Source organism: Gouania willdenowi, chromosome 4 (genome assembly GCF_900634775.1).
Source record: "Gouania willdenowi chromosome 4, fGouWil2.1, whole genome shotgun sequence".
In the NCBI taxonomy this organism is placed as follows: Eukaryota; Metazoa; Chordata; class Actinopteri; order Blenniiformes; family Gobiesocidae; genus Gouania; species Gouania willdenowi.
The window spans coordinates 30,992,273-31,123,824 of NC_041047.1; the positions used below are offsets into that span (position 1 = coordinate 30,992,273).

Genomic DNA, 131,552 nt, shown 5'->3' on the forward strand with positions numbered 1-131,552 from the left:
GAGTATATGAAATGACTCAAGAAATCTTAACATGACAACAAAAATGCACCAAATGACCTGCAATACAAACAACATGACTGACAGAGATATATACAAAACAAGGCCAAAAGATGAGGAATAATGTACAAAATGAAATTAAAATAAAGATGGGAGCGGGAGGGGGGTTAACTAGTACTATTTAATTGATCTACTTTTTACTTGTACTTGAGTATTTTATGTATGACTTACTTGTACTTGAGGAGAATTTAAATCACTCTACTTCAGTAGGATACTGTATATCAGTACTCTTTACACCTCTGGATACTAGTGCAAAACATATACCAACATAGGATATTTTCTTTCTCTCTCTCTCTCTCTCTCTCTCTTTTATTTCCCCTTTTTTCTCCTTTTGTTCCTTTTTCCCCCATAGGATAATAGTGCAAAAGAATTACCAACATAGGATAATAGTGCAAAAGAATTACCAACATAGGATAATAGTGCAAAGAAATATGTATAACATTTCTAAAATGTAGCAATCATGTCATATTTTACAAAAATCCACCGTGCGTTTTAAGAATATATCTCATATATATTGTATTATATAACATACCACAGCCCATACACCAAATCTACAATGTCACTTAAAAACATTTGTCACAATGTTTCAGTGAAAATAAACATTTAAAGATGGTTAATTTAATACTAAAACTTCATCAGCAGTATTTAAATGTACTAAATACCATCCACATCTATCATCTGTATTTATCTTTGTGAGTTTGAACCCTGGAAAGTAAATCAGATTTTAGATAGAGCTCATTGGTGACTAGAGCTCTTTAGGGCCCCTCACATGGTCCATGAGGGCTACCTGGGGCCCACGGGCACCGTGTTGGTGACCCCTGGTTTACATTCATATAAGTATGTCTCACAACTTATCCTTACATCAAACAGCTGTGACCCTCCAGCCCTCACAAACAGCTGGACTTTCTTTGACACAACACAAGATCAATAACCAATCGCTACCATTGGTTGTATTCTACTCTGGCACACACACACACACACACACACACACGAACCTGTTTGACTCTTTATGAATGACGCAATAACAGGTTACTCTGTGCAAGCCTTGGATCACAGTTTGTACTCCTTTGATTCAGAACAGATGGAGAAGAAAACCCTCGTGATGGGAAACTGTTTTATTCATTTAGGAATTTACTTACTCTAATTTAAGGGGGAATATGCAGCAAACGGGTGACAAAAGTTCACCTGGCCTTTTTCCATTGGCATGTAAGCTTCCATCTTACCTGATCATTTGAATCATGTTCCAAACATTCTCTATACTGATCAGCCACGCTTAGTGCCAAAGGTTTTTTATTTCTCTCTCTTTTAATAACTGAGTGTTTCCAACAATCTGGACTTTTCCACAACCCATACAGAACCCATTGGAGGTATTTTACGTTGATCAATTCATCCAATGGCTTGTATGGTCTACTGCATCTATTTAGTACTTTTTAAATGTCGCAGGAGGAAATTCATTTGTTTATTGATATTGTGTTATTTGTCAAATTTGGTAATTGTGAAATTATTCAAAGCTAAAAAATCTTGCGATTGGCAATTACATTTGTTTATGAATATAAATTATCCTGTTTTACGGAAGAAATACCTTTGATTTATCAATCTATGCGGCCTACACTAGGTCTTTATCTGTATTAAAAGAGGTGATAGGATCACAACTGTAATCTGGCCTCAAACATTCTGCCCGACATGGCCTGAGCCGTCAAAATACAGCCTGAACCCAAATGAAGATGATTTTTTCAAGACCGAACCCGTTCAACCCGACACTATTGAAATCGGTGCATGCACACAGCACAAGAACAAGTCGTTTGTACATTTTTTAACATAATTTATCCATTTTCCAGAGGCCAGCCTTCCACTCACCTCCTCAGCATATATTTGTGCATCTTTCTCTCTGTAATTGAAACGCATCAGCTCATTTACTACGGTGGATGGGAAGTGTCAGGTGAATGCATTTACAGAAACGAACACAAATGCAAACAGGTCACAACACGAATGCAAACCGGCCACAACGGAAGTGTTTCCGACGGACCGGTATTACAGACGGACGGGTATTATGATATGATAGCCTGATATGAAAAACATAAGAGTATCCTAATCAACTTTCACTTACTTTCATACGCGTTTCGATGTCTTCTTCTTGTTCTTAACTGTTCTGGTGGGTTAAAAACATCTGCCAGAAACGTGTCCGTCTGTAATACCCTTCTGTCGGAAACACTTCCGTTGCGGAAACCCGGTGGCCGGGAAGTGTCAGGTGAATGCATTTAAAGAAATGAACACAAATGCAAAAAGGTCACAACACGAATGCAAAATGGCTACAACGGAAGTGTTTCCGACGGACCGGTATTACAGACAGACACGTTTCTGGCGGATGTTTTGAATCCACCAGAACAGAGAAGAACAGAGAAGAAGACATCGAAACGCGTATGAAAGTAAGTGAAAGTTGATTAGGATACTCTTATATTTTTCATATCAGGCTATCATATCATAATACCCGTCCGACTGTAATACCGGTCCGTCGGAAACACTTCCGTTGTGGCCGGTTTGCATTCGTGTTGTGACCTGTTTGCATTTGTGTTCGTTTCTGTAAATGCATTCACCTGACACTTCCCAGCCACCGTAATTTACCGCGTATAGCGGCCGAGCACAGCCTGAGCCTGTTTAAAATATAGAAGACCATCGGGTCCTGTTTAACCTGGCAAGAGCCAGATTGATGTGTAGCCCCTCCCTCTAACTCAAGTTCTCCACATCAATCTGTGTCTGGTGAATCCCTTTGGAAAAAGGGAGGGACATGAACAGAAAGCTTGAAGCTGATTGGGCGAAGCGCTTGTCCACCATTATTTGTTTTAGCCAATCACACTGTAACAAATGATGATGTCGTCATTGGGATGCGCCACAGAGACGTTGCTACATCAACAACAAGGATCCGCTGGTGAAAACTTTCTTATAGGATAATAATGCTGCATTCATTATGTCGTTGAGTGACTTTTGCCGTTTTTGCAACACGAGTATGTGAGTTAAGGGCACGTTAACCATCCTCCTGCATCAACATCTTTCTATTTTGATTCAGACCTATGCTAATAGTGGTAGCCTAGCTAGTTCCTCTCCCTGCAACTGCGCATGCGCCAGTTTTGCTTCGGTGCTTCTGCATTCGTCACACCCGGATATCCCGCCCTAAACCACTATACTGCCTCATGATTGGTTTGAATCGGTTCGGTTTGGTTTTGAAAGGCAAAGGTGGGAACAGCACAAGATGGATTCTGGTGTTTGTGAGCACCAGGAGAATCCATCTTGCAGGCGAGGTTAGGTCCTGTTGGGTTTGAGCAAAAATCTCTGCTCCAATAGGAATTGTTGCTGGCAGCTTTAATGAAAATATGAATTAGTCAAATTTTGTATTTGTGAAAAGTTTTACGCATAAGACTGACATTACACTGTCAATATGATGACATGACACTTGTCTTTAGCATGGAAAAGGTGTCATTAAGTAACCCTAATCCTTTGTTACCCTAACCCAAACCCCTAACTTTTACCATAACCCTACCTAACCCCACTAGATCCCTCCACCTAACCTAAAAAATGCCAACATAGCTCCAAAGGTGTCATAATTTAAAGCTTAAAGCTGATACCCGGACTTTCTGAGAAATCTGTTTATTTATGATTTTTTTGAAATTCGAAAAAAATACCTAACTAGTCTTTTACTATGGTCTACAGCCAGTGGTCATTAATATACATTAATGTATATGACAATAGACCCCTATACAAATGGAAACGAGCGCCGTGATTGCCCAGCCAAAAGGCTTCAACTTCCTGTAGTGAACTCTGTCAATCAACGTGAATGAGGAACTGTACACAGAAACATGTAAATATGCTTTTGGCTCTTACCTGACTAATAGACCTATATCAGTGCGACCCAATTATTATGTTCTGCAATGCCTGTACAGAAAAGTAGAGGATTGGCTTTGGTAGATTGGCAAAAGCAGGGGGAGGAATTGGAGCAGTTTAGGGCAGGACATTGAGATGTTCTCCCAGAAACTCCAGATATCAGCTTTAATGACAGCCTTCATGACACCTTATTAATGCTAACGACAGCATAATGTCAGCTTTATGTCAAGAACTTCAAGTGTTACCAAAATATTTAACCATCAAACTGCAGTATGTCTTATGTTTTTGGCATCATTTGGTGAAAGATCCATAAGAACCTTTCAGCATATTGTATTTCCAAGTGTTATTAGAGGACACTCGGCTTGGCTTTGTATTCAAGCTGTAGTGAATAAACATGGTATTCTTCAGCCAATCAGAGCTCTTTTTACAAACCAAGTTCTCTGAGTTCTTTTAGGCAACACTATTGGCTGCTAGACTGAAGTCGATACGTGTTCACCTTCTATCGGCAGGCGTTCAGGAAAAGTCCTTATCGTGGCGTTAGGCACAACAGCATTGAGATGTTCCAATGTGAAAACAGACTGACAATCACATGCAGTGAGAGATAATATCACCCACTGCTCCATTACTTTAAGAGCTTCATAGGTTCCTTTTCCCCCGTGCACATTGCAGCACAAGCCCTGTCTTTAGAATGGGGAGTTTTCTGCTGACAAGCGCCAGGAAATGTATTGTCATATCACTTTCTTCTAGGTTGGTTGCTGAACCAAATGAGTCATTTAAAAAAAATGAAACTTGGCAAATCCAAAACAAAGCAACAGTGATGTTCCCCACACAGGAAATATGTGCACAGAGATGTGCTTGTGTTGAATCATTTTATGGGAACATAAAACATCAAATGAAATGAAAGAACCACAGTGAGTGAGTTCAGTTTGTAAACTAAATGTCAACAAGTGACTGCAGGTCTTCTTCTATGACACGTGAGTGCTGTGCATTCACTCAATCAGATGGAACCATTTATAATGAACTATAAATACTCCTCGAAAGACTTTGCTTTGCATTCTGAGATGACAGCTGCATGAAATGAGGAAACTATATGTGAGACATGGGCTCTCTAAGTATATGCTTGGTTAATATAATTGCTGTCCTGCAATCTGCAGTCAGCAGATGACCAATGATTATCTATACAGTGTTTGCTCGCAATGATTCCAGATTGGAGAGTCTAGACCACACATAGGCAACTGGCGGCCCGGGGGCCAAATGCTGCCCTCGGTCTAATTTTATGTGGCTCCCAATGTAAACGTACAAAATTATAGAAAAATACACAAAACAAAAGCAAGAATACATTAAAAATAATACATAGAATTACAACATTGCAGGAAAATACAGTAAAAGGCAAGGGAAACACAGACAATACTCCAAAGGACGTCAAGCCATTCATACCCTTTAATCAACCAACAGCCCAGATTGGTTCCTTATCCACCTCAGCTCCTCCAGGTCAGTATGTATGAATAAAGTTTGTGTTGTTTCATTTTCATTAACGTATACTCTGCTCTGTTCCAGGGGGGTTCTGCTAAGGGCTCTCCTTGCTTTAGCCTTTAGCTAGGGCTCATCTGTAGTGGTAGCATACTCAGAGCATGGTGGAGGCCGCAACACGTTTAATATTAATATTAACCTAACCACTAGGAACAAGTGTATCATGTTTTTTCCTGCAGTCTGTGCCTTCTCCTCGTCCTCCGAGGACTCTCTTTTCTGTTTCAGGTGTCTTGATGTTGGAGCTGGCGGTTCCTAATTTACAGCTCAACTAGTCTGGAACACGTGTATGGACTATCCTTCTATCCTATCCTGTCTGCCCTAGTGTTCACTAACCCCAACCAGTAGAAGCAGATGGCTGCCACCTCTGAACCTGTTTCAGGCGCTTGCAGGCGCTATATAAAAAAACTAATGTATTATCATTGTTAATAAATCATTTATTTTTGACTGAACTACTAAAATAAACAAAACGAAAACAGTAATACACAAAATTACTCAGAAAAATATACAAAATTACAGAAAATGACAACAAAAATACACAAAAAGACAAGAACAACATGAAAAATGACTCCGCAAACCCACAGTACTGACAAGCAAAATAACAACAGAAATACACAAATTACTCCAAAGAATGCAAAATGACATCACAAATATACAATATGGCTCCAAAAAAAACATATTTTACAGGAATATAAGGACAACAGAAATGCACAAAATGCATCATAATGAGCAAGGCAACAACAAACACACACAGAATTACTATAAAAAGTTTTTTTTCTTTCCTGTGTTAACTCTCAGATTGGCCATTATTTGGCCCTCCGATCAAACAATGATGGCTTCCATCATGATGCTTTTGAGTGGTATGGTTTTCCTGTTATAAAAGTTGCTTACTGCTGGTCTAGACGGTCACATTTAGTGTGCTGCACAGATTTGATGAGGAATTTTGCTTTATTTTGCACTGTATGATGTAAACTGAAATTCAAAATTAAGTCCAAGTCTAATTCTCTTTGTTGGCTGCAGGCAGCGTTAGGGTCAATTACATTTTTCAGTTATAATTACATTTTCAATCATTTATGTTCAATTAAAATTCAATTACGATTACAGTGGCCACCATTTTTTCTAATTACAATGAAATTACAATTATTATTTTTTTGATTTATTTTTTTTATTCTCTCTTTATTTAGAAAGGAAAATTTTCATCATAAACATTATTCACAACAGCATTCACTCCAAAATATAGAAGAGGATGGTTATAGTTAAGTTCTGGCGATTCTGTCAATACTGCCCTTCCGTTTTTTTGTTGTTTTTTTTAATACATATTATACAATATTACAGTTGAACATAACAACAAAAAATTATAACTGGGGAGTGCACCCACTTCTACCAACATATTATCTCACACAAAAACAGGGATGGTTTACAAAAATCACAAGTTAATTCAAATAAAATCAGATCTTGACTGGTTATTATTATTTTTTAACTTCAGAAAGTGAATTACATATTACATATTTGTTTTTATGTTCTCAATTACAAAACATTACTAAAGTTAAATTACAACTAATCACAATAACTGAGCCTGAAATAAATAACATAATAAAAGTTAGCCTTCCTCTTGTGTTAGCTTTCTGTTAGCATCTTTTATGATAACGGGTCCATAATCAGCTGTAAAATACACTAAAACAAACATCTATCATTACATTTTTTTATATTGATTGGTTGCCTTGTTAGGCTTCCTAATCAATGCAAATACAAGTTTTAATATTTTCGGTATGGGCGTCTGAGCCTTTTTTTGTGTCAGTATACCTCAGCATTTCATTTCTTCTTCGTTTTTTTTTTAATTTAATGTGGTAAAGCTTTATATGAAACATATTTTAATAATTGTTAACCACATATGTGTAGAACTGTACATGGTTCCTCTTTTTTGAGTTATATTATGATTTACAATTTTCATAGAATTTTTATGGCCATTATAATTACCTAAACTCAATTGTAATTCATTATCAATCACACAATTCCAATTATAATTGACCCCAGCCCTGACTGCAGCTATTGACACTGACATCACTTTGTTGAGTTCAGTGCAAACAAACTCCAGATCAACCTTGGTGGCTTCATAGTGAAGCCGACTCCTCTAACAACCATGATTACCATCTTTTGTCTGATCAAGTTCGCCCTTTTGTTGCAGCTCCATTACTCAAAGATGACGGCATACGTCGCTTCCACACGACCCGCCTTTGTCTCCAGCCATGAGCTTTGCAAAGGTTGCAGTTCTGCTGTGGACGTTGGTTAGGCCACAGGAAGGGCTTTCAGCCTGTAACCTCTGCCCATTCTGGCCCTGTCAGCTGCTGGGATTTAACTAAACACTCATTCAGCAAATGTGAATGAAGCGCAGCTCCGGCTGTCACGTCAACAAACAGAAGGGAATGCAAAGATGGAGTTAGACATTGGTAGGAAAACGCCCACCAAAGAATTCTTGCACGGTTTCAACTATGAAGTGCATCGCTCACCTTCACAATAATATGACAAAATTCTTATAATAATCTCACTCTGCTTTTTATGAGAGGAATCTCAGCTATGTGTTTTTCCTGAATACAGTAGCGTTACAAGAATTATTGCACTGGGGTGGCCCAACACAGACACTGAATCATAAAGGAGTGAACACCAGGATGATATGGAAACACTTTACTTAATGTTTTATACATAAGGCTGACATTACGCTGTCATTATTATGACGTGACACCAAACATTAGCAGGAATAAGGCTGTCATTAACTCTCCTTCATTACCCTAACCCTAACACCACTAGATCCCGCCACCTAACCCAAAAAAGGCCAACATAGCTCCAAAGGTGTCACCACCTTATTCACGCTAATGACAGATAATGACAATGGAATGTCAGCTTTAATGGATTTCGTTCACACTCTACCAGAAGCTGAGAGAAGTCGGCACAAGGAGAACCTGGGTCTGATTGGTGGGAATAACTCCTACAATCTTCCTGTTGACAAATGGTATGAAGATGTCTCTTATTTACAGGGAGTGATTTATCCTGACTCCCTCGTCTTTACATCTAGCTCATACACAATGGACCACATGAAAAGTTTCAAGGGACTGGAAGTTCACAACCAGTTTGTTTGTGGTTGGATTTTTGAAGTAGCTGTTTTTATTCATAATTGACTCTATGTGGTTAAATCCAGGGTAAGTTGGCTAATTTTTCATAATTCATCTGTAATATAAGTGTGCAATGCTGTTTTTTCAGAATCTGAGCTATTTTATTGATGACCTACATTTGTGCGAAAAATAGATCTGCACACTTTTCCCAAGCTTTCGGTCAAAGGACCTTCATCAGGATAACAAGCAACATGGCTACAATAAACAGGCTTATGTAATCCAGCTGTGTTAGAACACCCAATGCAATCTATGGTTTCAAAACGTTTCCTGTGGTGGCTTGTTCTTCCATCATGGTGCAGGGCAAGTGACGTGCTGTGAGCGCTAGGGTAGGGTAGGCAGGGCGTTGCAAATCAAGACCACCAATGTCAACACCAATGACAATGCCATATGTTTCTGCTGACAAGTGTTAATTCAATTCAATTCAACTTTATTTGTATTGCGCAATTTACAACAAAGTCATCTCAATGCGCTTATCAAAATAAAAACTTATAATAAGAAAGAAAAAACCCAACAAGATCCACATGAACAAGCATTTAGCCATCTAACAAAATCATCATCATAAACACCGTAAAAGAAACAAAAACAATTATTTAATATAGCCTCCATACTCTCCCAACAAGATATATCTCATGACACGACAGCACATTTGTTGTTTGTGTTGGAAACACGGAGAAAATAACAACAACAACAACTCGAAACAGTCTCAGTGAGGAGCATCCACAAAGCCAATCCTACCATTCACTGTGGAAAGTATGAAACATTACCTTTGCTGAAGGTCTGGTAGCTCAGGTGTTGGTCTCCCATCTTTTAAAAGCTGTCGTTTTTCCTCAAAAGAAAGTTTTTTTATCGTCTCAACTGTCATCCTTTCTGTAGTGTTATCCCGCCCAAAGCTAGAGATCGTAGCAGCAGCGGCCAAGCTGTAGCAATTCACTAATGCACTGTGAAGCTACGGATAGCATTTAGCTTAGCATGGTTACGTCCAAAGGCAGCATAGAGAGCTGCCTTTTTACGGAAATGGTTGTCATCTTGGGGAACCGGGCAAACATAAAAACACGCTATGGATACAGAGGAAGAGCAGCAATGTGCTTTTGGGAGGGGGTGTGGCCTCCTCCTGCCTTACAGCAGAGTGGGACTGTGCAGCGTCTCTGCTGTACCAGGAAATAGCTATGTTTAGTCATTTGGGCTATGAAAAGCACAAAATGCTGACACTTTCAAACTTATAGGTACTGTACTGTAGGAAATCGGAAATGGAAAAATAAATAATTTATAATTATATTATAATTAAAACAAATCATCAAAATATCAATTCAATCTTGGGTAGGCACTGCCTACCTTGCCTACCCTGACTGCACGTCACTGCGCAAGGCCATACATCACGTGACCTGTGAGGTCATGTGACATGGGTCAATTGCTTCTTGTTCTTTTTACTTCAATTCCTGTTTTTTTTTTTTTTTGCTGGGTTGAATCATACTTAAAATTTTGCGCATTTCAGTTGTGTTTGTTTTTCTTGCATCTACATATTGTGTATAACGTTTGCATTCGGTTAAGATAGTTATGTTATTTATTGTTGATTTTATATGTTAATTCTTTAATAAAGTATTTTTTTACTGATCCATCGTCCTTGACTTCATTCATCATCATTCTGGGAGGCCCCTTGCCTAGGGCCCCCAGGGGGTCTAGAAACGCCCCTGCTTGTCGCATGTGCTCATGATTCATGAAAAAGACCTGATCCACGAAGCTCGAAGACTCCGTTCCGTGTTTTCGCTATTACATTTTTTTAAATCCACCTCCAGTGAGGAGCGCTGAACAACAGAGAGCATCAGGCCGGCAGATGAGCGGCCAGCAGCGGCTCTGAGAGCACCACAGTCCTCCGGCAGAGGAAAAGGATGGGAGTTGAGGAGCTGAGAGGGGAGCACAGCTTCAAACCTTGACTGGATTTGTCTCCACCAGTTTACAGCAACATGCCGTTTGCTAAAAGAGTGGTGGAGCCCCAGTTACTGTGCAGGTACAACGAGGAGGGGGTGCTCTTCGAGGACCTGGTTTCCATCAGTAATGTGGCTCTGTCCCGGACCCTGCGCCAGCTGTCGGACCTGGCCAAGCACGCCTGCTCCATATTCCAGGAGTTGGAGAACAACCTGACCTCCACCAGCCAGCGGCTCAGGGCTCTGCAGGGCCGGATAGGACACCTCCAGGACGGCTGCACGGAGCTGGACGCCAAGCAGGAGGCAGTGCGTGAGTACTGGGACTATTACTGGGACTATTACTGGGACTATTACTGGGACTAGTACTGGGACTAGTACTGGGACTAAAGGGTGCTGTCCAATGATGCCTCGCGCTGCCTTCCCGCTGCGTGCGCGAGGGTCAGAGAAAGCAGCGCGAGGCATCATTTAATCTGTTAATGAAAACAAATACAAACACGTGGTGAAATGTTGTAAAGTAGCCTCAGTTTGGGGAAATTAGACGAAAAATGTACGCAAAACCTTTTAATCCACGCCTTGAAGTGAATACGGATTTAAATATTACTCTGTGGTGGTAAAAGTTACACTGGGAGCCATTCCCCGCTGAGCTCGCGTCTTCTCACGCTGAGGGGCGTGTGTCCCACGGTACCTCATGTTTACCACACACACACACACACTTTTTATTACACTTTAATAAGTACATATAAAACTACTGTCAAATCACAACATAAACGATTATATTTTTATGTTTTTGTTTGATATCTACATTTAACTTGCTGTAAAGCAGACATGGGCAACTGGCGGCCCGGGGGACACTTGTGGCCCTCACTCTAATTTTGTGCGGCCCCTAAAACAAATCCCCAAAAATTGTATTTCAAGAAGAAGGCCAAAATAAGACACACAATAACTCCCAAAAACACACCAAAAAATTCCTAAAATACACAAAATGACTCGTAAAACACTAAATGACAACAAAGACAGACACAGCAACCACTCAAACAAACAAAATGACTTGCAAACACGTTACAGAATAACTCAAACTGTCAACAAAATTACACAAGATGACAGGAAAATATAGAAAGCGACACCGAACATGCACAAACGTACAACATACATGCAGAAAATGACAGAACAATACACGAAATTACAACAAGAACACAAAAAATAAAATTATTCTAAAATGCTGACATAAATGTTGATTATGTGGCCCTCAGTTCAGATGTAATCACATGTTTGTGGCCCCTGCTGAGAGTGGCTCATCCCTGCCGTAAAGGATTTGTTATTGGCTCTTTAAAAAATAAGTAAATAATATATTTAATCATGTTGTGACTATTAAGCCAATCACTGATATTAGCTACAGTTATAAACACAATTGTCATTAAATAATACAAAATAAAAGGCTTTAAAATGCTTAAAATAAAGTTCAACTGTGCTTCTTTACACATTTTGGACTTATATTATGCAGGTGCTCAGTTTGGTTTCTGGGATAAATATGAGAGCCTTTTTGTGCAGTTTTGTTATTATTTTCTGAGCACCATGTTTTCCCTCTTTATCATTGACTTTGGTATTTGAATTTTGAATTTGAAATACTCTATTAATCCCTGAAGGGAAATTTGGGTTTTACACTGTTATTTTAGGGACATGCTTCTCACACACATCCATTCACACACATGCACAAACAGGACCTGTGGACATGCATTAATGGAGAGAGTGTCAGAGTGGGGCTGCTTTTACTATGAAGGGAGCGCACCACAGCAGTGTTGGGGTTCTGTGCCTTGGTCAAGGGCACCTCGGCAGTGCTCGAGAAGGGCCATGGCACCTCTCCAGCTACCAGAACAACTTCTGTACCGGTGACTAGGGTTGAACGATTTTGGAAAATAATCTAATTGCGATTTTTTTTTCCTCAATTTTGCGATTGCGATTTAATATGCGATTAATTAATAGTTAGCATCTTTAATTAATTAATAAAGAGCCTCTTGTCATGTATTTTTCAATGAATGCAAGCAATAAATCAATTTGTTTCATAATAAACAATTTCAGATTTATTTACACTTATTAAATATACATTTTAAAGCACAGATTACTACAATAAAGCAAACAAATCTGTGGCTTTACCTCTTCAACATATAGAAAGTTTGCACTTCTTGTAGTGTAGACCTTTGACAGCATGTGCAGACAAAGAAAGAAACAAAACAAAAAAAAATCGCAGCCTTTGCGATTAGAAAATTGCGTTTTATGATATCGCGATAATATCGCAAATGCAATTAATCGTTCAGGCTTCCCAGCAACCCTCTGGTTCCCAACCCATTATTTCTTAATATGTGTCATCCTGTATCTGGTTTAAAGTGGTCGATTGTTTTATACACGAACATTTATTCATGTATAAGGGAATGGGTGGTTGTCCTGTCTCATTTGTTTAACATTGCTTAGTTATCATAAATAATTCATTACCCTGATAACACAGCATGAGGCCATCGGCTCCTTTAATCTGTGTGGACCCCACCTCCCCACTCTCTCTGTGTGTGTGTGTGTGTGTTAAAACATGTGCAAACGCGCTCTCCTAAGCACCCGTGCACCAGCCCACCACACCACAATCTCCTCACACAATTATCCACCTTATCCCCCGGAAACAGTGTCTGCTGCAGCTTGGACATACCCCAGTGGATTTCACCCCCTTTTTTTTTAGTTTAGGTTCAACAAGTCCTTGCATGTTCTCCAGACCCTGCTTCCTGGGGTCTGTGAAAGGGTGGCTCAAAGGTGTTTATTTACGCACGTGGATGGAAATCTGCCGTTAGCCATAGAAATATGACCAAGCCCTTTCTTATCCAATGTAAATGTGAAGAAAGGTTCTGCAGAAAGGTTTTCATATGCAGGCACACATTTTTTATTTGCTTGTTGAGTCACCATTGAAAAGAAAGTAGTTGTAGCTGTTCAACTTGAGTCAAATGGATGCTCAGTGATGTGGTCATTAACCTCATTTAATCAGTGCCTATTTGAACAATGCCTCAGCGATTAAACTGTTGGCATTGATTGTAGCTTTCTTTCACTGTCTCGCTTCAGTCTCTCCGTCTCTTTCCTGTGTAACAGTTCAATAAAATTCCAATAAAAGGAAATGACCTCATAAGGTGTGACAGGTGGCTCAGTCCTCTATTTTGCTCAAATCAACAGTTGCACCTTAAGAAATTAGTGTTGGTCGATCTTGCTTTATGTATTAACCATTACCACATGCTTGAATAAATAGAAGCTGCTCATAAGTTAGGAGGGTTGGGACATTTCAGGAAGATTATCATGGGAATTAACGTGAATTAACGATAATAAACAGTAATAAATGGGGAATATACAAAAATTGAAGGTTGGTCCTTTACAGATATGTTAAATTTCATGTGAGTATACATGAGATTATCTCTGATATTCCTCAATCACAAGTACATGGCACACTACTTACTTTAGGGGCGTAGAGGCCACGCCCCCCGCTTAACCCTTTTCTCTAATCTATTTTCAAATTATATTTTACTCAACATTGATGTTTTAGTTGTGAATTCATTGTTCAATCAAATAATTGATGGTAAATCAAACGTTGCATTGGTTGTGCTGAAAGGGCAGTTATTGTAGGGCCCTATGAATTCTATTTTATTTTTTTCCCAAATTCCGTGTTTTCCACTTTAATTTTTTAAATTCCGTTTTTTTAGAAATGTTTATAATTTTTTACAGAACATATTTGTTTTTAACTTAATCAAATTAAAATATGTATTTAAAAAGTAAAGTAATATACATTTTAAAAGGTAGATATAAGTTAGTGGATTATTCTGACTGCTCCTTTTTAATTATTTATATGTCATATAAAGATGTATGAGATCAGCATTAATGTCACCCAATTTCCTCTCAGGGATCAATGGTTTACTGAATCTGAGCAGGTTTATTGATTAAGTTTTAAGTTAATTTCAACTTAGTTGAAATTAACCTAATTTAAATTATCCTATCTTTTGTAGCTCTGATGTTAGAATGTAACATTCTAATAACGTTGCTCCAACCGACTTTTATTTTGTAAACCGGAAGTTCCCACTGAAACGGTTGTACTTGAGGTAGCTTGCTGACTGTGAATGTCTACCTACGAGACACGAATAAAAGGCTGGAATAAAACGAACTGAATTACAACAGGGACTGAGTTATTCTTAGTTAGCCAGACACAACAATGTGAACACTGAGCAGAGGAAGATGATTAAAGCTGATCACATTCTCACAGAGCTTTACAGGCACAGCAAAGTTAAGAGGGCACTGATGGCTCTGTATTTAGGAGTCAGTGATGATTTGCGTTGTTTTTAGACGTTCATGGTGGTTTAGGTTGAGGTTAATGCAGCCAGGAAAGGAGGGGGGAGGGAGGTTCACCTAATAAGCGGTCCCCGGAAACATTTTCCATTAAAAAAACCCAACGGATGACGACGTTTCATGCCGATTCTGTCCATTTCCGCATTTAACAGTTTTCATTGGTCGATTCCGTGATTCCGTCTGCGATTTCGTTATTGCAGATTTTATAGGGCCCACTGCAGTTGATTTTGCTTTTTGATTATAACATTGAATTGAACTGAAATCCCATTTTTGATGTTTAAGATTGTATTACATTCTGTAAGTCTTAAAAAACCAAAATGCTGACAAAACTAGAATAATTGTAAAGTTCTGGGAAATGAATCTGTTGAAATTTTTTTTTTTTTTTTTTTTTTTTAATGTATTATTTTGCATGGATGCTAATATTTATGTTTGGGTATGATAAAGTTATTTAAATTTACTCCCAATTTTCATTCAGTCCTCATAAATAATTGTTATGCAAAGTTTTACATTTTTGGAATATTCCCACATTTCCTGAGCTTAAATTCCCACAGAAATTTACTATAAATTTTCCGCCCCTTTGCAACCCTATAAGTTAGGATTGGTTTTATTGTTTTTATTATCTAAACTACACAAATCTAAACAAATTTACAGCCTGCAGCCCAATTACAATCTGTGTTGTATAATCATATTGAGTTATGCTGTGTTTGATGCAATAGGAGCATATGAAACCTCTCACGCCACATGTTGCTTCACAGGAGTAGCTTTGCTTTTGAAACTGCTCTTGCTCTCCGTTTTTGCCTAAAAAAAGACTAATTACTCCAAATTGTGTTTTTCATATTTATGAGTCGGGGGAGCTTTAAACGGGACCAGCCTCCCTCATCTGAATGACAATGTGTATAAATGGAGCAGTTTGTGGCACGGCGAACCATGTGGGCGGGGGTGGGTCTCTCTTTAGGATGTGGCTGTGATTCGTCAACACAGCTGCAGATGTGAACAGTGTTAGATTTGGCAGAATCGGCTGTGGATGTGTTCACTTACCAGCACCATGCTGGTTATATGAGTGTGTGTGGTGGTGAATCAGAGGGAGGATTTAGAGGAGAGCTTTATTTTGGTTGTTCACAATGTTGTATTATATGCACACAGGCTTGTTTCTAAATGAGATACTTGGTCTGAATATATGATAAAATGACAGTGACTCCTCCCAGTATTAGTTCATCAGTAAATAATGCTGCCCTGTTTCAATGATAGTGTTGTGCTTTCTACTAAACAAGTCAAGAAATCCTTGCTTTCACTTTTTGTAATCAAAAGATGCAAATCTTTTCTCATTCCCACATTTATCCTCACTCATACACGTACAATCGTGACAATGGCGCCTGATAAATAACCCTCAGCCTTGTGTTTAGATAGCTCTCCTGTGACACCACATCAGTAGCCACGGTTACATAATGTTTTTTTAATTTGCAATTAGTTATTCCGAATTAAATTATTTGGAATGACAGTTCTGCTTAGTGTTAACATGGAAATAGTAATTCCAAATTGAGGTTTACATGGAAAACTGGTTTATTCCACTTTATTCTATTCCGCTTTAGGTCTGGGGGTTGGGAAGGGTTTTGATTGGACAAGGGGAGAACGTGACGTATCACGTCTATCGGGAAAAACACACAACAAACCTTTTATTGTTGGCTGTAATACAGCCGACAATAAGAGTGAGAACCTGAGAACTGTTTTCACTTTTATTTTAATTGTAGTTTTGAAGCAGCAGGTGGACAATAGCACACGTTGGTCGCCTGAGCTGAAGGAGATAGGAACTAACACAGTTTGCTGCACGCACCGACTCCGCGGACAGAGTTCCCCCTGAACACGTTTGTGCCTTTATTTTGTTGCTTCTCCACGTCGGTCTTCCTTTTTCCTCTTGTTTTGCCGTGTAACCCCTGTGCCAAAAGCCACATCAGCTGGAATATAAAGCCACGGGACTGTCTCTACTCTCAGCTCGGGAACGCACATTGACTTGACGAGCAGCCAATAGTAACGCTTAAAACAGTTCATGGGATCGCTCTGTTGGTAGAAAGATCTCCGATTGGCTGAAGTCCAGCGTCATTCTCCTGTATTTATAAAGCTCATTTACAGAGCCAGGAGAAGGAGCAGAGATTCACTATCCACTCAGAACACTTTGGATTATAATATACAATACAATAGAATAAGTTGATTATGGATTTTTGATCAAATAAAACAAACAAAAAAACTTACAAACTGCAGCTTTAAGTGTTTACAAGATAGAGGAATTATCTAATTTGAAATTAAAATGGGAATAACCCAGTCACCTAATTCGAATTTAGGTTTAATTCAGAAGTAAATTATCATTAGGAATTAAGTGTTTACAATAGGGATGTAACGATTCACTCAACTCCCGATACGATACGATTCGATTCACGATACTGGGTTCACGATAAGATTCTCTCACGATTAATTTCACAAAATGGGACTGTACTTAAATGACTGAAAAATATTCCTTTATTTTTTTTGGGGGAAAAAAAACTAGAAAATACTGTACTATTTTCCTTTTATTTTTCATTGTCAAAAGAATCCCTTGATGAACTATTCAAACAATGCAATTTAACTAAAAATAAATCTTGAATGAAATAAATAAAGGAATAATACAAATGAAGAAGCCTATTCATTTAAATTCTGGTTCCATAGTAAACAATACAAAACTGCATAATAGTTCTTTTTCTTTTTAAAAGTGCAACTGAAAATGTATTTTGTGACTTAACAATTGGACCTTAAAAAAAAAAAAACAGTCTGCACTGTATTTGCGTCAGATATTTGTTTGAACCAGCAGAGGGCGATGCTAACCCAGTGGTCGGTTGGCATGCAGCTAAGTGCAGTGAAGAAGAGATGCTATGCTAGCAGACAGAGCTAATAGAAAAACGTGACTTTTACAGATATTCACTTAATATTACAGATATTCTTTTGGTGCTAAAGGGGTAAGGAATCATTTATGAATATGTTTAAGAGTAGAAGGCGGCCAGAAAGAAAGTATTAGCAGATTTCGCCCGCCGCCATGACTTCTGGATACCGCCCTCTGCTGGTTAAAAAAAGTACTGTGATTCAATTTTCCCAGCATCGATGTGAACCTTGATACCTATGAATCGATTTTTAACTGCCTTACGATTAATCGTTACATCCCTAGTTTACAATGTCAGTTTAAAGAGGAATTAAAGCTCCCATGTAAACGTGGCCAATGTATGCCTTGGACTGCCATCAGAGCTCAGTCAGGCGTGGCCTGGAGTCAGTGGAGTGCCATCCCATGTCGTAGCACTCCGCTTGGTTTTATGTTACACTGGCTTTGTGGAGAAACCGGAGTGTGGTTAGGGTGGTGGGCGGCGGTGGGGGGCGGTGCATAATAGTTGTGGTGGTGAGTGGCCCTCTGGCTTTTTCTGGTCTCACAGCACATGGCTGGCTGCTCGCCACATTCCTCTCACAAACCGTATTAGAGACACATACATACAGAGGAGATCAGCAGTCTGAGCCACGCCATGTCAGCATATTTGGTCATTCATCATTAATGCAGTAAAAGAAGCCATGCAATGTCCTATCACCCATTACACTTTGAACAAACGCTAAAACTTTAAAAAGTTTTACATTTTAACCTAAGTATATGAGCTGTTATGTAGTGTAACTCAGTGGTTCTCAACCTTTTCAGCCCGTGACCCCCAAAATAAAGGTGCCAGGATCTGGGAACCCCCACTTTAGCTGAAGGTGGCTGAACATTGAAGAACAGTCACGTGGAGACATAAAGTCAGCAAAATTATGGTCCATTGTTCTATGGATCTGTGATAACCACATTTATTTATTTATCTGAATAATATCCACTGTTATCCAGGAAGTTTATCATTTGCACCATAATATATAGTCATCTTAAAGATGTAAGTCCTTTTTTTAATCCGAAATAAAATGGGATAAAAGTGACCAAAAATGGTGGAAAAGGTGGTGAAATGGGATTTTAAAAACCACAGAAATTGGTTAAACGTTGCAAATTATAGCGGCCAAAGTTGTAAAAAGGGTTAAAAGTGTCAATATTGTCTTAAAAGTGTCATCAATGTGGGAAGTGGGGTAATGTAATTTGAAAATTAGTTTTAACAGGCATATAATGGGTATGACAAATCGTGAATGTGTTTAAATTGGCAAAGGATGGAAAGGGTGAAAGTGTTTAAAAGTGCTGAAAATGTCTTGAAAATGGAAAAAAAAAATGTGCAGAAAAGGAAAAGCAATTTGTTGGAGAAGTGGTAGAAATGGGAGTAACGTAGTAAAAATTTATTAAAAGGAACAAAAATATGGCAAGAAGAAGTGATGAAAACAAGTTAAAACATGGCTAGTTTGGTGTAGTTGCAGAAAAGTAAAAATAAACAAAAATAAGCTCAAATTGTTAAAAAAATATTATTACGTTTCTTAAAGGCATCTGGCGACCCCCTCCCAGTGTCTCCCGGGTCCCGACCCAAAGGTTAGAAACCAGTGGTTTAAAGAATAGTTCATTCATTTAATAAAAGCTGACATGATTATCTTGTGTTGTATACAGAGACAGGACCTTTGTTGGTGAAATAAAATAGTTACACAATGATCATTTCCCACCACAGAGGTTGAAATGAGTTTTTTTTAAATATCATAAATCTGGGTTTTGTGCACAAGACCAAGCCAACGTTGTCAGCGTTTGTTAAAATAAAGCTCTTCTTCGGGTAAATCTTGGGAGTTTGCAGACATAAAATATCTATCCAATCAGAGTCCGTCGGAAAAATGTGCATAGCTGAAATTCCAGCATTATTCTACGCCTGACAACCAAACACTTTCCCAGCATCTTAGACTTAGTGGTTATGGGGGTAAAAGTTCAATCAATGCAGAACCTCAAGCAATTTTAACTGTCACAAGATCATTAAAAGAACTGCCAACAACATTCATTCTCTACTCTATTACTGGTACCTTTATGTGTCAGACAGGAAGTCGAGCCCATGATCATACACACACCGTGGCATGTTATGAAACAATAATAAAAGTCTTAATTTATTATAACAGTACTGGCTCTGTGGCTCAGTTTGATGCATTATTTCTGTTTAAATAAAAACTGAGCTAAATCTTCATTCCTCCACTACTACATTTGTCCACCCCCGCGACCCGTTGTACATTTTATTGACCCAGTCTGGTCTGGTCTCTGACTCTGACTCTGACGTACTAAGTGGGTTCACATTGATGAGTTAATGCACGCTTCATTCAGGGTCAATAACTGTGCAGCTTACATGTCATGTAAGGTTTTTTTCATCTGATTTCTCTGTGGATTCTGTTTTTAGTTAGAAAAGACAACAAAAGCTTTCAATTTATACATCAAGGGCTCTCTTACGTCTCTTTCCTCCTTCATTATCAGGAACGAGAGCATAGTTGTGCAGGTCCAGACAGCCTGCCATTGATATAGTAGCCCTGCTAATTATAGAGCACATTTCAAAGAGTTTGCTGGCTCATTCCTGCCACCAACCCCCTTCCCTCCTCTGCCCAGACGCACAGTGAGACAGCCCAGACTGCCTGGATGCTGGGGCTTGTTTTCATTCAGCTGTCACACACACTGTAAACTACAGTGAGTTACCAGAAGTCACAAAGCTCAGGGCTCCTCGTTGCCCTGAAATAGTTAGGTGGATGAACGTAAATGTCAAATGATGCCAGTGCCTAAATATCTTAAAAACAGGCTGCATGCTGTCGCCCTTTAATGAGACCACATTGGAAACTGGAACATTTCAAACCTGGGAGGTTATTGTGAGATACTGTATCTCTCATATGGTTTCACTGGCCACATTTAAGTGAGAGCTTTAATTCGTCTTTAATTCAGAAAAAAAGGTAAATTAAACTTAAATCCGAATTAGGTGGCTGGTTTACTCCAGATTTGAATTCAGATTTAAGTAATCTCTCTTTCTTCTAAACACCTAATTTCATTTTAAGTTAATTCCGGTCGTTCTGCGCATACTCGTCTTGCCGCGATGACGCGCTGGTGACGACATAGTCGAGGATGGCCACCCGGACTCCAGCCGAGACTATTTATTTAATAAGAGGCTTACAATACATGGATATAATGAAAAGAGTGGATGGATGAATGGAAGCATAAACATGCAGACATTCACATGGACACAGACTTATTACACACATACGGACTAGGGCTGGGCGATATGGCCTTTTATAAATACCGCGATATTTTTAGGCCATGTCACGATACACGATATATATCTCGATATTTTGCATTACCCTTGATTTAACACTTTGATGCACAAAATCACACCAGTATGATGATTCTATATGTCTACATTAAAACATTCTTGATCATACTGCATTAATATATGCCAATTTTAAACTTTCATGCAAAAAAGGGGATATCACAACTAAGTCAAAGTTGACATAACTGTATTTATTAAACAGTGAGTGGCTCAAACATAAAATTGTCAACAGAAAGTGCACGTTCTGTGCAAAATTGTCACAGAGACATTTCAAAACAAGACATTAGTGCAGGATGCAACTCACATGGCATTTCAAAATCACAAAATTAAAGTGCACTTTTTGTACATAATGCCACTACAATATTTTAAAACAAATAGTGCCCTTTTGTGCATGTTGTCATTAAGATGGCATTTCAAAAAAAGTCCGCGAGTTTAACGGTATGGTCATTTTCAACACCGCACAGACTACAAGCTGCGATATATCGAGTATATTCGATATATCGCCCAGCCCTAATACGGACCTCTGCAAACAGAACGGCTTCATCAGGGCATGAAGTACCAGAGCTTCACTAATGACACACGGATTATTATAAAGTTCATTTTTCACTCAACATTCTGTATAGTGGAGGTAGAACAGCTGTTGCATCAACGGCTGGCTCTGATTAACCAAAGTACAAACTTCGATAACCTTCTCCTGCTCAGCAGATGAAAGTGAAACCATGTGTTATGGTCGAGCTGCTGCTTCAAAACTACAATCAAAATAAAAGTGAAAACTTTTCTTATTATGTGGCGTTTTATGCTGTAGCCAAAAAGAAAAGGTTTGTTGTGTGTGTTTTTTCTGATAGACGTGAATACGTCACATTCTCCCCTTGTCAAATCAGAACACTTTAGGTTCCCACCCCTAGACCTAAAGCAGAATTTAATAAAGCCGAATAAACCGGTTTTCCATGTCAACCTCAATTTGTAATTACTATTTCCATATAAACACGAAGCAGCAACACTTTCATTCCGAATAATTTAATTTGGAATGAATAATTCAGAATTAAAAAACATCATGTCATACTTGTAGATCATCCTTTTTACGTAATCGTTTTTTAGCCCAAAAAATTCAGAATTGTCAAAAGGTGAACATTGAATTGATCTTTGCAGATGTATAAAGTTTTCTCTCATACCAACTAACGGAGGTTTACCACCATACACCACCAGGCCTCCCACTGAGACTCAGGTCTCCTCATCGACCACTGAAGTGGTTTCTCCTGAAGCGTTCTGTCCACTCAAACATTCTCAGAAACCACAGGGCACACACACACACACACACACACACTGGAGGTGTCATTTAGGGCAGATGGGAGGGAGAACCTGGAGGCTGTGTTTGTTTATGAAAAGAGACGTTTTGTTAGAATTAGGGTTAGGGGTTTTCCCTGCTTTTGTTTGAGGGAAATGTGTGAGTTATTACACTTTAAATTCCTGTGGTAGCACCCTCCACGAGAACAAGTGGTCCTGAGTCTGGCTGTGCTCGCACCTCAAAGCCCTCAGCTGGTTTCCTGCATATTTTCAGGTGTTGCCTTTAGGGCCTCTGAATTCTCTAATGGAAGCATTCTGCTGATGGAGTTGAGTTTTATTTGTTATTTTTTGTATTCTTCATTATAAATCAGGAGCCAGGATAAGATACCACTCCACACTAAAGTGTCAACACACACATGCGCACATACATACATACACACACACGTAGAGCAGCATTCCCCCACAGGCATTACTCTTTATGGAGTTCTCTGAGGCATCGGGGGGTACAATTCATGCCTGAAGAGGAGGTGAGATGGGGGTGAGGGTGGGCAACAGCTCCCCCTCTTGACCTCAAAAGCCTGCTGACCTCCCAACCCCCCCATTCCCCCTCCCACACTCCTCCATCAAAACACAAAAGAGCAAACACAGACGCCTCCATCTTGCTTATCATGCTCCCTCTAAAGACTTGACTGGCCAATTAGAGTAGATTTAACATTCTACATGATCCTGGATAGCCACAGGTCAGCAGAGCGTTAAAACACCAGGCCAGGGCCAGGTCTGATTAAACTGTCAGGGTTGCCTCAACAACTACTTCATCTGAGCAGTGAATGGAGCTGACGGAAGCAGTTAACACAGACATTACTGATAATTGTGTCTACGGTTTTAAAATCTTTACTTTTGATCATAAAACAGTCCTAACTTCTTTGTGCGTATCTATACGGGTAATATATAGATAGTTTTGTTTGCCAATATTGCAACAGATTTATGCCGTTCTCCAACATCTGTCCATGTTTTTCCAGAGCACCACATGTTGCTGCTCTGCTGAAGCTAACCGTCCCACGTTTTTTTTAAAGAGTAAAAAAGAAAAAAAAACTTCTGACCTCAGTTTAGCTTTACTGCTGCATCCATTTTATAGCACCTCATTCTTTCCCGTGGCAACCTAAAAAAATATTGACAGCTCAGACGGCAGTAAACCATTGCCGGCTGCTGTTAGCCAGAAGTATTTCATGCCACCTGCAATGGTTGCTCTCTTCTTGCCCGCGGTCTCTTTGTTAATAATTCTGGATATCCTCTCTCATTCCTTCCAGACGTCCACCCCTCACAAAGACAGACTAAAGTATTACATAATTGCACTTTCATGTGTTGGATTACTGCTGAAAGTGAAGATAAAAAGTTCAGTAAAGTCTCAATAAGCTCCTGTATTCTTACTGCACATGAACAGTTTGCTCACTCATCCGGTGATAGAGAATCGTTGGAAGTAAGTCATGAAGCAGACATGGGCAACTGGCGGCCCCGGGGCCACATGTGGCCCTCGGTCTAATTTTGTGCGGTCCCCAAAATAAATCTCCAAAAATTGTATTTCAAGATTTTGGAAGGAATAAAAAGTTCCAAAACACACAAATCGACTGCAAAACGCACAAAGTAGACAACAGAGACACAACAACCACCCGAACAACAAAAAACACAAAAGACAACACATTACTTAATAGCTCCAAAGACATACAAATGGTCAACAAAATTGCACAAAATGATACAGAAAGTGACCCCGAAAATCCACAACAAAAATGCAGAAAATTACAGAAAAATATACATGATTACACAAAATAACAAAAACACACATAATGATTCCAAAAACACCCAAAATAGATAAAAACTGACAAAACAACACCACAAAGATAACCCCCCCCGTATTAATGCTCAGATCAGTCATTATTCTAAATGCTGACGTTAATGTTAAAAAGGTCAGATACAATCACATTTTTGTGGCCCCTGCTGTGATAGAGTTGCCCATCCCTGTCATAAAGGATAATGTGACAGTGAAATTTAAAACTTCATATTGATCCCTGTTGATGATTCCAAGACTTTTTTTTTTTTTTTAGAAATGCCAGCGTAGTTTTAAAAAGGTGCATATTGTGTTACCTGAAGTATGAAGATACGGTAGAACAAACAATCCGCTCAAGGTTACACCAGACTTGGAGTGTCTGCAGGAAGGAACCATGTGTGATTTTGTAGTCTTTACCATGCAGGTGTTTAGACTGGGATTTGAGAGGAATGTGAACTCACCTCACCTCAGCAGCTCAAGCTTCAGCCACGTTGAGACTTTAAAGTTGAAAGAGCCTTTTCATCGCTCATCGTCTCACAGCGGATGCTTAAATAGAAAGCACCTGTACATTATGAGGGTGTTTGCCAATGCGAGTCATCTCAGTTAGGCCTAAGAACGCTGTGTTTCTTCAAAATGTAGAGCTCCATATGATGAACATATGAAGCTATAACTAACAATGGCAAAGAACCCATAACCTGCTGCTGCACAACGGATCCTGAAATGTCAGTGTGCTCTAAAAACTGAAGGAAAGATTACAGAAAAGTGTCTCAGCTACCTTAGTGCTCACCATGTGTTTGACCTGCTACATAAAACTGTCTTCATCTCCTTACTAGCAGCGTTTGTTCCTCACCCACTTTGAAGCCTCCCACAGCTGTTTCTGTTTCAGTAAATGACTGTTTTAGTTACACGTGAAATTGTTGATCATTAACACCTGGGTGGAATAATTGGTTGACACCTGAATATTATCCTAAAAATCCATTTTCTTTGTCTATTATTGTCAAACATCCAGAATGGAATTGTCTAAATTCATAAAAGCAAGAAAGACACTTACAACTCACCGTACATCCAATCAATAAACACTGCATCATTTGTCAGGAGTCAAAATAGCAGCCTCAATCAAATCTAATTTACTATCAGAAACAAGGTTGGAAAGAAAATGGATCAAAGGTAAATAGTGGGTTGCCAAACAAAAAAAATACCAATTGCTCACTCCTGGGATGTTCATCCACAAAAATATATTTGTGACGAAAGTAATGACGAAAATATTTAGTCATCAAAATGAACACTGGTCCAGAGACAACAGGACCAATCACCTCAACATGCTATTTTTACTCATTTATTGATGGTTATTGTCACTCTTCTTGCCCTATGCATTAAGAATTATTAATTAAGGATTAATACTTGCTTCATTAACCCACTTCATCGACTCAGAAAGAGTATTATTCTCTGATTTGAACTTGTTCAGTTTTATCTGTCACTGATGACAGTGTGATGTTAAGCCTTCTCTTGCTCAGCTAGCTCAGGCTTACCTTTCATGCTCTGATGTGCTTCTTGCCGTGTGCGTATGTTCCTGTGAGCCTTCTCTAGTGACTGTGATGTAGCACTTATAGTGTTGCGTGATACAGGAGTGCTCTGTAAGAGGGTGATCCAGTGTTTGCAAACGAGTCTCATTGAACTGGATTCAGAGCCTTCAGCTCTTTATTCCCTCACTGTAATTTTCTAGACATACAGAATAATACGCTTTTTTCCCCACTTTAACGTCACCTCCAAAACCATCTTAACCATATGCCTTTAACCTGAAGTGTTAACTGCAAAACTATTTAAAACCTTGATCTTAAACCTTCAACCTGAGCATTTACTCTGTACCTGAAACTGTATCAAGCAATCCACATCTCAAAAACACATAATATGTAAATATTTTAGTGTACAACACCCACAGTGACATATGCCTTCTCTTTGCCTTTCATTCTTGTTACGTTGAGCTCTATTTATCGTGTTTCCCAGTTTTTGTCCCTTACTCCTTGTGTGGCTTTTCATTTCAAGCCAGATGTATTTTTTATTTCCCTGATATTTTCAGTCCCTGCTCAGTCCCTCTGGCCTATTTCCTCATCTCTGTTCTTTTCTTCTCTATTCACTGAGCCGCTATCACAAGCTCTCATCTCAGTATCCCAGTTTCTTTTTTGGGACTTAGCCATATCTGCTTTCAGCAAATCTGCTGGGGAGAGAGCATCCTGCTATAGCAGTGAAAAAGTGCTGCTCTACCATAAAAGTAATCTGCTCTCCATTATGTTTTGCTTCTTTGGCCACAGTGCACTGAATTAAACATTTACCAATGACCACTGCAGCCTGAAAACTGAGGTTGTCCTTGCTGAATGAATGTGTCCAGTTAAATATTCAGTGCAGTTTCTCAGTGGTAATGCTCAAATCTCCTGAGAGCTACAGTCATAACCACCCATATTTAGAGGAAATGATAACAAGTAAGTCATCAAATGGCTCAACCTGAAAAAGCTCCAGGTTTGGCTTGATCTTCTGGTAAATACTTTTGATCTTTCTTAATCTGCAGTACACCACAAAGTTAGTTACTCTATTACCAGAAAACAGGATATTCTAGTTCCACACCAGTTTGACTCATTTGCTTCCAAGATTTGGATTCTTAGCACAAGGGAAGATCCAGTTACCAGTACAAAGATTTCACTTTCACTTGGGAGTTGTAGGGAACTTCCACTGACATCTGAGTACTGAAAGCACATAATGAACTAGAGACAGTTGTGGAGTTACTCCTGAATAAATTTGCAGGAATAGCTGACTTGTGATCCTATGGATCAGGGCCTTCCTAATGTCTCATTGGAGAGAAGTTTCAGACTCGTGTACTCCAGATGAGGCCTCCAGGTAGGCATGGGACAAGTTCCAGGATTTTTCTCACTTGGCATTTGAAGATGTTGGGATTCCTCTGGTAGAGCTGGTGAAAATAATAATATAGCGCTTGTCTTGTCATGACACTCAAAGCGCTTCACAGAAACCATTATTCATTTACACCAATCATACCGGTAGTGGTAAGCTACAATTTGCCCCTCTGACCACGTCCAACATTCATGCACAACTCAAGCTCATTCATACGAGGCAATTAGGGTAAAGTGCCTTGTCCAAGGACACAACAACAATGACGAGGATTGAGCGGGATACAAACCGCCAACCCTTGGGTTATTGGACGATCCACTCTACCACTGAGCCATGGCCACAAAATATTTGGAGACACCCGATCTAGAACAAAGAGTTTAAAGCATTTATTAAAATAAAAGCTCATTCATCTGCTTGTCAAGTCAGACTAAAGATTAAGTTTATGTAGAAACTAGAGGCAGGTTTCTAAAACCTAACATCTCCTTTGATATTTCTTATTAGTCGCTAAAGATTTTTCTTCTCAGTTTTGTTGTTTCAGTTAGATTACTTTGGTCTAGTGTTGTAGTAGTCGAGACCGGTCTTGGTCTCGAGACCAAATTTTAAAGGTCTCGGACTCTGAAGCATTTTGACTTGGTCTTGTCTCGGACTCGAGCTGCCCGGACTCGGAGTTTTCCGTCAAGACCAGCACTAATTCCTGCTATTTTTAAACTTTTATATAATGTGATAATAACACGGAGAAGAACGGGATAAAACAATCCTTTATTCATTCTTTAATCCACCCTGTATAATGACCGCAACCTTCCTTAATGTGACTGAGTGACGTGTGTGTGTGTGGGTGTGTGTGTGTGTGTGTGTGTGTGTGTGTGTGTGTGTGTGTGTGTGTCTGGCTACGGTGTCAGTTTGGACCGCGGAGCACAAGGGAGATAGAAACTAATCACCGGTAAAAATCTCAGTAAAACTCCAGAAAACAATCACCATGAATAAATATTATCTCCCTGGTAAAGACAGTAGCTCTAACAACAGGTACAATGATGAACTGGTGATATTACAGCCTGTGAATGCAGTACAGGGGACGCACTTACTCTGCTTCTGGGTCCTAGTGCCAGCCGTCCGGTGAAGCCTCTTCCGTTTACCGTGTTTACCGAAGTGTGTCCGTGTGAAAGTCTGCATGTTTATGCCTCTGTCCATCCACTCTTTTCATTATATCCATGTCTTTTAAGGCTTTTATTACATAGTGTCGGCTGTCGTATGGGCCGCCGCCATCTTGGATTATGTCGTCACCAGCGCGTCATCGCTGTAAATTGCACTAGCGCAGAATGACTCAAATAACTGTAAAGAGGTCCTATATTAGTCTATAATCTTTTTAAAGTGGTGTTTTTTTTGTGGCTTTAGACTCCAATTGCATTTATGTATATATGTTCCCTACAACAGAGGTTCTCAACTGGTCTCACGCTGGGACCCACATTTTGCCATGGTCATTAAATCGTGACCCACTTTTTTTTCTTTTTTTTTTTGAGAATTCAACCAACCAAATTTAGTTTTTCAAAAATAGCTGTTGAAAACATACATGTAATCTTTTTAAAAGCATAAATCTAAGTAATTTAATGTGCAACATGCATTTCACAGCATGCCTGTCGAAAGAAAAGTTTCTTTTAAAATAAAAGACAAGTCCAACATGAGACATTCAGTAAGCTATTTATTTATTTATTTTTGACCAGCTGTCCGCGACCCACCTAGTACAGGTCCGCGACCCACTTTTGAGTCCCGACCCACCAGTTGAGAATCACTGCCCTACAATATAAACAGGTTCACAATATAATTATTTTTTATAGTTTCTGTTTCCACTGTATCCAGAATAATAATAATCTTTCTCAACAACAACTATTGATTGATTTGTCACATGACTGTTCCAGGGTTTGAGTTTGTTTTATTTAGTTTCACATCTACCTGTAGCTCTATGTTTTTTAGACTGCTGACAACTTGTTTGTAGTTTTATTTCAGAAAGTTTCACTTTTACAGTTACAGCTGGAAACATTTGTTATTTGCATATCCTAGTTACATTACAGCAACCAAATTAAACTATATCATCTAAGTGAATTAATAAAAATGGCCTATTTAAAGGCTTTTTTCAAATTATTTTTTGAAATCTGTGACCTGTTGACCCGCACAACTGAAAGAATCAGAATCGTGAATCATTATTTCTTGGCAGAAATGCTTTTAAACACTTGCTGTACATTCAGCTGACATAAAAATCTTGTTTTCAAATATGTAGAATAATTGTGAATTTATCAGTTAATTTTTTGCAGGCACCTTTTTTCTCCGTCAAATGTATTTAAAATAAATTAAAATTAAAGAGAGAATGTTATTTAACTGTCGAACCTTGTCAGAATTTTATTTATTTATATATTTTTTTAAATTGAAAAAAAAAATGTTTTTGGTCTTGGTCGTGGTCTCGGCTTGTCTCGGTCTTGGTCTTGACTCGGTCTCGGCTCCCGAAAGTCTTGATCTTGTCTTGGTCTCAGTGCATTTTGGTCTCGGGCAAGTCTTGGTCTCGGATAGTGTGGTCTTGAACACAACACTACTTTGGTCAGCATTTTTAAAGATATAACCAATAAACAAATGTGAAAAGTGTGGAAAAAAAGGCAGATCAAAAGTAGACTTGAGTCAACTTCACACTTCTAATGCTACCATACAAAGTATACAACAGTGATGTTAAAGATCAGCTGATCAAGTTTAAGCCGGTTCTCTTTCAATGTTCACTTAACTGGAGTTCAAATAAGATAAGATTGTTGTTTTGGGGACTGATGACTACTGCTTCCTCAAAGGACGTGCCGGGTGAGCTCGCTGTAAATGCTTGGTATCCTTTCTATTGAAGCGGGCGCTGAATACACTGGACACAAAGAAAGTACCTGAAGGTGCTGCTGTGTTGATACACACTGCAAACGCCCATCTGTTGACTGTAAACCTGGAGCGCATCGCTGCCCAGAGTAGATGTCTCTCATTAAAGGCTTGGACCTACAGTACATATAGATTCCATTCATTTTCAAGGTGTGTGTGAGTGTCACTGATAGTTGTATTCCTTTTTTCACAAGGAAATTTAATTAAACTGTCAGTTGGTAAAAATACACCACTTTCCTTCATGTTATCTGACAGTCCATCTGTCTGATAACCCGTTACAACCCAACACTATTCAAATCTGTGCTTGCGAATTTACCACAGACCAGCCTTTGATTCATCACCTTATCATCCATTTGTGCATCTTTCTCGCGCTAATCACAATGCATCACCAAACCGCTCATTTACCGTGTAATGAATGATCCCATGTAAAATATAGAAATAAACACTGAATCCAACCCGACCTGGCCAGTCTGGTTTGGACAAACATTGTCAGCTTTAGTCACTCTGCAATGTCCAAACTGAGGAACCATGTTAGGTCATTAAAGCCAAGAACACTTGTCCAGATGTAATTTCCCCAGTAAATACAGTTAAACAAAAATTTCATTATCTTTACCTGTTCATCATCAGGGTCCAATATGCCACTATTTCCTTTGGCCAATATACAGTAATAGACCTTGATTAACTGTTATACTAGTCGCCCTAATCTGTCTCTACCAAGTCCTGGATTCTCCCCAGGATTTGGCTGTGGCTTTGAAAACAGTTCCTATCAAACTGTAACCATCTGGAGATAATACACAATGGCACACTTTTACCATGATGACAGATAGGAATGTTTACTATTTTTGCTAAATTGAACATATTAGATAAAATGTGGTTTTGGGACTGATGTTCTCAGAAGCGATAGGCCAAAGATAGCTTGTCCTTGTAGTGACACTGTTTTTGTCAGTGCAAATATTGTGGTTTGGCATTGTTTGGGCAATGGTCCTTGTACAATCCCTAAATTACGTTTGTGAAACTTTGACTTAAATCAGAGTCCCTGGAAAAGAAGAATCCAATTAGTCAATGATAAAAGGTCAGAGAAGCTCCAACATTTTTGAAAGTTATGCGAATAAAAACATGCTGAATGTACTAAAACATTTTAACCTTTTTGTAGCTGAAGATAAAGTATGTAAAAAAAAGTGGTGGAACTTCTTACATGCTGTAACGGTAAGCCACCCTTATAGGCAAAAGGCTAAAGTTAAGATTTTAAACTCCAAGGGTCAGCTTTTTACAATAGAAAATGTGTTTGCTGTTTATTTTGTATTAGATAGTTGATAATTTGCTATGTTAGTGCAAATATTGTTATATAATTTTCAGTTGTTGACTTGTGATACAATTGCTTAAGGAGCTTGACCTGAACACTCTTCTGGGAATGTCTGTCCAAGCCAAATAAAGGCGTGCTGAATGATCAAAAGAAAACAGAACATTTCTGGTGGAGATGCAACATATAAAAGTTGTTGACATGATATAGAAAGCTGGACCTGAACAACAGCCATGTTCACAAAGAGAGAAGTGAAGGCCTAACTGTCTTTGTTTTTAATGTTCTTTTAGATTTTAAGCTGTTGAATGTTTTCTGTTGCACTTTTTGATCATGTAAAGCACATTGAGGTGCTTGTGTATGAAATGCTCAATACATATACATTTGCCTTGCCTTGTCTTTGTGAGGCAGAGCTGCGTGCCAGCTGGACGGCTGCTGGGACATTTTGTGCGACTCATTACCTCTCTATTGTGGGACACACAGCCGGAACACACTCTCTTATCAAAGTTCTCCTTCCCTCCATTTCTTACCTTCACAGAAGGTCAAGGTCTGGAGCCCCATGCTGGGACGATGCCTGACAGCTCTATCCACCATCAGCCAGTAAAAAATCCACAGCTTGGTCATGTGATCAATATAACTCAGGCTGTCTGTGGATAGTCTCTCTTTTTCACGTATTGTCTGGGCTGTTACCTTGGCAGCACTTTGTCAAGGAGAAGATATGCATAAATCCAACCCATTAGCGAGGACACAGTGATGACCTCTGATTTGATTTCTTTCACTACATGTGTTAATAAAATGTGCCCCCATCTGTTTTATTGCCCTGCTGTTTGTTCACTCTCAGACTAAATGCTCTAGTGGCACCAGCTTCTGACAGAAAACCTCATTCATCTCCTTGATAATGTTCATTCATCCCTGTCATAAAGCTGTTGTTTCTCAGTTTGACCAATGAGCCATGCAGCCGGTTAGAACAGGATGAACTCAGTGTGTGTTTTTTGATGTGCAGCAAAGGTGGATCAAAGACCACTTTCTTCTTAAAGAAAAACACATTATAATCAAAAGCATATGTTTCACTTTCTTGCAGATTCAGGTTTTACATTGAAGCAAAGGATAAAGGTCCAGCTACATTGTAAAAAGCAACATGTTATTTTGGACTTAGAAACATAAACTCTTATCCTGGCAGAATGTGACGACTCAACTAAAGCAACACCCCTTTCTCTCTGTTTCTCTCCTTGTGCTCTCTATGTGAGGTGTTAGTGTTTCATTAAGCCCGCTCATATCAGGTTATCTCTGAATCTGAATGGGGGAACCTGTAAGACACTGCCAGAGCCATCTGTGACTCTGCAGATGGCCCTGCTTGTTTAAGTGGGCCACGGTATAGGACCCTATCAACTAACCCGGATGGGACAATGGAGATTACGAGTGTCTGATCTCTTGGTTTAAACATAGTCTGAGGACTGCAGGACACGGGGAGGGGCTTGGTGTCCTGACCTTTGAATCCCACAACTATTTGGTTTATTTACCTCTAAATACTTCAAGCCTCAAAGTCACAAAGATTGACTGAGATGTATTTATAAGAGCCTCACACTTGAGTCAGAGGTATTAGTGTGAGACGTCTCCTAATGGCACTTGTGCTGCCTTTTGTGGCATTGGGCCTTTCCATTGGATGCTAAGCTTGAAGAATACCACATTCAAATTAAAGTTAATCATTAATGGAGGTCATAAGTGTTGAAAGAAGAGGTCAAAATAATCTTTGGTTCTTGACATCCTAAATACGAATTCAGCCCTGTTGATACCCATCAATGAAAAACCTTGTATTCCGTGTCCGATGTTACTTTTTTCTTGTGGATCGCTGCACTGCCTATGACTAGCTAAAGTCTGATCAGCCTGTAGAACAATAAGTGGGACTTTTAGATCTCAGGTATATTATGGACAAAAATATACATACTGATGGATCCATGCTCTGTCCATCTGTGATTGAGATAAAACATCTGTTTGATCACCACTATAGTAAAAAATTGTTTGCTTTAGGTGTAAACAAATGCTCAGATATATTAGAATGATCACAGTATTGCTTTTACATGGTTTAAACTAAATAATTAAAAAACAAAGAAACCCAGCCCCAATACTGCTGCAATGGTTTTACATGCGGTCTGTTATAGTCATTTCCCTCAGGATTTAATGTGATTGTCTTGGCTACCAAACATGCAATAGGGATTATATGAGACTGAGTGAAAACATATGACTGAATTTAAAAGTTAGAATTTTAAATATTCGAACATCCAGAAAATGAATGATGAATTGATCTCTATTTTCTTTAGTCTTTGAATTGATGTTATCTTTGGACTTTTTGCCTGTTGCCAGTTTTTTTTGTAAAATATTACCATAATCAAACATTAGTTTGAGATGTTTGTGAAAAGCTTCAAAAGTCTAATGTTCGATCTCATCCACTAAATGGAGAAATACATAAAGGTGTTGATCTTGACCGTAGTGGGAGGGTTCTGGTCAGGTAGTGAAAGGTTATCATATCACACTCTCTTTGCAGAAGAGCGGACATAGTGAATGTCATATTTGGTTATCAGTCAGGTTGGGAATGAAAACAAACCTGTGTGAACAATATCTTCAATAATGATGGAGTACAGATACAGGTTTTTGCCTGTGCTTTCTTTGGCACTAGCTTGAAATGGGAGTTATTGCACAACAATCACTTGACTGGAACCTCTTCCCACAGCTTTTGTTTTCATGACCTCTGCGCTTGAAAATACTTAGGAAACATGAGCCGTTGGGAATGATCCAAGACTGAGACATCCACCCGTGATTTACTTCTCTTTTCAAACCCATTCTCATCCGTGAAACACCTTGTAATTTATGACTTCATCTAAGGGAGGGAAGCGGTCACTCAAGATGTGTTGAGTGGCCATCATGCCCAAGAAATAGAGATTCTTTCACAGACCTCTTGATTTTAAATCTCTACAATTTTTCTATTGAATACAAAGACCATGGGGTTTTTTTCACTAGAAAGATCTCTAGTGAATTATAAAAGATTTGTTTGTGTTAATTGAAGGATGTACCACTGACGGGTAGAGTCCAACTTCATGCAGAAAAGTGGGGACAATGAAAACACCAACATTTTCAGTGTTAATTCCCTCTCCACTGCCTCTCAGCACTTCCACAGCACTTCCATTATTTTCTATACTTATCTACAAACAACAGTGCATAATGGCAACACACAGGAGTACATGCCTTTCCTCTGATATCACGCTGAGCCAGTCATGCCAATCAATGTGAACTATGTTGCATTTCTTTCTTAAAAGAAGCTCAGGCAGCTGCCCCCATGTCCTCCCATCTGTGAAATCAATGTGTTCAACGCTGGCTTTTGTTGCTCAGCGGCAATGGCACTGACCCCAGGGTCGTGGGTATGAATCCCACTGTGGCTACCCATTGTGAAAATATACACATTTGTGGTTTTTAATGCAATTTAATTTGGACCAGGTGTTATCGCCTTTCGGCAGCTTTAAGGAAAGAGTGTCAGTGTCAACAAAGATTCAACCGGATATTGAGCCAAAGGTATGAGTGGAAATATGCAGAAGGATGTGGCATCAACAAATCCATCTGTCTGGTTTGTGGGCAGACCGAGTGTTAGGAATGCAATCTGTGTTTTCAAAATGTAGTTAATTTTCTCTCACACAAGGGACTTGAAGGACTGGTTGGACAAATTGTGCACATCAGCCCATCAGTTGTCAGGTTGTTAAGCAGATTGTGATCGCTTGGGTTTACCTCAGAATTGTTGTTGGACCAAAGCTATTTCTTTAAGTCTCACTGGATTATAGCTGTTGACATTTCTGAGTTGTGAGTATACATTGAGCTGTAGAGATGCCTTACCTAGAAACTCTTAAGACAGTTGGAGTTTGCACATTGACTAGTGTTCACAGAATGTTTTTTTTTTTTTTTTTAAGTATTTTTCATGTTTTTCACGAATATTAGTTATTAGGTTGACTACTCTTTTGCAGACAGATTGCAGCATTAAAATTGTGATTTTTTTTTTTGGGTGCCAATTTAAATAATCAATTCTGCTTCCCAGTATCGATTTTTTTTAATTGTGTTGTATTTACATTTTTGTGGGTGACCACTGGGTGGCGGTAATGCACCAACAAGTGAGTGCAAACACGAGGAAGACTTGCAGCACGAAGAAGAGTTGCAGCAGCGGGGACTTCCCATTAGCAAACAAACCAACAACCGTGAATAAACCTGCACCTGTACGATTTTAATCAAAAGTTTGGATATACTTTTGATCGATTCCATGGTGACTGAATTTAGACATGACGAAAGCTGAGTTTAAGACATTAAACTCTGCTCTGGACAAGTAGCGTATTGTGGTAACACAACGAATACTGCTCATCTTGTCCGTCACAATCTGGACATAAAGCTAATGCAAGCAAGACACCCGGCAGCAGACCAATGGACCCTGGATGGATGTTGAATAAACTTATCCAGGTAATGAAGCCAGTCAAGGCAGCTCCGTGCATTCTGTCAGATGAGACAGATCCAATCCTGTCCATCATTGCCCCGATGCATGCACAGCTCCTCCAAGCAAGCCAAAAGAATGACCATCAGCATTTGTAATAAGTTTAAAATGTAGCCTTGCTGTCCACTGCAAACACACGCGCGGGCGAGCGGAGGACTCATGCTCGTGCACAAACACTCGGAGGATGCACGCAATTGTGCCGAAAAAAGAAGACCCGGCCCGAGAGAACACGGCCCAAACCTGTCCGAACAGAATGAAGCGATGTCTCTTTAAGCCCGAACATGTTTCATTCAGACGGTATTCACATCTATGCGCAAGCATGTAATATGATCTGTTGAGTTATAAACATGAGAAGCAGCTTCATGTGTGCTCCACGCTATGTCTGGTTAATTACTGTAACCAAGCAGAGGAAGTACACAACAATTAATATGAAGGTAAAAAATAACAGAAAATCCCCCTACGTTGCTGAAAACGGAGTGTAGGGGGCGCCATTGCTCTGGGGGAAAAATTACACTGTCGGGGACCCCTACGCTCAACAGCGCTGGCGAGAACCCTGAGTTTATGCAGACAACAAGAATGAATTAGCCCACACACAATACATACCACCAGACTTGTAAAATGGCATTATCCTTGCCTGAAATGTGCCTGATTAATGTCATTCCAATATACTTTATATAAGACATCAAGATTATTTGGTTTTACGCTCTGTTTTTATAGTTTATTAATAGTAGCTTTTAAATTCCATAAGTGTCTATATTCTATTTGCTTTTTGACAATCATCAGTCACAGACAGACTGTACAAATTCTGATAAGTAATCAATGTGATCAATGCATCCTCACTGTATGTGGTTAATGTTTTTCATCCAACCAGCTCAAATCAAATGTCACTGATGATGTGGGGAGTGGTGGCCTAGTGGTTAAGGACGCTGGGCTTGTAATCTTCAGCATTGGTTCCATCATTGGATCAATCTGACTTTTTTTTTATCCACATTGGTTTCTTGTGCCAGCATTTAGTGCAAGGATACCCAGATACCATGCTTCAGCAATTGGTTCCAGCACACTCTGGGGTAGCTCATGTTGCTGCCAATCCTGTGATCAAAGGGTGTCCTGGCTCACAATAGAAAAAAACGCTTTCAACTGCCAAAGCAGGTTACAGTTTTGCATCAACAATGAAGCTTGAGATGTTTGTGTGCGTGATTGTGTCGACAAGAAAGTTTTTTTACTCATTGTTCTTTCTGATAAATCCGGTCAAGGTCTCTGTTATTTTGACAGTTCAAGTCCTTTCCCACCTTGTCATGACTTACACTGTACGGCCATGTAAGTAGAGCAAAGCATGCATGATCTCCTACATGGTTATTATTGTTGAATACAGTGTCGGTTCATAAATTGGTTTTAATTTGCGAGTGGTGACAGTGTGACTTGTTGTCTCCTGGTGTTGTAATCATGCTGCTTATGTTGACCTGTAGGGATGGCTGTACAAGTGGTGCAGATCTCTGAGACAAAGAGGCTTTTCAGCAGCCCAGCAAACTAGAAAGAAGGTTTATGGTGAGATGTCAAAAAGGAGGTCAGTTGGTGGAATTTCACAAAGAAGTTAGAAAATATGATGATGGTCCAATGTGTGGACGGCATGAAAAGAATATTTGTATGTCATGTGTGGGAAAGTACCTGAATATTTAGTCAGGCCTCACTGTGAATCTGGATCCCCAAGCCACTGCATGGTATTATTTGATGACTTCATTGCTAACAGATTCAAAATATCTTATTTGATGACCAGTACTCATTATTGGTCTTTTCCTATTTTGCTTACTTACTTATCTGAGTTGCCTGGCCTGTTTCTCTCTTTGCCATTTTTACTGGATAATGTTGCTGGGCGGCATACCGGTTCATACCGAATACCGGTTGTAATATGAATTTTAAATATACCGCCGTACCGGTGTATTTGATTACACAACTTTCGGAACGCTATGCTGCGCCGCGTTTCAGACCGGACCCTTTTTCAATGTTGAACTTCTAAATAGGAAGGTAAACAGTAGCGCTCTGGTGTTAGTTGCGGTGTAAATTATATGTGTAAATGGATAAGAAAGACACAACTGAAAGCTCTGAAGCTGCATGTGAGCATGTACCTGCGTGCGCATGCCTCTGCTACAGGAGAACAACACTCATAGACACGGAGGCATGATTAGCTTAGCATGTCGGCAGTTCTGCAGTAATACACAAAAAAAGAGAGCAAAGGATCACAATTTATAATTCCTATAATATGGAAATAAGTCCTGGTAGAGCTGCAAACAAAACACTACCTTATTCACCATAAGAAACCACCACACCACTGAGTATGCAGCATTTAAAGCTAGAAATCAAGCTAATGCTAAAGCTAAGCTAAAGAGCCATTGGGCTGCTGTTGCAAACTTGTATTACTAGTGTGGAATTATTCTACATTATTCACTCATCATGACAGTAAAATAGAGCATCCTATGTCAATCTACTGCATTAATTCCTCTCTCAACAAGTAGAAAATGCTGTGAACACCTGATTATGCATGAAAAAACAAATGTCGTCTAATACCCTGAAACCGTATTTTGAAATATACCGTGATAGACATTTTTGGTCATACTGCCCAGTTCTACTTGATAATAACAAGGGCTTGGCATCAAAGCTTTGCATGGATTGGTTGAGACTGAGGGAGTTTTTCTTTTGTAATGGCACAGACTCAACTCCGATGTGCAGTCTGTCATTTTACTACACCCTCGTCATCTTGTGGCTATGAGGACATCTATTATAAGGTGACGTCTGTGAAGTTACAGCAGTCTGATTTCAGATGTATATATATATACAGCTACTATATGCACCCATATATGCTTCACATTTTACACAGAGCTGAGCACCAACCAAATATTCAGGTATTTACTATTGTTTGCCTCCAGCTTTTAGCACTAGTGTTTTTGTTATCTTTGCTCGGTTGAGCTGGAAAACCACATGGCCTGAGTTGGTCACGCTCATCAGTACAAGTTAAAAAGCAAGAGAAGAAAAAAAAAGGGGGGGAGGTAACCTCTATAGTTCTGACATTTCCAAAGCCCTGGAGGGAGAGAGAACTGGGTGACAGAGGACACATTCCACTGTGTACAGATGGGAGAACTCCATCTGGACTTTTACTTTCTTCAAGGACACAGTCAGATGAGGCGTGAGCAGATGAAGCTGGAAGAGGGATGCAGTCATTCCGCTCTGCTTTTGTGACAAATATCGTACCTTTAATCCACTGTTTTCGCACCAGAGAAAGTGACATGCCTAACCGTCATCAAAAGAGACCTCATTTCCTTCTACAAATAAACTTAAAGGGGATCTCTGCAGGGTCCCCCTTAAACTTACTTAAGCATTATACATCATACAGACATGACGTTAAGAATGAAAATATACATTTGGACATCAGATCCTGACTAGGTGATCGCCTTGATCAGAGGGTTAATACCATAAAACCCCTGTGTAACTTTACACCTTTAAATGTGAGGAGTCCTCATGAGCTCACAGGTAAGAAGAAAATGAAAGTCTGGCTAATGTTTCTCATTACGTATAGGAATTGCTGTCTTTTAGTGATCTTATTAAATGCACCTTCTTGTGAAGTTTGCAGCAGATAATGAGCAAAAACAGCAGGCGTGCATATGAGCTTGTTAGTCTTATATGGGGTCAGATACAGTTCCAGGTTGATTTGTAGGATTCGTGATGAACAAAGTACATTTTTGTCTTATCTTCCTTGAACTTGCTGTGACAATTTCTTCTTGTGCAATATATCATTATAGGATTAAAGTTTCTTGCAATGATGCAAGTGTGCTTTTTTCACACAATTTCAAACATGATTTTCTGGCACCTTTGCATGTTTTTGGTCGTGAGTGCAGTGATGCACTCCTGATTTTTGCAATATAAATATTAAAACAAATAGTTTTTTTCAGTAGATCTTTTCAATTCTTCAGCAAATGTTTATTTAGAAAAAAGGTAGTAAAGAGTCAGTTGTCAGCTGATTTCAACACAATGTGTGCTGCATTTATTGTGATCTCAGAAACACATGGGCTATGTACCTGACCTCAGACAGATCTGTTTAATCTGGGACACCCTCTCGCCCCTAATCTGCTGTTTGAAAGGGGCTCTTGTGTTAGCTGGCACACGTCTGTCTCTGTCAAGTTTGCTGCCACTGCTGGTGACCCTGTCAGAGACAAAGCATGTGGGAAAAGCCTGATTTCTTCTCATTATTATTCCGTCTCAGTTGTATGCTCCACCCACACCGGCACTGGTGACATCTGGCTTTTTGATGTTACTATTTCTAACAGCTCCTCTCACACTAATTCCATATACTGTATTTATCAGTCACTTCCATGCTTGTCTTGCTCAGGGTCAAAATTTTATTCTATTCTGTTAAGTGACGAGTAAGAGCCTCTATGTCTATCGTGATCAGTTCCATCTGATTTATCTCACCATACTACAGAGGGCATATGTTTACCACAAAAGTAATTTCTAATAGGCCTGAAATGATTGGTCGATTGCAAAGAAAATTAGTCGATGCAAATAATCAATGTCGATGCATCGTTTAGTCAGTGATACCAGAGTTGTTTGGTCTGACTTTCGCTCATCAGCGTGCTGTGTTTTGATGGAAAGAAAAAGACAGCAAATGTCTAAAGTGTGGGACCATAACACACTAAACAAACAATAGACAGCACTGTGCGGTGTGTTCACTGCTACGCAATAGCAGCACCTCAACAAAAAGCATTCATTAAAAGTAATGGAGTCAACCAGCAGTACCGACAGGTCAGGTTTTTTTTTGCAAAGCACGTTCACTCTAAATCAATATAGGTAAGTCTTTATTGTCTTTATATATTATTATTAGCGCAAATCTATAAGTGTAATAATGTGTTGAAAACAACAAAACACCTACTGTATGTTTGTTGATTTTAGCTTGAGCCTCCTCAGTGACGAGTGCATTTAACCAGGAATGGTTCAGTTGTATAACATCACATGCACCCTCTGTCATTTTAAGTTTCAAAACATTTGAATACATATGACAAAATATATGTGTATATATATATATATATATATGTGTAAGAAAAAACATACAAATGGAAACTTAATGGCTACGCAATGATTACTTAAATATACTGTACTTTTATTTTGCTTATTTTTAAAGGAATGTTGTGGTTGTACAAGCTCCTAAAATATATTGGGGCCAGACACTTGCACTTTGTGAACAATGTAAAATGTAAGTAAAATTCTATTTTTTGTTTATAACTTTGGGTGTGTTTATTTAGGCAATGCTGCTTATTAGACCTTTATTTAAGTAATACCTACATTAAAGGTCACATCATTATTTAGTTGGATTTGTGTATGTGTATTTGCTTTGTGCAATAAAAACAGCTCTGAAAGACTTTCTTGTGTCACATAGATCTGTTAGTAGGCACCGGCAGACCCTCGCGACCCTGAAATAGGACAAAATGAATGGATGGATAGATCTGCTAGTTGTATAATTATAACCTGTTATTCCTCTTACATGATTCATTGTTTAAAATTGGATAGATTAATCAATTACAAACAGAATCGTTTACTGCAGCTTATTTCTAACATACCTAATACTATTCATATTTGCTGTGAAAGTACTTCCCAATGTCTGTTTTAGGATCCAAGGGGTTGTGATCAATCGATCTGGTTTCTGACACCCTCAATGTATTACTCAATATCTCACATTCCTCTTGTTCATGATTAGAGGATCTGCAGAGCTGCATTGGATCTTTGGGGTCTTACGGTTTCCTTCAGTGATTGTATTTCCACTGAGGCCTGCCAGGGTGGGATAATCTCTCAGCTCGTAGTGATGTCACCGATTTCTCGACCACAAACTTGATGTGATTACCACATTAGAAATCACTGTCAGACCACGCTGCCCATTCTTCTCTTTTGGTTTGTGTCTTTCCACGTCTTCCTCTGTGAGCTTGGTTCACCCTGTTGTGATATAATGCCTAGTGGAGCCAAGCTAATCACAGCCACTTCCAGGATCAGTCTCACTCTGTAGAAGCCATTTATTCAGAGGGGACATTGTTGCTGCCGCTCGGACAGAGAAGTGGAAGAAGAGGAAAGATTAGTTCACTCTGTCTTTGAGAAGTTACGATGTTTTTTCATACCTTTGCCTTACTTGATTCATGCAACACGCTCCAAATAAAATCTGCGAGTGTTTCTTCTGCACACACAGAGCCGGAGCAGCCACACAAGTGGATTGTGTTAAAAATTTGAGCAACTCTCAGAGCACTGTTGGCCTCCCATCCCTGTGCATTCTTGCTGCTCCTTTAGCAGCCTCTTGACCACACAAGAAGGCTTATGCAGCAGAGCCCAAGGACGCTGCCAGTTATCAAATATTTACTGTTTGCTCTGTTATTCTTGTGCATAAGAGTTGGCGGAGCATCTGGTTTAGTGGTAAAGCTTACTAGAAAAGCAAAGCAGTGTGCCTTGTGAAGGGGTAAAAGATTACCGATGGTCATACAGTGTATTGCATATTGGCATCTCCTAAAGCCGGGTACACACGTATAAAGATAATCGTTTTGGACCCGATTTTCCTTTCCCGACCAAATATGGAAAAAAAACAGATTATCTTATGTCTATATTTTGGTCGTAAATATTCAACTTGTTTAATATTTACGACCAAAACTCCTCGTGTGTTTAGGGAAAACCAGAGACTTAAGACTCATGACCCTGTGATTTCTAACATGGAATGAAATGTAGCCAATAAAAAAGTAAATGGAATGGACTTGATTTATATAGCGCTTTATCACCACACTGAAGCAGTCTCAAAGCGCTTTACATATCAGCTCATTCACCCAATCACTCTCACATTCACACACCAGTGGGACAGGACTGACACGCAAGGCGCTAGTCGACCACTGGGAGCAACTTAGGGTTCAGTGTCTTGCCCAAGGACACTTCGACACATAGTCAGGTACTGGGATCGAACCCCCAACCTCTCGATCAGAAGACGACCCACTACCACCAGGTGGTAGTGGGTAGTGAGCTGAGTGAGAAACTGGTAATACAGTCTAGGGCTGTACGCTATTAGAAAAAACCGACATTGTGATTTTTCTCAACACTTTTCATCCTACGACTCAAGTTGCACTTTATGTTACACTGCACTGTTGCCATGTTGTGAAATGATTAACCTCCACTGATTTCTGCATCCGTCCTTGAGTGCATCACTTTTCCCACAACTTCCAAAGCTTGTTTATGAACGTTTGTTTGTTGGAGATGTCCAGTAACTGTCCACAAGGGATAATGGTTGGTACATGACGATGCTCAAACAATGTATTTTGCAGCATTGCAGCATTGATGCAACGTTCCAGGCAACTTTGACCTTGATTGATTCACTTTCCATTTCCCAATCCTTCTTGCAGTCATGGACAAGTCACACCTCATTCATTAGTAAATCTCTGGCTCTCAATAATTTGTTGCTGAGTTTTCCTTTGCGATGATGGCTTTCCCTTCGAAGGCATCTGGAGGTCTCCCTGTCCAACCCAGAGTGTGAAAGCTGCCCAAATGCAGACCTTGCATCAGAGCCCTAAACAATCTGTTCTGTTGTCCAGTGTCAGCAGGTATATTCTAGTATTGAGAAGGATTACACATGAAAAGTCTTCTATTACAGAAGGAACTTACGCTTTTATGTATCTGACTTTTATCATCTGAGGATGATCCAGTGGTGCTGATACTGTCTGCTGTCACAGTATCACAGATTTACAGCCCTGTGCTGATGGGCTGAGAGCTTTTCTCCTCTAGCTGATGACATATTTGATCATTTTGGAAACACATATATAAAGAGACAAACTGAAGGGTGTGGAGGCTGCAACAACAGTAAATCTAGGACATAATGGAAATGTGATGCTGCCAGATGACTTAAAGCAGTAAATCTTTCAAAGGGCAAGCACCCAGTAGGACTCAAACAGACGCTAGCAATCATATCAAGCTGGAAGGGCAGACAAAATTATATTTGTCCTTTTAAAAAAAAACAAAAAAAAACTCTCATTTTGAAATGAAAGTGGGCGTAATTGCGCCCAGATTGTCTTCTTGCTACTTAGGAGGACCTGCCTTTAGTTTAGCCTCAGAGATTCTCTCTCAGTAAAGTTTCAGGCAACTTCATGCGTTGATGGAAGGAAAATCTGGGATGGATTCTTATGAAGATTGGACTGGAGCTGCCAGATATCTCTCCCTCGCTGGAGCTGGGATGCCATGCAGGGAGTGCTGAAGCTCCCTCCTTGTATTTATACTGCAAAGTTTGTGCCGAGGGAGACAAACAATTATTATGAAGCTCAAGACAAACAGAAACCTCAGTTGAGTTGTTTTTACTGCACAGAGACAAAGATAGTTTGCTGCATATTTATACTGTCCTTCAATGTGGTGTTTATATGCAGACAGTTGTGACACGAGAGTGTTTCTAGTAAAAAGTGCTCATGTGATGTGTCACGCCAGGGGCCTGTTTACCTTGCAAATTATGTCCATAAATGGGGCAGAACTCTGAAAGAGAGAGACAATGAAAGTGTCCTGCTTGGGTAGCTTTAGTATTAGGGTCGGCCCTGTTTGTGCACCCCCTCCCATACACACACACACACACATTAACAATGCACAGCGACTCCATTGGCTGACAGACCACGCACTTCTGGCCAATTGGGGCACGTTCAGAGATGACACCGTGTTCAGCTGCTCAGTGAAAGTGATCACCTCCTCCTTGTGTTGTATTTGAACTGGTTTAAAAGCCATAACGGAAGAAAAAAAACATGCACATGTGGAGCTGCAGCCTTGTTAATATAATTTAGGCACTCTCTTTCTTTCTTCTGTTCTACGTTGAAGTGATGCTTTAAAGTGGTGGAAGTTGTAATCTTAGGTCATCAATTGGCTGATAGCCAAACATCAGCTCATTATTGATAACGTGCTGACATCTCTCTATGTGAGATCAGAAGAAGCGCTGGGGGGATGTTGGCATGGTAAATTGGTAAATCTCAATTGCACATCCTAAATGATGTCATGTGAGTTTCACTCACTATGAGTTACATAATGTAAACATGTCTGGCAGGACTGAGCCGTGCAGTGATCTCATAGTGTCGAGTTTGCTTTGCAGGTGTTTTTAAAAAGTGTTTTAAACATGCTAGAGCTGGTGGAGAGGAACAAGCCCCTAACACTATTAATGAAGGTTTGAGGAAACTACTTTGGTTTACAGACAAAGGGAAATACATCCAAGTTTAGGGAGTAAGAGTGACTTGCTTGGCTTTAACACAGATTGGGTTGTACTACAGCCCAAGAGGAAATTAAAAGGCTTTAGGATTTATGACATTAGATGCAAATTTTTGGTACTAATACATTCCATCAGACTTTGTTCTTTACTTTCTCTTCTTGTTCCTCTGCTTCTCTGTATTTTTCTCAACATCTTTATACTTCATTTTATAATAAATTTTCACCCTTTTGGCCAAAAGTCTTCCTTGCTTTGTTTCTGTACTTTTTAGCAGTAAGTCAAACATGGGCTCTTCCTTACTTTTTTTTCTATGAGAGCTAGTCTTTGAAGTCAGCTTTATCTCATGAGAAACTGTAATGACAACACAAAAGATGAAAACGACATAGATGTAACTCGATGGAGATGGCCACTCTTGTCTTGAAGTCTTGGCCGCAGAGTTAAAGAGTTTATCGAAAGTGAAGTCTGTGACAGAGTGAATTAGCAGCATGACTGAACCACAAAACAGTAATGACGAAGCTGATTCAGAGTAGAAACACATTCCTCTTTCCTGGAAGAGGAGGGTGAAGACCGAAAGGAGGGAAATGTTTTTCACTTTCACTTTTATACTTCACTTTTACTTTCTAAGTGAAAAAGATTCAACCAGTGTTTTAACCATTTGATTTCATACATCTTGGAGGTTTTAGTGAAATCTGGCAATCGACTTAGGTCGATTAATATTCATAGTCATGGTTATGATCTATGATTTAGGTTTATCAAGTATATTTTCGCACTTTTTGTAGTTGTTTGCATAATTTTACAGTTTAAGTTATGTATAGAGCTTATGTTGCAGTTGCATTAAACCTATAGCCAATAGCTTGGTTTCCACTACAGATTTGTGCAAAATAAAAGCAATATTAGTATAGTATAGTATAATTGAGCATTGAACGTGTTTCCATTGAAGGTTGTTTTGGGCAGGAGCCTCATAACTCCTGGGAAATCTCATCCCGCAAGACTTTGCTGCAGTGAGACAGATGCTCAAAACCCCCTTATAACACTCAGTATTCCTTTGATGTTGTATAATGCTAATAAAGTAAAATGCTAAGGCATGTCTTGGTCCCCTCTTCTGTTTACACGTACTGCGCCATGTTTGGTCATGTGACCATGTATGTCACGTCATGTGATGTGTATTTGTGGAAAGTGTTTCCATGGCGCTTTTGCGACACATTTCAATATCGAAACGTCTGAAATTCCTCTTCATGAAAGCGTAAAAATGTTTTAGCGATATTTGAGTGTTTTTTATTTTTTGAAATTCAGGTGTTTCCATTACCAGTTTTTATTGCGCTTTGTAAATTAATGAGCATTCCCTCTGACAAATATATACCTATATTAAAATGTAATGGGAACACACAATGATGTGAGCACACTGGAGGTGAAATTCAGGTCCATGCAGTGATTCATGACCAAATGTGTTTTGAACTGCCCTCAAACAAATAAAACCAGCCTTTAAATACCTCATAAGTAACGTTTTGGGAGTGTAAAGCTCATTTTGGTGGGATTGCCCATAACTCTCAGCATTTCAGCCAGCAACACTTTGCATTTATTACATCATCAGTGTAAAACCTGCGTGAACTACTGTACATGGTAAGAGGGGAACATATTAAATTTCATTTCAGCTCCTTCTGCTTCTACAAATACAAATCTTTATCCTATGAAATGGAACAAGGACTTCAATTTTCTGTGATTGTGGAAAAATGAATATATCCTCCTCTCATGCATGTTTTGGGAAATATCACACTTTTGAATTTGTAAACAGATGGTCAGATAGACAGAAATGACAATTCTTTCACAAAATTTGACATAATATGAGGTGAGATGAAGAACTGCACCTTCTGAAATGTAAATAGCTATCTGACACGGACTAAAACCTGTATTGACTAGTTTTGAAACGATATATCATCAACATATCGTATCAACAATAAAATCTGTGGTCTAATGTCTAGCTTTAGCAAGTGTAGCAAATGGCTTGTGCAACATTTTGCATGTGTTCTCTTGGGTAATCCAGCTAGTTTGATTGGAGTCTCTGAATTGTGAATGGGAGTGAGTGGTTGTCTGTGTGCGTGTTGTGCTGCAATGGACTGGCGCCCTGTCCAGGGTGTACCCCCACCTAACGCACAATGAGAGCTTTTTTGTTCACGTATTTTTTTTGTATATTGAGGATAATTCAATTAACAGTATATGGATGTATTATTTGCTGATATTGTACAACACATGGTATTGTATGTACAGTAGCTCCATAAGGTGATATGGGTTACTTTAAATAATCAACAAAGGGGTAGGAGTAAAACTGACCTTTTCATACTTCTTCCTAGTTCCTTCTTTGTACTTATCCTTACGGCTGCTTTATTTTATTTAAATGTGTTGTTCAAAATAATAAATGTATTCATTCATATAGTGTAGCTTCTCAGTTGAAATCCATGTTTCTCAGTAATGCACTTTACACTGTTTAGTAATACTGTATATACTCATTTTTAGCTGCTTATCATCACTAATAACTAATCAGGAATTTAATGGTAACCTATTTGCTTGAGGCAGGATTAAGTTTATTCATCAAGAAATGTGGTCAATTTGCCGTACAGAGCAGCTAGTGTAAGTGTTTCCGATATTACTAAATGAAGTAACTGAAGTAGCCATAATAATAATAAAAAACCCACTCATGTCTGTTGAAAATATGTAAAATCCACTGAGTAGGACCTGGGCTTCACATCTTTGAACTGAGAGCCACTTTGATAATAATTCTGCCTCTGTGTCACATTAATAAAATACATCAGTAACTATCCCACATCTTTGACTACATTACAAAACCATGGACTATTTTGACATGACAGTCTTTTTGGATCACTTCAAACAAAGCTGTACAAGTGTTCTGTGTTGTGTTCTGGCAACCAAGGGAATGTTTTTTTTTTAACTTCTTCAATAGTCTGCCATGTAAGTGGGGAATGGGGCGAGGTTAGAGCTTTGTTTCCCCAGCTGTAGCTCAAAGTGTGCAAAACAAAGCAAAGTGGGGAACAGTTTGCATTGTGCTGCTTAAAGCCAAACCACAGAACATCAGTTTAACGTTCTCTCTCTCTTTCTATGGTCAGACCATTTGCTATTGCCCTGCCTGTTGTTGTTGTTGTTGTTGTTGTTGTTGTTGTTGTTGTTGTTGTTGTTAACAAAGATTTTTGACTCAGCCCTGTTGAAACAGAAAGTTACTTGTGTTGTAATCTGGCCTTTTATAGTTCAGCTTTCCCTCTGTGGTTTCGCAGCTCATGAGTGGTGCAAATTCGTCAGCGTTTTATCTCATCCCAGGGGATTCATTACACGAGTTTTACAAGAATGCGCTGTTTGTCAACAGAAGGTAGCTGAGGGGTGCAAAGTGCCTTAAGGTGGTTTACACCAGAGATAATGTGTGAACGTTACGCACACTGACGTCACATCGAGCCACAAAAAAAACAATGTCTTTTGACTGCTTTAGATGTTAGAGAGTAGAACTTTATGAGGGTGGAGAAAGTAATGAAATTCCTCCCTGCCTGTTGATCCCTCTACAGCTCTGCTTTTGGTTGGTGCTCTCCCTCCCCTTTTATTGCTCCACTGTGCTGAGTTTGTCCTAATGCCTCTGTTATGGGAAGGGACATGCGGTACTGATGGGAGCGTCCTCTAAAACCATGGCTCACGTGAAGAAGTCCTGTGTGACTGAGCCACAGTGTTCTCTATAAAAGGTTAAAAAAAAACCTGCGATAATAGAGGCAGTGGAGAGCCAGTGATCAGCAGATAAAGAAGAAATGAAACATAAACAGCACACCTTTGATGTGCATGTCCACAGATCCTTCTCTGAAGGAAGGATCACGCTGCGGCCCATGTGCAGCGAGGGAGACGCTTTAAAATCTCCTCCTACTAAGCCCAGGCTCTTTTTTTCTCAGCCTTTAACACAATGCAGCACTCCAGTTTACACAATCCCTAAGGACCACAGATTATTTCTGCCTTTTTTATAAAAGATATACATGTGTTTTTTTTCATAATACTGCCCTTTTAAATGATATGTTATATGTAAAAAGAGTCAAATGAAATCTGTTCTCTCATTAAAACACAGAGTGCATTTAAGTCACAGAGCATGTGCATCTCCAAGATGCACATAATTTCTTGTGTGCGCTGCTTTAATCCCATCCAAGTAATGATCGTTATAACGTGGACCAAGTATCATTGTGATGGAGTAAAGAGCATCACTGTTATACGTGCGCTGACAAACTGAAACCAGATTCTACTGCTAAGGCGCAGCAAAAGCTGGAGATCAAATAATGGATGAATGGATAGTTCAGTTAATAATTAAACATTTTGAACTAAGTTCTGTTTAAACAAGTTCGGATGAACTACAGCCGGGAACGTCTCTGCGCCGAATAGCACGTGAATTTGGTCAAATGACTCGTTTCCATCGAGTAAAAAAAGATCTCAGAGAGGCTCTTGACATCCGCTCATAGAATATCCATGTCAAATTACAGCCTGATTCAATGAGCATTAACGGAGGAGTAGTCGTTTGAAAAATGGGGCCTCTGGGGGCCCCCTGATGCCCCCGTGACATGTATGGGGTAATGGGGCCCATTTATATATTGGTTTGTACCACTGTCATTAAAAGAAAAGGCATTCAAGAGCATTTTTCCCTCCTATTCCTGCTACATATAGAATATACTGTAGGGAAGGGTTTAACACAATCTCAACAAGAGAATATGAAGCAACGATTTAACAGCTAAACAGCCAAATAATTCACAGAGGAAGTCACTGAAGATCCTAAAAGGGAAAGTTAAATATATACAACCCACATCCTCACTATTGTTTTTCATGTATTTTATTATTATTATTCAGTAGATTTTTGGCAGTCAACTCGTCCTCCGTATTAAGTCCAGTTACACCAACCAGGGCGGCTCAGTGTACAGAATGCTCAATAATATTGTGCTATGTTCTGGTGTTTTCACAAGTTTAAAAGTTATTGATTAATTGGCAAAAATGAATTTAAGAATTACCCATTCAAACCTATTAAAAAAGTGACATCATACTGATTCTGAGAGGTATAATACTGACCTAGAGGGGTTACACTGACCTGTGACATCAAAGAAACACATCCTCACTTGCATTTTGTTGTGGAAATGCAGTTTGTTTAGTTTTAGGTGAGTTCTCTAATTAAATTTGCTGCTATCTATTCCTTCTAAGGTGGGAGGACAGGACATTTTGTGAGAATGGTTTTTCATTGACTTAATTACCAACGGCAAATACCAGAGCTTCAGATCTGCTCAGTTTCACTACTGGTTGAATTGTGATCGACTTCAAAGAATTCTTCTGTCTCCTGAACGACTGCTTTGAGACGGCACTGAATGCTTTCATTAAACTCTTACTGGGTTTCATTAAACTGTAAACAAATACCAGTAGCACATTCACCTCTAAATGCAACATTTCACCATTGGGAAAAGCCACCTGAGGGAACTGTGAAAGCTCCCTTTATCAGAATGCAGCTGTTGGTATTGAGTTCATTGCTTTGGGTTGATTTGGATTTCAAATTTCCGGGTGACTCTGATATTTATACAGACAGTGAAACCTGAATGCCTACAGTCATAAACCTAATACCCAGATGCTTAAAGGCAGGGTAGGTAATTTTCGAAAACTAGCATGATTTTGAAAATAGCTTCCATTTTACCCGCCCCCTCCCCTCTGTGCTCCCCCTAAAGCCACGCCCCTCACTCACATGCTCGAGCGCCAGTGCTTTAGAAGCACACCTAAGCTTAATTTCTGTCAGGACATCAAGACAATTTCAACCAAAAACTTAAAAAGTGTATCTGGAGGAAATGACCTACCCAATTACATACCCTACCTTTAAGAGAAGAACAATGACATTCAGGAGAAAACATAACTGTCAAACGACAACCTTCATATGAAACCTGTTACTGAATATTGGCTGCTCTCTAAAACTGCCTTTCTGTCAACCTCAATGCATCTGTGGCTCCATCCACTCCTTTGCAACAGATAGAAGCTGAACTTTTCCAATGAAAACTTAGCACCAGCCCCAAGCCAAATCATTTCTCCATCCAACATCTGTATCCCCTAAATCTAGACAAGACTGGGATCATAAGTTCACTTTAACTATTCATGTTCTCGTCGTGATACATATCTACTTACAATACAGTTATTGGCATAGTTATCTAAGGCAAGATATTATAATTTACATGACATGATTGTGTTGCAATAAATCTTGAATGAAATAAATAAAGGAATACAAATGAAGAAGCCTATTAATTTAAATTCTGGTTCTATAGTAAATAATGCAAAACTGCATAATAGTTCTTTTTCTTTTTAAAAGTGCAACTGAAAATGTATTTGTGCCTTAGCAATTGGACTTTTGAGAAAAAACCAGTCTGCACTGTATTTACGTCAGATATTTGTTTGGACCAGCAGAGGGCGCTGGTAACCCAGTGGTCGGTTGGCATGCAGTTATTCTGTGCAGTGAAGAAGAGATGCTATACTAGCAGACAGAGCTAATAGAAAAACGCAACTTTTACAGATATTCACGTAATATTACAGATATTCTTTTGGTGCTAAAGGGATAAGGAATCATTTATGAACATATTTAAGAGTAGGAAGCGGCCAGAAAGAAAGTATTAGCAGATTCTGCCCACTGTCTACACTTTTGGATGAGAAGGATAAATATATAAAAATATATATATATATATATATATATATATATATACTGTATATATATATAGCGCCCCCTGCTGTTTAAAAAAAATACTGAGATTCAATTTTCAGAAAATCGATATGAACCGTGATACCTATTAATCGATTTTTAACTGCCTTACGATTAATCGTTACATCCCTACATATGAGTTGTTCATGGGGTTTGTTCCTGTGTGTTTTTCTGTTATTTATTTGTGGTGTTTGGCCGGTTTAAGGCCTCAATTCACACACTAGTGCCTCTCTGACACACACACCCACCGAAACCCTCTGAAATAGCTGTTTGTTCAGCTGGACTCTGGGATCCTCCTTGTCTTCCAGAATAAGAGTGGGGAAGGTCAAAATCCACTGTGGTGCACCTCTCCAGGGTCCGGAGGATCGATGGCAGCAGTCTACAGAAAACAGATGTTGTATTTTTCAGCCTCTGCAAAACGTTGTGACCCCATGAACGATGCAGAGCAGATTTAAGGGCTTATGTGTTTTCATGACTCGGCTGCAGCTCCCACAGGTGCTTTAGGGGAAAAGAGCCCAACTTTGCATGTTTTGATTATGGCTCTTGTCTTACTGAAACAAGCCTGTTTCTTTTCCGCTATTGTGTTTCACTCATGTTTTTAGAAAAGCTGAGAGACTGCGTTACATTTACAGGAAATATATTGAAGTGTTTCCCCTGCGCAGCCTGAGAGACTCCCAAATCAGTGATAAGAGCTCAGGCTCGCTCAGGGTCACTTGTCAGGTTTGCTGTGCGTACTTTTTCAGCTAGCCTTTAGCTTTTCTTTCTGTGTTGATAGTAAGTAATGTAATTTTGTAGCTCTATTTGTGAGCTGAATGAAAGGAGATGTGAGCAGAGTTGAAATTTGTCCTCGGTCTAATCGTAGGGTTCCTAGCGTGGGTCAGCCTTGTCCTGCGGTTTTGCCTCCGACTGCCATCTGTTGAAAAAAAGCCATCTGGTGGAGCGAGACACCATTAGAAACAGCTTGAGAAAAGCGTTCACGTTTCCCTGAAACACCTCTGCTGCGTGCCGGTGGTCCTGCGTGTGCAGCCTCCCATAATGACTGAGTAAAACAACATCCACGCATTCTGCTTTAAATAAAGACTTTTTTTTTAGTCACAGTGTTTTCTCCTTTCTATAATATTTCTAAAGAGTCCGTTTAAACATTTAGGACTGTGATTATACCAAGGATGACAGATTTGTGTAAAGCTTTGAGCAAAGCATTTCACTGTTTGGCCTTAGGGCTGAGTGACTAATGTGTCTGCACATGTGCAGCATATTCCTTTTTTTTTTTTGCTGATGTTGTCCGATAGGCAGCAGTTTGGATGACAAATGAATTAAATGGGCGTGTTACATATTGGTTTGTTTTTTTCCAAAGCAACCCAAACAGCATTTTTTTTGTCTGTCAAGTTAGGCGTTAAGTTGATAAGAACATTCAAAGTGGGGATGAGATCATAATAAGCTTGGTTTCTATTACAGATTTTGTGCAAAACAAAAGCAATATTTCTACATGTCGACAAAGATAAATGCTCAGAACCTCCTTATAACACTCCATTCCTTTGTTGTTTCACGCCTAATGTGGCCGTATTAAAGTATAAAGCTATGAAATATCCAGGTCCTGTACAGCGTCATGTTTTCTTGGAGGAAAGTGCTCATGTGTACATTCTGTGACTTGTTTTATTGTTTTATTGCGCTATTTAGATAATAATGGAAACCCAGCTCGTGATGATCCTTTTACTGGGCCGATGGTTTGAGATTGTTGATTTGCACTCACATGAATTCTACTGAGCCTTTCTAAAAGTTGAGCCTTGGCCAGTATTTTTTTTCTAAAGACATTTGTGTGTCAAATGAGGTAAAAAGTGAAGCATAGACTAAACCATCAAGGGCCAGAGTTGATTAAAACGTTCAATACATACTCATCGCAGTGTGTCATGGGTGCTCTGTTTTGCTGCACCCACTAATTATACATGATGATATACCGAGAGGACCCATCATTATCGACATCTGCCATGCAATTTAGTGTTCTGCATAAATGTTACAAGAAATGCAGATTCACATGCACCATGGGAAGAACATTAGCACGGCTCAAAGAACCTGAATGAAGATCCAGTTCTGTAGATGTGGTTGCTCTTTAGCTTCTCCTTCATGTCAACAAGGAATACTTGCTCTTAAAGCTTTGTGATGTATATCCCTGGTAGCTCATTAACCAGTGACCACTGTGGTTTCAATGCTTATTGGCATCCGTCCTTCAGGCCTGCTAAACGAACGGAGCACTCAGTACGAGCCCTCTGGGAGCCGCCGGCTTTCCAAGAGTCAGTCTTACTTTCCTTTCCGTAGCCTTTGCCCAGGATGCATTTCTTTCATATTCCTCCCCCTTCAGACCAAGCTTCTTGAGTGAGTACGCTGACATGTGAGCTGTGCCCTGTCCGAGGCCTGCTTCTGGCTTCTGTAAAGCCCTGTCAAGGAGGAACACACCAGGGAGCGTGCATGTAGAGATTAGAGGGAGGTGTGGATGGGGGCTTACTGTTTCGGACAGTCTCAGCACAAACTCTGAATGATAACCTTTTCTCTGAGTAACAGTGATGGAACGTTCTCCCTAATAGAGTGAAGAACAAATCAGCTACCTGTGGGAATATTAGTGCTGTCAAAAGATTTAAAAAAACGAGTGATTAATAATTATGCTCAGTAATTAATTAAACTAATTAATTTATTTTTCACCTAAAATTGCTGAGAAATGCCCTCAACTTGAGTTTTTTCATTTAAATTACATTATTGTGGCAGATCAAAAGATTGATATACAGTATAAGTGGCTTTATATAGTAATGTATTGTTTTTAAAAGATTTAAACAGATGCAGGTGTAGCATTTACATTCCACTGTATGTGAGATTAGTCCAAAGGGCTGCTGCCACCTTTAGTTTAGATCATCAGGGGGAAATATTGATGGGTGCTTTTGTCAATCTCCAAATAACAGAAAAAACTAATGAAATAAAACGTCAGGTCCATATGTAGTGCTATAAGTTAGCACATCAAAAACAGTAAGAACACTCTTCTGAGCAATAAAATTATTACCAAACTTGTTGCTTTTTCTCTCCTTCAGATGATAATATTTATACTTTGTTTATTTGTCAGTGATGGACTTATTCATTTTGGCTCTGAACCCTGTCATCTTATCCAGTGTGGATTGGCCACACAGTGTGCTCGCAGTATGTTGCAGTTAGCACTGTCTGAGTGTCGGCGCTAGCTGTCCTTGCTAGCTGCTACATGTTTAGCATTACGGTAGTAGCGGGGACTGCAAAGCTCCGGTGATCAGCAAACTTTCTTGCACACAACTGGGCTTTTGTTTTCCGTCCGGTGTTTTCATAAGCCAAACTTAATGCCAACGAAAGCACAGTAATCTCCCGTTTATACTCTCCTTGTTTATTATAGTCTGTGCATCAATATTATGGGTATAATGGGAACTCTTGAAATAAGAAAGGTTACGCACTGTTCATAGTGCAAAATAAAGAGCGCTTAACGGTGTAATTTTTTTTAGTACGTTATTTTTCTCTGTAATTAATTAAATGCAATTAACATGTTAAAGTGACAGCCCTAGGAAATATTTATTCATATTTCTGTGCATTCAATTAATTGTTTTCTTTCCTTTCTTTCTATGTCCCGTCCTGATGTCCTGCTCGTTCCTCCTCATAGGTAAGTACATGACGAACTGCACTGTGTATGAACTCAAACTTTGCCTACAGAGTTCTAGAAAATGTGACATTTTTCGTGTTTTTGTGTAATTGGGAATTACTTTAGCCATCACACACATGTGCAGAGGTTCCTTATGGTTCACAGCAGGCCTGTGCTTAAGTTTAGTTTCCACTGCTGAGGTGTGAAGAGCTGCGAAGGAGAACAAAGTCACTGGAGCACGTCTGCATGCATACGTGCCCATTTTCCATTTCCATGGAGACACAAAGCTCATAATAATACACACACAATGGCTTTCTTTTCAGCCATTTGCTGGCATGAGTTGGTGGGAGGTGTCAGTGTGGTGCAAACAGTCCTGCTGTGTTTCTCAGTTTGTGCACTTCAGGTCAGACATCCTGTCGGTGTGAATGAAGAGACACACACCTCTCTGTTTTACACACACACACTCACAAACACATGCACACACATGCTGGCAGTCACACAACTGGGAGTGCCTCTTAAAGGAAGTCATCAGAAGCAATGCATGTCTGAATACTTGTGTCCTTGCAATGCGCTGACTCAGAGAGACTAACGAGACAAAGATGCATGTTCTCCTCTTGTTTGCTGTTTCCATTTAGTAGTAGAAGTCATTCCTGCTATTTTATGCACACAAGGACCTAAAGGGTCATGTGTAGAAGCTGCTGTGAAGTAACTAATTATTTTTCTATATATTGAAATAGTACCCATCTGCAAACAAAGGGTTAATTTGACAAGTTGTGCACATTTGTGGCACCTACAACAGCACTTAAACTCTATCCACTGTTTGGCTCACCAGGTGAGAAAATGATCCCAAATTTCCAATATTTTTCAATATTTTGTGTATATTTTGGGTCATGTTCCAAAGTTCTTCAAATACCTTGATTTATATCACTGAAGGTCTCTTACGTCAAATAAATCTACATAATGAATTCAGGTTGCATATTTCAAGAAATGAAAGACAAACTGGAAAATACATTTTTTTTTTTGTGATTTTCGGCAAACAAGGGGTTAATTTGACATGTACACGGAAGCTGCCACTAAAATATATAATTTTTTGAAAACTAGACTCCCTCACGGTCAAAATGATACCAATTTCAATTTGTTATACCTCCAGTTGGGGTACCATCAACATTTCCTGGGCCTGGCCACTGCACTACTGCACTATAGAGCCACACAATTTGTTAGTTATTAGTTGACTTTTTATGGCAGAAAGGATTCTTTAAAAAAAATAAGGCGCGTTAGCATTTATTTTGTCCTATAGTCCATGAAAACTCTAAATGGCAGTGTCGGAGTATCGAGTCACTGGCCAAACTGGTGTTTACGAGCTTCAAAGGGACTCTAGTGTAACACTTACTCTGTTGAAATATGTTCCATTAATATGCTTCCTGAATAGCTCTCTCAGGCCTTTAAAAGTAAGTCTGTGGTTGGTTCTGAGCCTTGCTACTGATCTCAACCTCTCTGATCCAAGTTCAACTTCATGAAGTTCACTCCTCTTTACCAGAGTTTGATTGGGAGTTGTTTTCATCTTGAGGATAGTATCTCTTTCACATGTGATCAGCATGTTATCAGCCATGTAACTGTACAGATTTTTTCCCCCAATACAAATATACAATAAAGTAACATATTCTTGTTGTTCAGGTGAGGAATGTGGGCTCCTCCTTGAAAAACCACAGACTTGATATTATCACTGATGTTTCAATCAGTAAGATGCATTGTCTTTATTTTATAGTTATTAAACATGTTATTTCCTGCTCTGACTTTTTTTGGGCCTCAATGGAGCAGGTACTTTCAAGTTTGGTACCAGGTACATTTATCTTATTGAAACCAGCAGCACTTAGTTCTAGTGTGGACGTGCCATAAATGACATTGATACATGGCTCCATTGAAGATAAAATCAGGGAGAAGATAATTTGTCAGGGCTTGATAGCCTCAAAAGTTTGGCCCGAGCACAAAAAACAGTGTAACTAAGAAAAACAGAATTAAAAGGGTTATTCCAAAGATGAACAGGTCATATCATCTTTTCATTTATTATGTCAGTATTTAGAGAAAACATGTATCCGCTTCTTTCACAACTTGTGTCAGCTCTTGATGGATTCTGTGTTATTCCCCGGCCAGCATCCCAGTATAAACAAAGTCTGCCTATAAAGAAAGGTGACCACACATTCAAACTATGTCAACCCTCTCTCATTGCGTCTGAGATCAAATCATTCCTTTTGGTCCTCAACCTGTGAAGCTCATATTTACTGCCTGCTCTTTACCCAAGATCCATCCTTGGAAAGTAGAAAAGTTAGTGCAGTAATCCTGTTCCATCCCAATCGTTGCTGTTGTTGTGTATCTTTGGGCAAGTCAGAGGTGCCTTGTCTAAATGTGAATGTATGGTTGAAAGGAACAAGAAAGCATTGTGTGCTTTTTACCAGCAACCAGTCTCCCTCAGGGTTGCTGTGGCTAGAGATGTAGCTGAGCTCCACCTACACGACTGTGGAGTGACAGAAGATTGGTTTCTGTAAAGTGTTATTAAGAGATTAAAGTACCGATATTTATATATTTTGTACTGATTAATACTTTCTTGTATCACGCAGTTACATGTGCATTAGTCCTTTGAATATGGATTTGGGCAATATATATGACCTGCAGTTATGAAATCACTAACAGATACTTTTATCTGCAAGTAAATACCAAAAGTGACTGGAGCAAAACTTCAGAATGTCATGAATCTGGTAAGTCCTGATCCTCTGCATTGTTTCTTCACAAATGGTTGCTGAATTTGCTCCATGAGTGTGTCACTCCTGCCTACATTAAGGTTTTGCTTCACCACCATGGCCTCCAGTTTCTCCCTTTTTGAACTGACTATGCACGGGTGGAGGGAAGTGTGAGGGACAGCTCAGCTCTGCCTGATCAGCCCTATAAAGCCACTCCCACCTGATGACTTTCCCACAGACACACAGGTCACTGGCCCACAAAGTGTAACCTCAGTCTATGCTTATTTGCCAGTTAAAGAGAGGTTTCCACTGCAGGCGTCCAGTGCATTTTCTGCCCTTGGCTTTTTCCAAACCACACCTTCCCGGTGTCTGCACTCAGTTTTTTCTATTTTCCCCTCGTTACACTCTTCTCTCTTTACAGTCGGTCTGCTCTGACTATTGTGAGTGGTGAGGGATGCCAGTGAATTGGTAGAACTCACACAGTCAAATATTTACACTGGAAACTGTGGAGGATGACTTCTACAACTGAGGCACTTACATAACAGTCTGCAACCTTGTGTATGCCTTTAACCAGGTTACGCATCACTGTCTGAACGAGTGAGCAGAGCTTGTATCACTCTGATGCAGCTGTGGCACGCATACATACGTGAGCAACACACACGTAATCTGTTCACTGTTTCTGTAACCTCCGTGACAATGTGTGTCAAACAAACATCTACCCTCTGACCCTTTAACATGCCACTCTGAAAACGACCTGTTGATGAATGAAGGGCAGAGGAAATCAGAGGAAGTTCTTCTGCTATTTGTCACTGAGGTCCATTTAATTTCAGAGGCTTTAGACAGAGCAGAGCACCATCATCTGTAGAGCCCAAGACAAACTGGAAACTAGTAAAATGCAACATTTACTAATAAGCAGAGGCGTAAAAAGTACTATTTAAAATAACTAGGTAACAGTACTGTTACTGAAAATGTTGGCCATGGAAAAATGACTTGAGTAAAGCTCGATTCACTGTATCTGTAAACAAATTTAGTCAACTAAAACCTGAAAGTCATTTAGTTGACTAAAACTAGACTTTAAAGACTCCTCGTTTTCTACTGGCCTGCCCCGAGGGGGGAAATTCAAAAAATGTCTTTATTATTATGAACTTTACTCTTGATGCAGTAAGACACGCCCACTCAGAGAAACGGTCAGTGCTGGCAGTGACAGATGGCTGCCTGCTCAACTACTATACACAATACACAGCTCACAAACATAAACACACAGCACACACAGCCCCAGAGACGCTATATTACTCTACCCCACTCTACCCCACCATGAGCCTCGGAACACTAGGCTTCACACGCACACATAAAGACACGCAGCAGCAGCAGCAAGAAGTACATGCACGTTCACACACACGCAGACAGACGGGGATACACACACTATGTGTCTGTACATACACACATACTGTAGCTTGATGAACCCTCTGATTAGACCAGAATGTGCTCTTTATAAAAGCACAAAGTAACAAACATCACAGCAGGAGCGCACAGAGCATTAGACTTCCACATTAAAACTGTCAATCAATGCTCACTGAGGGCTGTCATTGGAGGAAACCCTCCTCCCTCCTCTCAGCTTTTATTCGAGGGGCGGGGCCAACAGTGAAAGTTGATGACGCACAATATCACAAATAATCCGTCTCTGCCAGTAGCAAAATTCAGTTGTATTTCAACCCTTAGAGGCCAGTAATTCTGACATTTTACAACTAAATACATATAATTAAAATATTTTGCTAAAATGCTAAAAGTTGGTCTCGGATGTATCAACAGCACTATTTAATACCCAAATATGTAAGTATTCAGCAGAAAAAAGTGAGTTTGGGGTTTAGTTACTCTTTAAGTGAATTAGTGTGGATATTTTGACTAAAACTAATTGCATTTTACTCAAAACAATGACTAAAATTAAAACAAAATTCCCACTGGACATTGGCAGTTATTGAGCAGTTAACACGGAATAAAAGGACATCCTTCACGTTAAGACGGCGTTATCAGTGATCATGCTTTTTAATTAGCTCAAGTTCATAAAATGTGTTTATTCATGATTCTAATCGATTAGTCCCGACCAACACAAAAGGAATGTCTGTGCTTGATTTGTTGGACTTCCATCAATCAGGAAATCCAATTCCTCTCTCAGCTTAACGTTGCATGCCATCATTTAGTGGGATTGTTTTGAAATGACATAACATTATTGCGGTGTTATGGTTTTGAAGATTACTTTTTGAAGGACATGTAAGAACAAAAAGCTCCGTAAAGCCGCTGCTTTGGCAGTGAAACGCGCTGATGAAGGATAAACCCTGTGTTGCTATTCTTTCCTTGTTTCCCTTGGCTTTAGTTGGGAGAGGTACATTTATCCACTGTTGTGTCTAAGCTCACAGAAAACCCCTTTTTATAAGCACTTTTATTCCTGTAATCACTTACGTGTAGAAGCTACTCATGTTACCTCTTCCCTTTTCTCTGGCTTCAGACCTTTTCATCACCCTCCTCCTCCTCCTCCTCCTCCTCCTGCAGGTTAACACCACTTTTGTTTCCAGGAAAGCCAGAGAATCTTTCTCTTCCTTTCCATGCTTACCAAGAATTCCCGCCATTCTCGAGGTGCCTGTGGGACTGGAGCTGGTAGACGGAACAAAAACCCGGAGGTCAAAGGGCACCCAGTTCCATTTGTCTGACTAATAGTGCAGGTGTACCTGAGGGGGACAGAAACTAAGCTAGACACGCCCCTTTCTTCTTTTTTAAGGGTGGAGTTTAAAAGCAGGAATACTTCAAAGGTTTACTAAAACCAGGGATCTGGTCCAGGCTCTAAAGGGGGGGTCATTACAGCCCAAAGACTGTTAAACCATACGATGGGCACAGCCTCCCAAAGCAGGACCATGCTGTAAAATAAACTGCATGCTGATTTAAGAGGAGGAGGAATTTTTAGTGCATCATTAGACTTTTTTGTGCTTTTCTCTTTTCTTTAACGTAAATGTGCTGATTTGTTACTTTGGAAGTTCTTGGACATGATGTTTAATCCAACATAAATTTAAAGTTGTAAAGATCAATTTAAGGCTGCTCCTGGTGATCACTATTAATTCTCTCTGCATGAGACCAGCATGTAGTGGGTTAAAAAAGAAGCCATTTGAAGTGAATTAATAGCCAATAAACTGCTTATTTACGCCAGTGTTTACTGATGTGAGCTGACCTCTCGGCCTGCACGCAGACCTAATAATCAGGTGTCTGGAGGTCAAGAGGTAAAAGGTTGCTAAAAGCGGACCCTGGCCTCTGTCGACCTGCTGAGTGTGCAGAAATGACAGGAAAATGAGTCAGGAGCAAATGTCAGTTTGTGTTTCATTGAAGCTTTTTGTCTGTGCTGCTGGTGCTGCTAAGCATCAGACCATCAGACACTAAGCAGCAAAAAGCTCAGAGTTTAGTCAGAAGGAAAATGAGAAAAAAAAATAGAAATCCTGTTTTTTTTACCTTCTTTCCATTTTCACTGATAGATTGTACGTCCGAACAGCCCCCACAGTGTTTTAAATATCGTTTTAAGACCCACTTTTATTCTCTGGCTTTTAGCACTGTGTAAGTTGTGTGATCCCCTGTGTCTTTTTATTTATTTTATTGTTCTTATTTATTTTATGTTATTTTATTTTTTATTAATATATATATATATATATATATATATATTTATTGTTTTTTTAAATGTGTTTTTATGATCTCATGAGCAGCACTTTGAAAACGTTTTGTTGTTTAAATGTGCTATATAAATAAAGTGGATTGGATTGAGATTCAAACCCTCTAATTTAAAACTGAATCAGAAGCAGAAACTCTTATTGATGCTGCTCACAGTAACTGCATCGAACACTGTATAGTAGCAGATCTGCTTTGTTTTATCAAAGTTGAGATTTTTTTACTAAAGTTTATTAAAGTTTTGTTCTTTAAACATCAAATATTTCCTCTTCCTTGATAAACAGTTCTGACAATTCACTGTAGCGTTGCTATCTTTACTTTATATACTGGAAGCATTGATGAAAGATGTCTGTTTCACTCCAACTGTGAATAATTGCACAAAAATTGTATCCATCTCTACTGTTTACACAGTATTACTGTCTCCTGTGTTAATGTAACTGTTGCTTTAATTCGACTGCAGCTTGTAGGAAAGAAAGAGCAATTTGCTGAAGTTGTCAAAAGCCTTTCCTGATAAAGTCTTCAAACTTTGATTCAAGGTCATAATATGAGTTTTCACATTTTTCATTCTAAAGAAAATACATTTTTATAAAGTCAGGTTCAGTCCAAACCACGAAGTGCAGAATGAGGTCAAATCAATAAGCAACAAATCACGATGCGCTTTAGGATTTTGGTCTGAAGCTGAATATTAACCCTGCATTACTAATTTAAACCACATTTTAGCCTACAAACATGTAATATTCCTTTTTGCTCTCAGAGAAAGTCAATTGTGAAATAGCATTTCAATCATATACTGTAGCTTTTTGTTACATGTTCCTTAGACATTATGACATTACTCCTAGGAGGACGGTTACAGTGGATGGAATTTGACGTTACACTTACCAGGAAAGTAGAAATTGGACTTTGAAAATGGCTTCTCACGCAGCTTTTGAGTGCCACCATCAGCTGTCTTACTACAGATCCTCTCATGCCATTCTACGCTACCATTGGAACCATTAGATACATTTAACATCATAAAACTAGTTCAGTTATGTGAATGGTGCACATTCCTGAGAAATCACTACGACACAGTTTGTACAATATGTCGACTTCCACATGTGTGCGTTTAAAGTGCTTTTATTGCATCTGCAGGTTCTGAATCACCTCTCATTTCTACTAGTAAAGCTGAAAGAGAACAGTCTTTCATTTGAGTTGTCTTTGTAATTTGGATTAAGTTTCCCTTTAAAGACAAAGAGCAGACAACTGGTAACAGGCCCAACATGATAGAAATATTACAGGAAATGACTGTTTGCTGCGAGAGTTCAATTAATTGTATCTGATGTGAACCACTTTATTTCATTATTGAAGAAATATGTTATATTTTTAATCATGGATTTACAACATTTATCTAAAAATTAGGATTTTTTAATGACACAATCAGCCTCACAGAGCTAAAAAAAAAAAAAAAGTAAGAAGAAATCAAGAGCGGAGCTGCTTTTTTCTTGTAAATAAGATGTTACATTTATTTCTTTTTACAGCAGTTTTACTGTGTTTTGGACTAAATGCTGGGATTCATTGTTTTTTTTAATGTAAATGTAAACATTTAATGTGGGTCGATACAATGCTGAGCAGTGTTTTGTGTGACACCAACTACCTGGAGAAGTCCTTGCTGTTGTAAAATCTGATCTTTGCATTTACAGTAATTGGACCTGGCGGAGTCTGTTTTGCGGGTGTACGCCCGAGCCTTTCAGGGGACCCTGGTGGTCATAAAGCTCCTTTTCCTATTCCACACACTGGCTTTCAATCTTCTGTACCTGCCCTAACTTGTTTAATCTACGGTGAACATTTTTAACCTCAGAGGTCATGTACGTATATTGATCGGTGTACCATACTAGGACTCATATCACATAAATGATTAATGACATCACAGCTCCTTACTGTGCAATAAAAGCCACCGCAGGGCATCGTGAACATTACGAACATTACGCACGCTGGAAAAGATTTGCAGAGGAAATGTCTTTGCGGACGTCAGACATTTAATTCTTCCTTTAACGCGTCGTCTTCCTTTCCTGAAAAACCAGCTCTCGAGCTGGAGCGAGAGATCTTCCTGTGATATGCACGGCTCTGGAGGTTTGGAAATGGAAAGTATTTCAGAGTGTCCACAGCCTGCTGTCAGACTTAGTCGTGGTAATGAAAAGCAGCTGAGAAAACAGGCCTGATTCACACAGCTCTCTGCTGCTCTCCACCTCTTTCACTGGATTTCAGACTGATATCATTACGTACAAGTGATCTCCAGAAAATAGATCAAACCAGGGGTTGTCAACCCTAAAGTAGGTTACCAGCCTATTTCAGGTATTTCCCTGGACATTTTGTTAAGCTTTTTAATAATGGGGATTTATTTATGCATGAGTGTTGTCTTTTCATATTTCTAACAAGATGTGGTGGCAGTTTACTGTTTATGTTTCTTAAGAGCACAAGTCATTTTTATTTTCATTTAAAACACGTCATTTATTTGTTTAAAGACAAGGAAATAAACGTTTCTGAGATTAAAATCACATTCTCACAGCTGAGGTGGAACAAAACTGGAATTTAAGGAGCTCATGTTAGACGCTCTATGGAAGAAAATAATGGAGGCAGTGAACAGCGTTTCCATATAACTAACTTAACCAATGCCTAATGATGTTTTAAATAAAATGTATTGTAAAAATGTTTTAAAAAGTCAGCTCCAAACAGGCGAGTTGGATTTTTCTCGCGTTGTGTCCTATCGCAGAAACTCCTCCTCCTCCTGACAATCCTGGCTCCTCCTACCCTATAAGAATGTGAGTTCCTCCCTCTCAAACTACCTCACAGGTAAAACAAACACTGCGGTTTAATATAGATTATACATTATACTTTATTGTCATATATGTAAAGCTACATACACAAAATGTGTTCTCTGCATTTAACCCCTCCCTGAGGAGCAGTGGGCAGCCACGTTGTAGCGCCCAAGGAACAGTTATGGTTAATATAAGGGACTGATCAACATCCCACAGTGATGGACCAGTGAGATTAGAACCAGTGAACCTGCGATTATAGCCTGTTCCCTTAACCACTAGTCCCTTTATCCACAGATAATATCTTTACGTTCAGTATATAGATAATCCGAAGTGCAGTGTGATAGCTGACAATTGTTTCCATTTTTAGTAGCCGTTATATCGCCTCATATTGCCTTTGACGTGATCTGACGTGTTTGTGACCCAATGCGATGCAGTGGTTGGTCAAAACAGTGGAATATCGTCTTAAATTTCTGTGGTGAGATTATGTGAGGAGGACAATAAAGTAATGTAGCAGCTCTGGTGAGTGTTTGACACATCTGAAACTGCTGAAACAGCTGACTGACTCCGCTGCTGCTGTGGGAAACACACACCGTAGAGCAGCATTTGTCGGACTCACAATCACAAAAGAAGCTTAAATGGCCATGTGTTTTACTGTCATGTGCAGTTTTTTGGCTGAAAACAATAACAAGAATGTGTGGATAGCAAAAGAAAATTGCGATGGTGATCACCCTCTCAGAGCGAGGCATGAAGTCTGCATCTACAGACACGCCCACTCATGCATATGCATGAGGCCCCCAAAATAGCCTGTTTATAGAAGTGTCATGAAAGTGACTTTTCAGAGGCTAAAACTCCAGAAAACAGGCGAGTTTGGGAAATGAAACCTCAAATAATATGTTGTTGGTGTTCTTAGAACAAATGGAGATGAGTGAAAAATAGCTTCATACTGGACCTTTAATAATTCATTTTGATCTGTTCTGAATGTGTGTCTGCTTATGCTTGAAAGACAGCTGAGGTTTGCAATAGTTTAAAATTGTGTGTTTTAAATTAAAAAAAAAAATCAAAATTCAAAAATCTATTTAAATTTTTCAGAAATTTCAGGCGACCCCACATGGGGTCCTGAACCCATGTTGAAAAACACAAATTTAGTGGCTCCTGAATAGATTTATTTCTATAGTTTTCATCATTTTCAGTCATCTCACGCCTGGGGTGGGAACAAGACTGACACTTGTTAATTTTCCTCTCTCTCTCTCTCTCTCTCGCTCTCTCTCTCTCTCGCTCTCGCTCTCTCTCTCTCTCTCTCTCTCTCTCTCCCCCCTATTTGACAAACACTGGTATAAAGTCTCATGCAGTGACTATATGATTAAATCTCAGCTCGTGCAGTCTGACCTACGCTCATAAAATGGAAGCGTGTCATCCAACAGGTATGTAGTGATGTAACATTAATAATAAACTGTATCACTGTATTAAACATAGAAATGAATAAATGTGTCACTCAGGTTTACGAGGCACTAAATACAGGCAGCTGTCATAATGGGCCAGCGTAATTACGTGGCTGCCGTTGGGCCTGTGAGGCCCTTTAGGAAGGAAACCAGGCTTTATATTACACATCAGCAGCTCTTTGCTGTGGTACCTGCAGGCAGGTTAGACAGACTAATAGCCCCTCCACTCCACTCCCCCCGCCCTCGGAAAGCCTCCCTGTTCCCAGCATTAGGGGTCAAACACCTGATTAGTGTCCCACATCAAAGATTCAGGTGAGATAAACTCAAAGACAACTTAGAGACTGAGGAGTCATTGGAGTGTGGGAGTGAGTGGAAGTACTCAAACAAAACCCAGATATTTACTGAAGCAACAATGTTGATTTACTGACCAAATCACATGTGTGTTGAAGCTTGAATTAATTGAATTGAACACATTTCACATGGATAACGTAGGATGAATAACCATTTCATTCATAAATAATGTGGATAAATTAAATAAGCATTAAACAACATTTTCTCATGAAATTGTATTTATTTTGGACTCCTGTTCCAAACTTCCCATAATGCAGTGCATCTCAAACTTTTTCTGTTGCACTGTCCTTTGAAAAATGAAAAATCTCTACAGCTGCCTCATTGCAACAACACTTATTAACATAATGTTACCTTTATTGTAGAAATTGTGACTATTCCTTTTCAAAACACATACAAATAAGATGAAATATACAATCACTGATTTTAGAACAGTAATATTAAAGTTCTTTGAGTGCAAATAATTTATTTTCTATTTTTCGGGCTCAATGTTCAGCCACCCAAATTAGGATCCATTGCCATAATGGTTTGCAGTTTTTCAAAGCTGTAGTTTTTTGGGGGGTTTTCTGACTTTAGGAGTAGCACACACTTTTAATATAAAAGTATGTCTGATACAGTAACACTTTGATCCTTTTAATGAAACCTGCTGTGTAAAGTGTAAAGTGACACTAATTTGCTAACATTAATAAAACTATACTAGACAGAATGATGATGAAATTAGTATGCAGCATGTAATAACGTCAGTCATTTGTCTCTCTGTCAGTCACTGGTGTAATTATTATTTCATCATGTCAGCATTTCCACTCTGCACTAAGTGGCTGCTGTTCTTAAGCAGAGTCTCTCTTAGCCTTAGCTGTAGCTATAGCTTTAGCTTTCTGTCCTCACTGACCACGGTTACATGATGGTTTTTAATTCAGTTTAGTTATTACAAATTAAATTGTTTGGAATTAAAGTATTCTGCTTTGTGTTTACATGGAAATTGTAATTCCCGAATTGAGGTTTACATGGAAAACCAGTTTATTCGGCTTTAGATAATTCCACTTTAGGTCTGGGAGTTTGGAAGGCTCTGATTGGACACGGGGTGAACATGACAGATCACGTCACACACACGACAAACCTTTTATTGGCTGTAACACAGAACACCACACATGAGAACTGTTTTCACCTTTATTTTGATTGTAGTTTTGAAGCAGCAGCTCAACAATAATCAGAATCAACTTTATTGACCAAGAGTGTATGAATACACGCGAGGAATTTGTCTTGGTGACCTGTAACACTTACAATAACAATAACACACTTTGGTCCGCGGAGCAGAAGGGAGATAGGAACTACTCACCAGTAAATGAAGTCCAATACAACTCCAGAAAACAATAACCAGGAATGAATAATTGCTTCCTGGTAAAGATAGTAGCTCTAACAACCGTTACAATGATAAACTTGGTGATATTGCAGCCTGTGTAGCCTTATTCGGACGCATTTACTCCGTCTCCGGGTCTTAGCTCCATGTGTCCGTTTTAATGTCCGCATGTTTATTCCTCCGTCCATCCCCATTTTGCATTATATCCATGTCTTTAAAGGCTCTTATTAAATAGTGTCGGCTCTATTCCGGGTGGCCATGTTGAATTATGTCGTCACCCAGCGCGTCATCGCCACAAGTCGCACATGAGCAAAACGACTGGAATAAATTTAAAGCGGAATTAAGTGTTGTTAACTGTTCACAAGAAAGAGGAATTATTTAATTCAGAATTAAAAACAGAACATACGAGCCACCTAATTCGGAATTAAATTAGCATTAGGAATTATGTGTTTACAAGGTCAGGTTAGAAATATGCACCCATGTTTTATTATGCTATTATGATGTTGCACTTGTAGTAATTTCTCCACTGCTCTGTACAGCACTTTCTGGTTTTATCTGTGAAAAGTGCTTTATAAATAAATTACTTACTTAAAGAGGAATTCACTTTTATTCCACTTTAAAGAGGAATTAAAGCTCCCATGTAACCGTGGCCACTAACCATAAAACTCCCCCTGCTGCAGTGGGTCAGCAGCAGCATCACTATCAGCTGGGTGGATGTGGGCTGAGAGCGGATTATCGGGGTCGACGATTATTATTGTGTGTTTGCTGGCATTGGGACTCTTGTCATTGTGCTTTACTCATCAGGACTTTCTCCTGCAGCCAGCAGCACGGTGATGCTGGCTGTCCTTCCATAACAACACAGTTTTTTTGACTTTTTGGATTTTCTTTGTTTGGCTGCAGGATAAATGTGGATTATTGTGTTTGTTTGATTTTTGATTTATTTTGTTGTTGCGTACGCGGCTCAGGTGAGTGAGAGGGATTTTCTATGAGTTACATCACAGTTTCATATTGAAATGTAGATGCTAGTAACAATATAACTGTACATTTATTTTACCCAACACAATGTTTGATAAGAAAAAATAGCTTTTAAATGTGTATTTATTAATTTAGAAGAAGAGCCATGTCTGTGTACTGGAAACTTCTACAGTTTCAACTGGCACACTGTGCATCCTTTGGCATTCCTCTGGACTCCCTATGATCTCATATTGTGGGTTTAACAGTCAGTGTTGTTGCAGCGATCTGGATTAAAAAACTCCTCTACCCTCATATGTACACCATAAACAGATTAGTTTTTGCCCAAGACAGGGCCCAACTGGGCCATCTGTACCCAGTGCTGGGTGGGGAAGGGGTGTGAGGAGGAGGGGGGAGAGCAGATGTTCCACAGGAGCCTTAGGGAGGTCAGTGTGGCAGTGGGAGCTGAGGACACATAGTGCAGCAACAGTGACTCTAACATGGCACCATCATTACAGCGTCTTCAGCCTCAGGGCGTTAACGTCGCTGCAGCTCGGGCAGTGTAACCTGTGGAACAGGGTGTCATATTGTTTGTTTCATAGCCCGACATGATCCAACAACCACATAATCCAGCATCATCAGTCCAGTAAAAAGGAGTGCGCTCCCCAATAGCAGCTCTAACTCCTTATTGGGCAATAGTTGCTTATTTACGTTGACAGTCACTTATTGCATGTGCCTGTTCATAACATTCATTTTAATTTTTTATTTGGCAGTGGACAGACATTCACAGAAATGAATACACTTTAGAGGCATGCCAGGGAAAACACGAAAAACCCTCAGGGGGCTTGAAGAAGAGGGTTCTTATTTAAACTTTAACTAAAGAGAAAAAGTATATAATAAATTACAATAAAATAAAATAAGGTCAAGACAGCAAAACATTGAAATGGAGCAGAAAACGACAAACATTAACATCAAAATCAAAAGTCAAGCAAAAAAATAAAATAAAAAATAACAGAACAAAAAGCAGCCATTGTTCGGTTATTCATTAAACAGTAGGTTTTTGATGTGATTTTTAGATGAACATGGGGAAAGTTTGATGAGATGAGGAGGAAGTGAATTCCATATTCTAGGATATTTAGGAGCCATGTGATTACTTAGACCACCATAATGTGTCCAAACACTAGAAGAGTCTAGATTCTAGTTTCTTTTCGGTTTTCATGCTCAAGAAAATCACTCAGAATATCACAAAACTTTCTTTTAATCAGTATTAGTATTATTATCCCCCATCACAAAATGGAAGGGGGTATAGGTTTGAGCTCCATCCGTCTGTCCGAGTTAAACGGACAACTTTTCTCAGAAAGTGTTTAAGATAGGATAACCTAATTTAATGTGTGGCTTCAGGGTATCAATACCTTGATGGAGTTCAAAAATTAGAAGTGCACAATTATTTCTTACGTAGTTATTGCCCTTGTTGCATTTTTCTTTACTGTGTTCGAGGTACCTTCAAAGGGGACAGCTTTTTATTTAGAAACCGTTTAAGATAGTAATTTTATATTCTGATGAGATAATATTTTCTTTTGTATACATCTAAGTTCTTTTAGATATAGGACATTTAGGAAAAGGTTGAGAGTTATAATGACAACCAATCTGGCGGAGGATGTTGATGACTGTCTTCTTGTTTCAACTAAATATCTAAAAAAAAAAAAATTTTAATGCTGATGTTATTTAGCTGCAATATCATGTGCCTATTTTGTTCATACTGTTGTTGAGCATTGATTAATATCACATTAATGCACATCACTCAATCAGTCTTACATTTTGGTTTCTCTTTTTATAAACCCTTGCTGTGACCTTATGACTGTTATTTTTGGTTATATTTTCCCAAGCTGCTGGCTAATTGTAGGTGTGTATGAGAGTGTGACTGAAGGGTGGGGTGGGGGTGGGAGTGGGGGTGGGGGGATGTTGATGCACCTCCTGTCTGGGAACACAGGGAGTAAATTACAAGGCAGAGGCCGTCTGAGGAGTCCTCCTGCTCGCCTGCAGGGCTGACAGCGGAGGGAGGGGATCCCTGAAGCAGATGAAAAGGTGGAGAATTGATGGATTGTTATGGTGGAGATAATAGAAACACCAGGATGGTTGACAGGAGGAGGATGTGAGGAAAAGATAGTGCCTAAGACCAAATTTCCATTATTTGGGTGGAGTTCTGTTTTCTTCCTCACTGTGTGGGCCATGTGGTGCAGCCACACTGAGGATCACTCAGCCTGCAACGGAAAGAGAAAGCACCAAGAGGTCAATGAGCTGACGGAGGGCCGCTATGTTTTCCTTGGTCTCCTTTAGGGCCACAGCTGACCACTAAATTACCTTTAAAGGCTTTCTCCCTTATGGACTCAATGAAGAACTCTATGAAAAAGGCCTCCTGTGAGCTCAGAGCTGTGTGGCACGAGCCGAGCTTCACATCACTGAAGGAAGTGTGCTGCTGATGTGCTTTTTAGCCCCAAGGATATTTTAGAAAAATAAGGTTCAAAGGCTGTGTCCTAGTTGTTGATGTTGGTTGTTGTCAATGGGGTTTTATTGTCCTGGAGACGCAATGGTGATAGAGAAGGGCCAGCAGTTCATGTCCCAGCAGGGATGCTCACACACACACACACACACACACACACACACCCACACCCACACAGTATCAGGGTTTACATTTACTTTTGCCCGTGGGCCACAGTGGCCATGTTTACTTGGGAGCTTTAATTCCTCTTTAAAGCAGAATAAAAATTAATTCCTCTTTAAACTGACTTTGTAAACATAAATTCTAATGCTTATTGAATTCCGAATTAACCTTAAATCTGAATTTGGTGGTTGGTTTATTCCTATGCTAATTCCGAATGAAATAATTCATCTTTCTTGTAAACATTTAATTCCGCTTTAAGTTAATTCGGGTTGTTCTGCGCATGAGTGACGACATAGTCCAAGATGGCCGCCTGGACACCAGCCGACAATATTATTTAATGAGAGCCTTAGAAGACATGGATATAATGAAAAGAGTTGATGGACGGAAGAATAAACATGCGGACATTCAAACGGACACACGGACGTCGGCAGACTCGGCAAATGAAACGGCTTCATCGATGCTGTGGGGCATGAAGCACCAGAGCTTCACTAATGATGCACGGATTATTGTAAAGTTATTTTTTCACTCTACATCCTGTATAGTGGAGGTAGAACAGCTGTTGCATTAACTGCTGGCTTTGATTGACCAAAATACATACTTCTATTTCACTTTTTCGCTGCACTTTCTCTCTCTTTTGTTCTGCAGATCCAAGTCGAAACCGTGTGTCATTGTCAAGCGGCTGCTTCAAAACTGCAATTAAGATAAAAGAGAAAACAGTTCTAATGTGGTCTACTATGTTGGAGTCGTTTGTTGTGTGTTTTTATCCCGATAGACGTGACACGTCACATTCTCCCCCTGTCCAATCAGAGCCCTTCTCAACCCCCAGAACTAAAGCGGAATTTAATAAAGCCAAATAAACCGGTTATCCATGTAAACCTCAATTTTTTGGGAATTACTATTTTCATGTAAACACAAAGCAGAATACTTTGATTCCGAATAATTTAATTTGGAAAATCTTATTCTGAATTAAAAAAACATCATGTAACCGTGGCCACTGGCCCTTTAACCCAGGTGTGGAGTACTTTAGTTAAAGTCAGCAAAAACAGGCTTCCTTACTAGTTTACATGTCCTTTTTTAATTTAAATTTCATTTACAATTAAATGTGAGTAAATTTAGTATCAGCTTGTCACAGAGTTAGCGTTAGCGGCATGAAGTTGGGTTACTGTTTTTTTTGTCACACATGCAGTGCTTAGCAGGATGCTAGTTTATCTTAACTGATAATTTACTGATAAACTGTGCTTAAGTAATCAGCCTCCATCAACCCCTTCCTGTCAAACACACACACACACACCACAAACACAAACTATCCATAGATTTCTTTTTTTATTGTGTAAGGTAATGTGAATATTGCAACTACTATCGCAATTTAGAGTAATTTAAAAACTGCGGTGATAGTAGGACTGCAACAAATGTTGAATATTAGCAAATCATTTTAGGTGTGCCATGACTCGCTAATGCTTCAAAATGACTATAAAGGTGTCATTGAAGCAAACCATCTTACCTTTAGTTGTGCTAACTTTCATGAGGGAAAACCTCGACACGCTATTAAACAGGTTTTGAAAAGAAAGGTCCATCGTGTGAGTAGGTGACGGAGTGCAGAGCCTGGCCTCAGGTCAGCTGGGTCACAGAGCAGGGGTGTCAGATCACTCACAGGGGATTTATGGAGAACATCAAGTTGTCTCCACCTGACAGATAAATATACATGGGGGGTTGCACACATGCATGGAGTTTTTGTCTTTTCGGGAGGACGAATCGCAGTAGTAGAAATAGCTAAGAAAAATCCCTCAACAGCTGGATGGACAGTTTTAATGGCTGACCTCCTGTAGCTGTGATCAGGAGGTGAGCTATGTCTCTACTGAATCAAAAAGACTGACTTTGGCTTCTGGCTGCACTACAAAGCAAAGGAAGCAGCCTTTAACCAGACAAGGAGGTTAGACAGAGGCGTTTTAGAGAAGCTGCCAGGTCAATGAGGAGCGTGGAAGTGTAGGTCGCCAAGTAGAACCTGACACGTACTTTAAAGCTTCAGCTTTTAATCCTGATGATTCATTTTTCTATTTTGTTTTTATTTTGTTTATTGCAAACAATCACAAACAACTGGCAGCAAAATATAAAAGAAAAAAGCACAGTGGAAGTTTGAGACAATTCTAAGGGTGGGACGATATAGATACAGTATCTGTCCCAAGTGAGCGTGTCTTTTCAGTCACTAGAGACATAGTCAAAGCCCAAAAGTCTAAACTGTTTCCAGCAAATGTAGACATGCTAATGTTGTTAAAAAATGTCCGTATCTGAAATCTGGGCTGTGCCGACTGTGTTATTATGAAGAATGTCATGATGATCGTCATTGGTTTTAATTTTGTACTGCCATGAATGGTCAGTGTCTGTTTTTGCTTGAGTGGCACTTTTTACACTTCAAATAGGAAACATTTGTGTTATTTTTTGGTTCATATTTTTTTATTCACTCGAGTTGAAAAAGTTATACTTAAATTAAGTATGTAATTATGCTCGGAATTAGTCAAATAAAAGCATGGTTATTTTTTCTTTCCAAAAATATCGTCATGTATCGTATATGGTCCCGTCTTGTGAACTTAGAATATCGTCCCACAGATGTGTGGATTTACTCTTTATTGGCGTCACCTTCTGGTTTAACATGAGTTATAACTACACCCATCTCTAAAACATTTTCTAATTAGTTTTTTTGTGATTGGTGCTGCTGTTTTTCAAAGTCAACTTATTAGGGTTTTTTTTTTTAATTTTTTATAATGATGAGGCTTCAGTGTAAAATGATGGTGAAAATGTGAGGGAAATGGAAAAATGAGATTTCTAACTCCCAAGCTGCCTACTTCATCTCACATGTATTATAATGCTAGGGGTTGAGCATCTCCTCTGTACGTTGAGTGATGTGGGGATATGGGCTTGCATTGACATGAGCCTAGATCAATGTTTACAGTTTGAAAGTCCTACTATCAGGTTCTATTAAACCCTATTGTTTGTCTGCAGGTAACAGTATTCCTATCAGCAAACAAACCATTGTTGTGCTTTAACACTGGATCTGCTTTCCTAGTCTTTTTCTTTCTCTGGCTTTGTCTGTTTGTTACTTTATCTCCACTTTACTTAGGATCTCCAAACAATTCTAGTCTCTGTTACTTTGAAGGATTTTACTGGCATCCCGTAAAATTCACAGATTTAAGTCTCCAGATTAATGAAATATCTCCTCATTAGAGCCTGTGTTCATTCTGATACATGTAATGTCTAAGGGCAAGCTGTAGTAGAGCAGAGAGTAGTACAAGTATGTAGTGGATCTCTCACTGAAACGGTTTATTAGCTGCTGGTTTAATTTCCCAGAGTCTTATTTTGAAATCATAGGTTTGTATCAGGAGTGGACTGGGACAAACATTCAGCCCTGGCATTTTCTATCCAGACCAGTCCACTCCACCACATTATCAGTGACACCAAGTAGAAGCTGTTATCAAGTCAGTGATGCTCAACATTAATGTCTTAATTTTAATTATTATTCCCCCAGAAAACCTTAAAAGGGGAACATTTTAGCCCCTTTTAACCTATTTCCTTTGGCCAATTTTTGCCCCTTTACAAAAAGTTATGACACTTTTTTCAGACTTTAACTTCGTTTTACCAATAAATAAAAAAAAAAAAAAATGCATTTTTTTTTTTCCTATTTTTTGTGCCTTTTTGCAAGTTCTTTTGGACACTTTTATCAATTTGTTGTGTTTTCTTTAATTTTTCTTGGCCACTTTTCATCCAAACAAGCTAACTTTTGCCCAATAAATAACACTTATTAACACCGATTTTGTGGCCGCTCTTGACTGCTTTTCACTCTTTTCTTGTTTTGTTTTTGCTACTTTTGGACCATTTTTGGCCACCTGTTAGAATGTCTTCCTCCCCTGGTTTGCATTGAACCATAACTATGTTTTTACTTCATTCTTATCGTGTTTTCTTGTTTTTCTTCACCAGACAAGGAAGTTTGACACCGGTATTCCCTTTGATTTTAAAATAAAGGAAAAACCACAACTCCACATCCCACAATGCAAAGCGTAAAAATGTCAACAAAGTGTTTATGGTGGAGATGAAAACCAATTTCTGAGCGGCAATTTCAACCGTTTTCCTATTTTTTTTTTTTTTTTTTTTTTTATGAAATGATGTTTGATTTATTGATGAATGAGGCATACATAGTGTTGTATCTAATAAGACAGATGTGGGCAACTTTTATTACATCGGGGGCCACAAAAATGTGTTTGTTTGATGGAAGGGCCACATTATGTACATTCATGTCAGTATTAAGAGATTAATGACCCATCTGAGCATTAAAAGTTTTTATAGTAATTTTGTGTGTTTTCGTGTCATTCTGTGTATGTTTGTTGTTGTCTTAGTTGTTATGGGCTGGGCGATATGGCCTTTTATAAATACCGCGATATTTTTAGGCCATGTCACGATACACGATATATATCTCGATATTTTGCATTACCCTTGAATTAACACTTTGATGCACAAAATCACACCAGTATGATGATTCTATATGTCTACATTAAAACATTCTTGATCATACTGCATTAATATATGCCAATTTTAAACTTTCATGCAAAAAAGGGGATATCACAACTAAGTCAAAGTTGACATAACTGTATTTATTAAACAGTGAGTGGCTCAAACATAAAATTGTCAACAGAAAGTGCACGTTCTGTGCAAAATTGTCACAGAGACATTTCAAAACAAGACATTAGTGCAGGATGCAACTCACATGGCATTTCAAAACACAAAATTAAAGTGCACTTTTTGTACATAATGCCACTACAATATTTTAAAACAAATAGTGCCCTTTTGTGCATGTTGTCATTAAGATGACATTTCAAAACAACTCTAAATTTAAGTGCACCTTTTGTGCATAATGCCACTAAGATATTTAAAAAAAAAAAAAATCAAAAAAAAAAAAAAAAAAAAAAGCCGCGAGTTTAACGGTATGGTCATTTTCAACACCGCACAGACTACAAGCTGCGATATATCGAGTATATTCGATATATCGCCCAGCCCTAATTGCATTATGTGCATTTTTGTAGTCCGTTTGTGTATTTTTTTCTGTAAAATTTATGTTTTTTGGAGCCATATTGTGTATTTGTGTGGTCATTTTGCTTTTTTTTTTTGGAGTAATTTTTGTGTATTTTTGTTGTCATTTTGCTTGTTTGTTAGTATACTGTGGGTTTGCAGTCATTTTGTGGGTTTTTCTTGACTTTTTGCATACATTTGTTGTCCTTTTCTGTAATTTTGTATATTATTTTAGTCATTTTGTGCGTTTTTGTTGTCGTTTTGTATTATTTGGAGTAAATTTGCATATACTTTTTGTCAGCTTGTAAACTTTTGTAGTAGTTTCAAAGTATTTTCTGTTTTTCTGCGAAGTTGTAATTCTTTGCATTTTAAATGTATTCTTGGTTTTTTTCTGTCATTTTGTACATTTACTTTGGGGGCCGCATAAAATTAGACCGCATGTGGCCCCTGGGCCGCCAGTTACCCATGTCTCTGATAATAAATTATTGGAAGTAGCAGCTTTAAGAATGTCAACAGTGACGGTGACGTAGGGCCAGAGGACTGTAGAAAATACAGTCTATGTATGCGTGAAGGATGCTGAAATGCTCACCTTCGTGGGCGTGTCTGTTTACATGTCAATCACGGCAGAGAGCTTCCTGGAGGCACGGCTTCTCCAGCTCAGGGCTGCGTCAAATTCGTCATCAAAGTGGGAAAGCGTCATCAAATTGGAGCGAGGTGTTTGTGCTTGCCCTGCAGTAAGAAAGGAGCAAATCACCCTCTCACTAACGATTGAGGGAATCAGTGAAAAAAACAATGGGCATGTGTATGAAGCCCTAATAGCACTTTATGATGTTTAAAGCACAGAAAAGTTGATTTAGCTTAACATGGGCCCTTTAAGTGAGATAGAAGTTGATGATGTCAGCATATTAACTGCTGATTATTTTTATTAAGCCTGATCTAACCTCACCTGTTGATCTTTGTGTCACAGCTGTGTCAAACCTGGATGTGGAGAGTAAGCTGACTCAGCACTTCCAAGCTCCCTTTCACCTTCAGAGGAACATCTTCCGCCTTTCCACACGTCCAGCATGTGTAGAGGAGCTTCACCACCAAGCAACCTTCAGCCTGTGGGCCGTACACCGAGGTAAGGTTGTCTTAGCACAACACATGGTTCTATCTTTCTATGACACCTTTAGCTAGGGTTTGGGTCAATTACTTTTTTTCACTTACAATTACGTCTTTAATTATCCATGTTCAATTACAACTTGATTACGGTTACGGTGACTGGCACTTTTTCCAATTACAAGTATTACGTTCTCAGTTACTAAAGTTCAATTACAATTAATCACAATTACTGAGCCTTTAATAAATAAGCCCTTCCTCTTGTTATTTGATTAATTACGATTAAAGTGAACAGCTTTTTTTCCAATTACAATTAAATTACAATTATTTTTAATCCTCAGAAAGTCCATCACAATTACGTTCCTAATAACTAAAGTTCAATTACAATTAATCACAATTACTGAGCCTAAAATAAATAACATAATGGAAGTTAGCATCTCTTGATAACAGCTTTAGGACCTGTAAAATACACTGTGGATTAGTGGTTAGCACGTCCACCTCACATCAAAAAGGTCTTGGCTTTTTCCCACAATCCAAAAACATGACTGTTAAGTTGATTGGAGTCTCTAAATTGCTCATAAGAGTGAATGTGAGTGGGAGTTGTTGTCTGTGTGTTGCCCTGCGATGGACTGGCGCCCTGTCCAGGGTGTTCCCCCACCTAGTGCCCAGCATGAGATAAGCACTGGCAGACCCCCGCGACCCCGAAAAACTGGAACAAGTGGGTCTGACAATGGATGGAAGGATGGATGGATGGCATCTGAAACTTTTTTGTGTCAGTATAGCCCTCGATTTAATTTTTTTTTATGGTAAAATGTGGGAAAGCTTGATATGGAACATATTTTAATAATTGTTCACTACATATGTGTAGAACTGTAATTATAATTATATTTAAAATTATATATTAAAATTATAATTAAAATTATAATTGATAATTTCTATAGAATTTTCATGGCAATTACAATTACAAAGTAAACTATCTAAACTGAATTAAAATTTAATTACGACAGAAAGGATAATGTTTTTAATGTGCAGTATTACTATTAATAGCTAAATAAGCAGATAAATAAACAGTGTAATAAAAATAGCACAATAAAAACAGAAAATGCTGACTCCCAGCAGATTGGCGAACAGCAACAATTTTTAATTACACCATAATTGTAATTAATTATCAATTTCACAATTACAATCATAATTGAGCCCAACCCTGCCTTCAGCCCATCCTGCACACATTTTCACTGTTGGTTGAAGGTAGTTTCTTAACTTTGTGTTGCTCTGCCCTCTAGTGGACAGATCTATGCACTACAATCAGGTGGAGAAAATAAACAGACGTCAAATGATTCATACTTCCTTACAAATTCCATTATAATCTCTGTACCGTACTTCTTTTTTTAAGTTCTTTTGATGTTCTTTCCAGAAGTCTCCACTTCCCTAAATGGGTATATGAGTTTGCAGTGCAGCATATTTTTAGTATAGTACAATCTCTTTGTTGCAGATCATCAAAGGAGACAATCAGGGAGCAGCAGGGAGCGGAGGGTAACCATCTCCATCTCAGCCGTGCCCCCCATGCCCATGGTGGCCACGCCTCCTGTTGACCACAGGCAAAACAAGAGAGGTGTAGAGTTATCTACGGTGAGTGAGGTGGTTTCCTTCTCTGTCACACTAGAGCAGCCAGAAGTCAAACAGTGGTTCACAAATCAGCTCTGGAAAACCCTTTTTTTTATTTTTAGTGATATCACTAAGCACACTACAGAAAAGAGCCATCCGTATAGTACACAATGTATGATATTATGAACACACCAATTTACTGTTTTTTAAAGCTGATATCCGGAGTTTCTGAGAAACGTCTCAATGTCCCGCCCTAAAAAGCCTCACTTCCTGCCCCTGCCTCTGCCAATCTACCAGAAGCCACGCCTCTACTTTTCTGCACGCGCATCGCAGAACATAACATCAGGTCACATTGATATAGGTCTATGGGTCAGGTATGAGACAAAATCATATTTATCTGTTTGCTGTTGTGACGCGTGGCCTTGTTTCCGTGCACAGTTCCGCATTCACTTTGATTGACAGTCTCAAAAACAGGAAGTCAAAGCCTATTGGCTGGGCAGAGTCGACAATCGTTTCCATTTGTATAGGGGTCTACAGGACATTAATAGTAAAAGACGAGTTAGGTATTTTTATGAATTTCAAAAGAATCATACATAAACATAGATTTCTCAGAAACTCAGCTTTACATTTTGGGGATCTGGTACAATTTAGGACTGCACAGATAATATACAAAACAAAAAGTACCTGTAAACATCCAAAAACCAACACACAGACATGGGGGAGGTTTATAACTTTAGAGAGAAACTAAACTTAAAACAACATTATGCTCAGACTCATTTAAAAAGTATGTGTATTTCTATTTGTAGTTTTGTGGAATAATCTTGATGAAACGATTAAACTAAGTATGAATATAATGCAGTTCCAAAAATTATCTTTGAAAAGTATAGCAATGAAGGAGAATGTAAATCTCACTGATGTTGATGCATTTTGTTTGTTTTGTTGTGCTTTTCTTAATGACAGTAGTGTTTTGTCAATGTAGTTTATTTCATTGGATTTTGCAGCAGAGGTTTCTTCCTGTCCATTGTCAAACGAATCAAATTTATTATGATTTGTTTATTCGTTTTCATCCATTTTCTTTTTTTGTTCATTCAAAATGAATAAATAAATACAGGTGGTGATACTATTAAAGTTTGTTAAACGTACTCTCACATTTTTTCCCCTCAAGCAGCATGAGAAACTTTTTTGAGCTTCTGAAACAGTCAGAACTACAGCAGGCTTGTCTGAAAAACGCGTGACGAGAAACTAGTTTGACATCATCATGTTTCCTCACTTGTATGTTGTAATTTTATTCTTTGAAGCTTGTTTTTTTTTTCCCACAGCTCATGTGCCTGATTTAATTTACATGAACAGGTTCAACCTTCTGTTTTGTGCCACAGTTTTATTTGGTGTTGTATTTTAGTGATGAATATCCCATGTTCATCCCTTTCATTTGTGTTTGTTGTCCTGTTGTGTATGTGAATTTAGTTTGAGTCCACCCGCTCCTCCTCCCCCACCGAATGTTGCCGCTTCTCTCCCTGGAGCAGAAAGGTACTGGTCCGTCCCTCCTGGTGCTCCTGAAGGCTCTCACTCTTCCTCTCCTGTCACGTCTCAGACTTCTTCTTCTTCTCTTAATAACATGCATGCCCTATTTGATGCAGTGCTTCTTTGGTTGTAGTGGTTGAGAGCATTAGCTAACAAAAACTATGAAGACTAACCACACCAGTGTTGGACTCTGGCACTAGAGGGCTGCTGTCTTGCATGTTTCTGTGGAGGTAAAAACCTGTTTTTTAGTTTAAGCACCTTTTTATCTAGCATTTTGCAGAGTCTGCAGGATGACATGTTCAACAAAATTCAGGGTTGTGTTGCAGGACAGACGTCCTCCAGGAACAGTTGGAAACCCTCAGGTTGGAAGTTTGTTATGGAGAGCCAATGATTTAGAATCAGAAAATATTTTATTCAACCCCGAGGGGTAATTAGAACGGCAAAGAGCGGCATATTAAGAACTAAATTATTCACACACGTAGAAAAAAAGCGCAAGAATACACAGAGAAAATGTGCAAATCAAGAAACGGTGCAAAAATATAAAAAAATAAAAATAAATAATGATAATATAATGTTGATGTTAACGGATCTGTTGGTGCTCCTGGTTTGGTGATAGGATTCTGTAGACGGGGGTGGTTGTGATTAAAGTTGTTTTGTGTTTTTTGCAGTTTATTGTATCCAGTGATGTTCTAGGTCAAAGGTCAGTGGGCAAATCCCAGTCCGTCTGATAAACCAGCTCAGCAACTGAACGCTGTCATGCCACCGTTATTCACATCATTCCTGGTGATGCTACAATAAAGATGATTTTGGCCACAGTTTTCAGTGTGACGTAAGAACGAAGTAACACTTAGTAACTAGACAAACTGCATTCCCCCATAATAGAGGAAGTGAGGATATAAAGGACATAAACGGAACCCCTCAGAGTATACAGAGAGAATTATAATGAAATGGTCCCATTGAAACCCATTAGAACAGTGACAGTTCCTTCTGAATGTCTGCTGTTAGTCATTATTTATATAGTTTCCTGTAATGGAAAATGCTGGAAAATATTACTTGATATATTCTTATACATATTTTTAATAATGGTTTACTACATACGCCTATGTGTAAGCCATACAACTATAACAAAGTTCCCAAATTTTGCATTTGGTTACAGTGTAAATGACAGTTTTTAAAGAATGTTCATGACAATTACAAAGTCAATTATTTGAACTAAATTACAATTCAATTACGATTACAACCGCAACATACCGGTATTTCTTCAATTACAATTTCAATTTTAACTATAATATTTGCAGTTCCTGAAGAAAATGTAAGTGAGGATGCAGGTGCTGGCCTGCGTCACACTGCATTAGCTTAGCATTAGTATTAGTTATCATTAGCATAAATTTGTATTAGAATAAACTATTATAAGGATTAGCTAGCATCATCATTAACATAAGCTAGCATCAGCATTACCATTGGTTAAAGGTATAGAGCACAATTTTCTTGAAGTTTAGAAAAGAAACGCCCTCTGCACTTGCGCAACGCTCTACCTGCTCAAAAGGGAACACCTACGTGTGCGAGACAGCATGCTCGAGCCCAGTTTTCCTCGTGCACAGCTCTGTTTACAAATTGGAGACGGCATCGGTCTTACAAGCTTACCTTTCTTTTTTTTTTTACAAGCTTACCTTTCAAAAGCAGATTTGCACTTTTCCCACTATGTCAGACTCACCACCGAAAATTCATTTTCAAAGGACCTGGTGCGCACCGAGCATGTACGACGGCCTTACGTAAACATATCATCAGAATGATGGACAAATAAGGACCAATAGCCTTGATGATCCACTTGGAAGTTGAACCCAAAATAACATCATCCACAATACCTTTAACATTAACATTAGCATTAACTAGCATAAGCATTAGCTACATTAGCATATTCTAGCAATAACATTAACCTAGCATTAGCATCAGCTTAACCTTAGCATTAGCCTAGCAATAACATTAACCTACCATTAGCACTAACCTAGCATTAGCTTAGCATTAATATTAATCTAGTTTTAGCTTTAGCCTAGCGTTAGCATTAGCCTAACATTAAAGGTCCCATGTCATGCGATTTTTCACCCATCTACATTTGTTCTATGAACCCCAAAATAATAGTATTTGAGATTTATTTTCCCAAACTCGCATGTTTTCCAGAGTTTTAGCCTCTGAAAAGTCACTTTCTGAGCAACTCTACACAAACAGGCTGATTTGCGGCCTACTTATGCATATTCATGAGTGGGCGTGTCTATAGATGGGACACCGACTTCTCACCAGAGGACGGCCCAGCCTCCTCCCACACACTCCGTAGCCGAGCTCATGCTGCTTTATGAACACGAGTCAGAGCGTGGGGGCGGGGCATAAATAGCACTGCGCTAAGGACGCTGAAATGCTCACCTTTGTGGGTGTGTCTGTTTACATGTCAATCACGGCAGAGAGCTTCCTGGAGGCGTGGCTTCTCCAGCTCAGTGCCGCGTCAAATTTGTCATCAAAGTGGGAATGCGTTATGAAATTGGAGCGAGGTGTTTAGGTAAGAAAGGAGCAAATCACCCTTTAACTAACAATTTAGGGAATCAATGGAAAAAAACACTTTGGGCATGTGTATGAAGCCCAAATAGCACTTTTATCATGTTTAAAGCACAGAAAAGTAAATTTAGCTTAACATGGGCCATTTAACATTAGCCGAGCATTAGCACTAACCTAGCATTAAATTCAGATTGCTGTAGAAATAAGGTTGAAATGGGTTCTGCATCCTCACTATTATGCCATAATCGTAAATAATTACCATTTACACAATTACACTTACAATTGACCCCAACCCTGGTTGTGTCCCTCTTGTCTCTGTGGCTTCTTCTCAGGGCTCCAGGTATGTTTGATGGCACCTGTTCTCTGAGGGTTAGAGACACATGGCTGACCTGTGTATAGTAATACAGATGCTGCATGACTGGACTGTCAGCTTTGCAGTATGTGAGGAATGTGTGTGAAGGTCATAATCAGCGTTAGCCTGATGATAGATTGCACTTCTCTTAAGCTTAGTCCTGATTACGCTACGCTGTGGTAGGAACAAACAGAAAAAATGAGGGAAAAAACCTTCTTTACTCAGACACTCTTGAAACTAGACTTTCTCTCCTCAGACTAAATCAGCTGTAAATACTCTGCCTTTGATATCCCCCTTTTTCTACTAGTTGGGAGAAGTTTCCATAGAAACAGGTTTCTTTTGTGGGCGAGGGGGTGTTTTTGTAGGGGTCTCATTGGTCTGCTGGGAACGGACAGCACAAAGGCTCAAGAGGTGGCTTTAAATGGGGGTGGGAGGTTGTCTGGGCGGAGGTGGGAACCAGTCGAGCCTGAGAAGCAGTCCCAGTTTTACACATTTCTCTACTGGGATCTCAAGGTAAGAAAGTGATAGTTTTGGCTGCATCTGGCTGATGAAGAAGTATGAAGAATGCATGTGGAGGGAAATGTGGTGTTGTGGTGAAGCTGAAGGAGAAAAGTGAGATGCTGAGGCTCGGAGGAATTCTGCTCAGAGGTTTCTGGAGATTTGTTTGAGTTGCAAAGATTGTCGAAGGATGAGCTAAGTGTGTCCAAGAAATGACAGCTTGACTCTGAGGCCTGGGTTTTTCTTCAACGATGAGTATCCATCAGGACGTGCACTGTGAACCGTTGGCTGTCTGAGGTCTGAATGCTGTCATGTTGTAACTTTTTTTTTTGTGTGCGTGGCTTTCTTGCATGACAAGATGTTTCATTTCCTCCTGTTCTCTTCAGTTTCTCTCCTGTGCTGAAGCATGCAGATGGACTTAGGTTTGTGCCACTAGAAACTGAATTTGAATAGTTGGTATTGAATTTGAAAGTAACAACTTGAAATTGAATTGGCTGTTTTGAAACTGAATTAGTAACTTGAAATTTATTTTTTTTTTCCTTCGTACATTCCAAAAATTCAATATAATTCTGCTTCTTAAATTCAATTTCACTACACGGGGGTTGAGCAATCAATCACTGATTCATGGAACTCCTGTTTACGTCTACAAAAACTCCTTTATATTTGTATTATTGAACATTTTCACAAACTCTCAACGAGGAGAATAAACTCAAACATTCAAGGAAAATAAAAAATTCAATATTGCAAATCAACAGATAAAGTTCACCAGGGCTCCCATGTGAGGCATACAAAAAAGAATATATATATATATATATATATATATATGAATATAAAAACATAAATTGGAGAATAGGCACATCAGAAGGAGATCAGGGTTAAATATCAATGGGAGCAACAAATGTGGCAACAAAGCAACAAATGGGAGAGGGAAAAAAAACATACATGCACATAAACATATCTACCTACAAATATATATATATATATATATAGAGAGAGAGAGAGAGAGAGAGAGAGAGAGAGAGAGAGATGTCTGGCTTCTGCAGTGAATCTGAATTTTTGGAATGTGCTATAAGATAAATTTCTTTCAACAGGAAAAAGTACAATTTCAAGTTACTAATTCAGTTTCAAAACAGTCAATCCAGTTTCAAGTTGTTACTTTCAAATTCAATCACAACTATTCAAATTCAGTTTCTAGTGGCACAAATCTAAGCCCATATTTTTCAACTCTTTGTTCTCTAACATGTCACTGGACAGAAGGGCATGTGTGTCAGCTGTTTACTGCTGATTCATACAAACCTTTCATATATTTGTAATGCACAACTTCACACAGGCCAGTGGATTTATCTAACCGAGCTCTCACATCGCAGCGCTACTAACCATAAACTAACCATGCAAATATCCATCTGTTGCAGGCTACGCCCTCTGACCCCGACACTGACGGGGTGGCCCTAGGTCACCGGTCTAAGTTCCCCATCCCTAACATCCCCTCCACCTTGGACAAGCAGACTAACTGGTCTAAAGCGCTGCCGCTGCCGACCCCAGAGGAGAGAATGAAATGCAATTCTCAAGTCATCACCTCATGTGTCATCCCCATTAATGTGACTGGTAAATCCACATCACCTCAACTTTTCACTAATTCATTTTTAATGTGACAGAACTGAGCTGTGGAGCTTTTTTTAATCTGCTTAAGGCTTTTCTCAAAAGAATAGATGGATTTACATTTACTATCCCACTTGCTTTGTGTCGGATCAACATCAGTCTCACTGATGCCTGTCTGTAGAATATGAGCCCACAGAGTAGGATATCTACATGCTCTACTCTATGATCAGTAACTCATTAACAGAGGTGGCAAAAGTACAGATACTTGAATAAAAAATTACTCTGGTAAAAGTATTTGAAGTCAGGGTTGGGGTCGATTATAATTGTAATCGCTAAATTGATAATTAATTACAATGATGAAAATCCAGTAAGGCATGAAAAATTTGGAAAAACACCCACATTTTAGAGGGGTATATATTGGTTTGAAAAGTCAGTTTAATTAAACGTGATTTTCCTGTAGAACATTACCCACACTAACATTACCATTTCTTCTATTTTGAAGAAAGGCACGTGTCCCAGCATTGCTGCAGACCAGTACATGCTTTCATGGAAACAGTTTTCCCTGAGGGCAGAGGAGGTTACTGCACTTTGTCACATTAGCCATAATGCTGTGTTCACACCGAATGCTTCTTCTGTGGCACCGGACGCATCTGCCGCATGAAACGTACGCAGGGTCCGCAGGATCAAAAAATGTCCCCATTCGCTTTATACGCATGTCTGAAGCGAAGCCCCGCCCACCAGCGACACATCCAACTCGGTGAGTTTCACTGCCTGCTGAAGCAAGGAGCTGCGCTCCTTTTTCTCCTCTCATAAACATAAACCACCAGTGAAAAACGCCAGTGTGATTAGCAGCTAATGCTCTCCTAGCTCAGTGTCGACTAAAAGATGAAAACTACAGAGAGAACTTTTACCGGTTATAAAGGCCGTGTCATACAGCTCCAGGTGGTCACACACAGCTTCTACTCCATGGTTGAATGGATGAACAGACCGGTGTCCGTGTTGACGGCCTGACGTTATCGTCAACAAAGACTCTGATTGGCTTTCGTCATGCGAAATGGTCGCAGTTCAATATTTTCAACTCTTGCGAATGTGCAGCTATGCGTATAATTGGGAGCGCGCTTCCACGGCCAACGCACTTGACATGTGGATCGGACCGCACCACCGCGCAGGAAAGATTTTGCATCTGGGACGCATCTATCCATTGACTTTGTATGTAATCTGGACGTACGGACATTTTTGACGCATTTGGTGTGAACGCGGCATAAGGGTTCAGGACTAATTTCAGGCTGGGATCCCAACCACTCGGAAAGACGTATTAAAAGAGATAGTGTGTGCCGACATACAGCTGCTGCTCTCTTTAGCTGGGTTTCCATTACAGATTTTGCAAAATAAAAACAAAATTTCATGTCAACAAAGTATAGTTGCGTTTTGAACGTGTTTCCATTAAACGTTGTTTTGGGGAGGAGACTTTGCTGCAGAAAGATGGACCCTCAGAACCTCCTTATAACACTCCGTTTTCCTTTGTTGTTTTACATCTAAGTATAATGCTAAGAAATGTCCCGGTCTCCTCTTCTGTTTACACGTACTTGTTTTCTCGGAGAATAGTGGTCATGTGATCAGGTACCTCACGTTCTGTGACATGTCTGAAATACCTCCTCATGAAAGTGTCAAAACCTTTTAGCGATCTTTGAGTGTTTTTTCGAAATTCAGGTGTTTCCATCACCAGTTTTTACTGCGCTATTTAGATTTGGCGCATTTCCAAGGGTAATGGAAATGCAGCCACTGCCTGAGATTTTAGCATAACTCAAAAATCTGCCATTTGCTTGGAATCTTGTTGTCATCTTTGTGCTTTAATGCTGCGATCATTTCTCAAAATGCAAGTCATGCTTCTGGACTTTGCCTCTCATGTTTTGCCACTTTGTGCAGACTATGGCAAAGCGGCGACACACAGTGACCTGAATGCCAATGAATTCCATCCACTGTGTTGAAAAGGCCTATGTAATTTACTCTCTCACACTGACACCAGACGAGAGCTGCATGCCTGACCGTCTAAATTACAGACAGTGAGGATGAAAACAGGCACATTGTAAGCAAAGTCCAGGAATTGCTATGGCACTGAAAGGCCTGACTAGCCATCACGACGTTCACAATGAGCAGCGAAGGAACACTTACATAGGCCAATGAAAACGCTTCACAGCACGACCTTCAACCAATCAACTTGTCACTACTGTTTTTACCTTTGTGTCTCTGAAAGATCAAAGACAGTTCACAATGACTTTGGTTTCACTCCTAAGTGACCCACTTATTCAGTAGATCTAAACAAAGCAGACGTGCCTTCTTTACTAGACGTGCCTTCTTTCCAATTTAAACCAGCTGAGTGTTCCATTTATTTGGTATTTTCTTCACAGAACAGTGTGAGAGTTAAAGAAGGAATGTCTTCCGTTTCCACTGAACAAAGATTCCTCACATGTGCTGTCGTTGCAGGGGTTGGCTTTGACAGAGATGCTAGTGTGCGCTGCTCACTGGTTTACTCCCAGTCTCTGCTGCAGAGGAGACGGAAGCTGAGGAGACGCAGGACCGTGGCCGGCGTTCCCAGACAGGTGCACCAAGACTTAGGTATGCTTCTGTATGAGAAATAAGCTCATTTAATATCTTACTTATGTTTAGTTTGGTTTCATGCTCTGTAGATTTTAGCATAGTTTGTTAAATGTAGCATTCATTTAGAAATTTTAAATGACATATTATTTAATTATTAGATACCTTGTGCCATTATGTCTTTAAAAAACCATGGTATTGTATAAACATTGTGCTTCCATTTCATCTTTTTGAAAATCACATTAATTTTTTATTTATTTATTTTTGAAAGCTACTGTTTTTTGCATTTATTTTTTTATTTTTTATATTGTCTTTGACTCATAGTTTGAGAAACAGTGCACTAGACCAGTGATTCCCAACAAGGGGTACACGTACTCCTATGGGTACAGGAGCACATTGCGGGGTTACTCTGAAACATTTCTCAATCCATTTAAAAAAGAACAATAGGAAAATGTTCCTAGTTCAATTTTAGGTTATTTTTTGGACAAATTTGCCACAAACTAACAATAATATTGTAATCTTTTCTTTTAAATCATTGAAACAGGATTCATTTCTTCTGTAGAAGCCATTTAATCACAATTCTGACATTAGAAGACAATAATTACTAGTAGACTATATGGTATTTATTTACTAATGAAGTGAGCACATGTAATTTGCATTGGTATTTTTTTTGTTTGTTTTTTTAAATGAGCTTTCATATTTTGAGTTTGTGGCTTAAGCCTTAGGGAACAATGTTTGAGACAAAGGACAGAGTTCAGGAAAGCTTGCTGAAAAAAGCATTTGAAATTGTGGAGGGGGTACGATATATGTCATGATTTGACAAAATTGCAAAGGGGTACATGAGACAAAAAAGGTTGGCAACCAATGAACTAGACAAAGAAGCAACAGGCGTGTTGTTTTACCCTACTACTGATGCCACATTGCTCACAAGCACTGACCTATATCTGAAATATCTTAGCCTTCAACACAAATAGAATGGATTCATCTTTGTTTTCCAGTCTCTTTCTTTCTGTGATTGTTCATTCCCTTTTGTTTTTCTCCCAGATTCGGATGACTCTCCCAGTTCCAGAGAGCGCACAGTAATCGTTCACGCCAGTTCCAATACCACTCCCTCCAACGCGGAGCTAGCCAACCATCTCAACACTAGAGACTCAGGTTGTCAGACAGAAGACTGCTTGATTCCAGGAGCTCCGTCTCGGAGGAAAATTCGGTCTCAGAGAGGTCAGGGATTCTCGCTCTCCTTTTCCCATTCTGCGGGCAACATCACCTCCCTGTCCGACAGCGCAGAAACTATGTTTACCACCTCTGTGGCAGAACGCCTGCGATCCCGGAGTCTTCCCCGAGATGCCAGCTGTATGATTGATAACGGGCACAATGAAAGCGACGAAGAGGAGCTGCCGTCGTTTGATGCTGAGGGCTTTCTGCCTGGATCCAGGGATCGGATCCTAAAGGACGAAGAGGAGAGCACTGACGATCAGGCCGTCACCTCACACCAGCACGGGAGCCTGAAGTACACGGAGCTGTCCCAGAGTCCTGAACGCAGCTGGATGGAGCGCACCAGGTCCCACCTGCCCAGGAACGCTGACATGAGCAGCTGTGAGATCTCCTCTAGTTCAGACACATTCAGCAGTCCTGTTCATTCTGTGTCTGCTGCTGGAGTGTTGGGAGGTCCCATGGACCACAAGGACGACCACCAGTCTTCCAGTGGGAACTGGAGTGGAAGCAGCTCAACCTGCCCTTCCCAAACATCAGAAACCATCCTCCCCACCGCCTCTCCACCTCTAACTGGCTCTTCCCACTGTGACTCTGAGCTCTCACTGAACGCCACTCCTCATGCCATGGATGACCAGAGCGGCTTACTGCTGGACCACTACCAGAGCCTCAGGACACAGCGGACAGGCTCATTCTCCTCCACAGCAATGGACATTTTAGAGGAAGTTGGGGTTGTCACACCCATCGAGGTGGAGTGGTGTTGCCACCCCGAGCCGCCTCGGCCTCAGGACTTCAGCCCTGAGCCCAGCAGAGAGGCTGAGAGCAGCTTAGACTGTCCCAGCTTCACCAGCATGGCTACGTGTGAGAGCAGCTTCTCTGACAAGCCTCCGTCTGAGAAAGCCGACTCTGTGTCGCACTACTCTGTGGACACCGAAGGTTACTTTACCTCCATGCACTTTGACTGTGGTCTGAAGGGAAGCAGGAGCTTCACCTACAACTATGCACACTCTGACTTAGAGCGCAGCCACTCTGAGCTCAGTGGTCACATGACCCTAGGGAGACGCTGCCTTTCTTTAAGGAAGCCCAAAGCAAAACCTTCCCCACCTAAGAGGAGCTCCTCCTTAAGAAAAATATGCAGTGATGGAAACATTGCTGACAAGAAAGAACCAAAGATAAAGTGTGAACAGAAAAGGACTTTGTCTTCCAGGGACAGGAGGCTACAGCTGACTCCAACCAGCTCCTTAGGTCACATAGAAAGTTCTACCCTTGGAAGAGAACCCTTTGGGATGTGGGGTGTTGAAGGCTCGACTGATCTGCCTGACTTAGGCGTGTTAAGCTCCACAGATGGACATTCATTTAAGGATGAAGGTGTTGTGCAGTCAGACTATGCAGATCTGTGGCTTCTGAATGATTTAAAGGCAAACGATCCTTACAGATCTTTGTCAAACTCCAGCACAGCAACAGGTACAACTGTCATTGAGTGCTTCAAATCTCAAGAGAGCTGTGAGTCTCAGACATCCCAGTCTGGCTCCAGAGCAACCACTCCATCACTTCCATCGGTAGAAGGGGAGTTGAAGCTAACATCCCCGGAAAACCTTGCAGGCCTTGCCAGCCCATCCAGTGGCTATTCCAGCCAGTCTGAAACCCCTACGTCATCTTTTCCCACCACCTTCTTTCCTGGTCCACTGTCTCCCGCAAGTGGCAAGCGGAAGCCCAAAGTCCCAGAGAGGAAGTCCTCTCTTTCATCACTGTCATTACAGTCCCTGTCAAGCCGGGACAGAAGCACATCAAAAGGAGATCTGGAGCTGCCTGACATCCCTCCCTCTGGCCTTGATTTAAGTGTCCTTCACAGCATGAGCAACAAGACATCAGCTTACAAGGCCCAGATACAAAGTCCTCACCAGAACAAACAAAAACTTACCAACAAACATATTGCATCTTCCAACTCAGAGGTGTTTTCTGCTAACTCTTTTTCTATCACACCAATGGTGCTGCACTCAGTACGGCTCAGGTCTGTCGCCAAGGACCTTGATGACAAACACGAGATGGCTCCAATACTCCAGTCAATCACAGCAAACCTAGCAAGTACAATATCAAGCAGTAAGTCTTTAGATCCAGAGAGCACCGGGCTGTGTGGTTCAGAGTCCTGTGAATCCACTTTTACCTCAAATGAAGAGCTTGCAAGTGGGGAAACTTATCAAATTACGATGACTTTGGAAGAAGAAGCAGAAACTCCTTTAGGGAGTGTCAAAGAGGGAAGTTCCTACTCAGAATCAGGTTTAGATCAGACAGTTACAAACATCTCTCAGAGGTCCAACAGTCAGGAAATAGAGGCATCCAGTGAGTCTGAGGAAACTCTTGACTGCTTTGGAGACTTTGAACCAGAGTCTGAGAATCTAAAGCAGCAAGTGTCAGAGTTCTCTGAGGACGAAACCTTCCCGTCTCCACCTGTCCTGCACAGCTCACCCAAGAGATCAAGCAGTATGGACGAAGTGCCTGATACTGACTGTGAATCTGACACATCAGAAGTGAGTCTTATCTGTGGCGAAGGCGGTAAAGAAATAGACAAAGATTCATCAAATGTTTCAGCAGAAAGTGGCTCACAGGACAGCAAGGAGGAGTCCACTGTGGAGACGGAGTATCCTAGTAAAGGTTAGTGGAGTTTCTTCAACTCTTGTAGGAGTGATTAGCTCTGTGTCTGTCTGTCCATCTGTGTGTGTGCACTGTGATCAACCTACATCCTGTCCAGCTGGAATTGGTTTCAGCAGAGAAGATGCTCCACTTATCCAATGGAGGATGAGTTGGTGCAGAACATTAAAACTAATTGGCCGCATTTACTAAGTTTTACCAATTAGTTTCCACCAGATTTCCTTCCAACTTGCACTTTAGACACAACTAGTTCCTACATCCTTTCGTCCTTCCCACTGCAATCATTATTCAAGCAAACACTTCACCCAGTTGATGCAATGCAAAGTAAAACACCTCTGAAGTTTTATACATAAGACTGTCATTATACTGTCATTATTATGACATGACACCTGTCATTAGCATGAATGCTGTCATTAAGTGTCATTTGTTACCCTAACCCTTTGTTACCTTAACCGTAACCCTAACCCCACTAGATCCCTCCACCTAACCCAAAAAATGCTACCATAGCTCCAAAGGTGTCATAATTTAGCAAACAACGCTTAATAACAGCCTTCATGACACCTTATTCATGCTAATGAGAGATAATGACAGCCTTATGTATAAAACTTTGTGACCTCCCAGCCCACACTTCTATATAGCCATTATCATTCAGAGTTTTATATCTATTTGGATCTGTCATGGTTCAAATTATGTGACTTGTTCTTGTTCTCGATTGTGGAAACATCCATTTTTGTGATGCTGAAGGCCAGATGTGGTTCTTCTGTTTCCCCCCATATTAGTATTGTGCTTTGATTCTTCATTGAGACTAATTGCTAATTTATTGATAAAGGTTATAAAATAAAATGAACAACTTCTTACAAAAGAGCAAATGACACCTCAGTTGGATCGACTCAGTTTCTTTAGCCAATTTTAAAAATGCTCACAAATGTAATAAAGACAATAAGATGGGCAGTGGAAAAACATACCTGCTGTTGTTGTCTACCTCTGGTAGATACAGGTCCTGATGCTTGAGTATCTAACAATGACTCTTGCCTACGTGTCTTATTTCTGTGTTACTAGACTCTACACCAGAGAGTACTGAGTCCCCTCAGCCCAACCAGTCAATGTTGGAGGATGACAACGTGTTCCTGTCACCCAACAAATCTCGTACCACTGAAGATTTGTTTGCAGTGATACACAGGTGAGGTGGATTTTCCCTTGTCTTCTTGTTGATTGTGTTGACTCTTGCAAACAGGGATGGGCAACTTTATCACAGCGGGGGCCACAACAATGTGATTGTATCTGATCCGAGGGCCACATGATCAACATTCATGTATAGTTGCACGATACCCACGGTACCTCGCGTTACCAAATTGTGATGGTTCCTACTATACTAGAAACTCTACACAATGGTACTACCGTGGATTATGATACTACCGGTACCAGTTTCCGCTACATAGCGGCTGCCTCTACTTTCCTCCTGGCTTGTCACTGCACAGTCTAAGCTCACTGCACGCTATTCACTTGAAAACATACCAACATGGCAACCACTGCAACCGAACTCCATAGCTGCTGAATGATTGGCTGTTTGCCTGTTACTGGTGACGTCCGGAGATATGATAGGCTTTCTCCGCACGCTGGGTCCGCTTGTCTGTTAGCTGATTGGCAGTTCATGTGTTTCTGCCGGTATGAAGGAACTGAAGACAGCTCCACTTCCACAGAAACTTGCTTCAAAACAAACAACAAGCTAAAGTTCTGTTTCGCCGGGACGCGTGCACGGCTTACAGTCACAAACACGAGACAACACATGGTAGAAGCACCAGGCCCGAGCGGCGAGTCTGCCGCCGCGGCGGTCGCGTCTTCAGTGACATCACTAATTTTGCTCAAAAAACCAAACTCCAAAAGTCCCATTTGGAACTATTTTGGCTTTAAATGAGGCAGAGATGGTAAAGCAATAGGAGATCCACTGTGAAGGCGCTGTCACCAGCTATAGGAGCCAAAGGAAGGAGCACTTTTTTTGTTTGTGCTCAGAGCGATCTTTTTTTTTTTTCATTTATTTATTTACAGAGATATTTACAATGTACAAACAATATTTACAAATGATAGACATACAAAGGAGTGATCACGTCCAATCCCATAAAACACGAGTGACATCACCCAGAAAATGTATACAAATATAGTTTTGTCAGGGAATCAGTTCCTGTTTATTGTATTTTATCCTCCCCTGGTTTATTATGTTGGAGAAGAAGCATTACTGTCAAATAGTTTAAAACGTGCAAGGAAACTAAATGATATTTTTTTTCAATTTCAACTATATAATTTCTAACTTCATATATTTGTTTTTTTTTATCCTTTTGTTCATGTACTCTTATCATGCACCAAACAACACTATAAGTAATTAAGTATTTCTAACTTGTACAAATACATTGCAGTTCATAAAAAAAATAATAATTAAAAAAGGCTTCAGTATTGCGATATTACCCGGAACCGTGATACTGTGTCTGGTATAGTATCGTGGTTACTCATTTTGGTATCATGACAACTCTATATTCATGTTAGCATTTATAATAATGACCGATTTGAGCATTTGTCAGTATGTGTGTTCTTGTTTGAAATTTGTGTATTTTTTTTGTCATTTTCTGGTTTTGGTTGGCGATTTGTGCGTTTTTGGGGTCACTTTCTATATTTTTGTTGTTTTCTGTATTTTCCTGACATTTTGTGCAGTTTTGTTGACAGTTTGTGTGTTTTTGTAGCTATTCTGTAGTGTGTTGTTTTTATAGTCATTTCGTTTGTTTAAGTGGTTGTTGTGTCTGTCTTTGTTGTCATTTTGTGTATTTTTGGATATTTTTGTATGTTTTTGCAATTTTTTGTGTGTTTTTGCATTTTGTTGTCGATTTGTGTGTTTGGGGAGTTATTTTGTGTATTATGTCGGGCTATTTATTCCTTCCAACTTCTTGAAATACAACTTTGGGGGATTTCTTGTGGGGGGCACACAAAATTAGACCACATGTGGCCATTGGGCCACCAGTTGCCTATGTCTGCTTGCGAAGATACTTTAATGAAGTTGTTTCTTTTCAGGTCCAAAAGGAAAGTATTGGGGAGGAAGGACTCCACTGAGTTGGGTGTGAGGAACCGCCTCGTTGGAGCATCAGGGAACACTCCCCCCAGCAGCACAGCAAACTCCCCAGTCCCCATGGCATCACCCTGCTCCACCCCCATCACAACCCCACCCAGCCTGCAGAGGTTCTCCAGTCCCATCTACAGGAACGCAAAGAAGTCGAGCACCTCCAACGAGGAGTTCAAACTGCTGCTGCTTAAAAAGGGAAGCCGCTCAGAATCCAGTTATCGCATGTCGGCTAAGGAGATCCTTAAGAGCCCCGTCACCCCTAAATCTTCAGGAGATTGTCTGATAGATTCTTCTGGATTGTCTGAAGAACCCGTCTCCCCACTACTGCAGCAGCATGCAGGACAGGAGCAGTTCACCAGCAGCCCCTACCCAAAAGCCAACACTGAGGGCTTCTCCTCCAAAGCCTTTCCAACATCTGCCTCCTCCAGACAAGGACGTTCCAGAATACCCCCGCCCGCCAACAGCAGCCGCTACGGCATGCGCAGCAGATTTTTCTCTGCACCCATGCAGGCCATCTCCGAGGGCGAGGCGGAGAACTCAGACGGAAGTCCTCATGACGACAGCTCGTCACAAGGCTCCACTTAGACAAAAAGCTGAGTAAAGACTTTGTTAGATTACAAATGGACCAGAATGAGATCTAAATAGTTCAAGCTGTGAGGTTTTATGGATAAACTAACACTTCTGCTCAAATTAGATGAAAATAACATGTTTTTTAGCAGACCTTTTTTCTTTTTAAATGGTCCATAAAAAACTGATATACTAGTTTTCCATTAAACACACATTTTTAAAGTAACCTATGTAGAACGTTTGTGTCTCACCTCAGATGATGTGTGAGATTTTGTTTCTCAAAAGGTTTTCAGGTTAATTCCCTTTAGCATTGTTTTAATGAATGAATTATTTCCTTTATGTATTCTGTGAATACTGGTCCTTTCCCTCTCCTCTGCATCATCAGAATTAACCCACAAACATTATTAACCCTAAATATTTTCTTTCACCCTTTAAGAGCATAGATTAAACTGTATTAAATACTGTTTATTAGTGCAGCTGTTGTTATACACGTGTGTGTAGACAGGAATGGTCCAAGCTAAGCACTAACACAGACAATCTCTAGGGAAAAGAAGGAAGTAGGTGTTAACGTGGGAGATGAAAACGGGATCAAAAAAAGTTGGAAGCCGTGAAATCAGAGGGATAAAGGAGGTCACATGTTTAATGAAAACACTGAACCAATGGTCATTGCTCGGTTTGCAGATTGGGTGTGTTTAATGTATTGTTGAAAGAGACGGAAAGTGCTCAGGAGGATCAGACATGCCTTATGTTACACAACAGGAGACAGTTTAAAGGACACAGTGACAGGTTCTGTGTTTGATGGCAGATTTGTTTCAGTTTTTTAGGGCAAGTGATGTGTGCTTTCATACACAGCTGACGGTTCCAGGCCAGAGTTCTGGATTTTAGAGCTAACTACACATTGTTTGTGTCATCAAGCAATATCGATGTGTATTTATTTTTATAGCTGACAAAGAGTGTCAGCACAGCCCATATGCAATGAAATGCTTTTATTCTTAGAAACTTTTTATCCAGAAACCTATTTTCCTAATAAAAGACCTATCTCAGATTGTGTATTGCAGCCACAAATGACCTCTAAAGCCACCGAAGGCCAACATTTTTTCCCATTAGCGACATGTCAGAATTCGCTAATAACCATGAGGCAGTTGAGATTTATGAGGGTTTATAAGCACATGGTGTTTATTCCTGTGATCATTATGCAAAAATGACAGAATCCATGTAGCCATGTCTCGTACTGTCCATACCGTGTACTTCTGGCCGTAAAAAAAAAGCAATAACAAAAGAGCAGGGAACAAATTTGTCAACCTTCATTCCAACCTTGTTTTGTTGCACTGATAGCGTGACGTGTGTGGACTTTCTTCTTCAGTCTGGTGCTGTACCTGGAGATATTTATAGATCCTTATGTGAAGCCGTTTAACTTTCCTTAAATAACTGAGCACGTTTCAGCTGTGGAGTACACAGGCCACACAAAGTAAACCGATTCTTTCTTCCACTCGTTTATTTGACTGAAACATTCTTGTAAAACTAACAGTCGAGGTACTCAATGCATTTCATTTCCGACTTAACATTGAAATACTTTTCTGCAGGTTTCTGCTATGGTTTGTATAGATCTGTAAATACATTATGTTTCTTGATTTGTCACAAAAGTTGTTGTTTTTTATGTACAAAAACATTGTTATGAAAGTTTACAATGACATCAGACCTTTGTATATTTTTGAGATGTGGAACACTTGGTGTTGTATTTATTTTTTAGTCAGCGTCATGAAAAACCCATAAATAAATCCTGTCAAAGCCAACTGTTAGCACAAGCAGCTACATGGCACACATGTACGAAAAGACAAATAAATGTGACTGTTTCAAGAGGCTTGCTGTTAGTCTTTTATGCTGTATTTTAGGTTTGTGTTACATTGCATTGTGTTAACCTTTTTAATCAAATTGGAGTTTGAAAACCATGCGTGTTGCTGTCCTCACTCCTCTTGGTATACTGTAGTATATGTCTGATCAAAAAACACTATCATAGCAAAACAATATGGACATACTGATAAATTAGATTTATGGTTGTCAGAGGTGTATAAAGTACTCATACTGTATATTCTACTTAATTGTACTCAAGTAAAAGTAAGTCATACATAAAATATAATATAATTTAGTATAAGTGAAAAGTAGCTCAATGAAATAGTAATTAAAGTAAAAGTTTTTAGTTGCTTTCACCCCCATGTTTATTTTTTGGTAATAAATCTTGCCACGGTTCCCTTGCATACAGTAAACACCTCATCTATAAACTTAAAAAGGAAGAGACCAAATCTTTATTTATTTTCTACAAAAGCATCTATAGAATAAAAGGTTTGTTAATTAACTCTAAAACTGGGAAAATAACCAGCATTCAATGCTGTTTTGGTGCAGAGCATTATGTTTAATCTGGTTGGTCGATGATGATGTGATGCATTTGATTGTTGTCTGGTCATTACTTTTTTTTTGCACATGCTGTTGAAGGTCATCACTGCAAGAAGTGCAATCTTTTAAAGACAGCCATGCACGTTTTGTTATTGCAATTAAATAAATACATTTATTTTGTTGAATAGTTGAGACCATCACCAGCCCTCCCTAAGGATGGGTAAGAAACACTTATTAAAGAGAAGATATAAAAAGAGTGTTAAACCTAAGTGAGGCAAAGGAAACAGGGAAGAGGGAGTCAGGGTGGGAAATAGACAAGGTGGGTAAGAGTTGACTGCTTTAAAGTGAGAGTGAGATGTGACGTTATAGTGTTGCCTATTGTGCTAATAATGATGGTGGGCGTGAACAGAGGGAAGGAGGGAGTGGTTTTACCTAAAACAGGTATTTGGGATCAATGTGTCTAAGGTAAAGCCCAGTACGAGTTTTATCTCACAGCCCAAGACATGTCAGTGCATCCACGACCAATGTATGTACAAGGACAGCTTCTGCGAACCCAAGCACCGCCCCGGTCCTGAAGCTGAGAGGCAGCCACCGCCTCCCACATACACACCCGAGAAAGCCCCAAGGAGCCGAGGACCCAGTGCACTCCGCCACGGACCCCAACCCCCAACCTCAAGGCCGCCTGCCAACGTCAAGGGTACGAGCCAGACCGTCATACCGGTATGTGGCGCGCACAGCCCCGAGGAGGCAGAGTCACAGACCCTGGCCCAGCAGGGCACATCCAGACCTGCCCCGAAAAGACCCTCGCCAAGACTGGCCCAGCCTGCAGGCTAAGCCTGCCGGAACAACAAGGGCGAGCCTCCAGGCGAAGCCCCCCGGGGAGAGGCCCAACCTAACCTGGTCATTTCATTTTTTTGTAGTTTTCACAATGTTTGTTGATCATTTTAACAAAACAAATAATATGTTACTCAGTAACGGTTGGGTGTAGAATGTAATGCATTAATTTGCTTCTTTTAAAACATACTTAAGTACAAGTAAAAGTATTGATTTTCAAATATACTCAAAAAAGTACAAGTACCCATAAAAGCAACTCAATTACAGTAACATGAGTACTTGTAATGCGTTACTTTCACCTCTGATTGTTTCGCCATAAAAGTGCTAACTTTTCATTCATTCCTCTATTGACATATTATAATTATATATACGGGAGACGGGGGGATCCCCAGCAGAGAGGGCCAGACAGTCCTCTCCCGAGCCACTTCCATCATCTCCCTTGAGGCTATCCCCAGGTGTTTCCAGGTCAGCAGAGAGATGTAATTCCTACAGTTTGTGCTAGGCTGACCCCCTTTGGGTCTCCACCCAGTTGGACATGCCCACCACACCTTCCAGGGCTGGGGTCCAGGAACTATCACGGCTGGAGGAGCAGCAGTTCTACTCTGAGTCCCTCCCGGATGACTGAGTTCCTCACCCTTGCTCAGAGAAAATATATTTCAACTGTTGGCACTCATGATTATATGCATAAATGATATAATAGAATGACGGGCAAATAGAAAGCTTTGCCTTCTGGCTTAGCTCTTTCTTCACCGCTTAAATTAATTTGACTAATTGTTATATAGACCTAAAGGCATAAACTCTTATTATAATTGCTACAATATTTGATAAGCCACAATAATAATGAAAGAAACTCTTAAAAATGTGAACGCTTCAGTTGACACTGACTGTATAATTTGTGTGACAAAACCACAGACCCTTTTTTCTCCCTGTGTTAATGCTGACATGAATGTTGATCATGTGGCCCTTGGATCAGATACCTTCACAGTTTTGTGGCCCCCGCTGTGATAGAGTTGCCCTTCCCTGGTTTAGCATGTTTCAGATAAACAACAGAGGGTGTACGTCCTCCTAGTCTAACCCCAATGCATGCTGGGCTTCATTCAGCAATATTTGTTTTAAAAGTGAACATAAATCCTCCTAAAATTGAAATCTAAATGCAGTCCAGTCACAGGCCCCTGATAACCAGCAAAGACTTGTTATCTTTTGCCCATGGTGTAGATTTTGTATTTGAAGGTCAGCAAAGCCCAGGGTTTCTCAACAAAAGAGCATCACCCTGACCCTCATTTACATTGCAGACAGGAGTTCCTGTCATTGGGAATGGAGGAGAGAAATCAAAAGATTGTTGTTCTCCTGAGAAACATGTGGGATTGTTTAAAAACTGCAGTGTGAGCATTAAGCCCAAACAGAGACGTGTGACCACAAGGAAACAGTGTACTTGCTTTGGTGGAGGACATCAGAGATCTTGGTGTCTTTGTATTGCAAAATAAGCTTTGTGTCATTATTTGCTTTCTAGCTCAATAGGCACTACGTTAGTAGACATGCCCTAAAAGAACTTACCAGCTCAACTTGATTTTAATCTTTGACTCAACGACAAAAGGACCTCCCAGAGTACACACACAGCTTTAGATGTAGTGATCATAATGAAAAGAAACTGCCTAAAGAACAAGAGCCAATAATAGGGGAAGGGGTGGGGGGCTAAAACCTGGTGAATTATACAGTGGGGCAAAAAAGTATTTGGCAGCCACCTATGCAAGTTGTCCCATTTAAAAAGATGAGAGAGACTGTAATTTTCATCATAGGTACAACACTTCAACGGTGAGAGACAATGTGAAAAAAATCCAGGAAATCACATTGTATGGTTTTAAATAATTCATTTGTAAATTCTTGCCTATAATAAGTATTTGGCACCTCCAAACAAGCAAGAATTCTGCTCTCCCTCCACTAGCTACCTGTATTAACGGCACCTGTTTGAACTCATTATCTACCTATCAGTGACGTGCCGTGAGCACTAGGGTAGGGTAGGCAGGGCGTTGCAAATCAAGACCACCAATGTCGACATCAATGACAATTCCATATGTTTCTGTTAATTCAATTCAACTTTATTTGTATAGTGCAATTTACAACAAAGTCATCTCAATACGCTTCTCAAAATATTAAATTCATAATAAGAAAGAAAAAATCCAACAAGATCCATATAAGTATTTAGCCATCTAACAAAAATCAACATCATAAACACCATTAAAGAAACATAAACAATTATTTAATATAGCCTCCATACTCTCCCAACAAGTTATATCATGACACAACAGCACATTCGTTGTTTGTGTTGGAATCATAGAAACAAGGGGAAAATAACAACAACTCAGAACAGCCTCAGTGAGGCGTATCCACAAAGCCAATCCAACTATTCACTGTAGAAAATACAAATATTTTCTGACCTTACCTTTGCTGAAGGTCTGGTAGCTCAGGTGTTGGTCTCCCATCTTTTAAAACCTTTCCTCAAAAGAAAGTTTCTCTATCTGTCATCCTTCCTGTAGTGTTTATTCACAAATGCACTATGAAGGTACGTATTGCATTTAGCATAGCACGGTTACGTCCAAAGGCAGCGTAGAGAGCTGCCTTTTTACGTAAATGGTTTTCATCTTGGGGAACTGACTGCAAACACATAAAAACACGCTATGGAAACAGAGGCAGAGCAATGTGCCTTTGTTAGAGGGGTGTGGCCTCCTCCTGCCTGACAGCGTCTCTGCTGTACCAGGAAATAGCAATGTTTAGTCATTTGGGCTATGAAAAGCACAAAATGCTGACACTTTCAAACTTATAGGTACTGTAGGCTATAGAAAATAGAAAAATAAGAAATTTATAATTATATTATAATTAAAACAAATAATCAAAATATCAATTCACCCTTAGGTAGGCACTGCCTACCTTGCCTACCCTGACTACACGTCACTGCTACCTATCTACCTATAATCTACCTATAAAAGCAAGTGTGTGTTTGTAGAGCAAATATCTCCCCGGCGTAATGTGTGTTCGACCTGAAACTTTGTCAACGGCTTCCAAATAACACAAGTGTGTGCATCCGTTATTTTGGAGTAATTTGGTGTTGTAAAACGTTCATTTTAATTTTAACATTACTGCTCCCTCTCGGTAGTGAGCGCGGTAGTGAGCGTGCTACTTCCGGTTCTGGGTCATGACGTCACTGTGTCGCAGTTTGTTTGGGTTTAAAAAAGAAGGCCAATATTAAAAACGTTTTTGTACTGCTAAAAGTTATTTAAGTTAATATTTCATGGTTATTTAAAATGATTCCCGTGATCCCAAACTTCCTTTAAATCGCGGGTCACGGACTCCACTTCCTCCTCCGTCTCCATGAACTGTGCGAGGCGTCTGTGCTGATGGCCAATGGCAAGAAAAAACAATTATTATACAAAAAATGCACAAAAAGACCACAGATAGATAGAAAAATACACATAATGACTCTAAAAAACATACATTACAGAAAAATACACCAAACGAAAATAAAATATAAAAACACATTTATCATGCGCATGTCCCATAGCATTAAACCAGGGAAATCGCACACGCTATTGTACTTTGCACCCACAAATATACCCCTTTATAACACTACAGAGTACAGAGTGTGTACACCTCTTTGTACATCCAACCTACAAACACATACTCATTTGGCCATAATTGACAACTTTACTTAAGCTCCCACTATATGAATACATACTTCCGACAGGTACTGTACTAGTCTGTATAAAAGAGAACCTGTCCACACCTTCAAACAGTCAGACTCCAACCTCCACCATGGCCAAGACCAGAGAGCTGTCTAAGGACACCAAGGACTAAATTGTACATGTGCACAAGACTGGGATGATCCAGTCTACAATAGGCAAGCAGCTTGGTGAGAAGAGATCAACTGTTGGAGCTATTATTAGAAAATGGAAGAAGTACAAGACCACTGACAATCTCCCTCGACCTGGGGCTCCGTACAAGATCTCACCTCGTGGGGTACAAATGATCTTGAGAACGGTGAGGAATCAGCCCAGAACTACACAGGGGGAACTGGTCAATGACTCGAAGAGAGCTGGAACTACAGTAACAAACAGTGACCATCTGGATGATCCAGAGGAGGATTGGGAGAATATAATGTGGTCAGATTAGACCAAAATATTACTTTTTGGTAAAAATACAACTCATTGTGTTTGGAAGGGGAAGAATGCTGATTTACATCCCAAGAACGCCATACACACTGTAAAGCATGGGGGTGGAAACATTATGCTTTGGAGCTGCTTTCCTGCAAAGAGGACAGGACGACTGATCCGTATTAAGGAGAGGATGAATGGGGCCATGTTTCATGAGTTTGATCAAAAACCTCCTTCCAACAGTGAGAGCATTGAGGTAAAACATGGCTGGATCTCATTATGACAATGATCCCAAACACACCGCCTGGGCAACAAAGGAGTGTAAAAATATTTCAGATATATATTATTTATGTCAAGGTAAATGTTATCTTTCCTGGAACATACCATTTGTATGTGCCATGTGCTCAGTCTGACAGTCTTTCATTCAATTTTCAATGATAATACTTCAATTGAAGAAGTGAGTAAATGTTGATAATATCTTTTATTTTGTTGGAGGCCTACTTGCATTTGTGCAATGACAAAGACATTAGATTATTCCTAAATAGGCCTAATGGCCAACAAACAGATTTCTTTCACCATTACCTGATAAAGAAATGTATCAGTGTTAAGGCTAATGCTATATCTAATCCCTAAAAGTGTTTAGTGTTTTCTATCTAAGCTAACATATGCCTGTTTTGATATTAAGTGACTAATATTAGCTTCCCAGAGCTAATGTTCAACATAAAAATATCAACTGTTTAAAGCTACTAAAAGTTCATTTATGTCTTGTGTCTTAATAGCCTATTCTTGTCTTACTTGACAAAACTTATTTGCATAATATGGATTAAACAAAGTGACAACATTTTTCTAATCAATCAGTCCTATATTTTTGTGAAAATTTAAAAATAAGCTGTAATATCTAATAACTTCTAACGTAATGAAAATTACATTTTCTATTAATCTAATTGCTGGCCTTCACTCCGTGACCAAAGAAGTGACCGTAAGTTACTGAATCTCTGTGAATATTTGCCATTTTTGTATAAATGTAAATATAACAGTTTCTGAAAGCTAAGATGTCCTTTATACTAGCCAATAACATGTAGTTACAGTGAGGAAAAGACTGAATAACATTAGATTTGATTAAAAAAAAAATCAAACCTTGCATTTCTATTACCACAGAAGTTGGGTTGCAGACACAATACCAGTGGTTCGTGGACAAAAAGCAACAAAAACGTTAAAGTCGAAATGTGTTCTTCCCAACTCTGACGTCAATAGTTCAGTGTTGTTTCTTTATATGTTTATTTAACCAGGAAAGTCTCATTGAGAATAAGAATCAGGCAACCCTCCTGTTACAAGCTAGCTTCCCTGAACATTAGGCCACCACTGCCCTGTTTTAGCAACAAATAGGAGCTAGATTTTATATACTCGTGATTTTTTATTTTGCAATGGACTGACACATTATCCAGGGTGTACCTACGGTGGCCCAACAAAAGCCACAACAACAAAAAAAAAGGGGGGGGGGGGTATTTAAAAATAAAATACTTTGTACCGACCTTCCGCAGCCTCCATCGGGCCCATTGCAGACACTATCAGAAAACCAAGCACATATTCAGACAAGGGGGGAAATAAAACCTGTCCCCTAATACCGCATTTTACACAAAATGAACACTTTTAGTAAACTATGGAAATCATGTTCATGAAGGGAAAAATTTAATTAATTTGGTTTTTAATGGAATATGGTACCTGTTTTTGTGCTCTTTAACTGTCCATAAGTGGCAGTGTGGGCCCCCAAAAGGTATTCCGCTTCGGGCCCCAAGATGTCATGGGCCGGCCCTGACCGCCATATGATTCAACCATGAATAAATGCAATGTTAAATATGTGAAACCTGATTTTAAAAGTACTCCTCCTGAGTCTGAATATGTGCTTGGTTTTTGGGTAGAGTCTGAATTGCGCCCGCTAGAGCCAAAACGCACAATTTTCGGGTAAAAAAAAAGTGTTCCTCGTCTGGGCCACTGTATGTACACCCGCCTAACGCCCATTTAGAGCTGGAGATAGGCGCCAGCAGACCCCCGCGATCCATCAAATAATTGATGGATGGATGTTTTTAATTGTTCTTTTTCATTACTTTATTTGGAGTTTGATAAAAAAAAAAACTACACTTCTTTAATTTATTTTTAAAATATTCTGCAGCCCTGTTGTGATATTTTGTATTATCTCAACAAAAAACTGCTCCATAATTCAAAAAGTTAGAATCAAATACTTACCATACTATGGTACAAATATGCTTCCATACACAAAATACATGCGGCACTAATTATAGTGAACTGACTGAATATCTACAGAAACGTACACTTGTTTCATGACTCATAACAACATGCATAAAATAAATTCATTTAAGTGCGTGTGTGTGTGTGTGCGTGTGTGTGTGTGTGTGTGTGTGTGTGTGTGTGTGTGGCAGGAGGCTTGCTGCAGTGCATTAAACAGAATCCCTGAGGGCCAGGAGAGGCCCTGGAGCCCTGGGGCGAGGCTGCAGGCTGGTTGGGGCTGATACAAAGACCCCTGGGGACCCCTAATGCTGAGATCTGTCCCTATCAGACTCTCATTCACAGCTGCCAAACTCATTTCTGTTCCGCCTCTGTCGTCAGTCAGTCGGTCACCAAGCTAATGTTGTCCACAATGAATGAAGCACGAGCCTCTCAGCAGTGACAATGTGGGAACAATCGTTAACCTGTGTCCTCCATCCCTTCTTTCATCTCCATGCCTTTTTTTAGACATTAGCATTATGTGGGTGTTTCATTTTTGCATTAAAAATCCCAGTCAAATGTTTATTTGTTTTTGTTTATTTGTTCATTGGATCCCCGTTAGCGTCCAACGTGGTGGTTGCTAATCTTCCATCCTATAGAAAAAAAAAAAATCACACAGAAACATTACATAAAAAGGTACATCAAGACACATTTTAATAAGGCAGTGGTTATCTGTACGATTGTCATATCAATATACTGACATTCTATCCGTACGCTGCACCCCTATTTGGCCAGTTTAGGTCACATGACTAAGACTAAACCTCACCCTAAACCTAACCCTAACCCTAATAATTGTTATGATATTTGTTTTTAACCTAACCCTAAGCCTTAACTTAACCCGAACCCTAAGACGCTACGTACGTATACTTCGGTAACCGTACCAATAACACCGGGGGTTGTCCGTACAGCAACCGTACCGAGATACTTTCTTTTAATTACACCAACAAATAATAATAAAAAAACATGATATGTACATTAAGATTGGTAAAAATATGATTTTAAAGTATTTTTAAATATGTGTAAAGTTGACATGTCTTTCAGGTCCCTATGGAATTTGTTCCATAAGGGAAAAGCTCTAAAAAACTTTGTAAATAATTTGTTTTAGGACGATTGGTGACTAAACAAAGGGAGGTACTAAAAAAAAGCACCAGGTACCATGGAGCAGGTACTTTTTCCCAGTGGAAACACACCATATACTGGAGATTGAAGCAAGTCGAGTATTGTACGAGTGGATATGATGGAAGTATTTCATCTTTACTTGAAATAATCTTGGTTGGCCAGTTCAAATAACCTTTTTTATTTTATTTTTTTGAAATAAATATTCGTAAATTATAATGCATTTTAGTTTCATGATGAGGTGCAGTGCATATCAGTGATACTGGTCCTGTAGGGACACCTCAAAACAAGGCTCATGCCTCCCCCACTGCCTTCTGTTCTACTCCCCCTCCCTCTCGCAAATGAGAAAATTATCATCAAGATTTTTTTGTTAGTTTTATTTTATATGAACTATGGACATTAAAAAAAGCAGGTTTCTCACCACAAGGTGGATGGGTGCGAATCTAATGTCAAATTCACGACCCGAAGCCAAAAATTGGTCTTAGCATCTTTTCTACCTTATAATTTTTCAACTTAATATAATAATAATGTTGATATTTTTTCATTTGGTAACAACTACAGTCACATATGGTCCTTTAACTACTATGAGTCACATATTTGTGAATGTAGGTTAAATTGAAGTTTATTGATTGAATGTGAGTATTTTCCGTGTGTAGAATGGGAATGGGAGAGGGGGAGGACAGGAGGCAGTGGGGGGTGGGCTGTGGTGGGGGGCAGGGGCCACTGACGGGGCTGCGCGCGCAGCTTCACTCCCCACCGCTGGGATCGCAAAGAGGAGATAAATAGCAGCTTTATCCATTATTCCGTGTAATAAAGATCATCTTTGGCTGGTCATTGTGAGGGTGCGGTTCTTTAGCACAGTCGCTGATGTGCTCAGCTACAGGAAAGGTGAGTGAATGATGACGTTTGTGGCTGAAATGTACATTTTATGGCAGAATTTCATTAAAATAGCGGGGATGGAAAGGGGGTGAGTGGAGCCTTTTCGAGCTTTAAACGTTGCTTTCACGTTAAAACACACGTTTATCTCATGGTTAGCTGCAGCTGGACTAACAGGGACTTTGTCTGGTGTGTGAACTTTGTAAATACGTGGTTATTAAAGCCTTTTTCAGCGTCGCTGATGTGAGTGCAGCTAGCTTACAGGATGACGCGCAGCCTCTGACAGCGCGAGCCCGTTCATTAACGTAGGCCAGCTGCGCGTGAAGGGCCGACGTCATGTTACGGTTTAGCACGAGGACTTTGTTTACTGCGTTCGGGATTAGATGAGGATGTGGGTCAGACCAGACCACTGTGGAGCAGCTCCATCACGGAGTCCGTGCGTGTGAGGCCGCTGTGGGTCATTGCGTGGATGTGCGGGGCGTCACAGGCTGCTAATCACGTGCGTGAGGCTATGCGCGTGAGGGGTCGGGTACAGTATGAGACAAACCCGGACTGGGCTTCTGTAACACACAGTTAAACACTGACATTAAACAGGTTTAAAGCGTGTTCTACAGGCTGAACATCACTGTCTTTGTGTTCACAGGAGGACACGACCCCCAAAATTAGAGTGGGGGGATATCGTATGGTATCACCACCCTCCACCCCCCCTTCTCTTCCCTTCCACCCCCCAATATTGCGATTTCGATTTAACTTGCAATAATTTTTTCAAGGTCCTCTTCTCATGTATTTTTCAACAAACATAATCAATAAATCAATGTAATTTGTTCTAATAAACAGTATCAGATGTATTACAGATAAATAGTTCTGTTTTATAAGCTAGGCTTATGTTAAGATTAAGGAAAATGAAGCAGGAGTTAATATTAAAGACAGTTTATTTATCTACTCCAATTACAGTTATAAACTTGAAAACATTGACTTGCAGTCTTGTAAACATTCACCATGGCAACGTAAGAACATTCTGCCAAACAAGTGTGATGTAAGCATAAGTGTAAGTCATTCATAAATCACACAAACAGTGAAGCGCAGGAACATCACACATACTAAAGTGCTGAAAAAGTTAGGAGAACAAATATGTGCTTAAACAAATTGCAGTCCCAATAAATACAAAATAAACAAGTTGTGTTCTTATTGAACCTTAAGAAGGAAAACCAAACTTTTTGAACACTAATACAAACATTACATTCACTCAATAGCAGTTTCCATGTACAAGTGAATTAAAATGCTGATATTATTCTTCTTTTTGACCTACATTCCTGCATAAATGTCAGTGACAAATACAGATATTTGTTATTATTTGGAAGGCCAGGGTTAATAGTTTGTTGTGTGACATAGTGGTAAAGGAATTTTGTTGTACAGGTGGACATGAACAGTTGAAACCAGAAGTTTACATACACTTTTGTCATTTTGCTAAATGCTACAATAATAAGAGAGATAATTTCTTAGAGAATTGTTTTTCTTACTTTCTCTGAGGTCAAAAGTTTACATACACAAAAAGTACTATGTCTTTAAACAACGTGGTGACGCTCAGATGATGATGTCATGACTTTGGAAGCTCCTGATAGGTTAACTGACAACATGTGAGTTAATTTATGACACACCTGGTAATGTAATTTAAGACGCCGCCTCAAACACTCAACTTCCTATTTTGAAATCATGGGAAAATCAAAAGAAATCAGGGAGAGAATCGTGGAGCTCCACAAGTCTGGTTCATCCTTGGGTGCAATTTCCAGATGCTTGAAGGTGCCACGTTCATCTGTTCAAGTATAAACATCATGAGAATTTCAAACCATCACACCACTCAGGAAGGAGGCTCTGTATCCCAGAGATGAACGTGTTTTGGTCCGAATTGTGCAAATCAACCCCAGAACAAAAGCTAAAGACCTTGTGAAGATGCTGGCTGAAGCTGGTAAGAAAGTGTCATTATCCACAGTGAGACGAGTCCTGCACCAACATGGGCTGAAAGGCTACTCAGCGAGAAAGAAGCCATTACTCCTAAAGAAACATAAGAAAGACACCAAGACAAACACCTTAACTTCTGGAGACATGTCCTGTGGTCTGATGAAACTAAAGTGGAGCTGTTTGGCCATGATCTGAAAAGGTGCGTGCGAGCGAGGAGGTGACCGACAAACCTGACTCAGTTATACCAGTTCTATCTGGAAGAATGGGCCAGAGTTCCAGCAGAGTACTGTCTGTGAGAAGCTTCTGGAAGGAAACCCCAAACCTTTGACCCAAGTCATGCAGTTCAAACACAATGCTACTAAATACTAAGGAAATGTATGTAAACTTTTGACCTCAAAGAAAGTAATAAAAAATTATCTCAGAAATTATTGTGGCATTTAGCAAAATGAAATAATTTTGGTAACTAGGTCTGTGTATGGCCTGACATCTGGCGATACGATTCGTATCCCGATACATAGGTCACGATACAATACGATATATCCCGATATTAAAGTATAAGGCGATTATTGCAATTTGTTTTTTAAAATATGACTCAAGAAACAACTAATCTGTAAATGTGCACATCATCATGAGAACATTATGTATGAAATAGATTTTATTGGCATATTTTACACTCAAAACATTGGCTTTAACATGCCATGTGCCAACAACTTAAAATAAAAAAATAACATACAATCTGCCTGTGGCTTTTAAACCAACTTTGACTTTAGTGCAACTTAAGTATAAGGTATATGCCTAGAACAAAAAATAAATGCAGAAAGTTAGTACTTTCTTTTTAGATTTTATTGAAAAAACACAAGCTGGTCAACATGCCCAGGTTTCAGAGCACTTCTTTGTGCAGTTACAATGTCTCCTGCAGTGACTTTCCTGGTTAAATAAAGGTAAAAAAAAAAATCAATATGGATGCATTTTGAATCGATCCGAGAATCGTGCAACGTAATATTGCGATATATTGCCGAATCGATTTTTTTCAACACCCCTATTGGTAATCCTAACTGACCTGAAACAGGAGAGGTTTAATCTGATTTAACTTCAGACAGTGAAAAAAAAGTGTTTTTGCACAGTGTATTTAAACTTCTGGTTTCACTGTATATCATGTTGACCCATCAGGTGTCCATATTTATATTTATCATGTTTATGTTCTATGCTTATTCATTTTTATTTGTTACAATGTGTCAAATTTAAAACACAGATTTATATCCTGCTCTATGAATGTGCAAGAGTGACAATTTAGTCATGAAGTAACATTTATTTTTCAACTTTAGACAGTGGGCCAAATTCAGCCCGTCAGGGTATCTAGACTGGCCCGTAAAGTTTGCAGGTAAATATTCATCATGAACTAACACACCCTATTATTCAGTTCCAGATATTTGTTTCTAAATATATTGCAATTGTTTGATTTTTAAGTATTATTATATAAGTTAATTGTATGTATTTGGATGCAATGGTTATTGACTTGAGAAGAAATCGAGCCGTATGTTACCACTCAAATATATCGTTAAGATTTTAAAGTTCTGATGCAAACCCCAATAAACTGGCGTTGTCATCCCCTCTTGAAGGCGGTGATTAAAAACAAATTGGCCATTAGCATTGCCATTGGACATTAGTTACCAGCTAAAGTAAAACACAGCGTAACTCAAAACATTTATTCATTGTTGAAGGAAGAGCTATAGGACTATAAGGCTAACATTAGTGTTGCACGCAAGAACAAACTAACTGAGACCAAGACTTGCTCAAGACCAGAATGGATCAAGACCAAGACATGACCAAGACTTTGGGAGTCAAGACCAAGACCATACAAATCATAAAATCTAAAAACAATGACAATTTTGAACAGTTGAAGAGCATTTTCTCTTTAATTTGAGTTTTCTTTTAATTACATTTGACAGATAAAAACAAGGTGTCTGCAACACTTTCCAACTTTCGACTACATTCTTGCGAAAAATAAATCCTTTTATGTATTTAAAATCCAGAATTTATTTAAATATCTGAAAACAAGATGTTTATTTGTCAGGTGAATGAGGCCTAACATAAGCATTCAGAAGTATTTCTGAATAGAAATAAGATGGACAGATGTCTGAGTTTTAGTAGATGTTTGACATATAAGGAAAATATTTCCAAGTAGGAAGAACAAGCAGTGAGCTAATGCTAAACGTTTTAAGTCAAATTACAACATGAATTAATCAGGAACAGGTCCAAGTGCTTCTCCTTATTATCACATTAATGAAGTTGAAGAATAGCAGATCAGTGCTGGTCTCGTTATGACAGAAATTCCCGAGTATGGCTAGTTGGAGATCGAAACAAGCCAAAATGTGGTCTCGAGACCAAGACCCGTCTGGAGTGCTACAACAGTAGCTAACATCTTAAAATAGGATTTTTATATATTCAACCTTTAATCAAATCTTTTATCAAATTATACACCTACGTTTTTTTTATTTAATGTGTGTGGACACAACAATGGCAGGGTTCTCACCAGGATTTTTTCACAGTGTAGGGGGACTGCATGGTGCGCGAGCGAACAGCGCTGGCGTGAGTGTTTTAGGGGGATCCGGGGACATCCCAACCCCCAGAAAATTTTTTTGTTCCTTCATAATTGCTTTAAAGCCAAAAGTTATTTGTTGAATTGATGAAGGGCCATGAGGAATGGCGTTAGATTGTTCCTTCCCTGGGGTCCTCAAGTAAAGACAGGGGCATCCGAGCAAATCGCCTGTATTAAATAGACTGTGCGACTGATGTGTGTGTTGGTCAGTTATGCAGATTAAAATGCAAAGCGTGCAACAATTATTATGATGGCACAGATTACAAAAGGAAAAAAACTACAGAAAATCTCCCTTACGCTGCTGAAAACGCAGCATGAGGCGCAACATCACTCCGTAGTAATGCTGAATGATTAACCTTAATCGCATCGATATTAAGGTTTTCACTACTGCGATAATGTAACCTCAAATGCTGAGGTTTTTCCTTCCGTCTTCATCATTTGAGTGATATATATGTTCACCAATCAGAATTGCAGAGAATCGCCTTCCTAGGCTGCTGGCCAATCAGAGATGGTTACAAGCCTTCGTTCTATAAACCCTTATACAAATTGCAAATCGCTCCGCGATCGCCCAGCCAATACGCTTTGACTTCCTGTAGCGGAGACTGTCAATCAAAGTGATTGTGGAACTGAATGCTGTTGTCACAACGTGCACAAAAATAAAGGCGTGGCTTCTGGTAGATTGGCAGAGGCAGGGGGAGGAAGTGGAGCTGTTTAGGGTGGGACATCGAGACGTTTGCTTTTGAATTTTTTTCTCTCTCTTTTCATCCTCCAGATAATCGCTTTAATGATAGCTTCTAATACATTAAAATATTCTGGCCCCTAGTGGTGAAATAACTGATGCTTCCTTGCGTCATTTATTTTTGTTTAATCATTACGGTGTGGAATGATGTCATCAGGATGACTCAAATTAGTTTTACTTAAATTAAGTTGATCAATACTTGAATTGGGTGACATTAATGCTGCTCTCATACATCTTTATACAGTATACACGAATGATTAAAAATGAGTAGTCAGAATAATCCATGTCAGTACAACTTATATTTACCTTTTAATTGTACTCATTATCTTAAATTACATTTTTATTTTTGACATGCATTTTTTTTATTATAGTTTTATTTTTATTAGTATTTATTTTGTTTCCTCAAAGTACATTGTTTACCCTTTGAGTAGGCTATATGTCTGCCACAGGCATGTCAAATTTTTTATTCGCACTATGCTGAGATGCTAATGGAAGCGTTTATTTTTTTAATTGTTATGTTATAAAATATGTAGTTATCTGATTTCTTCATCAGATAATTTAAGCTACTGTGAAGTTGGTGTTGCACTTTTGCTTAAACCTGAGTTAAAGCTTGAAATTGTTGAATGACAGAGTCTCATTAACTTTTTATTCTGGGATTGTTCTATGCATTTTAACTCTTGAGGACAATCATAGCAATAAAGTTGCACTTTTGACAATATATCTGATGTCTGCAGTCATTTTTAAGTGCATTAAAAAAAAATCGAAACTCGAATTTTTCCTTAAAAAAAATGTGATTTTTTTTAGGCAAAATCGCACAGCCCAAGCTTGATCAAGTGATGTTACTCAAACAGAGAACAATAGCACATCCGTTGTTTGTGTTAGAAACACAGAGACACAGAAAGAATGACAACAACAACAACTCGGAACAGCCTCAGTGAGGTAGGTATGAGAAAAACTGACCCATTTATTATTAACCAATTGGTCAACATAATATCTACAGTATTCTAGAATTGAATAAAAATCAAAATGAATTAGATTTTTTGGGTATATTAATAGTTTTTAACATTGAGAAAAACAACAAATTAGATTAAAAAGAAACTTGTTTCAAAATGTCTAATGATGTATTTGACCTCCTCGGTGCTTTCTGCCTCATTGTTGCATGCATGGGATCAGCTGTAGGACAAGCAGTCAAATGAATGATAATGGGCAGTGATGGGAAAGCATCATGATGAGGCTCTGTGGGTTTTTCTAATGAGACTAATTGCCTATTGAAGTGGACGGGTGTTGAAGGCAATGACCTTTGACCCATCCCTGGAGGTTTTGTGTCTTCTGTCCTGAAGTCTAAATCAAACCTGGATGAAGCTTGTGCTTGGACAGAAGAAGCTGCAGCTCTCACTGCAGTGAAAGTTGTTTTCTATTTGCTATTTACTTTCTATGGTGAGCATTCCATCAATGAGAAGGGGAAAAAGCAAATGTGGAAATCATTACAGCACCGGCGACAGGGGAGGGGTCTCATTTGGCGCTCCGTTGGGTCTCCTCCTGCCGATTTACTCAATTAGCTGTTACTGGCTGGTGAACACAGGCCTCTTACAGATGACATGTTAGATTTACACACATAAAATGGGCTGCTAGTTTTAATGACAGTCTGTATCCATTTAGACTTTTAGGGCTGTTTGTAAGCAATGGCTTGTGCATGAGCTCATATTTCATGAGAAGTGCATTATACTGCCACTAATAATATTATTATTAACAGCCTAGTCTATAAATGTGGTCGACGAGTAAAGAAGAATACCAATTTAATTAGCACACTTTGGAAAGATAGTCTATTTGTGGAAATAAAATGTAGCTGAGTGATGTGATAAGGCCCAGACCTTCTCTGGAGGCACAGTATGTGCCTTCATAGAGCTGTAAACTGTGTTTCAAACACAGTTAACTTACAATGTTTGCAGTGGAGCTCACGCACCTTTGAATCTTTTCCAGAAGAACAAAGTGTGTCAAAAAAGCATCCTAAAGGAGCATAGGGGACAATCAAGAAAAAAGACTCCACAGTGACACAACGGCCATCTGGGTAACTGCAGTCATCGGCCAAGCCGGCGCAGTGGCAGACATGAACTCTTTAGCACCTGCTGATACTGTGAATAGAGGATGGATACCCGATCGAAGCCCGATGAGACCTGGCGGTACTCGACTAGTCGGGTTTGGACAGATATTTAGACCTGGTGGTCGGGTTCGGTCACATAGTGTTGTTTGCGCGCAGCGTTCTTCCTTTCCTGCTGTAGCAGTGCTGAAGTGAAAGCAGGATCAGCGCTGCACGCAGGGCCATGGAGCAGAGAAGGACAACTATGAAGCGTTCACCTTTGAAATATTCCTTTTTCTGCGCAATAACATGGATTATCCGTATCTTTATACAGAGATTATGTAAATAGATCTACTGGTTGTCGTGCATGCACCATGCCCCGTGAGCCAATCTGATGTTGACATTAACAGTTGTCTGTTAATAAAAAGCAAGCTTACCAATAAAACAAATGTAAATATGTCACTTGTATGAGGAAGAAATTTGGTTTTACTTGTTGGGTCGGACTCAGACGAGAAAATGTACCCCGATCCGCACTTCAACTGTGACGGTTATTTATTTACTCGCCGTTCATGTGACAGTTTACTGCAAGACCTGTGCACATGCCTCTGCATACATCTGTGGAACTAAACAGTAGTTTAGTCCACTGTGCTTGTCTTCTTTCAGTCTCCTAGCCGTCTTCTTCTTTTTTATTTCCGGCAGAGTGGATGTCTCTTTAAGCCGTCAAGAACGCACATTCAGTGTTATTTGACGTCTGCAAAACTGCGCACGAAATTCGGCCTCAGAACAGCAGTTTAAAATGTATCTCACAGCCTGTTCAAGGCAATAGTGAGAAATGTGTGTGGGCTCATTCTCTTTGGTTTTGAATGCTTCATCAGCCATTAGCATTAAAAGATTTAAAATCAATGTTTATTTTTTCACAGATTCTGCCCTGTGCTCTTTTAAGGCATGGTTTGAATTAAATCCTGGGATGTTTAATAAAACAAAATGAGTTAAGCCTTGATATTGTGTGACCTTCTGTCTGTGACACTGAGGCAAAGCAGAGTCACGGAGTACGACTATGATTGGAGGAACATGAAGATTAGTGTGGTCAGACTCCATTTTCTGATTTCTCTGTTTGGACCAAGTTTACATTTCTAAAAGAGAGTTCACTTGAACAGCTAAGTTAGGTTGAACTCAGTATGTGGGTTCGTTTCCGGACGTTGTTTACAATCAGGCTAAATCATGGTGCTGTTTGACAGTCATGGTGTCTCAGCCAAGAAAGGCCTCTTTTCATGCAGTGCAAGGGAGGCATTAACGTGTCACAGACCTCATGACCATGTTATCAAGCAGGAAATGTCTTGCCTCAAACTTCCTGGAATGTTTTTTCTGATTTCTGAGGGAACCTAGAATAGATCATTACTTCCTATTTATTGTCCGAATTTAGAATTTCAAGATGCGTCAGATTTGTTTTCAGCTGTACTTGAGCTACCATCACTTGAAGTACTAGAATTTGAAAGAACTTGTGTCCAGTCTGTTAGCGTTGGAATAAACGAGTGGTTCTAAAACGTTTTATTTCTCTAACTTTTGAATCCAAGTACTTACTTTGTCTTTTTATTCAGAATAATTTTCTATTATTTTGTTGTTGTTTTTGTGTGTTATTGGTATTATTTAAAATATTCTCTCCATGTGTGTGTGTTTGGTGTCGTTTGGTTATTTATTTCGTTTTGTATGTTTCTCCGTTATTTTTGTATATTTTGTAGTAGGGATGTAACGATTAATCGTAAGGCAGTTAAAAATTGATTCATAGGTATCACGGTTGATAGCGATTTTCTGAAAATTGAATCGCAGTACTTTTTTTAACCACAAGTGTAGGCGGCGGGCGGAGTCTGCTAATAGTTTCTTTCTGGCCGCCTTCTACTCTTAAATATGTTAATAAATGATTCTTTACCCCTTAAGCACCGAAAGAATATCTGCAATATTACTTGAATATCTGTAAAAGTCACGTTTTTCTATTAGCTCTGTCTGCTAGCAAAGCTTCTCTTCTTCACTGCAAGATATCTGCATGCCAACCGACCACTGTATTACCAGCGCCCTCTGCTGGTCCAAACAAATATGACGTAAATCAGTGTAATCACGGTTTTTTTTAAAGTCCAATTGTTAAGGCACAAAATACATTTTCAGTTGCACTTTTAAAAGAAAAAGAACTATTATGCAGTTTTGCATTGTTTATTTTAGAACCAGAATTTAAATTGATAAGCTTCATTTTCATTTGTATTATTCCTTTATTTATTTCATTCAAGATTTATTTTTAATTAAATTGCATTGTTTTGAATTGTTTATCAAGGAATTCTTTTGACAATGAAAAATAAAAGGAAAATAGTACAGTATTTTCTAGTTTTTTTCCCAAAAAAAAAATTTGTCTACAGTCCCATTTTGTAAAATAAATCGTGAGAGAATCGTATTGTGAACCCAGTATCGTGAATCGAATCGTATCGGGAGTTGAGTGAATCGTTACATCCCTATTTTGTAGTGATCTTGTGTGTTTTTCTCTCATTTAGTGTGTCTTTGTCATTTTGTGTGTTGCTGGTAATAGTAAATATTTTTCTCTCAGGGGGGTATGCTACAAATCTAGATTACCTCTTATGGCGTTAAATTCTTGGATTTAATCCATGTGTGCTGGACTACAAAGCTTGCTGAAGCTGAATCACAATGGCAACTAGTCTTTCACAGCTAACCTGGTCCCGACCAGGTTTTTCTCTAGCTTAAATGTTAACTAGTGATAAAGTTCTGCCTCTTGACCAATCAGATCTCTTAGAAAACCAGCTGTCCAATGAAAGGTGATGTGTGATCACGTCACTGTGTGGATCTGATCTGACAGCTGACAGGCGAGAGTATTTAGACAATGATGCAATCCTTTCATTTACCGATTACATCTTTTAGGAAATATATAGATTTATATCTGATGGACTGATCTTAAGTCAGCTGATGAAGTCTGTGTCTTTGTATGTGCAGACGGCTGAAATCATTAATTAATTCGTTAATTCATTCATTCATTTATACGCTAGTGAGGCTGACAGCATCAGCAGGAACATACTACCGACTGTGAAGCAATGTGCTCTTATTCCAGTGTGTGTGATAGAGGTCTACTTGAATAGAAAAACATGTGTGCTGTAATAAAGTTTAACTGATAAGAGCACTGTCTGTTTATCATCCAGTGGATTGATATCAGCTTCTTTCTGACAGGGAATGTTTGGTTAGCTGAAGCCCGCTAACGGAGATTAATCCAGGATATAATTATCTAGCTTTGTAGCATAGGCCCTAAGTGTCTATTGCAGAATAAACACAGGAACCTAAACCTTGTTAGACTGCGTTCTTCTTTTTTTTTCCTAAGGGGCCAGCTGAGGGCCTGGCTGGGGGATCCTCAGTATAGTCCATCAGAGCCTTATTACAGTGTCTTATCTGTACTACAGGACAATACCAAACCAGCTCAGGGATGAAGGGCCTTCTCACTGCTCACAGAGGAAACCTGATACCACAGAAGGACGTTCATAGAAAAATAAAACAAGTTCTGCTTCTTTCAGGAATTGAGATCTGCATGTGTGTATCTAATCGAGTTAATCACTAAAAAGGCAAAGCATACATAATTGGTTGGTATGTTTTAGTTTAATTTCAGTTTTTTTCTTCCCATTTCAAAGAACTAAAACTTATTCTTGAATATTCCCCATCAGCATGAATAATTGACCTCTATGACGTGGGGTTTGTGTTTCTCTGTGCACTCGTGGGATGTGTCACCTCAGATCGATGGGGGTGGACGGTCAGTGCAGGCACAACATGTGTTGTGTAAAGGTGTCATGTCATGTAGAGGAAAGCCAATCCACAGCAGGGTCATAAAAGCACTGGGAAAACTGGGAGGATGTGTTGTTGACTGATGCGTGGTTAATCCAAACTGGGCCATCTTCTAATAGTGACCTTTTCCATGCTTTTCTAAAGCCTGCTAATGAAAAGCTTTCCTCCCTCAAGATGAGTTTGGCTAATTACCCCCCAGGCTTAAACTCCTCAACTGAACCAGAAAAGACAAGTGTGGAGGAGGGGAGGAGCTTAACAGCATGTCAAGAAGTGTGTGTGTATGCTCTCAAGATCTGACTGAGCCTACAAATCATTGCGTTGTTTAATTTAATGACATACAACACTCACAACGTAAGAGCAAACTGAAGCCAAAAGCAAGAGGTGGAAGAACCCGAGAGCAGTGTTTCACTCTGAAATAATCAGGATGTTTGTCATTAATCTTAAATAATCCAGCTGCTTGTCCAAAACTTCTGTTTACCATTTGATGGCATTAATTGTGACATCTTGAGGTCAAATGCTGCCTGGAATGCAGAAATACGCCAGTCATATTGACAATAGCTGGGTTTCCATTACAGATTTTTGCAAAATAAATCAATATTTATAAATGTCGACAAAGTGTAATTGTGTTTTGAATGTGTTTCGTTTCTATTTAACGTTTTGGGCAGGAGCCTCGTAACTCCCGAGACTTTGCTACAGGAAGATAGATGCTCCAAACCTCCTTATAACACTCAGTATTCCTTTGTTGTTTCCCGTCTAATGTAACAGTAATAATTTTAAAGTATAATGCGTTTACACTAGTCACGTGCAGTCAGGGTAGGCAAGGTAGGCAGTGCCTACCCAAGGGTGAATTAATTGTAATATAATTATAAATTATTTATTTTTCAATTTCCGATAGCCTTCAATACCTATAAGTTTGAAAGTGTCAGCATTTTGTGCTTTTCATAGCCCAAATCGCTAAACATCGCTATTTCCTAACCGCTGTAAGGCAGGAGGAGGCCACACCCCTTCTCAAAGACACGTTGCTGCTTTGCCTCTGTTCCCATAGCGTGTTTTTATGTGTTTGCGCATGTGCAGTCATTTCCCCTTGATGACAACCATTTACGTCCAAAGGCAGCTCTCTAACCTGCCTTTGGACGTAACCGCGCTATGCTCAATACTATACCTAAGTTCACAGTGCATTAGTGAATTGATATCACGTGACCGCTGCTGCTACGTTCTCTTGCTAGTGGGCGGGATAACACTACAGGCAGGATGACAGCGCTAGAGATGATGAAGCTTTTTTTTGAGGAAAAATGTCAGCTTTTAAAAGATGGGAGACTAACACCTGAGCTACCAGACCTTCAGCAAAGGTAAGGTCAGAAAATGTTTCGTATTTTCCACAGTGAATGGTACAAAAGGAAGGATTGACTTTGTGGATGCGCCTCACTGAGGCTGTTCCAAGTTGTTGTTGTTGTCATTCTTTCTGTGTATCTGTTTCTAACACAAACAACGGATGTGCTCCCGTGTCATGAGATATATCTTGTTGGGAGAGTATGGAGGCTATATTAAATAATTGTTTATGTTTCTTTTATGGTGTTTTATGATGTTGATTTATTTTGTTAGATGGCTAAATGCTTGTTCATGTGGATCTTGTTTTTTTATTTTGATAAGCGCATTGAGATCAATCAATCAATCAATCAATCAATCTTTATTTGTATAGCGCCAAATCATAACCAATGGTATCTCAAGGCACTTTACAGTAGAGCAGTCTTAAGGACGGACTCTTCATTTTATGGATACACACATATGCATATATACGTATATACACATACATATGTATCCCACACCCATGACTTTGTTGTAAATTTTGCTATACAAATAAAGTTGAATTGAATTAACACTTGCCAGCAGAAACATATGGAATTGTCATTGGTGTCAACATTGGTGGTCTAGATTTGGAACGCCCTGCCTACCCTACCCTAGTGCTCACGGCACGTCACTGGTTTACACGTACTGTGCCATGTTTTCTTCTGAGAGAAGTGGTCATGTGACCAGGTACATCACGTTCTGACATGTTTGTTGAAAAAGTGTTTCCATAGCACTTTTGCGACACATTTCAATATCGAAACGTCTGAAATTCCTCCTCATGAAAGTGTAAAACGTTTTTTGTGATATTTAAATGCTTTTTCGACATTCTGGTGTTTCCATCACCAGTTTTTAATCGAAACGCAGCTACTGTAATGTTAATGAATGCAAATTTTTCATTCACTTGTGTTATAATGTTAAAATGAGCATTCAGAAGGACATTTATCACCTAGCCATTTGTAGCATTTTTTTGTATGTGAGTAGAGCCCTTCACAGCTGGGCTTTTGCATTTAAAGATTATTGTGGAAATAATATCAAATGTGTCTTGAGGCTTTGTGACAATGGTTCATTCAGTACAACAGAACCACTTAAAGGGGACATATCATGCTAAATCCACTTTTTTAGCCCTTAAATGCATTTTGATGTATATTTAGATTGTTTAGAAGCACAGAAAAGTTCAAATTAATCTCTTCAGGTGCTCCGTTGATATCTTTATATTCTGTTTTGGTCATATTTTTCAATTTTTTTCGATTCTCTATTATGTTTTTTGAATAATCACGTCAGCGGAACTGCCAAATTAGGACATCGACTCCAGGCCCAACACTTCGAGCAATCCGCCATTTTTATTTCGCGCTTTTATTTTGTAGTTCAAGCTCCAGGATGCAGAAGTTGCGAGAGGAGAAATCAAAATGTTTGGTTGTTGGATATAGTAACCCACACGCTTCATTACACCGTCTCCCACTATCAGAACCTTTTCAAAGTGCCTGGTTGAGTTTTATTTTTCACGGAAATGTACCCACATCTGTGGGTAAGGTCATTTTTGTGTGCGCGCAGCACTTCAAGGATGACTGCTTCAGCAACCTCCACCAGTATAAAAAAGGATTTGATGAAAGACTTTGTCTGATTGAGGGTTCAATTCCTTCTATCTTTGGAGACGACAAACAGAGCACTTCGGTAAGCTGTAAATAACGCTAAAAAGTGTGATGATAAGACGTCCCTGTCATTGTTTTGTTAGCATTAGCAGTTGCACCGTCTTCATATGTTAGCGTTGTGTGCTCGTTTTAGATCCTTGACGATATGGCCTACGTGATTTAATTTAAGTCTAAAGTTTTCATTAGTCATTTCATTTTGCCGTTTTTGTCTCCGAAAAGACTGTATTAAAATGCATTTCGTGACGTTAGCTTGGCGCTAGCGTTAGCTCGGTGCTTGTGTTAGCTCACTTGTTAGGGTTCTGCAGGTTCATCATCTTCATTTTCATCTCGCTCCGCTGGGTCAGACTCTGGCTCAAACATGTAAAGCTGGATGGACAAGTATTCCGTTGTTGACATTGTGTAAATAATGTGTGAATAAACTTTTTCTGCGCCGCTACATAGCCATATCTGTTCTATCGAACTACAAAAAGGGCCGAGCAGGGTGGAGTTGAACCTGGAGAGGGGGCGGGGTATGAAGTGTCTCATTTGCATTTAAAGAGACCGCACCAAAACGAGTTGCTCTTAGAAGCACATCAGAAAAGGGGTAGAAAAGGGGTCTGGGGAGCTATAATAATGAGGAATTCAGACCCAAGCATTGCATTTCCGCTTTATATAGACCACAACTGTATGATTTATATCTAAAAAGGAAGGATTTAAAACCATGATATGTCCCCTTTAACATAGGTTTATTTATTTACGACTAGAATGACAAAGGGGCCAACAATTACCAGGAAATTTCACAGGAAATTTAGGCTTGGAAATTTTAGGAAAATTCAAAAATAGATACTTTTTTTAGAATTAACTAGAAGTTGGAAGTAATTTTAGATAACTGCTTCATATCTAAACATAAATATTGGCATCCATGCAAAAATAATAAAAAAAATAAATTTCAAAAGATTTTTTTTAAGTAGAATTTTAGAATTATTGAAATTTGGAAGCATCTTATTTTGGAAAGGTTTTTGAAGTCAACGGGATGCTAAAATACATTTTTACAATCATATTTAACATCCCTGTAAAGGCCAACCTTCAGTTTTCTAAATCCCCAATTATTCCCATAAATTTGTGTTCATTCCCAGGGAAAGTACCTAGCTTTAAAATTCACAGAATTTTGCTGCCCTATTTAGCAATAACGAAGCCGTTCATGTTGATAGATGCTCAGTCATTATGTGTAAGTCATGTTACGAGCCAACAACAACAACACAAACTGAAGTAAATGGCTTTAATAAGTAGCTCAGAGTAGCAGTGGTGCAAAAAAGTATTTGGCAGCCACCGATTGTGTGAGTTGTCCCTCTTAAAATGATGAGAGAGATCTGTAATTTTCATCATAGATACAAAACTTAAACTGTGAGAGACAATATGTGAAGAATAAAATTTGGGAAATCACATTGAATGATTTTTAAAGAATTTATTTGTAAATTCTTGCAAAATATAAGTATTTAGCGCCTACAAACAAGCAAGAATTCTGCTTTCACAGACCTGTTTCTTCTTCTTTAAGGGGCCATGCTATGAAGTTAGATTACCTCTTATCGCACTAACTTCCAGGATTTAATCAGTGTATGCTGGACTACGAAGCTCGCTTATATTTTACGGAGCTAAATCACCACGGTAACTTGGTCGGCACCAGGTTTTGTTCTGACAAGGATCTTAGTGAGTACCTTCTTTGAGAACCCATATCCTCCATCAGTCTCTCTAATTCATCTCAAGCATACAACACTCAGAACATTCCCAGACTGCTGCTGGGAATGTTGCACCAAGGACCTGGAGCCTCATTTATAAAACTGTGCCTAGGTAAGAAAACTTCAGCTGGCATATGCTAAAAACCAGGAAGTACATAGCAAAAAAACTGTCAGACTTCTAAAATCTGTTTCTGTTTATAAATGACAATCAACTTGAAAGTTGTCGCACGTGAGGAAACACCTTACTCTGCCCATACGGTGGTTATAAAAGGTCAGGTGAACGCCCTTAATGAATATTCACTAGGGCCGGAACAACGGGTTATCGATGACGTTGACATTATCGATGACGTTGACGTTATCGATGACGTCGACACAAAATGTGCGAGCCGATGTGTCGTCTGACCCAAACAAAGATGGCGGCGCCGTAGAATAACTAACACGAGTGGCTCCTCCGAGTTTCAAAAGTGCAAGGCAGTGAAGACACGCATTCATTCGTGGTAGGTAGCTGTTCCCCGTAACCCTCGTTCTTTATCCCGGGTGTGACCGGATGGCACCGCGTCGACGCGAGTATCAGCATGTTTAAAGAGAGAGTCCTACAGCGGAGCGATGCGCTCCCATTTACTTTCGCAGCGGACAGTTCTATCCGTTTCAGGACACAGAAACGCGCATGTGTGTGTGTGCACCAGTGTTGTCACTTTTGACAGTAACTAGTACTGTAACGCAATAAAGAAATAACGCCGTTACCGTTACAATATGGTGTGTTTGTCCGTTACTTTGCTAGCTGCTGTGTACTTCCTGTTTACAGTGGTGCTACATATTTTTGCGGGATGCCGTACCAAACATGGTAAAACAGTAGAAGAAGAAGCATTGTCAGCGTGTTTCTGTTTACATCACGTGCGCCAATCATGGCGAGTCAATGCGAGAACAGGACGAGCTTCTCTGAGTGGAAATACGCACATTATTTTTATCTCCAAAAGATGCATCAGTGAAGCTAAGCTAACGCTGTGGCTGGATTTTAACAGACTGTGACTGGAACAGGTCAGCCAAACTATTGCACGGTACGTTGTTGTACATAAGCAGCCTGTCGCTGCTGCTGAGTCACTGCTAACAGCAGCTCATTAACCTGATATGTTAAGCATTGTGTAGCTGAGAAAAATCCTGTGAATTAGTTTTTCCGCATTTATTTTTATAAGCATTTTCAACAGCAGGATGTGCACCTGGAATATGCACAGCTTACTTTACATTACTGTGTTAAGGCTGAAAAATTACTATTTTAATTTTGGAGCAGCTGTTTTTTGCTTTATATGCACATCATTTATGGTTGTTTTATAGCAGTTGATCAACAGTGGGTTATTATATTATTACATCACTAATATGAAGCTGTATGGACACAAATGACCCAAAATAAATAATACATTCTTTAATTTTAAGTAACTCAAAAGTTACTTTTTCCAGTAACGCATTACTTTTTGGTGTAAGTAATCAAAATAGTAACTGAGTTACTTTGTGAATGAAGTAACTAGTAACGGTAACTAGTTACTTTTTTTCAGTAACGAGCACAACACTGGTGTGCACTCCACCTCCACTGTCCACCTGTCAATATGGACTATACATACAGCTTATAATCAATCTGCTCCGGACGTACGCACGCACACACACAATTCTTTAGGTAAAAGGACAGTTTAATTTAATGCTATCTCTGACTCTTAATGCATTATTTTGTACTTTTATATTCTAACTTGAACTTTATTTTGGAATTCTGACTTGAAGAGCAATAAACATATATTGCAATGTTAAGGAATTCATGTTTTTTTTTTTTTCATTTTAGATATGCAAATCAACATGTATAAATTACTTTTAGTCAATTAATGGGGAGATAATCAAGTCGAATCGAACTGGAAAAATGAATTGTTAGATTAATCGATGCATCGAAAAAATAATCGCGAGATTAATTTAAAAAAAAAAAATCATTAATCCCAGCCCTAATACTCACTAATACTTATTTTACGGTGGACCAAAGGGAAAACAAACAAATAAAACACATTTCACTCAATGTGAGGTGGCGGTATTAATTGTTGAGGTGGACACACGTAGGAGAGCATAATTTGGTGTGACAGTGCGCATTATGAATGATAGAAAGGCCAATCACGTTGCATTGTCAGACTGTGACTGAGGTGAAAAAGACATAGAAGTGGAGGAGAAAATGTGTATCACTCTCCGTAGGAAGAGCGTCTGTTCAACATGTGGTGGAAAGAGCACTGGAGCTCAGCATCATAGACAAAAGGCTGCAGGATCATTGGGGAACCTTATAACGGAGGTTGAGGGGGACACAGATGCACTATGTGCGCCAGAAGCATTGGATTGAAGTTTGTTTCCTTGTTTGAAATAATATAAAAGAAAAGATAGTAAAACACCTTTGGTACTATACGTAATTCACAATATTTAATTTCAAATAAAACCATATTTTTCATCAGTTCCAGGGTGTTTACTGGTCAGTGGTGCTGTGGTGAGTGAGGCCGGGGGTGCAGCCTCGTCTTCCCTCCTGCAGCACCTCGTCCTCACGGGGGGTCCTGCCTCTGTAGGTCTCGCTGGTCCCTGTAGATCCTCTCCTCCAGAGTTTGCCGTGCACCTCGTCCTCCAGCAGTGCCTGATAAAACACTGTGCGTCTTTACGTATTGTGTGCGCATTCCTTTTTATAACAGCTACAGGTGATGCAGCCAGTTGATCAGCAGTTTTGCGCAATGATCATGTGATTTGAATTACTATTATTATTATTATAATAAAACTGTAATAGTAGGTGCGTGCACGTCACTGAGTCTCTGGGGCATCAGTACAGTTTTTTCCTTTGTTTTTGCAAATATATCCTTCATATATGATGTGTGTTGTGAAGTGTGCAATGTTTAATTATTTCACACAATTGTATTAATTTTACAGAGCAGTCTTTAATTTCATCCTTCTGTTGGGGGCGGAGTTTCCAGTTTCTCATGTTTTTGTGCGTAGGGCAGAGTCAGCGCTACCGTGGAGGTGCACATATTTATTTTTAAGTCCCAAACATTACTTATATGTGGCGTACGCTTTGTTTTGTACGTAGACAGCGTTTATGAATGAGGCCCCTGGTCTGACAGGCATAGGGAGAATACAGAAGTACCTGAACTGGAGCTGAGAGGCCGACCATCACTGCGCTCACTGCCCTTGTCTGAACCCTTTTATACCAACAAACACAGTTTTCTAAAACAGGAGGTCTCCATGCAAACTGTCACTGAAGTATGAGCTACTCAGAAGCTTTTAATGTGATGGGGATCAAAGTCCTCATTTCACCTTTATGTTTTTAATGGAAGCATCACTGCTAAGCTTTGGGCTCTGAGCTCTAGAGATAAAATCACTCCACAATGCTAGATGTGATGAAAGCAGAGTATGGTGTTTTTCTGAAGTTGCCCTTTTGTCCTAACTGAGCAGCTGTAGACACAACATGAAGCGAGTGACCTTCAGAAAGCCTGAAGGATGAATTCCACACTAGTGTAGGGCTGGGCGATATCTCGAGATTCAAGATATATCAAGTTTTCTTTTTTGGCGATATAGGTAAGGCAAATGTATTTGGATAGCCCATTTCATACACAAGGCAACTCAATGTGCTTTACATGATCAAAAAGTGCAACAGAAAACAATCAACAGCTTAAAAATCAGTGTAGGCCACATAGAAAATTACAATATTGCCTATATCGATATATATATATATATCGATATATATATATATATATATGTATATTTTTTTTTTATAGCTTATTTTGTTTTAAAATACTTGTTTTAGAAGTGGCTGCTTTCACTACTTCTCAGAACAGCAGAAAAACACAGTTTGATGGATTTCTGAGTGCGTCCTAACACAGACCTTCCCCTAAACAAGCCACACTACAGAACTCACTCACACGTGCTGTCCCTTATGGGAGAAAAAGCAAAAAGTAGCACATATTGTGCAGCTGTTTGTTAGTAAATGTGTCTGTGTAGCATTTTTCATCAGCAAATTTAACCCTGAATTGTTTTTCTGGTCAGACTTCATCGGAATTAAAATTATCCAGATTGAATAAAAATAATAATGGCTTAGATTTATATCATGTTTTTTTTAAGAAGACTCAAAGCGCTGTACATTCATTCACACCAGTCACTTGCATCAGTCATGCTGGTGGTGGTAAGCTAAATTATAGCTACATACTGGGGCATACTGACAGAAGCGTGGCTGCCATTTTGTGCCTATGGCCGCTCTGACCACCATCAACATTCATGCACAATTCATACCCATTCATACAAAGCAATGTGGGTAAAGTGCCTTGCCCAAGGACACAACAACAATAACTTGGAGAGAACGGGATTTGAACCCCTAACCATTCGGTCATTGGACGACCCACTCTACCATTGGCGACCGTGGCAGAGGGTCGTCTTCTGATCGAGAGGTTGGGGATTCGATCCCAGTACCTGACTATGTGTCGAAGTGTCCTTGGGCAAGACACTGAACCCTAAGTTGCTCCCAGTGGTCGACTAGCGCCTTGCATGGCAGTCCTGTCCCACTGGTGTGTGAATGTGAGAGTAGGGCTGGGCGATATGGCCTTTTATAAATACCGCGATATTTTTAGGCCATGTCACGATACACGATATATATCTCGATATTTTGCATTACCCTTGAATTAACACTTTGATGCGCAAAATCACACCAGTATGATGATTCTATATGTCTACATTAAAACATTCTTGATCATACTGCATTAATATATGCCAATTTTAAACTTTCATGCAAAAAAGGGGATATCACAACTAAGTCAAAGTTGACATAACTGTATTTATTAAACAGTGAGTGGCTCAAACATAAAATTGTCAACAGAAAGTGCACGTTCTGTGCAAAATTGTCACAGAGACATTTCAAAACAAGACATTAGTGCAGGATGCAACTCACATGGCATTTCAAAACACAAAATTAAAGTGCACTTTTTGTACATAATGCCACTACAATATTTTAAAACAAATAGTGCCCTTTTGTGCATGTTGTCATTAAGATGACATTTCAAAACAACACTAAATTTAAGTGCACCTTTTGTGCATAATGCCACTAAGATATTTAAAAAAAAAAAAAAAAGTCCGCGAGTTTAACGGTATGGTCATTTTCAACACCGCACAGACTACAAGCTGCGATATATCGAGTATATTCGATATATCGCCCAGCCCTATGTGAGAGTGATTGGGTGAATGAGCTGATATGTAAAGCGCTTTGGGACTGCTTCAGTGTGGTGATAAAGCGCTATATAAATCAAGTCCATTTACCATTTACCATTGAGCCAATCATGTATCGCCATTTTGAGAAAAAATATTGAGACTGAGTTTTGGTCTGTATCGCCCAGCCCTCGGTTACTGTGTCTAGTGTTTTTGATGTAAAGGGATTTCAAACTCCAACTTTTGTTTCTGTGTTTCAGGTACCCAGAGGAATAATGGATGTGACCTGTTACTAACACTCAACATTGTTTACAAACTCTTGTGGTGGAAACATGGAGGCAAGCAGGGATGTGTCTGCAACCACGACTCAGACACAGACTGATGGATGCATCCCCGAGGTGGGCGGAGCCACCAGCAAAGAGGAGAGCGGAGCAAACACTCTCAGTTCTACAGAGAGAGAGAGCTGTGACAACAAAAAAGGGCTCCCAAACCTCACAGAGACTCCGTCAGCTGCAGGTCCCACTGCTGAGTCAGCAGGGGGCGTGGCTCTTAAAGTAGCTACGACCGTGCTCCACCCAGTGTGTTTAGGGGACAGTCCTCTGATGTTGCCAATCCATCTTCAGATGTCTGGAGCGTCTGCCCCTCAGCTCAGCCAAATGGGGTCGGCACCGTATCTGATAACCAGCCAGAGTCCAGTGTCTCTCCCTCTGGTGCTGGACCAGCAGGTCATCCAGCACGTAAATCCTTCTTTAATCCCACAGACCGCCAACTGTGCTCAGTTGCCTCTGCCGAACACCGTCCTGTGCCAGAACCCGTTGGCCTTTGGTTTACCTCCAGCTGCAGAGCAGAAGTCAGCAGCTCAGGCGCAGGACGTTAATCTGCTCTCTCTCCTGCAGAATCCTGCGTTTGCAGCCATTCTGCAGGACCTCTTCCCCCCACAGGCAGGTTCTACACCCTGTCAGTCCCCAGGCTCCACCTTCTTCGCCCTGCCTCCCCTCACCCCTCCGTACAGCTCACCTCTGGCCCCTTTAGTTCCTCCAGCCACACTGTTGGTCCCATACCCAGTCATCATCCCCCTACCAGTGCCTCTGCCAATCCCACTGCCCATCCCCATCCCCGTCCCCCAATCGGAGGACTCCAAGATGAACATGACCAAGCCCGTTTGCACTGTGAGCAGAAGCACTCAGACGTACCCCCATAACACTACCTCTGCCATGCCGTCTTCAAGGAAAGGCCCCACACACACCCAGACACAGACTGTGTCCTCACCCTCATGTCCCGCAGACGAAGGACAAGTTCTAGACCTTTCTGTGCGACCGTGTCCCGTTCAACCCAAGCAGGAGTACATCGACCCCACACATCAGGAAAATGTGCTGGACCTGTCAGTGCCTGGTGTGAGAAAAAAGTGTCTTCAGCCAGCGAGAGAAGGAGCTCCAGCAGCCAATCAGAAGGCAGGGGCTATTCCTTTGCCTTTAGGTACCGACTGCATCCAGGGTTTGGACTCTAAGCTCCTGGGCAGCCTGGCGTCGCTGGAGTTCAGCCGTAAGCACAAGTGGCTGGTGGACAGCAGCGCTGGAGGCTCCAGCTCAACAGGTCCGGACGCGTCTCTGAGCGGATCTGCAAACCTGGAGATCCTCAGCACGTCTCAGACGGCCAAGGTCATTGTGTCAGTGAAGGACGCCATCCCTGCCATCCTCTGTGGGAAGCTAAAAGGCCTTTCCGGAGTCTCCACTAAAAACTTCTCTATCACACGGGACGGCAACCAGGCGGCGTCCCTGCAGCAGTTCTACGGAGTCCCGTCCGGGTCCCGCAGCGAGCAGCACAATGCCAACGACCCCCTCAAGAAGGTCCCCAAGAGCAGAGCTATCAAATTGAAGAAGGTCGGCTCTCAGGAGATCCACTTCCTCCCCATCAAGAAACAAAGACTTGCTGCACTCCTCCCAAGAAAGTGAGAGTTGTCGCTGCCCTGGGACGAGGAGTGGGATCAGTAATCCATACAACACACATAGTCCTGTAATCAAAGTCCTACTCCGGTTTAATCCTTATAAAAGTGGAATTAAAGTTTGTGGCTATCTGACAGCATAGCTAACAAATGCTTTTCAATGGACCTCTTCTGTAATGCACTACAATGTCACACTAAAGCCATCGGCAGCTTCATACGATCCGTGCGTGACTTTACAGATTGTTTCTAAAAACCAGAGACGTTGAAGAATAAGTTTTGGATGCTCTCGTTCATTGAGCTCCAAGGTTTTTTCTACTTGTGCACTGAAGACCTGACACAGTGTGAAGTGCCAGGAAACGTGTGGTTTCATTTATTCAGACACGTTTTATCAGGAACGAAACCTTAACGTACATTTAAAAAAAAAGAAAACGACACAAAGGAGTTGCCAGGAAACGACCCAGACTGTTACACATGGAAGTTCACTTCAGGGTTGGGCTCAATTACATTTTTCTCTTATGTTTTCAATTACATAACAGTAATTGAATTACAATTCAATTACGATTACAGTGACCAGCATTTTTCCCAATTATTTTTAAATTACAATTGTTTTTTATTCTCACAATTACGTTCTCAGTTACGAAAGTTCAATTACAATTATTCACAATTACTGAGCCTGAAATAATTAATCTAATAAAACTTAACCTTCCTCTTGTGTTAGCTTTCTGTTAGCATCTCTTATGCTAACAGGTCCCAAATCAGCTGTAAAATACACTAAAAACAAAGGTCTATCATCTAATTTTTTTTCTATCTATTGGTTACATTGTTAGGCTTCCTAATCAATGAAAATCTAAGTTTTTAGGGGTGAGTATTGGCAAGGATGTTGCAATACGATACGTATCATGATACTTTGGTCATGATATTATATTATCGTGATATTCTACAAAGTTAATATCAAAGTTAAACGTA

At 39.6% G+C, this 131,552-nt stretch overlaps 2 protein-coding genes across 2 annotated transcripts; both read left to right on the plus strand.

Moving 5' to 3' along the window:
- Positions 1 to 10,451: 10,451 nt before the first annotated feature.
- Positions 10,452 to 97,609, plus strand: nhsa (Nance-Horan syndrome a (congenital cataracts and dental anomalies)). The gene is made up of 9 exons (XM_028444744.1): positions 10,452 to 10,859; positions 77,512 to 77,664; positions 79,135 to 79,271; positions 80,712 to 80,774; positions 85,578 to 85,770; positions 88,249 to 88,380; positions 89,404 to 92,223; positions 93,280 to 93,400; positions 95,278 to 97,609. The coding sequence occupies exons 1-9, from the start codon at positions 10,589 to 10,591 to the stop codon at positions 95,909 to 95,911; spliced, it is 4,524 nt and encodes a 1,507-aa protein (XP_028300545.1). The 5' UTR covers positions 10,452 to 10,588; the 3' UTR covers positions 95,912 to 97,609.
- A 9,810-nt stretch (positions 97,610 to 107,419) lies between these two features.
- Positions 107,420 to 131,054, plus strand: rai2 (retinoic acid induced 2). Its single transcript, XM_028444837.1, has 2 exons — positions 107,420 to 107,550; positions 128,905 to 131,054. The coding sequence occupies exon 2, from the start codon at positions 128,977 to 128,979 to the stop codon at positions 130,594 to 130,596; it is 1,620 nt and encodes a 539-aa protein (XP_028300638.1). The 5' UTR covers positions 107,420 to 107,550; positions 128,905 to 128,976; the 3' UTR covers positions 130,597 to 131,054.
- Positions 131,055 to 131,552: the final 498 nt, after the last annotated feature.

Bases quoted from the DNA above. Each gene is read 5' to 3' on its own strand.
- nhsa (XM_028444744.1), top strand. From the start codon at position 10,589: ATGCCGTTTGCTAAAAGAGTGGTGGAGCCCCAGTTACTGTGCAGGTAC. The intron at 85,771-88,248 runs GTAAATCCACAT...CTGTCGTTGCAG, and splicing joins CATCCCCATTAATGTGACTG to GGGTTGGCTTTGACAGAGAT. The intron at 93,401-95,277 runs GTGAGGTGGATT...GTTTCTTTTCAG, and splicing joins TTGTTTGCAGTGATACACAG to GTCCAAAAGGAAAGTATTGG.
- rai2 (XM_028444837.1), top strand. From the start codon at position 128,977: ATGGAGGCAAGCAGGGATGTGTCTGCAACCACGACTCAGACACAGACT.